The following is a 144,179-nucleotide window of genomic DNA, read 5'->3' as shown; positions in this document are numbered from 1 at the left end:
TTGTTCCTGAGCGAGAAACCATAAAAACCTGGACGAGCCCATTGTTATAGATGGAGGGTGGTCATAATGTAATAGCTCTTCGGTGTACAAAGTAATAATTATTTTCATCACTGCATTTGCTTAGAAAAAGTTATTAAATTTATTACGATGGCAGTGTGCCTGAAACACAAACTAATGCGAAAGGGAAACAAAAAAATTATATGTTGAGGCTATTTAAGGGTTAATTTTATTTGCCGTTTTTAAATATTGATTCATGAAAAAACATAAATTCCTCTTACTACTTTGAAGCTGCTGTTTCAAGTTTTTCATTTTCACCAATTTTTTTCTCTCCGCTCCATAGCGTTCAATGACAAGCAAGTGATATTCGAGGATTGTTTATAGACTATTTGTCGCCAAGTCACTTATCCCGGTCTTCCATCCAAAGAGAACTTAAATAATGCCATTTAGTTCGTTCTTCCATTGAGTATTTTCCGATATAATAGATTTCGCAATACAAATGAATGTTGTATATTAAACTGTCACTTAGGCAAAAAATATCTAGGTATAGCTATTGAGACACATAAAGTATTTTCAATAACTTTCGTGGAGTAGATGTTTCACCGGTATGTACTACTTTAATTGGCTGAAATTCGGTTACTTTAGATTTTAAAGAAGCATTCTTTAAAAAAATTGAAAAAAATTCTACTAAGCTCTTCGTTTATTAAAAAAAAAAATGATTTCAGCTTTTGATCTTTTGATTCGAGTTTAGTCTAACGAGAAAAAATATATCGGAAGCAAATCACGTGTCTGTATAGCAATGAAAGATGTGCTATAAAGACAAGATAACTGTATAGACCTTTATAACTTCTAAATTATTAGTCTTATTGTCTCGAAATTGGTTTCATTCAATTCAGTGTAAAAAATTACATCAGATAAGATACCTTCTATGTTCAGATAGTCCCTAGATAATAATTTAAAGTGCGCACATAGGCAAATGTTAAAAAAAAAGTTCGTTTTATAAACAAAAACTCTAGCTAAATCTTAATTAGTCATTTTATTGACTCGTGTATCCTACGTCAATTCAGCGTAAAAGAATACAAAAGATATAATGCTTCACTTAACTTTATTAACGATACACAGTTCTCCCCCAAAATCACCCCAATTTTTCCTCTAAAAAGGGTGAAGCGTACAGGGAAGAGAAGGGGAGAATCCAGCAGACAAAGCTTTCTGTGAAAAAAATCTCGATGATTAATATTTTCGAATAAACTCTTTTTTTATATACAGGGTGTTTACAAATTCCCGGACCCATTTTGATGTTTAATGACTCATAAAATAATGAAGATAGATTAAAATTAATAAAATAAATGGTTAGATAGACTCAAAAAGTTTCATGACGCTTGTCAATGAACTTATACGTGCTCGCACGTATAAGTTCATTGACAAGGAATTGAATATCAAGTCGAATATCAAGGAATTTCGACTTGATATCAAGGAATTGAATATCAAGTCGAAATTGAATATCAAGTCGATAGTCAATTTCATGCCAGGTAGCGGCAAGCATGTCGGCATCCACAGAGGCTATTGCGGTTGTAATTCTGGCTTTTAGGACATCAATGTTCGACACGATCCCCCAGTAAACATTGTCCTTTATAAATCCCCAAAGAAAAAAGTCCAGCGGAGTATGGGGATCTGAAAAGCCCCATGAATACCGTGAGACACAAAGGGATTCCCCAAAGATTAATGTGTGGTGTGGACAAATGCACGACCGAGTCATTGGGTCTTTCTTTTTTACCAAAAAGACGGTCTCATCAGTCGTATACTTAGACATGTTGGAAAACTTCGCATTTCCACAACTAGAAGAGCTTCAGCCACGTGTCTTTTCGCAACAAGATGGTGCACCACCACATAGGGGTATCATTGTTCGTAGTTCTTTGAATGACCATTTTCCAGGAAGATGGATTGGGTGAGGAGGTCCAATTCCTTGGCCATCCAGATCACCTGATATAACGCCGCTGGACTTTTTTCTTTGGGGATTTATAAAGGGCAATGTTTACAGGAGGGTCGTGTCGAACATTGATGACCTAAAAGCCAGAATTACAACCGCAATAGCCTCTGTGGATGCCGATATGCTTGCCGCTACCTGGCGTGAACGACTTGATATTCTCCGTGCGAGCACGTATAAGTTCATTGACAAGGGTCATGAAACTTTTTGAGTCTATCTAACCATTTATGTTATTAATTTTAATCTATCTTTATTATTTTGTGAGTTATCAAACATCAAAATGGATCCGGGACTTTATAAACACCCTGTTTAATTACTGGAATAAATTGGCTTAAACCAAAAATGCCTTCATTCATTATATTTTATTTTTCAAAATAGTGATATTCAAATTGAAAAAATAAACACATTTTTTATGCAAACGATTAATTTTCGAAATCTGTTAATTTCAAATAAACTAATTGTTATGCGCATCAACATTATGCAATATAAATATTTTGTGAGTTATATAGAATTTTAAACTTAATTTAACAAATATTTTTGAACAAATTCAGAATATGAAATATGTCTTAACATACATACGGGAAACAACGACTATAAAATTTCCCAAAAATCAATAATATGCATAAAAAACGCGTTCACCGTCCTAGTTAACAATTGTTTAAAAAAAATCTTTGCTGCAAAATTTAGTATTCAGACTACGTCTACCACATTTTGAATTAGAAGGAATCTAGTACGAAATATAAATTTATAGAGCAGGGATGAAACCTTCATCAATAACCAACCACGCAAGCTTTACTTTTACTCCACCAATTAAAGTCAAGATTTCCTTGAGATATTATTCTTGCTATGAGCGTTGAACATAATTATAATGCACCATAATATTATTGATGATTAGGGTAAAAATTAAAGAGGCACAGCAAACCATGTATGCGGAGATGATTAAACATTATTTACAATATTGCATCATAATATGATCCCGAATGCTGATAATATTTGCTTTTGGCTATCCGTTTTATTTATTTATTTGATTTTTCCTCCTTTCTTTTCTTTTTGAGAACTTGTAACTTGTATTTCTTAATACTTCAACTGCTTTCGACTGTATATTTCTGCAGTGACCGTATATTTTGACTGTAAATATGTAATTTATTTTTTTATCATGAATTAAAATTTGATAAAAATTAGACGTACATTTTACAAAATTGAATTGCTAAAATCACTGATGGCCAATCTGTATCACTCAGGCCACAGTTTAGTAAATATGCAATTTATTTTTTTATCATGAATTAAAGTTTGATAAAAATTAGACGCACATTTTATAAAATTGAATTGTTTAAATCACTGATGGCCAATCTGTATCACTCAGGCCACAGTTTAGTAAATATGCAATTTATTTTTTTATCATGAATTAAAGTTTGATAAAAATTAGACGTACATTTTATAAAATTGAATTGTTTAAATCACTGATGGCCAATCTGTATCACTCAGGCCACAGTTTAGTAAATATGCAATTTATTTTTTTATCATGAATTAAAGTTTGATAAAAATTAGACGTACATTTTATAAAATTGAATTGTTTAAATCACTGATGGCCAATCTGTATCACTCAGGCGACAGTTTAGTAAATATGCAATTTATTTTTTTATCATGAATTAAAGTTTGATAAAAATTAGACGTACATTTTATAAAATTGAATTGTTTAAATCACTGATGGCTAATCTGTATCACTCAGGCCACAGTTTAGTAAATATGCAATTTATTTTTTTATCATGAATAAAAGTTAGATAAACATTAGACGTACATTTTATAAAATTGAATTGTTTAAGTCACTGATGGCCAATCTGTATCACTCAGGCCACAGTTTAGTAAATATGCAATTTATTTTTTTATCATGAATTAAAGTTTTATAAAAATTAGACGTACGTTTTATAAAATTGAATTGTTTAAATCACTGATGGCCAATCTGTATCACTCAGGCCACAGTTCAGTAAATAAGCAATTTATTTTTTTATCATGAATTAAAATTTGATAAAAATTAGACGTACGTTTTACAAAATTGAATTGTTTAAATCACTGATGGCCAATCTGTATCACTCAGGCCACAGTTTAGTAAATATGCAATTTATTTTTTTATCATGAATTAAAGTTTGATAAAAATTAGACGTACATTTTATAAAATTGAATTGTTTAAATCACTGATGGCCAATCTGTATCACTCAGGCCACAGTTTAGTAAGTATGCAATTTATTTTTTTATCATGAATTAAAGTTTGATAAAAATTAGACGTACATTTTATAAAATTGAATTGTTTAAATCGCTGATGGCCAATCTGTATCACTCAGGCCACAGTTTAGTAAATATGCAATTTATTTTTTTATCATGAATTAAAGTTTGATAAAAATTAGACGTACATTTTATAAAATTGAATTGTTTAAATCACTGATGGCCAATCTGTATCACTCAGGCCACAGTTTAGTAAGTATGCAATTTATTTTTTTATCATGAATTAAAGTTTGATAAAAATTAGACGTACATTTTATAAAATTGAATTGTTTAAATCACTGATGGCCAATCTGTATCACTCAGGCCACAGTTTAGTAAATATGCAATTTATTTTTTTATCATGAATTAAAGTTTGATAAAAATTAGACGTACATTTTATAAAATTGAATTGTTTAAATCACTGATGGCCAATCTGTATCACTCAGGCCACAGTTTAGTAAATATGCAATTTATTTTTTTATCATGAATTAAAGTTTGATAAAAATTAGACGTACATTTTATGAAATTGAATTGTTTAAATCACTGATGGTCAATCTGTATCACTCAGGCCACAGTTTAGTAAATATGCAATTTATTTTTTTATCATGAATTAAAATTTGATAAAAATTAGACGTACGTTTTACAAAATTGAATTGTTTAAATCACTGATGGCCAATCTGTATCACTCAGGCCACAGTTTAGTAAATATGCAATTTATTTTTTTATCATGAATTAAAGTTTGATAAAAATTAGACGTACATTTTATAAAATTGAATTGTTTAAATCACTGATGGCCAATCTGTATCACTCAGGCCACAGTTTAGTAAATATGCAATTTATTTTTTTATCATGAATTAAAGTTTGATAAAAATTAGACGTGCATTTTATAAAATTGAATTGTTTAAATCACTGATGGCCAATCTGTATCACTCAGGCCACAGTTTAGTAAATATGCAATTTATTTTTTTATCATGAATTAAAGTTAGATAAACATTAGACGTACATTTTATAAAATTGAATTGTTTAAGTCACTGATGGCCAATCTGTATCACTCAGGCCACAGTTTAGTAAATATGCAATTTAATTTTTTATCATGAATTAAAGTTTGATAAAAATTAGACGTACGTTTTATAAAATTGAATTGTTTAAATCACTGATGGCCAATCTGTATCACTCAGGCCACAGTTCAGTAAATATGCAATTTATTTTTTTATCATGAATTAAAGTTTGATAAAAATTAGACGTACATTTTATAAAATTGAATTGTTTAAATCACTGATGGCCAATCTGTATCACTCAGGCCACAGTTTAGTAAGTATGCAATTTATTTTTTTATCATGAATTAAAGTTTGATAAAAATTAGACGTACATTTTATAAAATTGAATTGTTTAAATCGCTGATGGCCAATCTGTATCACTCAGGCCACAGTTTAGTAAATATGCAATTTATTTTTTTATCATGAATTAAAGTTTGATAAAAATTAGACGTACATTTTATAAAATTGAATTGTTTAAATCACTGATGGCCAATCTGTATCACTCAGGCCACAGTTTAGTAAGTATGCAATTTATTTTTTTATCATGAATTAAAGTTTGATAAAAATTAGACGTACATTTTATAAAATTGAATTGTTTAAATCACTGATGGCCAATCTGTATCACTCAGGCCACAGTTTAGTAAATATGCAATTTATTTTTTTATCATGAATTAAAGTTTGATAAAAATTAGACGTACATTTTATAAAATTGAATTGTTTAAATCACTGATGGCCAATCTGTATCACTCAGGCCACAGTTTAGTAAATATGCAATTTATTTTTTTATCATGAATTAAAGTTTGATAAAAATTAGACGTACATTTTATGAAATTGAATTGTTTAAATCACTGATGGTCAATCTGTATCACTCAGGCCACAGTTTAGTAAATATGCAATTTATTTTTTTATCATGAATTAAAATTTGATAAAAATTAGACGTACGTTTTACAAAATTGAATTGTTTAAATCACTGATGGCCAATCTGTATCACTCAGGCCACAGTTTAGTAAATATGCAATTTATTTTTTTATCATGAATTAAAGTTTGATAAAAATTAGACGTACATTTTATAAAATTGAATTGTTTAAATCACTGATGGCCAATCTGTATCACTCAGGCCACAGTTTAGTAAATATGCAATTTATTTTTTTATCATGAATTAAAGTTTGATAAAAATTAGACGTGCATTTTATAAAATTGAATTGTTTAAATCACTGATGGCCAATCTGTATCACTCAGGCCACAGTTTAGTAAATATGCAATTTATTTTTTTATCATGAATTAAAGTTAGATAAACATTAGACGTACATTTTATAAAATTGAATTGTTTAAGTCACTGATGGCCAATCTGTATCACTCAGGCCACAGTTTAGTAAATATGCAATTTATTTTTTTATCATGAATTAAAGTTTGATAAAAATTAGACGTACGCTTTATAAAATTGAATTGTTTAAATCACTGATGGCCAATCTGTATCACTCAGGCCACAGTTCAGTAAATATGCAATTTATTTTTTTATCATGAATTAAAATTTGATAAAAATTAGACGTACGTTTTACAAAATTGAATTGTTTAAATCACTGATGGCCAATCTGTATCACTCAGGCCACAGTTTAGTAAATATGCAATTTATTTTTTTATCATGAATTAAAGTTTGATAAAAATTAGACGTACATTTTATAAAATTGAATTGTTTAAATCACTGATGGCCAATCTGTATCACTCAGGCCACAGTTTAGTAAGTATGCAATTTATTTTTTTATCATGAATTAAAGTTTGATAAAAATTAGACGTACATTTTATAAAATTGAATTGTTTAAATCACTGGTGGCCAATCTGTATCACTCAGGCCACAGTTTAGTAAGTATGCAATTTATTTTTTTATCATGAATTAAAGTTTGATAAAAATTAGACGTACATTTTATAAAATTGAATTGTTTAAATCACTGATGGCCAATCTGTATCACTCAGGCCACAGTTTAGTAAATATGCAATTTATTTTTTTATCATGAATTAAAGTTTGATAAAAATTAGACGTACATTTTATGAAATTGAATTGTTTAAATCACTGATGGTCAATCTGTATCACTCAGACCACAGTTTAGTAAATATGCAATTTATTTTTTTATCATGAATTAAAGTTTGTAAAAATTAGACGTACATTTTATAAAATTGAATTGTTTAAATCACTGATGGCCAATCTGTATCACTCAGGCCACAGTTTAGTAAATATGCAATTTATTTTTTTATCATGAATTAAAGTTTGATAAAAATTAGACGTACATTTTATAAAATTGAATTGTTTAAATCACTGATGGCCAATCTGTATCACTCAGGCCACAGTTTAGTAAATATGCAATTTATTTTTTTTATCATGAATTAAAGTTTGATAAAAATTAGACGTGCATTTTATAAAATTGAATTGTTTAAATCACTGATGGCCAATCTGTATCACTCAGGCCACAGTTTAGTAAATATGCAATTTATTTTTTTATCATGAATTAAAGTTTGATAAAAATTAGACGTACATTTTATAAAATTGAATTGTTTAAATCACTGATGGCCAATCTGTATCACTCAGGCCACAGTTTAGTAAATATGCAATTTATTTTTTTATCATGAATTAAAGTTTGATAAAAATTAGACGTACATTTTATAAAATTGAATTGTTTAAATCACTGATGGCCAATCTGCATCACTCAGGCCACAGTTTAGTAAATATGCAATTTATTTTTTTATCATGAATTAAAGTTTGATAAAAATTAGACGTACATTTTATAAAATTGAATTGTTTAAATCACTGATGGCCAATCTGTATCACTCAGGCCACAGTTTAGTAAATATGCAATTTATTTTTTTATCATGAATTAAAGTTTGATAAAAATTAGACGTACATTTTATAAAATTGAATTGTTTAAATCACTGATGACCAATCTGTATCACTCAGGCCACAGTTTAGTAAATATGCAATTTATTTTTTTATCATGAATTAAAGTTTGATAAAAATTAGACGTACATTTTATAAAATTGAATTGTTTAAATCACTGATGGCCAATCTGTATCACTCAGGCCACAGTTTAGTAAATATGCAATTTATTTTTTTATCATGAATTAAAGTTTGATAAAAATTAGACGTACATTTTATAAAATTGAATTGTTTAAATCACTGATGGCCAATCTGCATCACTCAGGCCACAGTTTAGTAAATATGCAATTTATTTTTTTATCATGAATTAAAGTTTGATAAAAATTAGACGTACATTTTATAAAATTGAATTGTTTAAATCACTGATGGCCAATCTGTATCACTCAGGCCACAGTTTAGTAAATATGCAATTTATTTTTTTATCATGAATTAAAGTTTGATAAAAATTAGACGTACATTTTATAAAATTGAATTGTTTAAATCACTGATGGCCAATCTGCATCACTCAGGCCACAGTTTAGTAAATATGCAATTTATTTTTTTATCATGAATTAAAGTTTGATAAAAATTAGACGTACATTTTATAATATTGAATTGTTTAAATCACTGATGGCCAATCTGTATCACTCAGGCCACAGTTTAGTAAATATGCAATTTATTTTTTTATCATGAATTAAAGTTTGATAAAAATTAGACGTACATTTTATAAAATTGAATTGTTTAAATCACTGATGACCAATCTGTATCACTCAGGCCTCAGTTTAGTAAATATGCAATTTATTTTTTTATCATGAATTAAAATTTGATAAAAATTAGACGTACATTTTATAAAATTGAATTGTTTAAATCACTGATGGCCAATCTGTATCACTCAGGCCACAGTTTAGTAAATATGCAATTTATTTTTTTATCATGAATTAAAATTTGATAAAAATTAGACGTACATTTTATAAAATTGAATTGTTTAAATCACTGATGGCCAATCTGTATCACTCAGGCCACAGTTTAGTAAATATGCAATTCATTTTTTTATCATGAATTAAAGTTTGATAAAAATTAGATGTACATTTTATAAAATTGAATTGTTTAAATCACTGATGGCCTATCTGTATCACTCATGCCACGGCCCTCAAAGATTTGGATAAGAATGTAAAATACGATACGCCCAAGTGACTTTTGTAAAATACATAGAAACTGAACTATTCAAGTTATATTGAATTTCTGAAAATTTCATCCTCAAGCTTATTTCAAAATTTACATAGTTTGAGAATCAGATATTCCTTTATAAGTAGGGCTTACTATATAATTTAGAAGAAATGTTTTCGAGTGTAAACATAAAATTCAAAATTTACTCATAAGTACATGTATTCCTATTAGCATCTTCAAAAACATGTCCCTATATTTGTTAGTCTTGGCAAAAGTCAGTCTTGGTTAAAAAAATAAAAAAAACACAGCAAATTCAAAACCATATTAATTAATTAATAGATAATTAATAATTGATTACACGGGGAAAACATTTCTGAGGACGGAGAGAGGACGGGGAAACACGGAGAAAATTATCGTACTACAGAGTAATAACATTTTTAGCAACAAAATAAATAAATAAATAAAATAAAACGCAATTCTGGTAGTAAAACCAAAATAGTATTCAGATGGCTCGATTGTGTGGAAAAGAAGTTAAAAATCCTAAGAATTACCAGAGGGAGTACCATTACAAAGAAAGCAACAAAATGGGAGAAAGTTCTAGGGAAGGCTCTGGCCCACAAAAGGCTGTCACACTAATAGAAGAAGTATTCAAACCATTGATTTAATAATTTTTCCATTCATGTGATATAACGGTTTGGAATTTCTAGTTTTCAAAATTATAGTAGATTTATAAAAAATATTGACGCAAATACAAATTATTTTTTGTGATTTTAAACCATAATGTACGATATCGTTGCACTTGAACATTGGGATTAATAGTGATCCTTATTGAAAAATATTTTACAGATTTAAATATTTATGCTTCATAAATAAAGTTATTTACGTAAAACCAAATCATTTCACAGAGCCTTTAGTCTACATTTACATTGTCTTTGCTTTTTTTTTATTTAACTATTCTAATGGAATAAAACAAAAGTATTTACAAACAAATGTTTAAAAAAACAGGAACCAGGAACTTTTTCCATAGATACATGGAAATATCCGCAATATTTCATGTATACATATCTTATCAATATGTAACACTAATCAAAAATATTCAAAAGGTTATTCCCTCACAAATGCATAAAATTGGCGACTTAATGTGACAAGGTAAACAAATTTATTTGTGAGGTTGCACTTGATTTGTGCATCACGACTCAGACAATGAACTATGCAGCCTACAAATGTCATCTGAATCCTCTATTTTATTACACGTGTGACCTCAAATTACTTTTATTGCATCTACTTGTTACCCAAAGATAAATTTCGTTATTTTATTCATTTAATAAAAGTCTTTGTCGAAAAAATTGTCTTGTCTGTAGTGAAAAAAATGTTTATAAATTGGGGGTTTAAAAAACTATCCGGAGTTCTAACGGATCATATACCTGTTTTAAAGCAATATCATTTTGAAATATTAGGTTAGAGAAAATCTTTCTATTTCCTGATCTCACAATAGTATAAATGTGAGAAAGAAAAATTTGAAGACTCTACATATTAGAGTCTTTCTTTTGGGAATTTATCCCTCATATACCGGATCCACGATCCCCGATGTTTCTTAATGCCTCTTTCTTTCATTAGTACGCATCATAGTTCTTCATTTTATCTTCATTTTATTTAAGTCATGCATAGTTGTTTCCCTGATTGATTTTGTCATCGAAATACATAGTGTCATTTTTTAAATTTTTAGTTGTAACAGCATAACTACATCTGCCTTTAACCTTTCGAGATGAGGAACAATTTAATCCAATACTCTTGTCAACATCAGTCATTTGAATTATAATGGTCGTATGCCTTTAATTCTCCTACGGAACCTTAGGGTTTTATATATATATATATATATATATATATATATATATATATATATATATATATATATATATATATATATATATATATATATATATATATATATATATATATATATATATATATATATATATATATATATATATATATATATATATATATATATATATATATATATATATATATATATATATATATATATATATATATATATATATATATATATATATATATATATATATATATATATATATATATATATATATATATATATATATATATATATATATATATATATATACTATTACTATTTGTACGGTAAATATAACAATATTTTCTTTCTGCGTGATTGTTCTTAAGAGCTATTATTAATTTATTAATATTAAAATAAATTGAATGAAAAGAATCAAGTTATTAATATTGAATAAATTAAACATTACAAGTACAATTTATATTAAATTTAGTTAATAAAAACTCTTCCCTTTTTGATTTGACGTAGAAATTGTAAATAAATGTCACTTTCATTACATTTACATATTTTCTTTAATTGATTGCACAGTAATGGTTTTCTTTGGAGAAAGAAATTCTTTGCAGATTTCAATCCTATAAGAAATTGGGTGAAGTTCTTTTCTGGTTTTGAAAATAGGTCATTATTAAACTAGAATGACGTCATTCATCATTAATTCCTAATCGTGCTCATGTCTGAAGAAATATGCTTTTTTGTTAAACATAAAATAAAACAGCATCCTTATCAATTGTTTCTTTACACAGATTTTACAATGGTTTTAACAAACATGCTAAAGACCTTGATATTTTTAATATTTCCTTAACTGTTTTTAAAAAATTATGTTCAAATGTTTGGCAGGTGAATTAACGTTTTTTTTTCTCATTGTATACACCACTGTCATTAGATTCTATCTGTATAGTGTGTTTTATCTTTAAAATAAAAATTGAAAATAAAATAAAAATGTAAATTACAAAAGATACTGGATTCTGTAGCTCTCATGTTATATGTGTGGTTTTTCAACATTATTTATTTTAAAATTTTGATATTTTATTTTTAAACCATATTGCGCCTAATAAAAATTATCGCAGCTTATAGTATAATTACAATTAATATTATCTAAATAAATATTTGAAAGTTTTGCTTGGTACTTAATTATTGAATTATTTTATCTATGAAAACAAGTTATCTATAAAAACAAATTATTGTTATATAATTTGTTTTTATAGATAACTCTTTAACTAGCTTCTGGCTCAGTTAACTTATTAACCTACTTTTCCATTCATCTCCTTTTAGATGTCATTTGAATTTCATAATTTTTTCATAATTCTATTAATTTCATACTTTTTTCATAATTCTAATAATTTCATAATTTTTTCATAATTCTAATAATTTCATAATTCTTCGTTTGTACTAATATGTTTTCCTATTGTGTTTTTGCCCGGAATTATGATTATTCTAAACTGACATTCGACGGAATTTTATTATTTTTTCTTGCATTTTACAACTGATTGCATTAAGGGTTTTCCAATTTTTTTTCAGATTTTGGAAGTGTGTGCGAAGAGGGTCTACTCTTTCAAAGGATGGTATTTTACCGCTCTTCGAAAAATCTGTTTAATCACTTCGTATTCTTGTGAGTCTTCCACGGTGTCAAATGTTAAAAGAATTATAGATAATAAGGTTAATTTGCATTTATAAAGAAAAAATGCATTAATTAACTTAAATTTCTGAGGATTTTTCAATAGAATTATAACAGTTGCTTTAGCTTTTTTGAACATTTTTCAAATTATTAGCTTCATAGAGACTAAATTCTAGAAAGAAGCTTTTAGAAAATACTAAGATTTCTAGAAAACTGTTTGTCAAAAATTAAAATTGCGTAGAAATGAAAATTTTCTTTGTGGGAAAGGAAATTTTAAAGTTATATTTTACTAAGAAAATGTTTTTCGCTCATTACAAGGAACGCAATACAAATTTCACATTATGCAAGGAAATAAAAAAATCTCCGTTTCTTTACGAAATTCACGGATCTGTAATTCGTAGAAGAAAAAACGAACATTTTTCGAAGAAAAGGAAAAATTTGGGTACAAAACTTTTCATTTTGAAAATTCCATATAGATTTATTTCTGCACTGCAAAACTCAGATTACACCCGTTCTCAAAATTCAACAGCATTCTTCTATTTGGCGAGACCTGAAATTTAAGTAGCCTAGGTTTAACCTATAACGACACTAAATCAATTTAAGGAACACTGAATGTAAGCCATAAGTTTAGAACTTGTTTGGTCAAAAATAAAAATATGATCATGACACATGTTAACATTCTTAAATAAAAAAAGAATAAACATTTTCTACTCTTGTTTAAAGTGACTTATAGATACAGACGTGAGAATATTTATATGTCAATAAGCAAAAACTGAAACCACGCACAATTTCCCATATTTTAAACTCGCTAGCATTGTTCAACACTTAACGCTTTTAAGCTGACTTCCTAAACTGTTTCTTGAGGTCATAAAATATAAATAAATAAATAAAATTATTATTGCTTCCGAAAGCGTCTCATGAGATCATAAAATAAAATAAATAAAAATCATTGTTCCTTTTTATTCTCTCCTTGTGAGTGATTTTGTCAAAACCCGTATTACTTGACAAAGGAAAGTGCATTAGCATAGAAAAAAAAACATTTCCGGAAGAGATAATTCGACAAAGGCCAGAAGATCAATAGTATTGTATATTGTGTTTGTTTATTTATGTTTAAAGATTTAAAAACTACTTTTTTCAAGGAAGCAAAAAAAAGTGCGAGTTTTATAAAAAGTAAAAATTTTTAATACTGAAGTTTTATACGAGTCCTAAAACGCAAAACGTCAACTTCATCAATTCGAAACACGTGGAAGGAAATTTTCGTTTGTGATTTTTCCCTTGTGCCCAACCGGGTACTGACTTTCGCGCTCGGGTATCAGAAAGGCAGATTTGTTGACCACTCTCTCATGGGTACCATATGAAGTGGGTCAACGTTGCTCCCATAAAAAGGACAGATAGAACTGAGAAGAGAAGGAAGGAACATGCATGCCTTATCCGGGATTAGAACCCGGGACATTTCAGACTTGAGGTTAGGATCCTGACAACCACACAAGCCGGGCAGCTTTTTCCTTGTGATAGACGTTTTTAAAGTGATGTGTTCTGCGTTTTTCGTTTTAGAATTGGGTACTCGAAAAAGTTTTTTTTTTCTTTTCTTTTTATTACTTCTTTTTATTCATGTTTTGTGTCTGTATTAATTTGTTTGTTCCAGAAAGTGGTTGAAATGTCGTTACGTGATAAAGTTCGTTCGAACTATTTGTAACAGCTATTGCGTGCATTGGCAGAGCAGCCTCGAAAGTACTACATTCCAGTCTGAAAGTGGTCCGATAAACTTCTTTCGTTATAATACAGTGATGAATTCTGTTTGCAATGGTCAGGGAACGGTTAAAACGTGTGTTGTTACTAGACACAGAGCTCTAATCACACTGTGAAAAATTCCGGATCAAATTAAGATAGAAAGATTTTTACCAGAACATGCTATGGAACAAAACAATCTGATGTACCGTAATTACTACAGTAATAATAACCGCAAAATCACTGAATCACTCTATTTAAATCTATATATTAATAGGCTAGCAATATTTTGTCTCGCTAAAAACTCCCAAACTACGCAACAGAATTAAACAAATAAGGTGTCGTTTTAAAGGTATTGTTATGTAGATGTGCAATAAGGTCTTAAATTATGAAAATTTCCTTTAATTAATTAATAAAACTAATAATTTAGTTTCAACCAATGAGAATTCAGCAAATCATTTTTCGGGTGGTTCGCATAAGCACTGTTTCCGTAAGCATCGTTTGATTTAAAGCATTTCTGAATTAATAGATTGATAAACAAAAATAAGAGTGGATAAAAAAAACGGAACTGAATTTCTTAAAAAAAGAATTCAATATCTTTAGTTCCTTTGATAAATTTTTAGTTTCATGATAAATTTTTTGTTTCGTTACAATAGAATGGTAATGGCATCGTGCGAATATTCAAACCAAAACAAACTTTCTACAAACAATTATTTTGATTTGAGATTTAAAACGATATCTTAGTTATTTAGTTCTATTTTTATTTATTTAGTGCCTGCTGCCTAAATAAAATGCCTGCTATCAGGCGTCGAAATATCTCTGGCAGACGTCAGAGAAATGAATGGCGGAATTCCAAACGGGAAAGCATTTCTTATTGAGATATATTCTCTGCTACAACTCCAAATTTCTCAGCTACATGAAGAAAAGATAATCAAATTGTGAAGGGGGCAGAGAAGTGAATAAATTTCATAAAGTAATTGATTTCAATATCTGGCATTTTTATTTTGAAATTTAAATTTGCTGAAATGTTTTTATAAGATTGCGAAGCAATATGCAATGGAACTGCGTAGCAGTTCTGGGGGTTGGCGAGCGTAGCGAGCAGGGGGCGGCGCCCCCTAGTAGATATTATTGTAAAAGTTACTGTATAATACGGTGAAAATGGATTTCGCAAATGATGCACCCAAAGTGCCGGTAGTTTATATCGTAATTTGATCTGGAATTTTTTTTAAATGCAGTCACAAAAAATGATTGTAATTTTGATAGTTGGTAAATTCTTTGTGGCGATAAATTTTGATACTTGTGATTAGAAAACGCTTTAAATTTTTATTGTCCTCAATTATGGATATCAATGTGAGATTTAATCTCTCTAGATGATTTGCTTGATTAGAGGTCAACATTTTCATTGACTCTAAGCTATGTGTGGTGATAAGAAAGCGATAAATTCTGCTTGTAGCGGTCTGTCAGGAAACGATCTGGCACTGATCTCCAAAAGAAATTTGAGTGCTCCAGCAAGAAAAAGTTGTGAAATAGTGGTTGAAATCGTGATTACCTTTAAAAGCACCAAAGCTAATTAAATACCAACAATTAAAAGTTTTGTTTATAAAATTTTCATCAACCTCTTTACCAGGGATGGGCAAACTACGGACCGCGGGACAACTGTGGCCCACCGGAAGGTTTTATCCGGCCCGCCGATAGAATTTTAATTTGCCGATCCGTGGCGAATATGAACATCCATTTTCTTGTCTACTTTGTTTTTTTGTTCCTTCTTTTTTAGCAAAGTACTGATGATTTTTTTACTTTCTCTATTTTTGTTCTACAGAACATAAGTTGATGGAAATAGCTAGCACCGACAGTTTCAATTGGTAAAATGTTGAAAGCAGAAGTTCTTTATAGAATAGCTGTTAATTGGCGCCGTCTGAAGCAGTTGTTTCTAAATATGCCAAAGTTTGAGTTTTACAAATCATTACCAAAAACTAGTTTTCCCAACTTTAATATTTCATGCCTAAAAAATCAGTACTATGTTTGCTTCATCCTATATATGTGAACAAGTGTTTTCAACTATGAATCTTTCACTAAAAAACTAAAAAATTTTCAACTAAAAAATCGTAAGTAGACTAACAAACAAACATTTAGCCTCGTTCTCTAAAATAAGTACGTCTTACTTGGAACCTCAATATAAGGAATAAATCGCAATTTCATTCATTTCATTAAACATTTAAATTAAAACTTGAATATCGTTTTTTTTTGTTTGTTTGTTTGTTTGTTTTAGAAGTTCTTACCAAGTCCACCAAACTTTTTTTTTCCTCATTTTTTTGCCCTCTTCCGAAAAGGTTTGCCCATCCCTGCTCTATACAAACTATACAAAGCAAATCTTATTATTCCGTAATTCCATGCGAGTTAAGATTCAGTTTTCCGTATATATAAGAAATGCAAGTATATATAAGAGACTTGTTAACGTAATAGAAACTTTATCCAATCATTTTATCAAATAAACAATAACAAAGGAAAAAAAATTATTGATAATAATAAAAATCAAAAAAAAATAACTTCATTATTATAATTTATAAAAAAAAATGCAGATTGAATCCAGTACATGATTGTCTGAAGAGAGTGGATAAACAATACTTTACATAATTTATTTAGAAAATAGGAATGCAGAAATTAACATCTGAAACCCTCAGGAGTGTAAATTATATTAGAATTGAATATAAATGCTTTCAATACTTTTTTTTAAATTAAAAGAAGTCTTGTATAGGAGAAAAAACGCTTTGAAAACCCCATATCAATTTATGACATCATGTCGTTCACACTTCTAAAAAGAAACGTGTATTTTGGAAGCAGGATATTCAGGAAATCGGAATGTAATCAAACTTATAATTTATTGTAATTTCATTCTTTATATAATATTTTTGTGAAAAGCCGCAAATCGCATAAGTGAATTCAGAAACAGCAATTGTCATATTTGCAACTGCTATTTAAAAAGGTTGGGAGGGGCATCTTTCCTTCCTGTGTTTGTGGAGAACGATTTTCAGAAAAAAAGTAGGTGAACTACAGGGTGATGGCTTCACGACCTGAATTAGAACAAAAGCATTTTAAGCAATTTTTATTACTGATGACAATTCAAGAGATTTCCGAACGGTGTGCTTTCATAACTTCATTTGAATGCTTCAGTAAAAACACGTAAAAATTGTAGGAAAAAAAAATAAAAGCGGAATTTCCTTAGATTTGTTAGAATTTAAAAGCATAAGCATATCTGTTATTATAAAGATTTATGTGTTCGACCCTTTTTTTTATTGATATTAAAAAACAATCGAAAATTGCTAACAATATTCACTGATTTGAGATATGAAAGCGATGTAGAAACGAATTTAATAATTATCCTAATATAATATTGTTTGGATAGTTGTTAAAATGAATTTATGCTTTTTATATGAACCTATGGGTCATTCTCAGAAAAAGTAGGAATTTCGCTGCTGAATTGTGAAAAATTCCTAAATTAAGATTATACTTATTTCTAAGAGAGTTCTGATTTCATGTTATAGTGGTTCAGATCACATGCACAAATTACAAGTAGTTTAAGTATTTAAATAATATTGATGACTTATTTCTTTTTAAAAAAAATCTTGAATTAATTTTATGCCGGAGAAAAAAATATACTAAAATTATGGCATTGTATAGTAATGACATTTCTTCAAAAAGAAAAAAAACATAAATCTAATATATAAAGATTAAATTATACTGTATTTGAAATATTTAGTAATTTTATCGTTCATAGGGTAAAGGTTTACCGAAAATTCTAGTTTTCAAAATTATTGTTCTTATTAACACGCATTTAAATGAAATAGGTGCATTACTCTACGATTACCAAATTTTGCCACAAAAATTCATTACTTAAAATTAGATAAAATTACAAATTTTTCCACATACACCAAATTTTATCACATATTATAAAATCATATTTTATTGTTAATTTTACTAAAATCATTACCGAAGGACTTCGGAAAGAATTACTGGGCTCATTAGTGTTTTTATAGAGCCAGGAACATGGTAAATTTTACAATATTCTTGCAATTTTGATCATGCTTTTTGTTCTCAAAGTGCTTATTACTAGAAAATGTCTGAACTAAAGTAATGATATTGTTACAATCGCACAGATCATACACACAAATTAGTTAAGACATTTAAAATAATATTGCATACTTAAAACACTTTTTATAATTTTTAAAATATTGATGTTTATTCATTTTCTTATACTTATATAATGGCAGAATTATAATTACATAACCATCGTTAAACAGCCAGCCCAATCTTGGATTTGTGACACTAATGTTCAACTCCATAGCCTTGTAATTTTGAACCAATCTAGGGGACAGGGAAACTCCTGGATCACCACCACGAGAGTGTTATGGGAACATGGAGGACTTGGTGACTCGACAGATTTAACGTGCATCAGTCACAATTTACTACACGGGGAGTTTTCGGCCAGCGGGGATCGAACCCACAACCTCTTGAACATGGGCCCAGTGCCAGGTCGGGCACACTAATGTGTTAAGATAATTAAAATATTGATTATTTTAAATAAATAATAAAATATCAATATTATTATAGACATTTAAATTTTTTTGATAAAGAAAACACGATAAAGTATGAAGTTTCTACTAGTTATGATTTAATAATTTTATTTATACCCTTCAAAAAAAGCACATGAAAGTTCATATGGAGAAAATGGGGAATTTCCAAGTTTTGTATTAATTTATAAAAGAGTAAATAAAGCTGTTATCATTTATAAGCAATTTTTTTCATTAGTAATCACAAGAAAACAATAAAAATTTTAATAATACAAACGAAACTCAATTGTTTGAGAAATAAGAGAAATCTAGAAATGAATGTAGTAGAAACCATTAGCCTAATAGAATATTATCAGGACAATTATTAAATTTAAATTTTTATGTCATTGAATTTATATGAACTTAAAACACTATTCTATCTATTGTTTAAAAATGTGATAAAATTTCTTTCTCCTACTCAAAGATAAAAATTATATTTCTGTACAACCTATGTTGTGGGCTGAAAAAAAATGCAACGCTTGAATACCTTGAGCAAGATAATTGTATTTTCACATAGAAACATTTAACGTCATGGTTCAAGAAGTAGATCATGTTTATGGTCATTAAATTAATTTAAACAGGTGTCAGATGATGTTTTAAACTACAAAATCAAAAATAAAAACATACTTTTATTAAATTAACACGCATTTTCTCGATTGATTAGAATTTTCTACCCAAAAACACGGAGTCTTCTCAATCTATATTTACGAAATAAGACGTAAAGTTTCAAACGAATAAAATATTAAAAAAATTTTGTGTGTTCATATTTTTATTTCTAAAGATTATACAACCGATTCCATTGCATTTTTGAATATGTCATTATCATTAAAAATTATATTGGTTTAAATGATAAAAATTTTTGCAAATCTACAAATTGTTAAACTGTATAAAGATAATTTCAAAAAGTTTTTTTTTCTTTTTTTGCATAGAATTATCTTTAGATATACGAAATTTATATATGTTTTCTTTTTTTGTTTGATTCGCTTTAGTTTTATACTAATATAATGAAATATGCAAAAAGTAAAATAATTAGATAAAGGGATTTAAATTTTTGACTTTTTCCTGACTTTTAAGAATATATTTTACATATTGCTCACAGGTCCCAATTATAGGGATCCAAATTTAAGGCTATGTCAATTTTCATGATCAATTTGGAGATCCAAATTTATCGGGAAACATATGTTTATTTAGATAAAGTGCATTTTTATATCGATTTCGTAAAGTAAAGTGTCTTTTTTTTTTTTTTTATTTACTTCAGAACAACCCTTCAATCCTTCCTCTAAAAATATAATTTGCATAAATACTGTAAACAATTGCAAGAAAAAAGAATTGTTAATTTGAATTAATAAATAATTAACTAAAAAAATAACTATAAAATATTTTCTTTTATTTTCATAGATGCAATCTAGTTGAGAGCATAAATTTTGACTTGTACAATACTCAGCTGTTTTCCAAACTTCATGCTTATGTTAAGACACTTCGTCACTTTTTCTGGAAAAGTGTTCTGGAGAAAATATTTTATAAATTTGAAAATTCGTTTTTAAATTTTATTCAGCTTATAATGTTACGAAAGAATTCGTTTTTCATAAATATCTTGATTTGTCATTATTAAACAAAAGACTTAAATCAACCGAATGGAACAATATGCTTTAGCGAGCCGCGATGGCTCAGGGGATAGAGCGTTCGCCTTCCAATGAGATGAACCGGGTTCGAATTCAATGATGGCTGGTCGATACGAATTCCGCATCCGGCTTGCACCAACCACAGTGCTGACTTGAAATATCCTCAGTGGTAGACGGATCATGGGTTAGAGTCCCTTTGCCGTCAGGCAAACCATGGGAGGTTCTCGTGGTCTTCCTCTCTATGTAACGCAAATGCGGGTAAGTTTCTTCAAAAAGTCCTCCAAAATTTTACCCAATGCAGTACCCTTGTCTTCTAGATTGGGTTCAAAATTACAAGGCTACGGAGTTGAACATTAGTAGTCGTAAATCCAAAAAAATTGGGTCGGCTGTTCAACGACGATTATAAAATAAAATAAAATATGTTTTAGCAAAAAACTTAAGCAAATGATTCTGCAAGTATAACGGGCCCATAGGTATAAAGCGAAATCGCTTTCAAATTCAACTTATAAGAAAAAACAACAAAAAAAAACTATTTGCTCTTTTAATATACTATAATAAACTGAAAAGCATTTTGAATTATAAACTTCTATTCAGCTATTACTTTATTTTTCTAAAATTTTGAAGTCCCATTTAATAATAAAATAATAGCAGCTGCAGAGATTTGTTGCAATTCGCACATTAGGGAACATCAGCCTCATGGCTGCATTAAATATTTATTTTATTTGACAGCATTCAATCATCTGTTTATTTTACTTGGCGTTATTTTTGAATAAAATTTTTTCCTGGAACCATAAAGTCAACCCTGAAAACACCCGTATGCAATGACAGTGACGCCTGTGCGTGGGAAAAATTGGTGTGTCACGTGTCACAATTGTAACGTAAGAGTTACAAATTAGTACTATTTATTTTCTTTCCTTCTAAGAAAGTTAAAGTTCACTTTCCCAATTGTTGTATCATTTGAAATCATTCTTTGTAGGTGTTAGAAATCATATTTTGCATATTTACCATAATTTCTGACTCACAATATGTTACTCAGCTTTTTATGTTACTCAGCCACTTACAAAGATGAGAGAACAGGTAATTCGAACTGACAATTCTAAATAGAGTTCTGTATTTGTAAGTCTTTGGGTATCAGAAATTGTGCATGCTTCATAAAAATTTGTCCAAAATGGAATAATTGTGCATTCTACAAATTTTATAATATATTATTTGAGCAAGTTTTAAGCTCAAATTTAGCCATAGTAATGTGTAATCAAATGGTATTATATATATATATATATATATATATATATATATATATATATATATATATATATATATATATATATATATATATATATATATATATATTCTTGCTTTTATGATTTGTCCAAAACTTATTAAGTTTTTTGCTATCAGAAATGAATATTACCCCGAATGAATATAAATCAGCTTTTCAATAATGAACGAAAATATGTGGCCCAATCATACACTAAATTATTATTTTAATTACTTACCAGAAAAATGTTCAACATTTTGTCGATCGAATGTCATAAAATAAAATCATCAAGAACGTTAAGAAATATTTTAAATTCTTAGAACGCGATTTCTAAATAAACCACTGTCCAAACTTATTTTGAAATCAAAATTGCAATATAGACTTTCTTTGATTCAGTTTTTCAATAATGAATGTAAATATGTGTCCTAATTTCACATTAATTTTTTTCTTTTTAATTACTTACCAGAAAATTTTCAAAATTGTGCCGAAAGTCATAAAATAAAATCACTAAGAACCTTAAAAAATATTTTAAATTTTTAGAACATTACAAATTTGATAAGAAGTATAGAAAATATGAATTTTAACCTTTTCAGTTCAAATCCCTTATTGATTAGTTTTTTTTTTCTTTCTTTTTTTTTTCTTGCAACACAAAAGGCTGATGATATAACCTTAATTAGAATTATTTTCAATTTCATTTTGTTTTATTGATTTATGAGCCCTAATGTCGGTAGAGCATTTGAAACAGTGAGTAAAATATTTTCCGTGACTATGATGACCATTTGTATTTTACAAAGTCATTGTTAAAAAATTTTCAAGTGTTTATTAAATTAGTTTACTTTATTCTTTTTAAGATGTTTCACTTTTATTTTCAAAACATACTATTTTAGATCTGTCTCATTATGGCACGCATCATATAGGAATTGAAAAGAACGAGAGACGAAAGGTAATAAACGATAAATCAGCAAATCGTTGAATCTTTGACTTGGCGGACTCGTCATTTGTATGGGTGAAATAGTGATACCCCAAATGAGCAAATCAGCTTATAAATAATTTTTTAAAAAAAGTTTATTATTCCATAATCAACAGTCAAAGATAAACAATTTTTCAAATAATTATTATTTTATTTATTTTATTCATTTACTTTATTTTATTTATTTACTTACCTTATTTATTAAATTTACTTTACTTTATAATTATGAAGACTCAAAACAAGTTGCAACTAACCCGAGCAGAAAATGTTAATTAAACACAATAGATGGCAGCACCAAACATTTTAGAGAAAGTACATCTGTTGAATGAATGAAATCTGTTTTTTATCAGTATTTGTTTGACATGGAGTGTAAGATTTTAGCAAAAAGAAAAGAAAAAAACTACCAAATATGATTTTAAACAAAAACATCCATAAACAGTCAAATAAAATAGTTTAGCAACCATTGAAATATCGTCGCGACTCGGTTATTTAATTTTAGATGAACTGAATGATAATGGAGTTATCAAAAATGAGTTTTCTTTGCCCTATAATCGTGATCTTTCTACGTTTAGTGGAATTCTAATAATCAGTACCGTCTTTACGCATGGGCACACCCGGGCAGTGCCCAGGGGCCCCAGGCACTCAGGGGGCCCTTGAGAATCTTACTTTTTATAAATTGTATTAAAAAAAAAACTAAGAATAAACAACTTTGCATTATACAATTTTTTAAAATAAATCCCAAATAGCAAAATAAGGTTTATTTTCACTCAGCAGAAACCTTCTAATGTAAACCTAAAAAGGTTGGTTATGCGGCTTACGTGTAACCCTTCTAACGTTAAAACGAGATCAGTGGCCATCTGCTCTATTCTACGCACATTACCCTCATCCAAAACCTTGGATAACAACCTTCTATATAAAAACCTTAAATCGTGGTTGACTTAGAGTTTTCAAGCTTGAAAAAAATCCTTTAATAAAGCTTGTCTCAAAGTGAAAATACTCTTAAACCTAGGTCATTATAAGGTTTCTTTGCACAAAGTCTTGCATGCTCAGCTAAAATCCACCTTGTCATGAAATTTTAATGAGCAATGCAGTTTGATCTTATCGTTAGTGTGTGACGTCAGCTAAACCGTCATTATGGACCTAAGTGACCTTATTTAAAAAAAAAGTCTTAAAAAATAATTTGTAATCCTTTTAGGATGAAAGGTTTAAAAACTGCAATATTTTTGCCCTATTAAAAAAAGCTTTTTAGTACAAACACTTTCGTTCGACAATAGGAAGAAAATTCTGACAGAAGGTAGCCGTAAGGTTGCATGCTTTTTGGGATATATACTAGTGTAAAAAGTGCGCATTTTTTTTCTAAGAATAGTGATTGATTACCATGCAAACACCAATAGTTTGAATAGTTTATCACTAGGAAAAATAAAAAGTCAGCCGAAATTTATTTTTCTTCGTTAAAATGAAGTTTTTAGGTGCTCAACTCCCTAAGCGATAATGTCTCTTAATATGCTTGAGATCACCGAAGTCAAGCATCACTGGCTACGGTCAGTGTGAGGGTGGGTAACCACTTGGATCAGTCTGCCTAGGGATCGAAGATGTGCGGTATGGGTCCTCGTTAAACTGTTCTACCGTAAAGTGCTCGACTTCGCGTAGGTCATTGGGCTACCGAAGCGGGGATGCCATCCCCTCATCAGAGGATCAAAATTGGGATGGCATGTCTTCGGATCATCCTCAGGGATGTTTCCCAGACCGTCGCCAATAGCCCGTTGTGCAGCTCCAGTGTGACGTAAATGAACAACAACAACAACAACTAAATCTGGTTGACAACCAACTCTGTTTAGTATTTATAGTTAATTAAAGTAATAATTGAAAGTGTTTCGAATCATACGACAGCAACTTTTAAACTGGTTATGTCTGATGTGCATTGAAAGATGTTTAAATATTGATATTATAATAACTGACTTTTTAATAGTTTGACGAAACAATTCATACGTTTTGAATTTTTTTAATTGCTATACCCTAGCCGCGATGGCTCAGGTGATAGAGTGTTCGCCTTCCAATGAGATGAACCGGGTTCGAATTCAATGATGGCTGGTCGATACGAATCTGCATCCGGCTTGCACAGACCACAGTTCTGACGTGAAATATCCTCAGTGGCAGACGGATCATGGGTTAGAGTCCCTTTGCCGTCAGACTAACCGTGGGAGGCTCTCGTGGTCTTCATCTCCATGTAATGTAAATACGGGTTAGTTCCACTGTAAAAGTACTCCACGAATGCAAAATTTCTCCCGATACTTGATACAAGAGCTCCTTTGTTTTCTATATTGAGTTCAAAAGTAAAAGGCTACAGAGTTGAACATTAGAAGTCGTAAACCCAAAAATTGGGTCGGCTGTTCAATGACGGTTAAAATAAAAAATGAAACAACTGTTTAACCCTTGGCCGGGATAGCCTGGTTTGTAGGGCACTGAGCCCATGTACGTGGGTTCGATCTCTGCCGGCGAAAACTCCCCGTGTAGTAAATGGTGACTGATGCACGTTAAGTCTGTCGAGTCACAAAGTCCTCCATGTTCCCATAACAAGTCATATCTCTGGGGGTACTGATCCAGGAGTTTCCTTGTCTTCTGGATTGGTTCAAAATTACAAGGCTGCGGAATTGAACATTAGTAGACGTAAACCCAAAAATTGGGTTGGCTGTTCAGCGACGGTTACAAAATAAAATACAAAACATTTTTTCAATATCCCTATGCTTTTTAATTTACTTATTTTAATTAGCTTCTTCGTTTTGAAAATTACTTACTATTTGAGGATTGCAATTTGTTAGCATCTCATTTATTTAAGAAAAATTATGCCTAGTTTAAAAATGCTTTATTTTATGTGCATTGAGTTTTTGGGGCTATAAAAATGTGTTTTATCTTTGTTAAAATTATTGCATATCTTAAAAATGCTTAATTTTATGCATGTGAAGTTTTTTAGTTCTATTTTAAACAGTATGAAATGTAATAGGGACCCAAAACATTTCTGTGCCCGGGGGCCCTGCTTGCTATTAAGACGGCCCTGCTAATAATTCAATAATATGGTGATAAAAGTGGGACTCATTGGGTACGGACACTTGGGTAAGATATTTTCTCTAATTAAAAACAGCGAATCTTTCCTATTTTAAGAAATAATACGCATTTGATTGTTTGACAAATCAATTCTATTATCAATTAGCATGTGTATTATTAGCGAGGAAAAAAAGTATTTTCTTATAACAACTTACAAACAACATCAAAAAAAACTGAAAACCGCGTTAGTTATTTTCCTTATGAAATAGAAGGCATTATACAAAGGGTAAAATCAACGGTCGCGACCGATGACAGAACGACTAAACATAACGAGGTACGATTAAAAAATTGTCTGCCAGTCACCTCTCAATCACCACTTTTTGCTCCAAAATAGCAATAATGAAATTTATATGAATATTAATAATATTCAGAAACTTACTTAATTTAACGCTCGTTTGTTACAATTGTATTCAAATTAGAAATGAAACTTGCATTGTTTGTCTACGGTAAGAACTCCCCCCGCCAAAAAGTCTGAGGCTGTCTGCTGCTATGGAAACAAGAATAGCGCATTTCAGGGAGGGTAGCTTCTCCTTATTTTGAGAGAAGCAACTTTATTAGCAAAATATTTTTGAGAGAAAAAGAAATTTTAAGTAGGAGATTGAGCTTTATTCATCACATTCATTTAAAAAATAAGTAAAGAAATATTCCATAAATATTATGTTAATAAAAATTGAACGAAATTCTAGTAAAATTACCATAATGTATGATAACGATATTTCTACAAAAAAAAATTATAATTCTAGTTAGTAAAACCAAAATAGGCAGAATTTTAATACTTTTTTCGTTTTCAAAATTATAGCTCTTAGTTCCACACATTTAGTAAAAAATACTTAACCGAAAAGAAATTTTAACTGAAAAGATAATTTAACCGAATAAATGGTTTTTGTGCCATTCTCTAAGGTACCATGAAAAAAATTTAAAATATTACCACATTAACTAAATGTTATCACATATTTTATAACCATATTTCATTGCTAATTTTACCAAAATCATTTTTAAAGCGCTTCGATAAAAATTCCCAAACTTTCTGGTGTTCTCATAGAGCTAGAAACACGTTAAATTGTACCATATTTTTGTAGTTTTGACCACATTCTTTTGCAAGCGTATTTTAAAATAAATTGTTGAAAATATATTTTTTGGCATTATAAACTGATTCAATGTTAGATAAAAATTTATGTATTTCATATGAAAAGTAAATATTGCCTATTTCAGATTATTTCAAGAGTAAAAATAATTTATAATGTTTTATAGAATAATATGATCAAAAATTTGCAACTGCATATACTTTACTACTAATTCAATGACATATTTACTAACTAACAATTGCAGTTTTCTTTATAAGTGATTCTAGTAATTAACAATAATGTATAGTAAATTAACCAATTTTGCTATTAATTTAATATATATATATATATATATATATATATATATATATATATATATATATATATTCACATCAACCAACGAATTGCGTCGTTACAAATTGACAATAAGACTTTACTGTTTTGTAAACCTGTTTCTGTAAACCACTTGCTAGAAGAACCAGAACCTTATAGAATGATACAGTTTAGGATTGCTTTCCCCCAAATCCTTCCAACCTTGTTTGTTCGAAACCACTGGAAAGTGGTTAACGATAAAATAAGCCGCTGAATCTTTCAATTTCGAATCACCATGCCAATCGGCTAGTTGTAAAATATCGCAAACGATATCGGCAACATCATCAAGAAACTCATCAGACGAAAGTTTGGACTGTAACATATCAGAACAAGATTCTCTCAGAATAGGCACATCATATTTATCGCCTAGCGAATAAAGGGACATCACAGTATCTATTGTACCACCTTCTACTTCTCCAGTGTAAAGATACTTTAAAAACTTAACAAATGGGGGTGTAGGACAGTCAGTAATGGTGATAGAGTTGGTTGAGGACTCAAGGCACACATGTTCCATCATTGCCTTGAAAACGGGAGAGCGAGCACAAAGTATGAACTTATGAACACGAAGAGTATCTTCACCAATACGAATTTCCAGATCACACAATTCCCCAGAAGTATAGAGCGATCCCATATCTTCACTCAATTTTTTTAGGTATTGCCCGTTTCTCGGTATTATCTCTAATGCTCTGCCATTTTCTTTTGTATCTTGAACAGAAGTATTTATACTGGGAAATGAAAGTTTAATAGTTGAATCTTCATAAAGATTTATCCTAAATTGAAAGACATATGCCTCGCGGTTGAAAAGTATTGGATGTAACGAATGAATTTCAAATATTTTCATAGACGTTCCAAGTTCAAGACACTGATCAGGACAACTTACTTTATTTTCAGGAACATCCCTATCTATAAGGCAAGCACTAAAAGTCATTTTCGGTCCACTTCGCCCCTCATAACCATACGAAAAGAGGAAGAATTTTACTATTGGGCTGTATTGACGACTTGGCCTATCGGGCACGATTGCCAATTGACAGCCAGAAATATTTCTGTATGGTAAAATTTCACAATATGGACTCCAATGCGACTCCATAAAATCTACTTTATCAAAATACCACTCATAAAAAAATTCATTTTTGCCAAGTTTTTGGCATTTAGTTTCACCAATGTAGTACTCCATACCTTTTAGTTTCTTCCAAACAGTTTTTTTTTAATTCTTTTAAACTAACATTTCCAAACTGTGAAATAAACTTCAATTGATAAAAAAGAAAACGTGTAAAAGAACCCTGAGTAATAAAAGATTAGATAAAAAAAAAAGGCTGAAATGCAATCGAATATTAAGTGAAATCTTATGATAATATTTACAGATATTACTCACTTAGACAAGATATAATAGGAAAAAAATGGTTTCACTACTGTCATTATATTTTTTATTCTACTTAATGCCTCATATCATTGAAAAAATAATTTCTATCAGAAAGAAAAAATTTTAAAAAACAAGTTTTATTTATTTCACTTTCACAATTAGAAAAGCTAGTTTTGTTTCACACAAATTATAAATTACTTTATTACTTCAAATACTTCTTATAAATCCTTATAATACGATTTAAAAATATGATTGACGCATTTTTGTATTCATTATAAAAACTCGGCAAATCTTTGCATGTTCGCTCTTTCTTTCACTTTAGGTCAATATTTAACTTCAAAAATTATGCAAGATGAAAATTTTGAGTTGATATTCGTTTGGAACCGCACAATATCAACGCTTAGAGGAAAAATTGATGAATCTCTCATCTTGAATAATCTCGATGATTTTGTTCTACAGAATGTTGATCTTATTGTGGAAGTCGCTCACCCCTCTATTACTAGATCTCATGGAAAAGTCATTTTACAGCACTGCAACTACATGGTATGAATGTTTGTTCGACCAATTTCTGGAATAAGAAAACTATTATTAAATTCTACTACAAAACAAAACAAATAAATTATATGCAATTCACATTCACATTTCTTATAATCGCCATTTTACTAAATATCCATTTAAAGTAATATCTATGAGTCTACTAACAGTACTAAATCTTTTATGATAATCATTGCGTAATAATGTACAAATTTATAAAATTAGTACTGAGTGGTAGCGATTTGCACTGTCGTGACACAAGTCTTTGGTTCGATCATCGGGCCGGTCAAGGTTGACTCATCCTTTCATCCCTTTAGTGGATCGATGAAATAAGTACCAACCATGCTTGGGAACTGTGACGTTGGGCTAACCACCCAACCGGAACATCTGCTCTTGCACCCCAGAACCCAAATGTCAAGAAAACTGAGATGGGCACAGAAGGCCTTGGCCCTCTATGGGCTGTTGCGATACTGAGTTTCGTTTTATAAAATTTGTAATAACATTCATAGTCAATTTCTGAATCATTGAAACTATTATCAATGTTATAAAATGTGTAATAGCATATAATAGTCAATTCCAAGGTGGTGTAACTTATCAAACAGAACTATAAACAAGCAAACTATTTGTTTTATTTTAAAACAAAAAAGTTATACGTATACAATTTGCATGTCGGAAACAGTTCTTATCGTCTTCACTTTATTTAATATCTATTTAAAGTAATATCTTCATGTTTCTTAAAATTACTAAATTCTTTCAGTTTAAATATGGTTGAAAAAAAATACAAAGTTATGAAATGAGTAATAGCATTAATAGTTAATTTCTGGATTATGGTAACGTTTATCAAGTTTTATTGAAAAACAAAACAACATTTATATGCATGCAATATGCATTTGCATTTCGCTTAATCTCCACTAAATATCTATTTAAAGCAATATCTACTTGTATAATAAGAGTACTAAATTCTTTTCCAATAAACATGACTGAAATAATGTGCAAAGTTTTAAAATGATAAATAACAATCATAGTTAATTTCTAAAACAAAGAAATTGTTACCATTGCTTCTTGCCAAACAAAAAACAATTGATGCGTACGCAATTTGCAATTATATTTCTTTTCGTCTCCACTTAATTTAATACCTATTTAAAGCAATATCTATGTGTCTACTAAAAATATTAAATTATTTTATGATAAACATTGTTGAAATAAGATACAAAGTTATAAAATGAGTAATAACATTGATAGTCCTTTTCTAGAGTGTGATTTCTATTATTATGTTTTACTGCAAAAGAAAAAAAATACATACGTGTGCAATGTGCATTTGCATTTTATTTCATCTGCACTTAATATCTAAGGCATTATCTATGTGTCTACTAAAAGTACTAAATTCTTTTCTAATAAACACGGTTGGAATAAAGTGCAAAGTTATAAAATGAATAATAAGTAATTTTCTAAAACCTGAAAACTATTAACACTGTTTATGGCAATTTATGGCAAAACAAAACAAAAATTATGTATTTGTTATTTACATTTACGTTTTTGTCTTCTCTTAATTTAATATCTATTTAAAGCAATATCGGTATGTCGATACTAAAAGTATTAAATTCTTTTATAATGAATATGGTTGCAATAACATAAACCAGTTATAAAATGAGTAAAAACATTAATAATCAATTTCTAAAACATGGAAATTATTAAGAAATTTTATTGAAAAACAAAATTAAAATGTATGCAATTTGCATCTGCATTTCTTTCCGTCTCCATAGGTCTACTAAAAGTACAAAATCCTTTCATGATAAATATAGTTGAAATAAGTTAGAAAGTTATGAAAATGAGCAATAACATAAGAAAATAGTTTTTCAAGTGTATTTTATGAGTGATTTGGATCAATAAAATCAACTGAATTTTGTTGATTAATTTTAAACAAATATTTGAATTACACTATATGAAGTTCCTTTGAACTTCTAAGGAAAAAATGGGGAAAGATCTGTATATATATTTCTCTTATACGGCGACAAAAAAAAAAGCCTCATTACAACTCCCCGAATGACAACACTAAAAAATAGTACATATAACCGCAAAACTTATCTCAAAGAGCTGAAAAAACTTTAAAGTTTCAGTTCCTTGTAAAGGTATTAAATATGCTACTTACTATCTGACCGAGATACCGTTACCATTTTCAACTTATAAAAATATTTTACAAGTTGGCGAAAATGACACTATAAATACTTTATTTTAAAAAGTTCAGTTTTGACTTTAATTATGAAGAAAAGCGCATATCGATACTTTTTTATCTACATAATCTTTGATAACTATAAGTTGGGTTAAATTAAGAATCCTGATTTTAAAATATGCCGTTAATAGCAATTTGTTCATACTTAATCATTAGGAAACATCAACCTTAAAAGCTAATTACTGAAACAAAATAATAATTTAGGTTCATAATGATATTTGGAATTATACAATTGCTTATTGATATTTAAATAAATTTAAGATAATATGATTTATAGATATTTAATTAAATTTAAGATAATATAATTTATCGATATTTAATTTCAAAAGAATATAATTTTAAAAAAATCATAAATATTTAGAATAACTACATTAAAAAATATGTTATGAAATTAGGAGAATTTTGACTATATACTATATATTTTATTTATACTTTTTTTTACGCTTTTATTTTCTTTGACTTTATCCATTTTTAGTTTCTTCGCCTGCCTTTCTTTTTGCAGTAACGAGGTGATTTCTATTTAGATGGTGAATTTTTATAAAAGTTCTTAACGATAGAATAAACGTATTGCTGTTTTATATTAACTGTCTCATTTCGTTTGCAATTCGTTGAATCCATTCTTTACATAGTTGTTCATTTACTTTGGGGAACACGTGGAAAATTATATTTTTTCTTTTTGTGTTTCTATCAGGATTTTTGCAAGTTGCAATCGCGCAAACTGGCATTTCATTAATAGTTTTGAATTTTTGTAAATTCACTGCAATAAACTGAGGAAAATCATTTCATAAAACAACAAATGTCTTGGAATATGTCACAAAAAGGAATGCTCCAATATTAGTTAGACCGAACGCTCCGTTCTTGAAGTAAAAGTGCAAGCTTCGCGCCACAGTGACGTCACTGGAGAAAATCGGAGGTTTGGCGCGGCGAGAGTTTCTTCAAAGGAGCGAACCAGCCCTTCTATTCTCCTAGCCATGAGTAGGGCCACCCAAGGCGTGAAGGCCACTCCATTATGTCCAGCTAAAGTCTGTAGGCACCGGAGCTAAGTCAGTCTTCCACCGCAAGCACGTATAGGTATAACTTTTTCATGGGTGGTGTTCAAAATTTCATTTTCAAGTAGTAATAGGAAATGAATTAATATAATAAAAAAATACTGAGAAGGTGATTTTCTTATACCATATCTCTTCGTAGTTCAGTAAAATTAGATTTTTTCTTCGGAAACATATTAAGTCTGATATTTTTTTCTATAGAAAGCTATTCTATGTTATTATGAATGATAATTAAAAACTCCCCTACTTTCCTCTGATCGCTTTCCTATTTTTTTTTTCGAAGGAAATAGTGGAGATTTGTGGGGAATTTCGTCTTGACAAGCAAGTAAAGCATGTTTTCCTTTTTATGTTTTTCCTCTGAATTGAATGAGACTAGTCCCGAAGCGATCGGGCTAAACGTTTAGAAGTTATAAGGTTTTTTTTAATGGATAAAAAAGTACTATTTGGTACTTGTACCCATTTACCCATCTGGTATTGCTGTTTAAACAAGTAAGACATTGTTTCTATGCATTCTTGTATAGAGAGAATCGTTTCTATGCATTGCAAGATTGTTTCTATGTATTGCAAGAGTTCTTATGTATTGATCAGTGCTTCTTTTGAAACATACTTATGTATACAATTATACTTATACATACTTATGTATACAATTAATAGATATCCATGAACTATCTGAAGACGTTATGTAAATTTTCCGATGCAATTTCAGCGTTAAATTTTATGAGACCAATCCCAAGGCAATCGGACTAGTCGATTAGAAGTTATAAGCATTTTATGTACGAAGAGTATAATCTTGTACGGCAACTAATTAACATGTCTTACATTGCACTACAGACAAGTGAAGTATTATGCATTTTTCTCGTTTAATTGAATGGGGCCAAAAACGAATAAAAAACACGCTAATATTGATTTTTTTTTAATTTCCATAAAACGTACTATTTTTGAATTACACCTATTATAAAGGAAGCCTTGTAACTTCAAATATAGTTATTCCATATACTCGAATTTTATCTCATCCAATTATGCAAAAAAAAAAATTTCATCGGAAAATGTATCTTATATGTTCAGATAGTCCATATATAGAAAAATAAAAAGTGTACAACACAATGACAAAAATGGCGCTTTTTATGCATAAAACCGCTTTTAAACCATTTGCTTTACTGACGCGTGTATAGATGAATTCGATTCAGCGTAAAATAATACATAGGAAACAATGTCCCACTTACTTAGGTTACACTCTCAGATGTATTATTGGTACAAGTACAAATTTGTACTTTTTGTACATAAAGCCCTAATAATTTTTGAGCTAGTTCCATCGTCTCAGCATTGTTACCATGCAAGTCAACGTGAAAAAATACATAAGAAAAAAATGCCTCACTTGCCTGTTTGAAACGCGTAAATGAAAATTGGGGCAAAGGAAAATTAAACTTCTGATTTTTGGAAATTAAAAAGTCATCGACAAATGTCCCATTCAACTCAGGACAGAGAAAATTAATTATAAACCTAGAAGATAAATGGTATAAACGCTGAAGCCAATCAATAACGAAAAACCCGCATTTAAAAGTAACTTGAGTATAAAATTTGAGGTTTAATAACGTAAAGAGACTTTTATTAAATTTCTATAATTAAATTGAACTGAAAATGGAAGCAATTATATATTTTAATTATTCTTCGGATGTCTGCAGGAAAAATTTCACTTTTATAAACTCCTGAATCAAGTCTTGGTGGGAAATTTGTCTTCGTGGGGAATTTTGATGGAACTAACCCACATTTACTTTACATGAAGAGGAAAACCTCCCATGGTTAGCCTGACAGCAAGGGGACAGATACATGATTCGTCTACCATTGAGGATATTGAACGTCAGAACTGCGGTCGGTGAGAGCCAAAATGCGGAATACGCATCGACAAGCCATCGCTGGGATTCGAACTCTGGTGGCCTTATTGGGAGGCAAGTGCTCCACCCCCTGAGCCACTGGCTCTTGTAAAGCTTTTGGCACGAAATCAACGTAAGCTTTATTTTTTGCGTTTTTGTCCCCTCCTCTCCGAAAAAAATTTCGAATTTATGCTTAGTTTGTGTCAATTCATTAGCATTTTTTTTTTTTTTTTTTGCAATAATCCTATCCGCGGACATACTGATGAACATTTTTTTTTTTGAAATATTGGATTTTTCAAAAAAGATAAATAAATAAATAAAAAAAAATTAAATAAATAAAAATAAGTAAATAGTAAATAAATAACTTTTGCCTCAATTACAAATTAACAATCCCAAAATAGATGTTTTATAAAAATAAAAAAAAGAGTTTATTTTCAAACACTGTTTTTCAAGGACTATAATATTTGTTTTTTCCCTTTCCGTTTATTTCTCTTAGAATGATTACTTTATCAGAAACAAAAAAATAATGAATTGTGCCAAACTTATTTTTTTCTTTCAATTATTATTTATGTTTCTTCAAATCAAAGCTTTTAAGCAATTTAAGATGTTACCGTTCAAATTTAAAAGCTTAAAATTCATGGCAGAGACAAAACACTTCACTTCTAAAATTTATCTAAATGTAAAATTTCTTTGCAACCAAATTTCAATGAAAATGACATTGAATTTAAAATAATTTGTTTCATTTGAATTACTTACTTGTTTCATTTTTACTTTTTTAAGTAATTCAAATGTTTTAATTTTATATACATTAAGTAAAAGTATTTAAAACAGAGCATATTTTCCGGTGTCAACCTGCTGATTTGTTTAATTATTGTATATTTATTACTTTTCAGATTGAAAACAAATTTGTTTCATTTTCTTAATCATATGTTTAGAGTTACTGCTTGTCTAAAATTTAGTATCTTTTCATTTTTAATAACAGTTACTTTGTAACAAACATAACAATGTAACGGTTATAAAAATTTAAAGGAAAACTAATTTATGAAATAAATTGGCACTTGAAATTTAATCTAGTTTCAAACTTCACACACATTGAATAAAATCTGAACATACTTCCAAGTCTTTTAAAGTAAATAAATAAATCATTTTTAGAATAAAACGTGTGGACTCAAATGTAGAATGGAAATTATTCATAAAAATTGAATAAAATATTAATTAATATTAATATTAATTAATGTATGAAAAAATATTTCATTAACATGTTGAATGCCACGCTCATTTTACGTGACTTGCCCGTCTGGCCAAAATGATTTTCTCAGTATGTATTGCATTAATTTCTTTGAACCATTTTAGTACCGATAATAATGGAAAAAAAATTTAAAGCATTCAAAATTTACTCGAATTATGTGCTTCTAGTAATCTTGGCTCCGCCGGTCAGCGGTGACACGCGAAGTGCTACGAACAAACTCAGTGCCGGTGATCCACAAGGCATTCAACGCGTTAAATTAAAATTAAAATATATTTAAATATTATACTAACTGTTCTGAAAGCTAGAAATATTGAACGAAATTTGAGAGCATATTAAGAAAAGTTTCGTACGGAAATGTCAGGAAAGAATGTGATTTGAGAGTTCCCCTCAAAATTCTGAGAAATTTTTCCACTGAAGCATTTATTACCAAATTCGCAAACAAGTTTTTTTCTCTTCCAAAGTCTTTCAATAATGAACGGAAATATGTGTCCTAATTTTACATTAATGTTTTTAATTACTTACCAGAAAATTTTCAAAATTGCGTCGAATGTCATAACTTAAAATCACCAAGAACGTTAAAAAATATTTAAAATTTTTTGAACGCGATTTCTAAATAAACCGATGTTCAAAACATATTTTAAAATCAAAATGTCAAAAGAGACTTACGACTCAGCTTTTCAATAATGAACGGAAATATGTGTCCTAATTTTACATGAATTTTTTTTTAATTACTTACCAGAAAATTTTCAAAATAGTGTCGAATGTCATAATAGAAAATCACCAGCAACGTTAAAAAAATATTTAAAATTTTTTGAACGCGATTTCTAAATAAACCGATGTTCAAAACATATTTTAAAATCAAAATGTCAAACGAAACTTTCTTCGACTCAGCTTTTCAATAATGAACGAAAATATGTGCCCTAAATATACACTTAAATAATAATTATTTTAATTACTTACCAGAAAAATTTTCAAAATTGTGTGGAATGTCATAAAATAAAATTACCAAGAACGTTAAAAAGTATTTTAAGTTTTTAGAACGTTACAAATTTGATTAGAAGTATAAAAAATATGAATTTTTACATTTTCAGTTCAAATAACTTATTGAAAAATTTTTTTTTTTATTTTGGCAACAAAAAAGGCTTATAATATAACCTTGATTAAAATTATTTTCTATTTTATTTTGTTTATTGATTTACGAGCTTTAATGTGGGTAGAGCATTTGAAACAGTGAGTTCAATATTTTCCGTGACTATGATGACCTTTTGTATTTTACAAAGTCATCGTTAAAAAATTTCAAGTGTTTATTTAATTGGTTTACTTTATTCTTTTTAAGATGTCTTACTTTTAATTTTAAAACATACTATTTTATCTGTGTCACTATGGCAATCCCACTATGGCACGCATCATATAGGAATTGAAAAGAACGACAGAAGAACGATAGCAAACAATAAATCAGCAAATCATAATTTGTATGGGTGAAATAGTAATACTCCAAATGAACAAATCAGCTTATAAAAAATTTAAAAAAAAGTTTGTTATTCCCTAATCAACAATAAAAGATATACAATTTTTTAAATAATTATTATTTTATTTATTTTAATCATTTACTTTATTTCATTCATTTACTTACCTTATTTATTAAATTTACTTTACTTTATAATTTCGAAGATTCAAAAAAAATTGCAACTTACCCGAACATAAAATGTTAATTAAACACAATAGATGGCAGCACCAAACATTTTAGAGAAAGTATATCTGTAGAATGAATTAAATCTGTTTTTTATCAGTATTCGTTTGGCAGGGAGAGTAATATTTTAGTAAAAAGAAGAAAAAAAACCTACCTAATATTATTTTAAACAAAAACATCGATAAACAGTCAAATAAAATAGTTTAGCAACCATTGAAATATCGTTCGCAACTCGGTTATCTAATTTTTGATGAATTAAATGATGATGGAGCTATCAAAATGAGTTTTCTCTGACCTATATCGTGATCTTTCTACGTTGAGTGGAATTTTAATAATTCAATAATATGGTGATAAAAGTGGGACTCATTGGGTACGGACATTTGGGTAAGATATTTTATCGAATTAAAGATAACGAATCTTTCCTATTTTAAAAAGTAATGCGCATTTGATTGTTATGACAAATCAATTATATGATCAATTATCATGTATATATTAGCGAGGAAAAAACGTACTTTCTTATAACAACTTACAAACAAACAAAAGAAAGAAACTAAAAACACAGCGTTAGTTATTTTTCTTATGAAATAAAAGGTATTATACAAAGGGCAAAATCAATGGTCGCGACTGATGGCAGGGCGACCAAACATAACAAGTTGCGATTAAAAAATTGTCTGCCAGTCACCTCTCGATCACTACTTTTTGAGGCCGAAATAATAATAATGAATTTTATATGAATATTAATAGTATGCAGAAACTTACTTAATTTAACGCTCGTTTGTAACAATTGTTTTCAAATTAGAAATGAACTTTGAAAAGTTTGTCTTTCGTAAGAACTCCCCCCGCCACAAGGGCCGTCTGAGGCCGTCTGCTGCTATGGAAACGAAAATAACGCATTTCAGGGAGGGTAGCTTCCTTTCACTCTAGAAACAAGTGATTTAAGTTTGAGACTTTAGTTGGAAAGTACTATTATCTCACATGTCAGTTAGGATAATTATCTCAATAATTACGAAATATCAAAATGAAACTTTTCTTAATTTTTAAAAGAAAAGAGAGATTAACGATAAAAACTTAGATCAATAAAACTTCAAAAAATATCAATTATTCTAAATTACTGTTGGCTTGGAGGATTATGTCTTTCTTCATTATTCATTATTTATAAGCACAAACTACATGTTTAATAAGTTTTGAATGCATTTGTGATTAAAAAAACATTTTTCCGTTAATCTTTCTTCCCCTGAGATTCGAAAAATGTTAGAAAATGTTGAATGAGAAATACAAACAGAAGAGAAGTATCACAGTTTATCCTTTATGTGACATAGTGCTTAAAGTGAATTTATAAGCAACTAAATATGCATAGTGTTTTTAAGAAATGCACATGATACGTGATGCAAAAAAAGTCGTAATTAATATGAAATATTTATATTTCAGAATGTAAATTCCTTAAAAATAATATATCATAAAAAGTATTTTACTAGACATAGTTTGCTCTTTTATTGAGTTACAGTTGGTTTCGTGATTTATTGTTTCTATGAATATTTTTGACAGATAATTTTCCAAAACATTTAATTTGAGAGGAAAAGTAACTTTATTAGGAAAACATTTTGAGAGGAAAAGAAATTTTAACTAGGAGAGCGAAATTCTAATAAAATTACCTTAGAAATATAGTAATGATATTTCTACTGAACAAATTATAATTTCAGTTAATAAAACCAAAATAGGCATCAGTATGCAGTAGGCAAAAGCAAGCGAAATAGGTGGTTTAGTAATTTTTCCGTTCATACAATTCTGGTTTTCAAAAGTATAGCCCTTACTACCTCACATTTAGTAAAAAATACAAAACCGTAAAGATAATTTAACTGAAAATTTAGTTTAACGGAATAAATTCTTTTTGTGCCATTCTCTAAGGTACCACGAAAAAATTTGAAATTTTAACACTTTAACTAATTGTTATCACATATTTTAAAACCATATTTTATTATTAATTTCACCAAAATAATTATCGAAGCGCTTCGATGAAAATTCCCTGATTTTCTCATAGAGCTAGAAACACTGTAAATTGCACCATATTTCGATAGTTTGGATCATATTTTTTTGCAATTGTATTTTGAAATAAATTGTAGAAAATATATTTTTTGGTATTATCAATTGATTAAATGCTAGATAAAGATTTATTTATTTACCTGTTGTCTTTTTCAGACTATTTTAGGGTAAAAATAATTTTAAATGTTTTATAGAATAATAAGATCAAAAATTTGTAAGTGCATATACTTTACAATTAATTCAATTTTATATATTTTTAAATTTTATTCAATTACTTTTTACAATTATTCAATTTTCTATAATATATTTTTACATATTATTACACATTCAATTACATATTTACTAACAAACAATTACAGTTTTCTTTCTAAATAATTTCTAGTAATTATCAATAATGCATAGTATAGAAATTTAACCAATTTTACTATTAATTTACTATATATATATATATATATATATATATATATATATATATATATATATATATATATATATATATATATATATATATATATATATATATATATATATATATATATATATATATATATATATATATATATATATATATATATATATATATATATATATATATATATATATATATATATATATATATGTACACATCAGCCAAAGAATTGTGTCGTTATAAATTGACACTAAGTATTAACAGTTTTGCAAACCTGTTTATGCAAACCACTAGCTACAAGAACGAGAATATTAGATATCAGTTCAGAATTACTTTTCACCAAATCCTTCCAACCTTGTTTGCTCGATACCACTGGGAAGTGGTTAACGATAAAACTAGCAGCTAAATCTTTCATTTTTGAATCACCATGACATTCGGCTAGTTGTAAGACATCGCAAACTATGTTAGCAACATCATCCACAAACTCATCAGACGAAAGCTTGGATTGTAACATTTCAGAACAAGATTCTCTCAGAACAGGCATATCATATTTATCGCCTAACGAATAAAGGGACATCACAGTATCTATTGTACCACCTTCTATTTCTCCAGTGTAAAGATACTTTAAAAACTTAACAAATGAAGGAGTAGGACAGTCAGTGATGGTGATAGAATTGGATGAAGATTCTAAGAAATCATGTTCCATCATTGCCTTGAAAACGGGAGAGCGAGCACAAAGTATCAACTTATGAACACGAAGTGTATCTTCGCCAATACGAATCTCTAGATCACACAAGTCTCCAGAAGTATAGAGTGATCCCATATCTTGACTCAATTTGTTTAGGTATTGCCCGTTTCTCGGTATTATCTCTAACGCTCTGCCATTTTCTTTTGTATCTTGAGCAAAAGTATTTATACTGGAAAATGAAGGCGTAATAGTTGAATCTTCATAAAGATTTATCCTAAGTTGAAAATAATATTCATTGCTTTTAAAAAGTATTGGATGTGATGAATGAATTTCAAATATTTTCATAGACGTTCCAAGTTCAAGACACAGATCAGGACAACTTACTTTATATTTAGGAACACCCACCACCATAAGGCAAGGATTAAAGATCATTTTGGGTCCACTTCTCCCTTCATAACCATACAAAAAGAGAAAGAATTTTACAACATGCTTGAATTTATCGGGTACGATTGCCAATTGAAAATCAGAAATATTTCTGAATGGTAAAGTGTCACAATTTGGACTCCAATACGAGTTGGTAAAATCTACTTTAACGAGCCACCATTTATATAAAAATTCGTTTTCGCCAAGTTTTTCACAATGAATTTCACCAATACACGCCATACCTCTTAGTTTCTTCCAAATAAGTTTTTTTTATTATTTTAAACTAACAGTTCCAAACTGTGAAATATACTTCAACTGATAAAGAAGGAAATGTGTAAAAGGACCTTTATAAATAAAAGATTAGATTAAAAAAATAGGCTGAAATGCAACAGAATATCACGTGGAATCTTATGATAATTTTTGCAGATATCACTTACTCATACTAGAAATAAGAGACAAAAATGTATTCACTACTGTCATTATACTTTTTATTTTCTGACCGTGGTTGAGCAGCCGACCCAACTCTATAATGCACTATTCTAATAATTTACGATTTTCTATAAAAATCAATGCAGTACATTTTTTTTCTGCTGCAAGCCTTTACCAGTTTTAAAGGCATGAAAAAATTCCGTTTTCAATTGAAATTTTATAAATCGAATGTTAAAATGCGATGTCCCCGAGCCCCAGGAATCAAAATTAAATAATTACAAGGACAGCTATTCAAAGGAGTTAGCGTTTCCGTCCGACTCGAAGTTATTTTAAAAGTTATTTTTTTGTCAATGTACAGTCGGCAAAAAAAATATATATATATAACTCTGAATAGCTTTTGCTCTAATGATCGAATTTTCGCAAACTAAGTGTCAATCTTCATAGTTCCCGGGAATGAACTCAAATATGCTAAGTGATAAGTGCTAGCTATTGATTAAGTTACGAAATCAGACGCAAAAACGTACTCTCTCCGAATTATATATATATATTTTTTCAAATTTGGCATCCTGACCTTTAGAACGACAATAGTAGACGAAATTTTGAAAACATTGGGTCGTAAATGGGGTCGCAAGAAAGGTTTATATATCTGGCGATAGTTCAGAAAACAGCCAACAAAAGTCGACGCCGCAAATGAATATTTTAAGATAACCCATAGACTAATTCAAAAGAGGAATACTTAATTTTACTCGGTTGCTAAGCAACCAAGCTCTGACTCTAAAAGAAATTGAAACAATGTTCTGTGATTGCTCGGAGATGTTTAATTAATAGTTAATGGAAATTATCTCGAAGTTTCAAGGCAGTAGACAATTTTTTAGCTGATTTCTGTCCAAAAAGCAAAAAAAAAATATTTTCTTTTAATTTCCTTTGAAAAGAAAATTTGAATCGATTTATAAACTAGTATTTATGATTTTCCAAGCTTTTAGAATTTAAATGCACGAACTTTTTATCTGACATTATTTAAATTTTTATGATGCTTCTACTATATTTATTTATACGAGGATTTCATACTGAAATCAAATTTGCGTAACTTATTATAACTATTATATACAAAATTTTAGGAATAATCATTTTTACAGGTTTAATCAAGTCTTCTAGACAAGAAAGTTTGAAGAAACAAAAAAAAAGTGCTTAAAAATTAAATTTAGATTGTATTGTAATTCTAATGCACATTCACAAGGTTTTCTATAATTTACGATATTTCTTTTTTCTATAACTCAAATTGCTGAATGTTAAGTGGCATTTTAAAAACATTGAAATATGTTTTGTTTAAGAATAAGATATTGAAATAATATGTTGCATACTGTATGATTAATTGTTTAAAAAATCGCTTCATTCTGCTAGATATTTAGGTTACATGGTTTTCTTTGGATAAAGATGATTTGCAAATAGCATCCTCATGTTTCGATACATGCTGAAACTTACATTCGCAAACTCACCATAAAATGTCGCACAGCATGTTCATCAATTACGATAAGCAACATTTACCACCAAATATAGCTACAATGATTTTTTTTTTCTTTCATATATCTGATGCGATACTCTCTTTTTAAACAGAGATCGTAAGGTCCTTAAGATACTGAAATGGGGGCACAAAACCTTAAAAGAGAACATATTCAATTTCATTAACTGAAAACTGGTCTCAAAGTGGAATCGTATGCTATATCGTCGTCGTTACATAACATCAAAGTATAAGTCTTTCAAAGTATAAGTCGAATGTTAAAATGCAATGTCCTCGAGCCCCAGGAATCGAAATTAAATAATTACAAGGACAGCTATTTCAAACGAGATAGCGTTTCCGTTCTACTGGAAGTCGTTTCAAAAGTAATTTTTTATCTATTGATTCCAAAGTTTACTCCACATGTATTTTAGGATATACTTTAGGAGTATTTCCATCAAGATTACTTTTCTACCCTTATTTGCTTAAAATTATTAAATAATTTGCTTAAAATAAATTATTCAAGTAATATGATTTAGGACTTTCATGTAGTATAATAGTGAAGGGGGCTTTCATCGCATATCCTTAACCTTGATACCGCTATCATTAAATAAATTAAATAAGCTTCGATAAATAATAAAAGTTAATTTTTTTACAGTTTTAGTTTTCAAGGAATACAGATTTCATTCTAGAAATAACGAAATTATTGAGAAGGAACAATATCATTCTTATCCTCTTATGACAAAATGTAGGAAAAACTGATTTTCACAGTTTCCGTAAAAAGTATGTTAACCTTCTCGCCGCGTATATATTTTTTTCTTTATCAAAATTAGTTCGAAATTGCTTCTTTTTTATCGCATTCTTTTAAAATCAGATGATTCTAAAATTGGCACGACTTTGTAATCTTTTTACAAATTTCAATTTTTGGTATTTGCTGCTTAGCAAAGCAAGGCATTTTCTTAATAACAAATTATACTATAATATTATCTTAGGAATCATGCTAAAGTTAAAAATTAAAAAAATAGCTTAGTACATTATTCGGAAAAAAATCTACATGGTGTCATAAAGAAAGAGTAAAAGATATAATGAAATAATTAGTGAATCACATGTGGTCAGATAATTAAAAATTTAATTTCACAACTAAGATGTTAGGACGACATTTAAGATACTGAGATATTTTAAGACGATGAAAAATTTTGAATACGTATTCGACAGCTTTTTATGTTCGGTATCTTTATACTCTTTGTAATGATTTATAAAACATCAACACTGTTTTAGATAATCTATGTTAAAGTCACAAGGAGAAAAAAAGGCAATCAATAATTTATATTCTTTTTTTCAAAAAAAAATAGTATGCTAAGTAAATAATTAGCTGTTTTGAATCAAATAATTTTAAACAGCGGAATGTTTTTAATTTCTTAACAAGGTTTTATTCTTAGCTTGTAGACAATAATTCCAAGTTTTCTTTTTAAAAAAAAACTTGACAATAGTTTAAAAAGGAACTTCACTTCAAAAAAAATCTAAATTAAAGTACTAAAAAAATTGATTAGTATATTAATCAGGAAATAATATACGTAGTAGCGTAAAGAATAAGATTTTTAAAAGCGTTAAAATTTCATTAAATCGTTGATAAAATAGTTCTGCGAAATTCTCCTGGACAGGTGATTGAAAAATTTACTTTAAGATTAAGACTATATATAAGATGTTGAGAAATTTTAAGATGTTTTAAAAATTTTGACTACGCATTCGTATTAATAATTATAAAATATATATGTTGAAGAAATTGATAAATATATTATTCCAAATCTATGCATACGTCCATATATTATTGAAATTGTATCAATTATTGAGAAAACAAACTAAAAAATAAAATATAATCACATTAAATAAGCACATTCTGGTGTATAATCATATTCTATCAGGAGCATGCTTTTATAAAACTCGACATTCGTTGAATAATATGTTTTTTATTCAGTAAAATGTTTTATTTAAATTTCTTTACTAAATTGCAAACAAATTATTAGATAATTAAAAAACATCGTATTTTATAGTTTAAAAAAAGTAAAGATAAGAAGATTAGCAATCGGTTATTAGCGAAAAAAAAATATGAATGAAATTTTACGCTACGCGCGCGAATTCAAGTTCCTCGTAAGTTAATCACATTTTAATATTAATCGCCCCGAAGGACAATTCGAGAAGGACTTTTCGATGGAACTAACCTGCATTTTCGTTACATGAAGAGGAAATCCAGCTGGTCCTGTCGGCAAGAGGACTTTTAACCAAGTATATATATATATATATATATATATATATATATATATATATATATATATATATATATATATATATATATATATATATATATATATATATATATATATATATATATATATATATATATATATATATATATATATATATATATATATATATATATACATAAGCTGTAAATAGACAGAACTCATTAGATGAGTTCAAAATGAAGATAAAACAAAGGAAAATTACAGACATATGAAGAAAAAAAAGGGGGGGGGAGAGAAAAATAATAATAAAAAAATAACAAACAACTGGGGAAGAAAAAAAAAAGATAATTTTTTTTTTTAAAAAATCCGGATATAATCTTCTATCAGCCCACACGATTATATCCGCAAAAAAACATTCTATTCCCGATATTAATTGCTTTCTATTCCCTACATTTTACCGTCCCATAAAGCGTGTGGTGATAAAAGATGCAAAATTTGCCATAATATTGACATACATGCCCTAATATTGACATACATTTCTTTATAACGTTAGCTCCAAATCTTTTTGTAAAATTAAAAATTTTATTTATGTGTTAACCTGTGGTTTCTGAAATATAAAATATGTTGGACAAACCAGTAACTCACTTAACATTCGAATTAATCAACACCGTTCTGATATAAACAGTAATAAGACTATCAATAATCTGGAATTGAATCATTTTAGAGTACATAAATTTAACAGTGTCAAAATTAATATTTTAGATATTGTAGAAGATTTAGATTTAAGACTACAAAAAGAAAATTACTATATGCTTTTACACAAAACAATTTTGCCGTATATGCTAAACGATACCTTCCAACATACACAGATTAACTTTAATAACTCCTCAACTTATTCACTTTTTTCATGTTAAAAATAAGCGTGCAAATCTAGGTAAACGGGGCTCAAGAAATAATCGAAACTCTCTTAATAGTGACTAATTAAATATAAATTTTCTTTCTAATATGGAAAAAGATTTTAATAAACATTATAACATTAAGCCAATTAAAGATTTTGTCTTCTCCCTTAAGAATTATGATGTATATAAGTTCTACGATCTTATTATTAACTTTTCTTTTATTAATTTACATTGTAAAATTCTTTGTTTCGATCTTATAAAAGCCAAAATAAGTAAAATTTCGCCAAATAAGAAGAAAAATTTAGATAATTTATATTTCGTTATTAACTTTCAAAATCCAATTTTCGATAAGATCAAATTTCACAATATTTTTGAAAATTTTAAAGTTTCATTTCCATAAAAAGATTTTAACATAATTAAAAGTTTTAAATATAATAAATCTCTTGGTAGAACTATATTTAATTATAATGATATAAGCAAAAATTTAGGGAGTATTAATAGTATATCCAATTATGAATGTCACTGTAAGGAAGAGAAATATTTTGATTTTGTTGATAAACGTCATAAACATATTATTACTGGTAATTTAAATATTATAGAAAACTTAGAACTTAGGAATTTAATGATAAAAGGCACAAAATTTAGACCCATTTACCATATATTAATCAATAAAATTCTAAAATACTTTCTTAATGATCTCAATAGTTTTTGTTTAAAGATATCAAATAGATTCTCTTTACCTTCAGGTATGCTAACAGAATGGAAATGGGGTGTTTATTATTACTTTAAAAACTTCGTTTTCAATAATAAGGATAATTTAAATAAGAGTGACAATCCAACAAAATTTTCTAATATTATTCAATCAATTAAGCAACTTCAAAAAAATTTTGTAATTAATCCCATAGACAAAGCTAACAATAATTATGCAATCTTCTGTAAAAAATTCTATGCTGAACTTTTGAATACGGAATTGAAAAATAGTAAAAATTTTAAACTTAGTAATTTCGATAATAATACTGTCATTAAAAAAAATTTTGTTTTATATAAGAGATTAAAAATTAAAATTAGCAATATACAATTTCTTTACTTAATTATCAGTCCTAAATTTCATAAAATTCCTGTAAAATTTAGAACTATCACATGTGGATCTAATACTTATCTAACTAAACCTGGCACCATTTTCTCTAACTACTTAAATAAAATTATTAGCAATATTTCTAACGAAGGTTTCTCTTGGATTATCACTAATAATCAACCGATATTAGAATTCATTAAACATAATAAAATTAATTCTATTGCGACTTTTGATTTCCAGGATCTTTTCAGTAGCATTTCCCTTTCTAAACTAAAGGATGTCCTTTTGAATTATTACTATGATTTTAAAAATATCCTTCGTTGCGATTTCGATTATTGAGAAATTCTGATTAATTTTTGTCTTTTTAATAATTATCTTCACAATGGAAGGGATATTTTTCTTCAAATTGATGGAATACCATAAGGATCTAATTATTCATCTGTCTTAGCTAACTTATTTTTGCATAATTATGAAAAAAAATTTACTCTTAGTATTAAATTTTTTTTAGATATATTGGTGACTTAATTATCTTTAATTTTCAAGATTATACTATTCTATTAAATGATATTTACCCCGAGGAATTAATCTTGCTTCGCAATCATGATGTAATATTAATTTTAATTTTTTGGATTTGGGTATTATAAAAGATGAAAATATCTGCTTTGTTGATTTATACGATAAAAGAAATGATTTTAATTTAATATAAGTAAACTAATTACTTGGAATTCTAATGTTTCTAGAAGCATCTATTTAAATACCACTTTTAATGAAATGAATAGAACTGAAAGAATATGTAGTAATATTTATTTATCCAAAAAACAAATGCATAAACTCTTTCAAAATTTGATAAAAAACAATGGATACCCAACTAAAGTAATAAAATTCTATATAAAATCATTGAATTAATCGTATATTTTTGTGGATATATTTACAAAAAATTTTCTTTGCTAATTTATATAATTTTCCCATGTGCAAATCCATTTCGGGTAAATCCGTGGCTAAAATTATTTATTAAAAATTTCTTTATTAATTTATACAATTTTTCCATGTGCAAATCCATTTCCGGCAAATCCGTGGCTAAAATTATCCACTAAAAATTTTTTCTTTGTTAATTTATACAATTTTTCCAAGTGCAAATCCATTTCGGGCAAATACGTGGGTAAAATTATTTACTAAAAATTTCTTTATTAATTTATACAATTTTTCCATGTGCAAATCCATTTCGGGCAAATCCGTGGCTAAAATTATCCACTAAAAATTTTTTTCTTTGTTAATTTATATAATTTTTCCATGTGCAAATCCATTTCGGGCAAATCCGTGACTAAACTTATGTGCAAAACAGGCAATTCATGTTTCTCTTTTCCATTTTATATTTTTTTCTTGAATAAATATTTATTTTCTAAAATTACTTATGGTCAACTTCTTTAAATTATCCAGTATAATATTACCTTGCGCACATCCATCGGGCCCATCCTTGGTAACTAGCAAATCAAACGCACTTCAACAATGCAGTAAGAACGGCACTTTAAAACAAAACTCCTCTAGTTACGCTCAATTTGCGCTTTTGTTTTCATATTTTGCAATCTGGCAATCCTGTTACGAAAATATTTTTTAAATCATTCTTGAAAAATTTCCCGTTCATGTAAGTACATTTGAATTCGCTACTCGCTTTATAGATTTTGTTTTATTCTGCTTTTTCTTTTCTTTTCTTTTATTTTCTGTTTTTACGTGTTATTTTTACTTATTGTGTTCTATTTTATTTGTTGTAATTTTTATAAAAAACATTTTTGAGTGCTCCTTACACTATTGTATTAATATATTTTGCTTTGGCTATATTGATGCAATATCAGAAAACACTCTTTTTTGCGGATATAATCGTGTGGGCTGATGAAGAGATTATATCTTTTATTTTCCGGATTTTTTTTAAAAAAAATTTATCCTTTTTTTTCCCAGTTGTTTGTTATTTTTTTATTATTATTTTTCTTTCCCCTTTTTTCATATGTCTGTAATTTTCCGTTGTTTTATCGTCATTTTGAACTTATATAATCTATATATGGGCGAATCTCAGGAATCATTAACCTATATCTCTTCAAACTTTTCTTATAAATATATAGCATAATAAGCGAAAATTATTTCTAATAAAATTACAGGAATAACTATGCATTACTAACTTTAAGATACGTACAGTTTTGATCTCGAGTAACTTGCTTTTGGCTTTCATTTCTTACTTCAATCCCACGTTTGACAACTTTTCATGAGTGTCGCTTAGAGTGTTTAACATACTTTTTATTTTTTTTTCAATATGTGTTCTGTTTAAAAAAAACTGAAAATCACAAAATCATAATTTAGTAGCTCAGCTGTACTATCATATTTTCTTGAATGATATTTTTCGTGAATATTGACGTTTGCAAGCACTTAATGTTTGTCGCCAAATTTTGGCACGTCAAACCGTAACCATCGAAAATTGAAAAAAAAGGTATACAATCCAATTCTGTGAGTTTTATGTTAGTGATATTCCAAAAGCTCATTTAAAGTAGAACAAACTTGTATCCTTATTATAGATAAATATTTTTATTTGCAGTAATTATAAATTAATAGAATTTATCACAAACTGTCATTCGGTGAGGTAACAGTTACGATGTCAAGACCGTAACCAGACGCAGATCTAAAAAGTAAATGTTAAAATCAATCAAAATTTTGATCACACGTTTGTCATTGCCTAATTTATTTTCTGTGTCGTGTGCATCGCATTGCGTTGCATCTGAGTAAAGTTTTCAAACTATTCTCCATGTTGTCCAGACCGTAACCCTGTCAAACCGTAACCTCAGGATTAATTAATTGAATTTAACCTATCAGATATTAGTTTTTTCCCTATGTTTAACTAATTGAAGACATTTTTTGACTGAAAATAATTAAAGTAAGCCTTTTTATACATTTTATAACAATTTAACTTAAGATTAAAATTTTTCAATTCATTTATGATACTAATAATTTTTGATGAAAAATAAAAGGTAAATATGGATGAAATTGTTAAAAAGAAAAAATTGCTCAATAAAAGAAAAATAGGTTCAATAAGTTTCTAAACTTATAAATAAATGATATTAAATAAATGATAATGATATTAAATGCTTATTAAATAAATGATACTTTTGTCGTTTTTATGATTTTTAATGAAATATATATAAACCTAGAAAAATTAGTTCAAATATTTAAATTTTTTGTTTATACTTATAAGGGCATCAAAATTTTCGATGTTCATGATTATTTTCTGATATTTTACGCATTTTCAAACAATTCTGGAGGTGTAAAAATAATGTGTCTATTATTTTTTATTATTTTTTTATTATCAAAAGTTAAAGGTTTTAAAGATCTACCCATACATATGATTGACGCATTTTTGTGTTCATTATAAAAACTAGGCAAGTCCTTATATGTTCATTCTTTCTTTCACTTTAGGTCAATATTTAGCTTCAAAAATTATACAAGATGAAAATTTTGAGTTGATATTCGTTTGGAACCGCACAATATCAACTCTTAGAGGAAAAATTGATGAATCTCTCATCTTGAATAATCTGGATGATTTTGTTCTAAAGAATGTGGATCTTATTGTGGAAGTCGCTCACCCCTCTATTACTAGATCTCATGGAAAAGTCATTTTAAAGCACTGCAACTACATGGTATAAATATTTGTTTTGGCCAATTTCTGGTATAGGAAGTCTGTTATTAAATTTTACTACAAAACAATAAAGAAAAATATATGCTATTTGCATTTCTTATAATCTCCATTTTTACTTAGAATCCATTTTAGGTAATATTTATGAATCTACTAAAAGTACTAAATTCTTTTATGATAATCATTGTAAAATAATGTACAAATTTATAAAATTAGTAATAATATTCATAGTCAATTTCTGAATCATTGAAACTACTATCAATGTAATAAAATGTGTAATAGCATATAACAGTCAATTTCAAGAAAGTGAAACTATTATCATGCAAAGCTATAAGCAAACAATTAATTTTATTCCAAAGCAAAAAAGTTATATGTATGCAATTTGCATTCTTATTGCCTTCACTTTATTTAATATCTATTTAAAGTAATATCTGAATGTCTATTAAAACCACTAAATTCTTTTAGAATAAACATGGTTGAAATAAGGTACAAAGTTATGAAATAAGTAATAGCATTAATAGTTAATTTCTGGAGTATGGTAACTATTATCAAGTTTTATTGAAAAAATAAATTTATACGTATGTAATGTGAATTTACATTTCGTTTAATCTCCACTTAATATCTATTAAAAGCAATATCTACTTGTATACTAAAAGTGCTAAATTCTTTTCTAATTAACATAGTTGAAATAAAGTACAAAGTTATAAAATAATTAACAACATTCATAGTTAATTTCTAAAATAAGAAAACTGTTATCATTGTTTATTGCAAAACAAAAAACAATTGATACGCATGCAACTTGCATTTTCATTTCTTTTCGTCTCCACTTAATTTAATGTCTATTTAAAAGCAATATCTATATGTCTACTAAATGCATTAAATTATTTTATAATGAACATGGTTCAATAAGGTACAAAGTGATAAAACGAGTAATAACATTAATAGTATATTTCCAGAGTGTGGTTACTATTTTTATCAAGTTTTACTGCAGAAGAAAATAATAGATACGTGTGCTAAGTGCATTTAGATTTTATTTCATCTGCACTTAATATCTAAGGCAATATCAATGCGTTTACAAAAAGTATCAAATTCTTTTCTAATTAACACGGTTGAAATAAGGTACAAAGTCATAAAAAATGATTAATAACATTCATAGACAATTTCTAGAACATGGAGACTATTAACACTGTTTATTGCAAAACAAAAAACAATTGATGCATTTGCGATTTGCGCTTACGTTTTCTATTTGAAGCAATATCTGTACATGGGGCAATTCCACGAAAGTGTCAACTTTTAAGTGAAATTTTTTTTTTATGAATTGCATATTTTAATTTGAAAAATATGTTCAAAAATAGCCAAAGTCTACATATTACTGTTTAATTTTTGATAATTTTAAGTTTTTTGAATCTGGCAGCATTCTAAAGTAATCACATGGCTGACAAGTGAATTCTTCACATTTGAGCTCAAATTGTTTTCTTGAAAAATACTTATAAAATAAAATAAATGTATCTTTCTTTTGCAATATTTTGATAAAAATATGCACATAGTACAAAATTTAAACATTTAAAACATAGCCTTTAAGTCATTTTAAGTTTAATATATTAAATAAAAGTAACTTTTTTTTGTGTCATTCCGTCACATGTTTTAGTATACTTTTTTAAATAGCAACTGTGTTTTTGAATGAAAATGTGTATATTTTGGAATATAAAGCAGATGTGGCATTAGAATCAATGAGAAATTGTAAAATTCTATGCATTTGATTATTAACTTCCAATAATTAGCGTGACGGAATGACACATCTTCGGCGATGGAATGACAAAACGAGTCCTTGAGAAGCTTAGTCAAAAACTAGGGAATTATTATTTTTTCAATTAACCTAATGGCTAAAACAGCTGTTGAAAGATAGATAAAATGTTGAAAAAGACCAAGATCCCCATTATATGATGAAGAAAAAAAACAGAGAAAGAAAGGCAGAGAAGAAAGCTTCCGCGACAAAAATTGGACTTAAAAAACTCAGAAGTGTAAACGCTGTTGTGCGGAGATTGTGTAAACAAAGAAAAAATCAAATTCTACCAATCTCTTCACACACAAATAATTTAAATTCCCTATACAAATTCCTGCAGAGTCTTGGTAAAGCCATAAAAAAAATTGTACACTCACCATAAAAAAATTGTACACTCACTTCCAAAATCACCAATAGAGGTAAAAAAATTAATTCAGTCTTTATGTGAGAAGTATTTAACATCGAACTCAAAAAAAACTAAGTGAGAAAAGTAATGTTGATGAGCTGTTTAATTTGGTTAAAAAAATTTTACTGTCAAGATGATGCTAGTTACAAGCCCCCAAGTATGAAGGATTCAGTCATAATACAAACTCTGACAGAGTAACGAAGAGTGCAGATGCAATATATACTTATGGCCTTAAAAGAGGCTTTTCATAAAGAAGCATATATTGATGTAAAGTGTGTCTTATCTCATTTTTGTTCTTATTCTCATTTTTGTTAAGTGTATTTCATTAATACCTCACAGCACATGCACCTATAAATACCATGTAATTGTGATGTTGTTCTAAAAGGTCAAACAAGATGTTGACTACTGTAAAACGGCACATAATATGTAAAAGAATTTTATGATTTCATAAAGTCGAAGCAACAAATCGTTGAAGTTTTGTTTTTGTCCAGCTATTCTATTTAAGAGAGGGCAAAAGAGAATGACTTCAGCTAGACACTTGCTACATTAGCATTGCCAGGAACAAGAGACCTGCACTAGATGCTCATGTAGTTGAGAAGCGAATCATCAAAATTGGAATGCTTTCTAATTTTAACCAAAACCAAGTGTATGATTTGAAAAGTCACTGTTTTGAAGAGGAAATGGAAAATATGATTGAGAAGTATGCGGTCGGCTCTTTAATCATTGTCCCATACTGCGAAAAAAAAGAAGGCACATTTATATGCAGCGCAAATTACTTTGATAAACAAAGACGATTTAGATGTTAAAGTATTTAAAGAACATGGGACAAAAATTGATTTATGCATAAATTTCCTGAGAACGAAGATAAGATGTGACATTGGCAAGTTAGATATAAAACCTCTTCTGAGACAACCTAATTCTCAAATTGTTGAAATTTCAACTGATTCTTACGTAAATATTAATTCTGTTTATCTGTTACATTCTGTTTATCATTTACATATTAATAAAACATTTTTTAAATGAAGACTTTCTTCCACTAAACTTTTTGTCATTCCGTCACGGTCATTCCGTCACAGCAAATAGATGTTAATTACTGCTAGCCAACCTGAGGTTAATTTTCCAAATTCACAATTTACATTGCTTACACATTATACTAAAAGTAAAAAATAGTTCAGGAAAATAATAGTTGCAAAATTCACAGAAACTACCAGTTCTAAGCGGCATGCCGAAAGCTTGGTTGCCAAAATGTCATTCCGTCACACAAGTAAAAAGTTCATAAAATTAAAAATAAGAAAAATACAAAATTCTTTTTTTTTTAGTTTATGAATCACATTATACCAATAATAATGATATGCATGAGAAAAAATCATGTTTATTTGAAATTAGATGCATAGAAACTTCAATTAATTGTCATCATGCAAGTCAAAATGTCATTCCGTCACATATGGAATTGCCCTATGTCTACTGAAAGTATTAAATTCTTTTATTATGAATATGGTTGCAATAATATAAACCACTTTTAAAATGAGTAATAATATTAATAATCAAATTCTAAAACATGGAAATTATTAAGAAATTTTATTGAAAAACGAAATTAAAATGTATGCAATTTGCATTTGCATACATTTTCAGTCTCCATAGATCTACTGAAAATACAAAATCCTTTTACGATAAACATAATTGAAATGAGTTAGAAAGTTATAAAAATGAGTAATAACATAAGAAAATGGTTTTTTAAGTGTATTTTATAAGTGATTTGGATAAATAAAATCAACTGAATTTTGTTGATTAATTTTAAACAAATATTCGATTTACACTATATGAAGTTCCTTTGAACTTTTAAGGAAAAAATGGGAAAGATCTGTATATATATTTCTCATACACGGCGACAAAAAAAAGCCTCATTACAACTCCCCGAATGACAACGCTAGAAAATCGACCAATGATTGCAGTTAAAAATGTCACATGCCAAATCTAGCTGAGGTGGCTCAAAATATAGCGCTTTTAAAAACGGAAACTGAAATAACCAGAGAGAGCATTCTCACCAAATACTATTAAGCTAGGCAGGAGTGAGTAGTCTTTGTCGATAGATCTCTATTTTAGTATTTTGTCGAAAGCGCTTTTTTTCACGAATTAATAATATATTACGAATTTATTTGACGATTTTTGATTTACATCACGAATTTATTTGTCTTATTATTGTTAATAGTTATTCCTTGAAAAATGAGTCTCAGTCGTGCTTTTGAAGTAAGATTGGAAGCTCGAAGATTGGAAGAGAGCATTGATGACAGCTATGAAAGACGTAGTGGTGAAAGAATGCGTAGACGACGTGCTGTCATTTTAATAGACTTAATTATAGCCAAATTTTAACCTTTTTAAAGAGATATCAGTTTTAGAAATTTTTTCTTAAGATTTTATACTATAGCACATTTCTAATAGGTTTAACGAATTACATGTCATTTATTTGAGTTCAAATTTATTTTAAAGACTTAGTATTTACTAAAAAGATGTAATTTTTCTTTTAAAAAAAGTTGTTATATGGATTTGAATGATTGTTTTGAATTCTTAGAATTTTGTGCATTTGCAATGTACCTAAATTAGTAGCGAGCGAAGCAAGCCACATAAGATTGCGTAGCAATTTTTGGGGGTTGGCGTTTGCGAGCAGGGGACGCAGCCCACTAGTTGAAAATATTACTTATAACCGCAAAACTTATCTCAAATAGAGGTAAAAGCTTTCAAGTCTCAGTTCCTTGCAAAGGCATTAAATACGTTACTTACTATCTGAAATTAAATATGTTATCTGGTTAGTTCACTATATTAGTACTAACTGAGAATAAATTTCACTTATTTTTATTTTTCAGAAACATACGATTTTTTGCATTTAAAATTAAATTGACTCTATAAAATTTGTACAAAATCTTGAACCCTATCAAATTTGTTTCGGCGATAAAACCTTTGTTTAAAATAAAAAGGACGAAAGTCGCCAGGTTTAGTTTTTTTTTTTTTTTTTTTTTTTTTTTGACAGATATAAACAAAAACAAAATCTTGCCTCCTGAAATCATGCTGCTGCCAAAAGAAGGGCAAAAGGTATTGGACCAGAATGGAAATTACGATTCAATAAAATGTTTATTCACTGTAAGAAAATTGACTTTCATTTTATTTAAAAAAAATGCAATTATTTTTGAACAACCTAATAAACTTTTTACAGTGTTAGCTGACATCGGCATAGAGACTATATTATGATTTTTGTGAAATAATTAGTTAGGGTACCTCTAAACGTTTCAGAAATTTGAATATAAGAATTTAAATCATAGTATTTTTAATAACTATTTACTCTTTATATATATATATATAAATTTACCAATAATTGATTTTGTAAATTAAAGAAATTTCAGTGATAAATAATTGTTTCTTTTAAATCTAACTGACTGCAAATGAGTACAAATTTTAAAAATTGAAATTAAAAAATATAATTATTTGTTTAGAAGGGAGCCGTATTCGAAAGATTTTACCATTAACGCGAAAAAGACATTGGTGTTTTGTGCTGTATTTCATAACTATAAATTATTTCATAACTCCTAAATATAATATTTTAAGCATTTAACCTTATTTTGACCTAAATTAATGATAAGTATGGAAAAAATATGAAAAATGCGTCAAAAATAAAAATTATATTTCTATACAATCCACGTTGTGGGCTGAAAAAAATGGAACACTTGAATACCTTAAACAAGATAATTGTATTTTCACATAGAATTCTGCGTCAAAGGGTTAATATGTAAAGGCCCAAACATGTATATTTTTAAATTTCCTGCAAGAAACGAAATATTATGCACATTAGGGGATTCAAGTAAAAAAACTGTCATTGAACTCTGAATAAGCTTTATTGAGATTGATCAAAGGAATAGAGGCAATAGATTAACGAAAAATGAATTTATATGTCAAAATTGGAGTACATATCGTTTAACTTTCGTTAGGCACCACTTTCAGCTTTATTCTGAAACTGGTTTTCCAAAAATTGGTTCCCCTTTGACCGAACTCGATTATAACTAGTCAAAATTTGACAAACTCTTAACTTTTTTTCTCGTAATTGACCATTTATTTGCAACAACTAATGTACATAATGTTTTCCTTAGGTTTTACAAAGAATCCATAAATAAAAATTAAATATCACCCTGTGTCACATATAACAAGATTATACCTTAAATGTTCATCTCTGAAAAAAATTATTAAATACTGACATGAGATTATGACCTGTTATTTATACACATGCAATAACAATCCTACCACTTAAATATGTTTTCTTATGTCGACCAATTTCGTTTTTTTTTTCTTTTTTTTCACATTAGATAGGTTCTCCAACAGCCTTGTGTGATGAAAATTTACTGCAAGATTTAAAAAGCGCTGCAACAAAAAATGGACTTTATGTTCCCAGTGGAGCTTTTTGGGGTGGAGAAGATCTCAAAAAAATGTCAGAGGCAGGCTTGATACGAGTATGTAGTAAACAATTTCAATACTTTTTTAAAACGTTATTTTTCAAACTAGGAGTCAGAGCTAGATTTTCGGTAAAGCTGACCTTACCTTTTTGTAAAACTCTTATGAATTTTGGCATGGCCTTATTCAGGATTTATTTTATTTAATAATTAAATGTTAAATTTTTTTTTCTTTTCATTGATTAAACAGAGGATGTCGGCAACTGCCTTTTAAGTTTTTAAGTTTTAAGTTTTCTTACGTATTTTAAACATGTATGTACTATGTATAACGCATCTTTAAATATGTATTTTTCAATGTTTTTTGCGTATTATTTTAGTATTTTCTTTAATTTTGATTCAAGTATTATCTTTTAACGAATCTAGATGAAATGTTAAAAATATTTAATACCTTATTTATTTAACCCTTTATATGGTCTTTTGTTCTAACAATTTTGTGTTAAAATATTTTTGCGGTTGAGAATGATTTATAAAATGAAATTCATTTAGCATATTACGTCAAAAACTAATTTGATTTTTAAGACCTATTTTTTTGTGGGAAGGTAGATGAAATTTTAATATTTTTACCCACTGTAAAGGTATGTAAACTTAAACTTCTGTGTTTATAAATAACAAAATTTATATAAAGAGAGGAAATAGCTCCGTAATGTTAATCTCTCTTCTTGTCACCATAATGTTACCTATATTCATGTAAACAAAGCCCTTCATAAGTTTTATTTTATTTATTTACTTATTTTTGCTTAAATTTTTTTTGTTTATTTTCTAAAGTTACCCAAGTCAAAATTCTTGATATTCCCATCAAATAATTTTGATGGTTTATGTTGGGTTTCAGTGTGATTTATGATGGTCCGATATCATTTGATGGTCACCATCATCCAGCATTTTCCATTATGCCTTCATGGTTTTTGATATGCTGGCAAACTTCCATCATTTCATGATGGAAAAAGCTACTTTAATACTATGATGGTTAACCATCAAAAGAAGTTTGTTTCTCATGGACCCACAATCTATGATGACTATCGATAGTCCATGATGGTTCCAACTATACATTTCTATGATGGTTTAAGGGGAATTCTTGTTGGTTCTTAGGAATATACCATCAAAACATTTTTTTTTAATGTTGGCCCATCATAAATCAATCCGAAATCCTACATTGAGATGATGGTTGTTCATGATCGTTCCAACATTTGATTTCTAAAAAACTATGATGGAAATTTCTGATGGTTTAACATTAAAAAATCATCAAAACATGTTGCTATTCTTATGTTGAACCATCATAAATCAGTCCGAATTCCTACATTGGGGTGATGGTTACTTATAATGTTTACTATCAAAAAATATAATGGTTCATGATAGAATTATTGATGGTTACCCTCAAGATTATGTTGGTTCATCAATGGAAAACCATCAAAAATTTTGACTTGGGTGTAAATTATAGAAGGGAAAATAGCTTCCCATTGACACTTAAAATTAATCAACTTTGTGAGTACAGTTCTCACCATTTTAAAAAGGGTAAAACTTAAATCACCCATTTGTTAAGCTAATAACTGTCTATAGCTTGAAGTCAACATTAATCTCAGTTAGGCGTTGAACTTAAGAACTATTTTCTGAGAGATGAAACTCAGTTAAAACAATTTTGTGAGCCCCATTAAGGTTAAAACATATCTAAACGAAAGCGTTTCAAATTTGTATGTATGTTTCCCAGGCTCCACGCAGCTGCGGATTTTCTTATACGGCAGTTATGTAACAAAGGAGCAGACAGCTGCTAGTCCACACAGCAGTGCATTATGTTTCTCAGCTAAAAGTATTGTGCGGCTTTCAGGAGAACTCCTCCAGACATCAGTTTCGCTTCGTGGCGGTTACCATGATTACGAAGTAAAGTCACTTGGATTAAGGGTGTGGGGTGAATAGTTTTGTCTTAGTACAAACATAGGTCAGCTTAAGTAAACCAATCGACACCTTCATATCTCCATTTCATCCCAATTAGAAACAATGCTATCGCTTGTTACCATAGCTGCAGACAGTCCCAAACTTTTAGTCTGGAGGAGTTCTCCTCAAAGCGGCAATTTTACCACCCGGCATCGAAAGACAAGTTTTTTCTTTACAAAGAGTCTCTAAGGTTCCAAAAGCATAGGTCGTGGCAAATTAAAGGACTTGTGTCGTTATCAAACGCTTGGAACATTTTTTTTATTCAAGCTAGATGATCAAATTTAATGCCCAAGCATGTTTCAGTTAATCATTCTTAAATTATTATTTCCATTTTACCAGTATAGTATTAAACATTTCATTAGACTGCGTGTCGACAGTCAAAATAAAGACAAAAACAGATTTGAAGTTTTATATGCTTAATTCGACAGATTTAACATTTAAAGTCATTTATTAAAGTAATTAAAAGATTGAAAATTTCGATTCCTAGAGAAATTGAGAGTGTTTGGTTACTGTTTAATATAACAAGCAAGCAATTTACTAGTGCTTACTTTTACTAATTTACTAAACAGCAATAGATGAGTCTAAATATTACAAAGATTTTTACTTTGCAATTTCCAAAACGAACAAAAGGCTGGAAATGTCATACATTAGAGGAAGCTCTGTTAATAGCGCAACCTCCACTTCTACAGCTGATTTCCGAAAATAATCCAGTTAAAATTTTAAACCAATTGAAACTTATTTTGTACCGATGGAGACCCAGTTTCAAACATATGTAAAGGTACTTTAAGATTTTTGAACTTTTTTGTTTCTTATTAACTACTTGTTGTATTTAAAAAAAAAAAGCTCAGTTAGGTTAATGATAATTTAATTTACAAGAAACCATCATGTACTCAAAAATTAGAATAATAATGAGTTTTTAGAGGCATTAAAACACAAAACAATGCTTAATATTATAGATTTGTCATAACTTGCCTAAATCACCTTTATGCATTATGAGTGTATTTTAATTTCTTGAGAAAAAAAAATCGTTAAAAAAGAAATTTCATTTATGCCTAAATACCGTGAATTTTTACACCATTTTTCCTCTTTTAAAATTTAATACCGAAATCCTGTGAATATTCACTTTTATGATATTTTGCACTGGTTTAAATTGTTTCTTTTGTAGAAACAAAATTTTTAATTAAAAAATTCCGTGTATTTACGTTTAAGTCATTGCCTTAGATACGTATTTTAAATAATTTAAAAATTTTCATTTACTGCAAAATGTTAAAAAAAACTGCTATCCGGTGGCAAAAACAAATTTTAAATTAATTATAGCTTGATGTTGCATAAAATCTAAAGATTTTTAATCTTGTTTTCATGGTTACATATAGAAAAATATTTATTTATCATGTTATTATTTTTGTGACAATCACAGAGTCTTATTGTAACTATGAAGAAACATCCCAAAAGTTTGAAATTAGAAGGACACTTAAAAGAAAAAAATGCTATGGTGACGTCAGGGCCCACCCTATTGTATGAAGGTAAGTCCTTTTTGTGTTTTTTTACAATAGTACTGAAAGAAACAAACATTTTAAAAGAAATGCTTTTTGTTAGAGTTGCAGCTACTAAGCAACATTTTCAAAATGTTGTTTAGTAGCTACAACTGCAACGTATTAAACATCTAAAACACCATATTTTATTTTATTTTATAACCGTCGTTGAACAGCTGACCCAAGTTTGGGTTTACGACTACTAATGTTCAACTCCGTAGCCCTGAAATTTTGAACCAATCCAGAAGACAAGGAAACTCCTGGATCAAGTATTGGGAGAAATTTGCCTTCGTGGAGGACTTGTTGGTGGAACTAACCCGCATTTGCGTTACATGGAGAGGAAGACCACGAGGACCTTCCACGGATAGCCTAACGGCAAGGGGATTCTAACCTATGATCCGTCTACCACTGAGGATATTTCACGTCAGCACTTTGGTCGGTGCACGCAGGATGCGGAATTCAGTACCCTCAGAGGTATTGATTTGTTATGGGAACATGGAGGACTTTGCGACTAGACAGATTCAACTTGCATCAGTCACCATTTACTACACGGAGAATCTCTGGCCGCCGGGGATCGAGCCCACGCGGAAACAATCCAGGAATGAACCCCGGAATGCGGTTTAGTTGGTTTATGTGGTGGCGCTATCTATCGTGAAAGATGGTAATTTAGCAGCTCTGTGGTGCTGCCATCTCCGTGTGAATGATAGTTTTGTGTTCCAATATTCCAAGATCACCAATTGAAAAGTGCAGAAAACTAGAAAATCTTCGTGTGTTAAAGGAATGTAAGAAATATTGTCATGACAACGCGGGAATTCGAACCCTCGTTCAGCCATCTCATGTCTCGTTCAGCCAGCCACTTACCAAACTAGCCTTTTCAGCTATAGTATGTTCCCAGCTGCAAGAAAGTAAGTGGCTTCATAAGTTTACACGGATAAAATTCTGGTTGTTTATCTTTATTAGGTGAGAACAGTCAATAAAAGATTTTTCTCACACTAAACAGTTTAATTAGTATTTTTATGGCTATTTGACTGTTCTGAACGAATATGGTAAAATAATATTTAAATAAATTGTTATTTAACCATTCTTTCTATGAAATTTTTCTCTGTATTTCATCTGCAAATTAATTTATAATTTTATATCATTATATTTTATATCATTATATTTTTATTATTATATTTTACATTGTTATTTTTTATGTAAATAATACTATATTTTATTTATAACTATTGATTTTTATGGTAAGGAATTCGGGCATTTCTTAATGGTGCGAACCTCAGTAAACCACAGTTTTTACAATACAGCCTCCAAGCAAAACATTTGCCCACCCTTGTCCTAATGTTAAAGTTTAGGGAAAAAATAACTTCGCTCTCAAAAGAAATAGGTAAAACTAGAATTTGAATTCAGCAAAAAATGTACATATATTGCTGATATTTTTTCATCCAAAAGTTATCTCGATATGTCTTATTTTATGCAAAATAAATAACTTTAAAAAGATTTAAAATACACCTTTTAGAGCAATGGATTTATTGAGTGGCAGATATACGGTAGAGTTTTCTAATTTCAAATTCGAAATTTTTGTTTTTTAATGTCGCAATATTTTACTTCATCCCCCCCCCCAGACTCTTTTTTGAGCATAGAAGAGTGTCTAATTTGAAGTTAATTATTTTTCTTTGATACTTTGTTTGCTTATTAAAATGGTTTTTGAATTTTTCACAAATACGAACACACTTAACTTTGGACTGACGAGAATTTTAATTACAAAAAAGTGTATATGCATAGTAAAGTAATTTGCGGGATTTGATGAAATCACTTTCGGTAACACCTGGCACCTAGTGATGGCCAAATTGAGAGTTAGTATATCTCTCTGCACAAGAAGGTTAGTTGTCTAAAGTTAAAGATTATAAAGTTTTCGAAGAGGCACTTTGTTCACATTAATGTTGAAAATTAACACGTTGAGAGCCACGCTAATTTTGCATGTCTTACCCGTCAGGCCACAACGGTAAATAACTACAAACTAAATTTGCAAATATTAGACAGATTTTGCTAGTTTTTAAAAGGTTTAGCTTGACATATATGAAGTGGTGAATTATATATGCCTACGAATTGTTTAGAAATAGTGGTGAATAGAAACCCAGTAAATTGAATTTATTAAACAAAGAATCACAATAATTAAGTAAATTTTGAATAAATTTTCTGCAATTCCATAAAAGAGTGTAAATTTTATAGTTCTATATCATGTTATACGCTGTCAGCCAGCTGTTTTTCACGGCCTATGTGAAAGGTCAGTGTCAGCCACCGGTGGCTGACGCTGCCTAAATGGAAAGTCCAGTGTCAGCCACCGATGGCTCAACGTGTTAAAATAGGTGCCTTCAGGTGTTGTTTTCATAATTAGTCGTCACGTTTTTCTTTTGTTTTACTATTAATTTCCACAGGGATTGTCACTTACTTTCTGGATCAAACTGTGATCTTTTTTTAATTTTTGCAACACTACAACACACTTTTGTTAAAAAACATATCAAGACCAAGTAATTTTATGCTTCTATTCTCACGGGTCTTCTAAAGTTACAGCGTTGTTGAAGAAGAAGATAACTAAATTTTAGGCTGAACAATGGTTTTACGGGCCTCAGGACGAAATTTATTGTGGGGTACTCTCCACAGCACAAAAACCCTTATTTTCATATTTCGTGGAATTTTTGAAGATCCTTCTTACAAAATTGTAATTTTTATATCGATATTAAAAAAAATTCTCTTTTTTTCGGAAAATTACCTTTTTTTTTTAAACATTATATTTTTGTAAGGAATTTTATTCGGGCACTCAGCAGTTTCTCATGAAAATTACATTCATAATTTTCTTAAATTGTCTTTAATAAAAATGTCTGCTACTTTTTCGCATAAATTCTAGCATCTCTAAACTTTGCATAGAGTTAACATGCGTACCCAGCTTTGCCCCTCTAGCGGGGTAAGATTGAGGAATATGACTTCTGTAAAGCAGAAGATTTGACTTTTCATAGAAAAAAAATCATTTATTAAAAGATAGTAGCTATGACTTTTCGCGAATTATATATTGTGCACAACTAAATATTGAATATCTTGGTTAAATCTAACAGTTTAACTCCATTAAGTCTTCGAATCTTAGCTACCCGGTATTACCCCACCTTTACATGCAGATATTATTTACAACATCTATAATTTGCTTATGAAAATTTATATATAGCTTATACAAGTCACACAAATATTATAAAATCACATTTTGTTAAGCTTTCTCTAAGACTGTAATATGATTTTTCTTACAGGTTGTGTCCGAGATGTTTGTGCATTAGCACCGAATAACACGAATACAATGGCTGCTGCTGCTTTAGCAGTTCCTAGTCTCGGATTCGGTAATGTTATCGGGCGTCTGATCTCTGATCCAGAGTAAATATTTTTTAAACTTCTTTTTTTTTCTTCATTTATTTTTGTGGCAATAGTTTTCGATTCAACTTAAATATTTATCTGATTGTGGGACAAATGCTCGTTCACAAATTTCTAAAAATTAACGATATTTCATTTCTTTGACACGAATTAATAACTTTAAAATTTTAAGTTTCAGTAAATATCTCCAATCAGAACGTCGATACAATAACGTTGCTCGATAACGGGTTTTATCGCTCATATTAAATAAAAATGTTTGGGCCGATAAACAAGGAGTTTATATTTACGATTAGGATTTATATTTACGAGCATATGCTTTAAAATAATATTATTTACTTAAAAACGTTCATTCGAAATACCAACCTCAGTCCAACATTTTCCCTGTTAAAAGCTTATTATGTATTTCAATGTCACGATATTTAAAACTTTTGATAAATGTAACCTCATTTAATATTTTAATTTTAATTTTTCAGTGTATTTTTTAGAACATAAGCCCCTGAACTCTTGTTATTCGCCTCAAAAGATGCCGGAAGCGTTGCTCATTTAGCATGACCCGGTGGGCGCTAGTAAACCTAAGTCATACAACATTATTCAAGCTACACAGCCACAGATACCCGTTCATAGGGTAGACCACATTCACGTATAGCAGGACAACACACACAGAAAAATATTACGGGATTCGAACCCGTAACCATTGGAATCGCAGTCAGGCCCACCGACCGGACGACCACCTAGCCGGCTTAATATTTTTTATGAATAGCTCGTTCCAATGTTAATCGTTGTTGCCAATGATTCTTGTTCCGTAAAATTGACCCCCTTAATATAATCTTTTAGAAAAAATACTTTAGAAAGAATACTTTTTTATTTCGTTTTCGAAATGAAAAAGTATACACTTTAAAGCTTGTAATTTCATATTAAACCAAGGAATGAAGCAAATGCTAACGGAATCTGTCACGATATCAAAGAAGAATGCGAAATTTAAGAATGTGAAAGGCAGTTTTGTATCTGAGGAAACTTTAAGGTGCTTCTAATCAACACATTTAACTTCTCACTGTTTTCCATAACAATCAAACCAGTTTTGATGTTTTAACCCCACCTTCCTCGGTAGTAGTTTGTTAGATTTTTTTTTTCTCTTCATCGATTAAGTATTTATTTGCGGCTTTAAATGTATATGCTTTTCTTATTTCATTTTTGATAAGAATCTTAACTAAATATTAAGGAATGACTCAACGGAATGCTCTGTGTAATAGGGAGTGAATGGGGGGGGAAATCAATGAATCAATGAAGGAAGCGAATCAATGAAGAAAGTAAATCAATGAATCGACATATTATTGAATCAGCTACCAGTGAATTAGGTTACTGGTGTAGCGACAAATCAGTTTGTAAGCGAATGAAAAGTATATAAACTTATACTCTGTGGTACAGAGCGAAAAAAATGAATCACCCTGAATAACTTTTGATCCAATGATCGAATTTTTACATTTTAGAATTCAATCTTAATGGTTCGAGAGGTATAAAGACTTAAAAATATCTGGCTAACAAAAGAATGAATTAAAAAAAACTACGTAACGAGATCAAGGAAAAAATAAAGGAACGAAATTATTTTTGGAATTTGTTGATTATAGTTTTGAAGAGTGAGTTGGTTTTTTTGTTAAGATTAGTTTTTTTGTATTTAAGGTTTATACTAACCCGTTACGAGTATTTCAATTTATTTTTGCTTTTTTAATGTGTGGTTGTTGTTGTGTCCAATAAATGTGTTTTTATAAAATTAAAAAAAATGGTAAAAAAAACTGTTTCCTTAATATAGCTAAATTTGTTACAGAGGATGAACTCAAATACGCTAATTATTTAGAGCTAACAATATTTTTAAATTATGAAATCAGGCACTAAAACGTTCTATCTCTAAGCAAACATACCTTTTTCTTGACGGAATCTGATTACTGACCTTCAACATATAGGGAGTAGTTGCAATCTAATAAATATGGTTTCAATAGTTTGGTCTGGGGGGCGGCCGAAAATTTGGACCCCTTAAGGTTAATTTTACTTTTTGCACATTTCTTATTATACCTCGAAAAGGATTTAAGTGAATTGAAAAATATTTTCACAAAAATATTTATCTTAATTCGTTTATCCAAAAATAATTCCATACAAAAAAAAAAATTTTTTTTTATTTTTTGTATTCAATAAAAGTCAGAAAATTTTTGAATTGTTAGGTATAAAAATGTTTACATCATTTTAAAAAATATAATTTTATATGGTAAAATACAAAATTAGGAACGAAATCGGTCTAATATTTATAAAGAAATCGAATGTTAAGGAACTAAGAAATTTAAAGAAGTAGAAAGTTCAGTGAGCAAAATAAAACGGACCACTTGAATAGCTTTTGATTTAATGATCGGATTTTCACTATCTAGGATTCAATCTTAATAGTTTGAGGGAGTGACCACAAATATGTTAATTAAGAAGTATAGAGGATATTTTAAGTTACGAAATCGGATACAAAAACATTATTTCTCTGAATAAACATCACTTTTTTTCAACGGATTCAGATTTCTGATCTCCAAAATATAGGGGGAAGCCTCAATCTGGGAAATATGGTCCCAATAGTTCGGTCACTAAATCGCTCCAAAGTTTGGACCCCTTAATGTTAATTTTACTTTTTACGTATTCCGCTATATCTCGAAAACTCTTTCATCTAATTGAAAACTTTTTGCATACAATTATAAAATTAATCTGTCCAAAGATAATTCCATACAAAAAATAACTTTTAGTATTATTTTTTCCTTAATCATGGTCAAGGAAAAATTTGAATTGCAAGGTATGCAATTAAGAATTTACTTACATGGAATGTAGTATGCAATATATTTAATACATTTCCTCTATTTTTCAGACTAATAAACTACCATATAGTTGAGATAGAAGCATTTGGATATCCAAAAGAAGAAGGGTCTTGCTTTCATGTCCATACTATCAGGAAAAATCCAGCTGTCATTGGAGAAGTTACTGGAGAAGCTACGTACGCAGCTTATTTTGGAAGTTTAAAAAGTAGGATTAGTCAATAATTTTAAATTAAAAATTAAAGCTAATAAGATAAGAATCTAAACTTGCTTTGCTATTTTTTTACTATAAAAAACTGCGTCAAATTTACAACAACAAAAAATGAAATACTGTAATCTTTGCTTTTTGATTTGTTTATCGGTTATTATATGCTGTCCGTATCGAGTAAAACTCAAGCACCTGATTTATTATTTCAATATTACGCTACGAAAGTTTTAGATTCGAACATAAATGTTTTTCTTGCAAGAAAGTAAGCTATTGAAAACATATTATTTAGTCTTTGAGTTGAAGTAGCGGGTATGAATCCTTTCATGTAACCTTATGGTGTATTTTTCGCAACTCGTATTATCTGTTCTTCAATTTGCCATGGACTTATTAGCCGTGTTTTGTAATCAGCATACTAGCTTGCTTACTTTTTTACAATAAATAGCTATCATGAGGAAGAATGTGCATCTTCCTAATCCTGTTAAAAAAAAAGTTTTTATAGTAATAGCTAAAATATGTATAAATGATAATATAAACAATTAATAACAGCTTAAAAATTAATTCTTCTTAATCTTCAATTTTTACGTAGGTTTGATAAATGAAACTTGGTGAATATCTTGAAGTTCTATGATGTATTAGGATTTCCACATGTGCAACTGGGTTAAGGCACTGGGATGGCATTCTAAAAACTGGGTCTAAACCTCTAGAAGTAGCTTGAAATCCACTCAGCCTCAGATCGATGGGTACCAGCTTGTCTGGAAAGCAAAGACAGTCAGTGCGTAGTGCTAATTACACTTGCAGTTAGTCATGAAATTGTGGAGTCTCAAACTCCAGAAGGAATTACGGGAATGCCTCAATTTATTCATAAAAATTAAAAAGATATTAATCGTTATAGTATATATGTACACACACATATAGCGACATCTTTATTGCGAACACCTTCTCATGATCCCACTACCCACCTTTTAACTCTAATGCAGAATTACTTCTTCTTGATACGGACACTAAAAGATGTTAATGGCATCTGAAACTATTCTTGAGCTTGAAAATCACACTTTCCAATAGTGAGAGACTAGATGGGGATGATTTTCAATTTCATCTCCATAATGCACAACAGGATTGAAATCTGGGAGTTCAGGGAGCCAACTCAATAAAGATGATCTTTTCATTATATCTCTTCATAATATTTCTGTCTAAAACTATCTTCTTGAAACTTCTCCTCGCTATTAATGGATGTTCTTTGTCAACAACATTATTTGTACGTATGATTTCTTATTCTGACAACCATGTTCGAAAGTATGCCTGCACTACACTAAATCTGCAGAAATCGCCAAATGGTCGTAATTAAGCAGCCACTTAGAGTATGTTGTAAAAAAAAAAATTTTTAAATTACATATGCAAAGAAATGTGCTTTTAATATTTTAAACTGATAGTATATTTCATTTAATAGGAGCAGCTGGAAAAGGACCCGGTTTGCATTTGTGCTAAATGTTTCTTAGATCAAGAAGTTGGAAAATTTATGTTGAAAATATTGAACAGACCAATTTACAATTTTTCAAATACATCAGCGCAATGACATCACATATTGGAACTTTTCGATGTCACTGCAACATGGACAATTATTGTAACCAATATCAATCACGATCGTTAAATGTCATATTTTTATTAGGAAAAAAAACGCTAGGAAAATATAAAGAGAAATATCTAACAGAAGTAATAAAGATAACTTTCACTTACAATTCATTTAGCAAAAATTTAATTTTTGAAATAAATTTTCGTCAGTTTAGAAATTATTTTTAGAATTTTTTTTTAAATTTAGAAAATAAATTGAATTGGCATTTTAAACTAGAGTGAATTTATTTTAAACTTCTAAGGTCATTAAATTTTTTTATACAAAATATTCCCATAATCTCAACTTATTATTTTTTTTCAACAAAAAAATAAAAAGAAAAAAAATCAACGGGCAACAATTATTTTTATGAAAAGAAACTTTATTTAGTGTGACTTAAAACTCATTAACCCATAGATTTTTTATATGCCGTGGCGCAAAAAGAGCTTCTATAAAAAAGTTATTTGGTTTAGCTAAATGAATATTTTCTTCTGTTAGCTGCTACTTGTTTTTCAAAAAGAATTTTAAAAAAATTCTTCATGAGAAAAAGCAATTCTGTTTTAGATTTAAAAAATTCTCTTAATTTGCGTGATGTATATGTCATGCTAGGTCAAAATGTAATTTTTGTACAATTTAATTTTTTTCCCCTTTAAGATTTCCTCCTAAGGAACAACATTATGAAAGATTTTTTTACATTCTTGAATTTCAAACTCTTTTAGCAAATTTCATTTGTAAATATATGTGTGAAACTTTTTACGCGCGATATACAATTTCAAAAAATAAATATAATTCTAAATTTTTGTTGCACTTCTTCTTATATAAATTTATCTCCAAAGCGTAAAAGCTGTAATTCATCTAAAGCTGTTTCGATTAAATAGTCTGCTTCCATTTATTAATTATTTCTAGTTATTTAATTTCCTATCTCTCTCAATTTATTGACTTAATTCTTGACCGTGTTTCGTGTACTCAACAGTAGGGGCAGTATTTACAGAGGTTGTTTCAATTTCCACTAGAAAAATCCCTTGCCTTAATTTTTTTTTCTTCTTTTTTTTTTGCATTATCTTTTGTTCGACTTGTTTTTCCTATACAGTTGTTTTTTCGACGGTGAAAACATCGTTTGCAAGTGGTGGCAGTTGTTCTGCTTTCGGGTTACCTATGCGTCAAAGCACTAATTTGTTATCCGAAATTAAAATGTTTGAAATTCCCTATAGACCCATCACGCTGAATTCAATGGTGTAATGCATTAAAGACTGCAAAACAAAGAAATATTCATGTTCTGCTATGACGTCAGAGGTGGACATTAAAACTTCCCTCAGGGTTTGTTTACTATTTTGGGATAGATGGTGAATACATATAGTTTGTCTAAAATAAGAACTCCACCAGACATTCGTCTGGACCTGTGGCGGTGACTATGGTAACGAGGTATGACTATTTTAAGGAGGGGTGCGAGGTCACTGTTTTGGAGTGCTTTCTGCTCGGCTCGGCGAAAGAAAGGGAATCTCTTTCTTCGGGCTATTGTGTTAGTCCTGGAGTGAAGCTACCCTCCCTAAAATGCGCCATTCTTGTTCCATAGCACCAGACGGCCGCAAACTTTGTGGCAGTAGGAGCTCTTAACTTAGACAAACTATAGATATGTCTACCATATGCTTTACAAAACAATAGATCAAAATGCTAACTAGTTGGCTGCAGCTTACATAAAGAAAAAAAGTAATAAAATGAAATAAAAATTTGATTCTTCGAATGATCATCTCTACAATACAAAGGCACAGTTATTATAGTAAGAGATCCTTTGTTTAATGCGTATAAGTAGTCTCGAAAGCATTATATGCTGTTGTAATGAACTATGCAGCATTTCCATAAATATATAAAATTAACGGTGTCATTTTGCAAACTCCATACTCCAGCGTTATTTTCTAACATGAATTACACATCGCTGTCACGAGATTCATTTGTGAAAGGGAAGAAATTAAAATATGCTAACAATAGTTCTCAAACTTTCACATTTGAAGAAAAAAAATTACACATTTCACCTTTCTACTAAATAAATAATTTCTGTTTTAAAAAAAATATTTATTTTTACTATTATTTTTTAAATTTAAAGTCATGAATACTGATAATTTTTTTTAATTTTTATGAAATATTAAGAGGGGACTTATTGTTATTTCTAAAATTATTGAGGAGGATATATACTAGGTTCTCGTCGTTGCTACGGGGGGGGGAGGTATACACTGGGGTCTCGTCGTTGCTACGTTGCTACCCTCCATGGATTACGTATTTGCTTTACATAAAAATGAATGTATTTTACTGGTTCTATGAAAAGGAAGACATTGTGTAGACCACCAGAACTCTATCTCAGAACTTTTTTATATTTACTTTTTATTTCTTTTATTATATTTACTTGTTTTATTTATTTTATGATATTTTTTTATGTTTATGCGGTGATGGTTCAATGACAACTCACGAGATTGGAAAAAAACAGCGTAACTACAAATTCTTAATAAAACTCTTTTTTTTCTTCCTTTTTTTACAACTTGCACAACAGTATAACCATCGATCATTCAAGAAAATAAGGGGAAGTCTCAAGGGCGCCGGCTGAATAATATAAAAGGGGCTGCAACCCTCTAACAAACAACCCCCCCCCCCAAAAAAAAAAAAGAAATTAAAAATATTCTGTTATTACATTTTGTTTTGTAATTACATATACTTTCATTTGTTAATTTTTTTCAAGATACATTTCTTCATCGTTAACACGTTATTTAAAAACGTTATTTAAAAAAAAAGCACAAATTTACGTGGTACGAAATGTGGAGGAATAGAGAAAATTCTTATGAATCGCTCGAATACATCGATTTAGTTATTGAGGCCGCACCGTTTTATCTAGCTGTAGCGGAGGCAATCAAAATTGGCCTAACTCTTCCAGCTAAGACGTGCACTAAGAACGCACTTTTAGTACAATGCGACGCATCAAAATATGGAATCGGTCTACAATGCCTCACGAGAGATTAAGTAGTTTGTGCATGCTAAGTGTGCATAAGAAAAGAATCAAAGATGACTCAGAATTCATTGAAAAAGTTATAAATAGATTTGGACAGCTAACAAGACGATTACAATTCTTGTTTGATTAAACAATTTTTTATTGTTATGTATCAATAATTACTTAATTATTTGCTTTTGAATAAAAATATTTTAATAAAAAATTTTTATATATTTATTTTTAATATATTTATTTTTAATATAAATTATTATATTCTTTAATTGTATTATTATATTGTTAAAAAAAAAAAAAAAATTTGTGTTATTATATTCTTAAAAAAAAGAACGGGGGGTGCAAGTGCACCCCCTTGCACCCGGCTGCCGGTGCCCTTGGGAAGTCTACAAAAGGATTTAGCTAACTAGGGCAAACACTTAGATGGCTGTGAGAAGAGAATCTAATCTCTGAAAGGGGAACAAAACTCTTTTATCTATATAAAAAAGGGAAGAAAGATACTTATAAAACTTTAACTTAAATCTCTGTTTTCATTTAAATGTATTTGTAGTAAGAAATTAATCATTTCGGACAAAATTGTCTTGTTTTTTTTATCATTATTATTTTAAATGTAAAGAATGATTTACTTCTATTGGTGATTTTCCTTTGCAATATTTTGACTCAAAAAAAAAAAAAAAGAACTTTATTTTTAAATTTTTTTTTAAAATCAAATTATTATCTGTATAAATATTTTCTTTGACAAAAATTTTTTTTATTGAAATGATTTCATTTATAGAAATTATTGCAATAAATCAATGTCTTTCATCATCGATTGGATGCCACTCTTTAGTTGCATGTCCCGGGCAGTTGCTTCTTTGGACCTTGTGCCCCACTTGACCAAAAGGAATTGGATATTGTCTCTACAGTACTTTTTTGCTTAAATTCCTCGGTGAGCCTAAGTCCTGTTAGAGATTTGTTAATTATATGACGCAGAATTGGATGTGAGAACTTAGCCCTGTCTTACTTTTTGCAGGTGATTACGACATTTAGTATTGGGAAACCTGTCAGTCGTCCACTCGTGTACCAGCCTTACACAAAAGAATACCTAAAAAAAATCTTTTGCAGACTGAAATTTTTTTGATTATTCCGATAAAAGAGAGACAAACAAAACTTCACAGAGAATTTTCTAACAGTCAATGAAAAAATATATAGAATTAAAAAAAAGGAAAAAAAAGAAATATAATCATGATAAAGATTTCATAATAAAATATATTCAATGAAAAAGATATGAAGATTTGAAGATATGAAGAAGTTTTATGGTACGTTTTACGTAAGTTTTACGCGATAAAGCAATCGAAAAGAAAATCAAACTATAATCTATTTATTTGAAAGTAAATTTTCTCTGAAGATTGTTGATAAAGATTCAATCTTTTCTTCCTATATCTCTAAAATACCTAAGAACTGTAGATATCTTTTGCTACTTGAAGTTTTACGATATCACATACACGATTATTGTGCGTCATTGAAGATGAGTTACAAATATTCCGAAGAATTTAAAAACGCTTAACATTACATTTTATTTTTATCTTCGACAAAAAAGAGCCAGAGTAAACGAGTTGTGCGTAACTTCTTAAGGAAAGGACCAATATCATTGTTATCCTACTACAAAATTTGAATTTAAAACTTCTCATTACGCATATACATTAACATCGATTCAGTGCTACTTAAACTTCGTTTTTAGTTTTCATCCTTAACTGTGACTGTACCTTGAATGCACGTTGTTTGGTTTCATGTTTTGTTTACATTTAACGATCTGTGATTGTGACGTGATTTTTGCCGGTACTTGTACGTTACAGGTATGTTTTATATATGCTTTACTATTAATACTTAATTGGATATGATAAAAATATGTGTTGACTTTATTCATTTTAATTATTAGATTAATTAAAAGATGAAAATCGGAGTAATTGGCGCTGGAAATATTGGCCAAGCTCTGGTCAGGGGAATTCTCGCTTCAGGTGAAATCTTTTTTTTGAATTATATTTAAAGTTTTAAATTTAAATATTATCTTGCATTTAATAAATTATAATGATTAAATTAATTTATAAAGCTACACTTGTTGTGGTAAATCTCTTCACGTCATATATAATTGAAATATGTTGTCATTTATATTTATATGTTAAAAATCAGGGTTGGCAGGTTTTTGACATGTGACAGTTTTTGACAGTTTAAACCATGGTTTAAACCGTCACGTCAAAAACCTCACTGTCAAAAATGTCGAAAATGTCAAAAACCTATATTCATATGTGAAATTTAATTAATACATAAAATTTATATATTTTTTATAAAGGATAGTGTTTCTAAATATGTTCTAGAAAAAATAAATTTAAAATTTTGAAGAAACACTTATATTTTGAATAGTAACCAAAATCTTGTACTTTTGAAAGCTCACATCTTTTGTAATATTATGTATTCATTTTCATGTGTTATTGAAAATCTGCAGTGATATTATTAGGAAATTTATTTATAACCAAATTTAGTGTATAGTATAGATTATACTAAAAATTAGACATTTTTAAAGATAAACATTAGCAGTTTTGTACATAAGACATCTTTTAAAGAAAAATCTTTTTAATGTTCTTTTAAATCTTCTTAATAATCTTTTTAACATAAGACAATACAAATTTAAGTGCTTTCTGTTAAATACACAGAGTAGTTAGTGTCGATTTACAGTATATTCAGCCTATTCATTTACTATGCTGAAAGTTTAGTTTATCCAAATACTTGTGAATTTCATTTTGCTGAATACATAGTTTTGTTGAATATCTAAATATTCAGCTGTTGAATAATTACTTCTTGCTTTCAAGATATGCATTATTTGTATTCTTAATACAAGTGGGGGAAAAAAATTAAGAGGTAAAAATTGTTTTAAAAGATAAGTGTAATAATTATAAATAAATATAATAAACAATATGAATTATATTTATCATTATTCACAAATATAACTACTTTTAAATTCAAATTAACATACTGGATAATAAAGATATTCGGTATAACATTAAAATTTTTTTTCATACACTTGTATCAAGTTTGTATTTATACAACATAACTTGTAAGTTCCTTATAAATATTAGTTATACGTTCCTTATATGTCAGAAATGCATAGTAATAAACTTTTAATTTTCTTAAGTATCAAAAATAAATTTTTTTTTCTTCAAAATATAAACATTTAAAAAAATTTTGTGCAAAATTTTTCTGCACATGCATTTGAATATAAATTTCTGAGATTTTAAATCTGTTATTTTACCTTAATTTTAATTAAAAAATATTTTAAAACCTGCGGATTACCTATAGTATAATTAAATTTCAATATAATGCATGGCAACTGTTGGTAGTTTTGAAGTTTATATATTTTTTTGGCAAACTTTAGTTTTTGACATTTTTGACGGGTTTTTGACGGTTTAAACCAGTATTATACCCTTGTCATGTCAAAAACCACTTTTTGACGTCAAAAACCCAACCCTGTTAAAAATATGTTTAATTGGATGTATATTACAGCTTATTAAAACTTCGTTTTATAAATTTCCGTTATACTTAAATGTATGAATGAGTCAGTTATAATTTCGAACTGTAATCTAAATTTTTGTCTTTCATATATCGTCGTACGCTAAATGAGATTTGTTTCTCTTTCTGATATGCAAAAATAATAGTCTAAAACCACCAGTGAACCAGATGTCTTTGATTGTCATCAACTTAGTATTAATAAAAGTTATAAAGGTACTTTTCACCTGTTAAATATTTCCTTATCCCTTAATTAGCAGTATTTACCTGTTATATTTTTATCCCATCATTTCTGAGTAATATTCTCTCCTATTATTAAAAGACTTAATATGAAACGTGGTGTTCTCATGTTAGAAAGTAATCTTACGATATATTTCTTAGGATCTAATATTATAAAATTGAAAATATTTACAATAACATTTTCTTTACTTGAATTAATTTTGATAATTTAGAATCCATGTATTTAAACACTAAAGATTCACATGTTCAACAGTAAGTACAGCATAGTTTAACAGAGGTCATCGGTGTCCTGATAAGTTAAATTAAGAGTGGTGACAAATTTACTTTTTATAAGTTTATAAAAGGCATGGTTATGGCACACGAGGCCATTTAATTGTCCATGGTCATGATAAAAAAAATAATAAGTTTATAAAAATGTGATTACCTTAAAGAATAAAAGTGTAAAGGTATTATATTTTGGAGAAAAAAACTGCTCAAAGAGAAATTGGTAGCTAATAATGAGAAATTCAAAATGATTATCTTAAAATATTACCATATTGATAAAAGCTCCAAAATATTTGCCAAATGGACTACAACCATTATGAATATTGAGCAAACTTAAAGGGTTAAATCCATTACCTTCAAGTAAGTCACAATATCATTTTTTAAAACTTGCTCCAAATACAAGAACTGGAATGGAATTTTCAGTTAGGGCAAATGAAAACTGAAGGAATACAACTTTGTTACCTATTTTTATTTTAAAAGCAAGCACTATCCTTATTAAGACAAGGCTATGACTGTTGATTTATGCAATTAATCATTTCACTTGTCATTAAAAGAATTTTTCAATAAAAAAGAATATAAATCATCAAAAAATAATATAAATCCATAATAATCATTATATCTTTACACTGATTTACTAAATATTTTGGACTAAAAAGTATTATGTTAATTTGTTATTTAAACTTAAGATTGCAGTTAACTTACAGTGTATTACTAATTGTGCATAATTGTAAAAGTTTAAGAAAAATAAACTATTGTTTAAGAAAACTATAGTGATTATAATCAATAAAATTTCAATGTGAAAAAAATTCATAAGCTTGATAAAAGTACTAATTTTCATTCATTTAGTTAATATTAGTACTATAATTTTTAAAAAAATCAATTCAAAAAATATTTTTAATGAGTAATTTAATATCCTTTATATTCTTGTTTTAGGGTTTGCCTCTCCTGAAGAAATCTGGTTAAGTAGAAGAAACACAAGCCTTCTTGATGATTTTAAAGTGAGTAATAGGTTTATTTTGAGCTGATTCTTAAATGTGATTATATTATTAATATTGCTTCCAATATTGCTTATATATTCCAAAACTATTTTTCATCCACTTAATTCGTTTATATATTCTTAAATTAAGAAATCCTAAATTATTTGATCATTATTCTGTCTTACCCATTAACCCTATTGTTTATAAATGTCAGTTTGCTTGTCACTAAACAAAAATGTTTTATAGTGATATGTTTATATATAACTCAAGTGCAAGTGATAGAACATTTAATTAATTAAAAAGTTGATTTTCAAATCTGCTGATGGTATATTGTAATTATATTATTAATTTTGGTTCCAATATTGCTTATATAATCTAAAACTGTTTTTCGTCACTTAATTCCTTGGAATATTCATAAATTAAGAAATTCTAAATTATTTTATCATTATTCTATCTACCCTATTAATTATAAATGTCAGTTTGCTAGTCACTAAAAAAAATGTTTTGTAGTCATATATTAATATGTAACTCAAGTGCCAAAGATAGAAAATTTAACTCAATTAAAAAGTTGATTTTCTAATCTGCTCATAGTATATTGTAATTATATTATTAATGTTGGTTCCAATATTGCTTATATAGTCTAAAACTGTTTTTCGTCACTTAATTCTCTTTTGTATTCATAAATTAAAAAATTTTACATTATTTGATCATTATTCTCTCCAACCCTATTAATTATAAATGTCAGTTTGCTAGTCGCTATACAAAAATGTTTTATAGTGATATGTTTATATGTAACTCAAGTGCAAATGATAGAACATTTAACTCAATTAAAAAGTTGATTTTCAAATCTGCTGATGGTATATTGTAATTATATTATTAATTTTGGTTCCAATATTGCCTATATAGTCTAAAACTGTTTTTCGTCACTTAATTCCTTGGAATATTCATAAATTAAGAAATTCTAAATTATTTTATCATTATTCTATCTACCCTTTTAATTATAAATGTAAGTTTGCTAGTCACTAAAAAAAAAAGTTTTGTAGTCATATATTAATATGTAACTCAAGTGCCAATGATAGAAAATTTAACTCAATTAAAAAGTTGATTTTCTAATCTGCTCATAGTATATTGTAATTATGTTATTAATATTGGTTCCAATATTGCCTATATAGTCTAAAACTGTTTTTCGTGACTTAATTCCTTGGAATATTCATAAATTAAGAAATTCTAAATTATTTGATCATTATTCTATCTACCCTATTAATTATAAATGTCAGTTTGCTAGTCACTAAAAAAAATGTTTTGTAGTCATATATTATATGTAACTCAAGTGCAAATGATAGAAAATTTAACTCAATTAAAAAGTTGGTTTTCTAATCTGCTGTTGGTATATTGTAGTAAGAATTCTAAAAATGATTGAAAATTTAAGTTAAAAAAATAAAAATAATAATCTTGATATAAGATTAAAAAAATAATTTAAATTAATTGAATGAATAACATGCAAATTCTTTTATTAGAAATTCATATTTAAATTCATCTGTTTGGATTTGAATTGCCACTTATTAAAATTATTTTAAAACTATTGCGTCTTTACACAAAGCATCTGTGATTAAAGCAGCATTCTAATAAAAACCATATTCTTTAAAACTCAACTGCACATATTCTGTACAAAATAAGAAAAAATTTAAAATGTGAGAATTTTTTTTTTTTTTTTTTTTTTTGCTTTCTCTTATGTAAAAAGTAGTTATTTTAGAATAACTATAATTTGAGTTGAGGCCTGGTGGCTGATTGATAGCAACTCTGATTACTTATACTTTTTTTTTCGCCATATTTGCTTAAAAGAATTCTAAAAATGTATATTGAGGATACTGACTGCAAATCACATTTAACTGCATCAGTTTTGTTTGTTTCATATTGCATTAATTTTATTATCTTTTAGGAGAAAGGGTGTCATATTACAACAGAAAATGCTGAGGTTGTGCAAAATTCCGAGATTATTTTAGTAGGTGTGAAACCTCATCATGTTTGGTCTGTTTTGAGAGAAGTAAAAGAACATGTTACAGCTGATCATTTAATCATTTCAGCTGCTATGGGAGTTACTACAACAAAAATGGAAGAGGTTTGATGATTTATCATTTTTATGTCTTATCTTATTATCGTAAACTAATTAATTGAAAGATTTGCATTTTTAGAGCCATATTGTCATAGGTTGTTTGAAATTTTTATGATTTTATTCTTGTAGATTTAACTTGGTTTACTTGATAAGTTTTTTTGTTTCTATGAAGATATGTTCGATAAATAATGCATGACTAAAAGAGTTTTCTTATTACTACTACTACTATATGTCTAAATAGTTTATTTTAAAGTAATATAATATTTATCTTACCGCAATACATTATTTTGCAGTTTATTTGAAATTTCCTTTTCTTGATTTTGAAAATTCCTGATTATGTAAATTAATAAGTCAGCATTGATTGAAAGTGATCATTAATTTCATCATTTTGTAAATCATTTGTTGTGTCATGTTTAGATTTCAGCTAGTATACTGATAGTAAATTATTTTTTTTCTTTTCAAATAAAACTTGAAACCTGTTTTTATAGATCCCTTCTCTTAATTTTCTAATTTAACAAAAACAATTTAATAAAAAATATGTTAATACCCAGATATTAGTATGTACAAAATGTTTCATAAAGGTCCCCTTTAATATATATTTTTCAATCTGTCCAAGTGGGAAAAATCAAACACAAAAAATATTTAACTAGCAAAAGACAAAAAAAAGCTATAAAAATCTGGCAAATTACAAAGGTAAAAGTACGGAGCATCAAAACTTGTTTAATTGCTAGTTAAAACTTGAAGGTGTTACTAATTTTGTTTCCTCCAATAATCAAACAAGTTTTGTTTTTTACACCCACCTTAGTTCTTTGTGATACATCAAATTTTGATAGCATTTTTGTTTTTCTTGACTAAAATACTTACTTGTGACACTCAACGTATTTCATTTTTGCCAAGAATATTATAAATATATATTAAATGTGAATTATACTCCTAAATACAGTAACAGACTATTCTTAAATGCAGGATTACTTTATGAAAAGAAGTGCAACCAAATACTTTCAAAGAATGATGAACAATTACTATTTTTGCATCCTAATTTACCACTCGGGAAAAAGGACAAAGGAGCCTAATTTGTTTTTATTTTCTTTATATGAAAGAATTATTTTCTTAAAAATATTAAAAATAAACTTTTTTTTTATACTTATTCTTGAATATTGCAATTTTTTGTTTTATATTTATGTGATTTTTCACATGTAATTTTAGGCCACATCTGCTACCAAATAATTGTAAGATTACTACAGCCAATAATGTACTGGATGCAGTATGTTCTCTAGATATTTGTTGCATCCCTAGCAACGTAACCCTGGAATATTTCCCCGATTTCTAAGTATTTAGTCGCATTTTGTCCCCCCCCCCCTTACCTTTTTCTTTAGATTTTATACACTCTGAGAATTCATTATAAGAAACTCTGAAATTTTTAACTTTGCTTCTAAACAAAAATCTTTTAATTATTTGTTCAAAATGTAATTTCTAAACAATATTGTTGCGTGGGTTACATGAAATCCAGATATTTGTATATATAGAGAATGTAAATTAAATGTATATAAGTCAAAGGTTTCACAAAATATACATGAAGCATACTTATAGAATTTAAATTTAAAAACAGTTTCATCATTAATACAGAGCTGGAATGAAATATAACTTTATCCAATTAGCGATGCAAGCTTGGGTTGCAAAGTATATTTCAAAACCTGCTCTAGGAGTTGGGCAGGGCAGCAATAAGAGGTTGAACCCTTTTACTAACTTTATAATTCAATAAATATAGATCTAGCTTTCATTAGATGCTACTGGCATTACCAATTTGTATGGTTTAGTTTAAATTGTAACAAGTAAAAAGAAATAATCGTTAAGTTGTAAAATATAGTAAAAAGTTTTCTTACTGTTTTAATTTTATTGGTTTGAATACCATCGGGGTACTGAGGGAGATATTTTAAGCTTTTGCTTCTCCCTCAAATAGAAATGGTTTTGTTTTTAATGGCTACCGGGGCCGGTACCCCCTGAAGACGTCGGCTTCGGTGGTCGTATTTTTGTTTTATTTCATTTGTTTTGTATTGATACTTTTTTCTGAAATTTCTGCTGCTTTTTAGCGCGTTTTTTTCAAAGAAGTTTTTTCCTTTTGATCTTAATTATTTGTGTTTTCTTTCAGTACTATGATATATAAATAAGTTTTGTGGCTTCTTAAAATATAGAGTAATATTAGTAAATATATCTAATCAGGGAATGAAACTGATTTACACAAATTCAGAAAAAGACAAAATAAGAAAATGACATTTAAAATAATAAGTCAAAATGGATAAAGCGCTAAAAGCAGCTAAAACCAAATTTATCTTATTTTAATAATTTAGAAAGTTAGAAACACAAATCAACCAAAAAATGAAGAAATTTTAAAGAGATGTATGTTGGCAAAACAGCACTTCATCAGGGGGCACACTGTCTGCCAACACACAGAAGCCTTTCTGTAGTGTAATTTTGCCTTATTCTGATGTCACTGAAAACAGAAAGGCTTCTGTGTGTTGGCAGACAGTGTGCCCCCTGATGAAGCGCTGTTTTGCTAACATACATATCTTTAGAAATTTTTTTGTTTTTTGCTTGATTTGTGTTTCTAACTTTTTAAATTATTATTAAAATATAGTAATGTTTTCTTTCTATTTTGATTTATATAGTAAGTAACAGACAAATCAATGAATATCCTACCACGTATAAATTTTGTTGCCTTTTCTAGATTCTTCCTCCAATGTCTCGTGTGATCAGATGCACACCAAATACAGCAGCTGTTGTTTTGGCTGGAGTGACTGTGTTTTCCTGTGGGAAGCATACACGAAAAGGTGATGCTGAATTAGCGCGAAAAATATTTTCTGGAATCGGCTTTACTGAGGAAGCAGAAGAAAAACTTATGGATGCAGTGACTGGTGTTAGTGGTGCTGGACCAGCCTTTGTAAGCCTCTTTCATTTTTCTTATTATTGAATATTGAATTTTAAAACAATTTGCATATTTTTACCTGACCAAATGTTAATATGATGACTAAATTTTTAAATGTTTCCTTTGAAAAAGCTGCAGCATATTTGAAAAATGTCAAATTTTGTGTCTCAAGACATACTATCTTAACTACTACAGAATCTTCAGTAGTTTCAGTTATTGCTTACCCTAGTGATAAAAGAAAGTGTATTAATATTTAAATTAATTAGAATTAAAAGAATTTTGTCCACTTCTCATACTACTTCATATATATAATTTAAAGATGTATATCAAAGGTCAGGTAGACAAAGTTCAGGGTTTGTAATTGTCCTGATTTTTCTTAGTGCACACTATTTTGTAATGATTTTTAATCATTTGTCCTGATGTTCCTAATCAGGGGTCTTTCCAGGCCGAATTTAATACCGTTTAGCGGTACCTTCACAAATTCAATTTTAGGTAAAACGGTAGTTTCACAAATTCAACTTTAGGAAAAACGGCAGTTTCACAAAATACTTTTTCTTAAAATTTTATTTTTGTATCTCTTAAGAAACGATAAATCTATATTTTTACCATGTTTTTGTATTGATTTTTTAATATAATTTTTAATTTTTCACAAATTATGTCTAAATTTTAACAAAATAGGTACCTTTTAGAAAAACCTCGACAGACCCCTGCTAATTTTTGTATGGTGACATGTTATTTTCAATGAATAAAAATGCTAATTTTAAAATGATCGACTTGAATAATCGAAAGATTTATATTTTCTATTCAATATCTTTTTAATTAATAATACTGATAAACATCGCAAAATTTCAATACTTCAAATTTTGCCACTATCCACTGATTATATGCATGCTTCTGATAAATAGCGTTTCCTGCAGGACTCAATATTTTTCAAACTTTTTGAGAATTCTGTCATTCTATTGAAAGGAAAACTAAATTAACTATTTTACATTATCAAATTTTTATGGTGATATATTCGGGGCTCCTACACTTTCTTTGTCATTTACAGTAAATGCAGTAACAAATCTTGTCGAGTATGTTTTTATTATTTCATAATTATTCACACTTCTTTTCATCTGATTTTAAGAATGATTGATTCCATCAAGCAGTGTGGTAATTATATCATAGCATTCTTAAATAGTATGTTGACTAATGGTTCACTAAATTGCACTTTAGTGCTCATCAATAAAGTTGTAAAAAAAATTTCTTCTAAACAAAATAGTACATGTTATTTTTCTTTTGCTAAAAAATTTTATGCAACTTATTTTAATTTTATGCAAAAGTAAAACAAGTTTTGCTTTTTATTTTTTTCAACTTGTCGTTTGCCTTTTTTGAAAGTAGTAGTTGTTTACTGTTCCAAATATATCCTGATTTCTTCCTGTAATTTATCATGTTCTTTAATTATGACAAAAAAAATTTTTACATTTTATTTGTACTAAGTTTACTACCACTAGAAAAAAATAAATTTGAACAGAAACCACTAATGTTAGAGAGTACGCATATAGCCCACACATTTTTAAATAAAAAATAAATCATAATTTCATTTTATATTTTGTGAAAATAATTTCTATGATTGTCAGTTTTATTTATCATTTTACATATAAGTATTAATTTATGTATTTTGTACTGTCCAATTTTAAAGTGGCTTATGTGTAACACTATTTAAGGAAATATTTCAGTATTCTTCAAAGTTCTGAGTTAGATAGTACTCATAAGCCAGTTCTCATAATTCTCAAACTCAAATAAACTCCCAATTTTTTTTAATGCATATTTATGTAAACATTCAGATATGCCTAGCGTTAATTTGTCAAAAAAAAAAAATGACATTCACACCTACATTGACAATTTCCTATTTTAAGTATAAATCAGAGAATATTAGATGTCATTAAAAAAAGAGTATTCATTAATGAGCGTCATTTACAGAGTTGTTTTGTATTACTCATGTGATCTCTTGCATAAATAAGCATTCATGCTGTAAGTGCTTAGATTATAATTCATAAATAAGTGGAAGTATTAAGTATCAACTACAAATATTCTTCAACGTGTTACTTTCTTTTGTGTAAAACAAAATTATGTTCCATTGCAGTTTATTAAATATTTATATTATGGACATTTAAAAGTAGAAAATGCATGATCAATAGTAATTTTTTTAGAACTGAAACACTGAACCATTTTCTGAAACACTGGTGCAATGTTACGAAAGTGTTAATTTACCCACTATTGTTAATACCATTATTATTGCCAATGCCATGTTGCAATTAAGTCATTCGAAAATTTATTTGATTGAAATTTTTAGAGGAAAAAAAATGCATGATGAAAAAGAAAAGCTGGTATATTTTAAATATTCTCTTTATAGTTTCAAATATTTCATCTGGCTTCAAAACTTACTTAGCTGTTTTCAAAATATTTTATTAAATTACTTTATTCTACTGAGTCTAAAACAATACTTTCACCAAAAATTTTACCTTTATTCAATGAAAAAGAGATATTTATGTACTGTTTTACATGAGAAGTGCAAAAGGCTCAGTTAGCTTGCCTAAACATTTTGATAAAATCTACGCAGTCTGATGAAAAAGAGAAGATAGTAATGGGCTAATTGATATTTCATTTTTCTCTACCTGAACTAAGTAACATTATCAGTATGTAGGTTTTTAATATTTTTTTTAAATCTAGACAATTTCTATCAAATCGCATGTTAATGAACTAGCAAAGTTCATTGCTTTGATTTTAAGATTTTTGTTAAAAAAAAAAATTTTCTTTTGTGTTTAGTTTAATTGAATAATACTGTTTTTAAATGACTGAATTTTTTCACTATTAAAAATTCTACTTGTTGTCTTTGTACTGGTGTCTAAGCAGGTATAATGTCTTTTGAATGTAATTTATTTTGCTCTGAAATTTAGTAGGAAGAAAAACAATTTTCCATAATTGTCATTATTAAATTTTAGGTACTGATGGCAATTGAAGCTATTGCTGATGGAGGTGTCAAAATGGGTTTACTAAAAAGTGTAGCTTTGAAATTAGCTGCACATACAGTACTTGTGAGTTTTAAACATTATTATTGTATTTGAAAATTAATATTGCACTGTTATTAAAACATAGTTTAACATTGTTATTTGCCATATTAAAGAAATATATTCAGAAATTATAATCAAAACTTTAAACTGTGCCTACAAATGCAAAATATGCTCAATACTAATATTTTTAAAAAGAGTAATAATTGCAATTTTATTCATTGCACTTCTAATAAATTAAGTTATTAATTTTTTTCCTATTCATTGAAGTTAGTTATTCGACTGGAAACTTGTTTATTGAGGTACATTTTTTTTTTATTATGCCGTCATTTTTTAATTCTTAAAACTGTTTTGGCACTTAATTTAGCATGTAATTTGCAAGCTTATGAATTAGGAACAACTGTGTAATTATAATTCCTTTGGTTAAGTTTTTTAACAATTTTATTTTCAAAAAAAGATATGTATTTCTTCTTATCCTTAATGTATATTTTAAAATGCTCAGATTAATTTCTCAAATCCCGTAAGAGTCACTCAATTAATTTTTATCTTTCTTCTAAATTTGAGTAGGATGAAAGCTAATTAATTTATATTTGTACTGTTTTAATGACATGAAGAGTATATCTAACCTTAATGAGTTTAATGTTTTTCTAAAGAAACTCTTCCGTCAATTTAGGGAGCAGCAAAAATGGTTATAGAGACTGGTCAGCATCCTGGGCTTTTAAAGGATCAGGTTATATCTCCTGGTGGTGCTACAATCAGGGGTATTCATGAATTGGAGAAAAATTGCTTCCGAGGTTCTCTCATGACAGCTGTTGAAGTTGCTACTTTGCGCTCTAAAGAAACAGAGGAAGAGGCCAATAAATCAGTTTAATTATGTTGCGGGTAGATATTGAATGTTATACGTACGTGTGGTTTCTCTCTTTTTATATTTTTGCTGGGAATTCCAGAAAAATAAGCATTTAGTCATTTTTATTTTATCTTAACTGATTTTAGCAGTATAAACTCTTGTATCAATATCTTGTTATAATTTCTACTTGTTTCACAACTGTATACATTAGTATTCTATTATTACATTATTTAAAAAAATAATAAGAACCAAACAGCAAACAAATATTTCAATGAAATGTTTTGTTAGGAAATTAACTAAAGTAAACTTCTTGTTGTTATAAAGGTTAAGTTTTTATTGGGGATATTCTTCTTTGGTTATATTCAAGAATATATCATAAGTAAAGTCATTACTGTACTATTTTTTCAGGATAGAGGATTTTATCTTAATTGATTTTAGCAGTATAAATTCTTGTATCAACAACCACAATTTCTACTTGTTTCACAACTAAATACATTAGTGTTCTATTATTACAATATTTTAAAATTAATAATAATAACCAAATTGTAAACAAATATCTCAATGAAATGTTTTGTTAGGAAATTAACTAAAGTAGACTTCTTGTTGATATAAAGGTTAAGGTTTTATTGGGGATAATCTTCTTTGAGTATACTCAAGAATATATCATAAGTAAAGTCACTGCTGTATTACTTTTTGAGGATAGAGAAAAATATTTGCAATTTAGCAGTGTTTACAAATTATGCTAATTTTTTAATTATTATTTTTAGTCACCTTTTATATTTTTTAATCATATTGGGTTTACAAATTGTAAGAGTCCTGACCTCTTTATGATTGTGAAATATATTTATAAAACTGAATCTTCTTTTAGCTTATCTTTTGTAGCACAAGTTATTGATTGTCTAGTAAACACCTAAAAGTTCTTTTTTTATGTAGTTTTTTTGTAATGTATTTATGTAATGTAAGAAATGCTTAAATTATTTTTTGCAGCAAAGCTGACAAAATGTTTAACCCTGATTCGTTTTATTACTAATTAACATTACTCTGTAATGTTTTATTGTTTTATGGTATTTCTACCGAGAGAAAATTAGTTTGCTGCTCAAAATATGAGTTTTTATGTTCAGAATTGCAAAGAGTAAGAAGATAAGCATTTAAATTCATCATCTTTAATAAACAAATTTTTTAAGCTAATAATTTAAAATTATTCTGAATTATAAATTTGTTTTAAATGAATAAGGTTTTAATAAACATTTCTAGTATTTACTGTATATAAACTAATGAATGTGACTTATAGTTAAGGAATAATTGCAATGTATGCAAATGAAAATAAGTATATCTATAAGATTTGGCCAAATTCGCAAAGATTGCTGGGGTAATATGATGCAATTTTTTTTCTAAATTGTCTAAGAAATTCTCTTTAATCTATTCGAAAATAAATCTTGTATTTACTTCACCTGATTACTATTCTATATCAAATTTTTCCATACCACAAATCAAACATAAGTTTTCTAATATCTTTAATTGTTGTGTATAAAGTTACGTTTTATATAGATTGTACATATTTTTTGTAAAATGAACCTATTAAAGAGACATTCTTAATAAAGCAAAAAACTAATATGCCATTAGTTTTCAAAACCAAATTTACGTGAAATGTGTTCCTTGTTTTCAAAAGACTAAAAAGCAATTAAAAGTCAATTAAAAGATTTTTTTTTTAGTTTGGAATAAAGTTTTTTTTTTTTTTTTTTTTCATTTTCTTTTTTTCATTATTTTTTCTTCAAAACAATGATTTTTATGTCCTCTAAGTATTCTATTCTGTTTATAAGCAGGGAATAAAAAAATATTTTGGGACAGTTTACTAGTTTCATTACTGTTTAATAAAAATTATTTAGTATTATTTTTAATAAAACTGCTCTCAATTAAACTAAAACAATACATAGTAGATGGTCTCCATTGAATTAAGTATTCATTTAGTAGCAATGTTTTCTTTTTCATTTTTTGTTTGTTTAAATTGTACACCTGAAATAGTAGATTGATTGCAGCATGTGATTTTGTTCTTCAGTTCTATTTTGTAAGTTCATATGTACAGTAAATTAAAAAAAAAAGCACCCTCTAGAACTTTTGTTCTAAGATTAGATTTTTATGTACTTAGACTCAATGATTTGTTGGGGTGACCTCAAATATGCTAATTAATTACCGCATGACACAAAAACGTACTTTTTCTGAACAAACATACCTTTTTACGATTTATTTTGATTACTTTCCTCAAAATATGGCTAGCAGAGCAGTCCGAAGTTTGAACCCCTTAAAATTAATTTTCTTTTTTTGCAATATTTCGCCATATCTCAGGAACTTTCTAAGTGCATTGAAAAATTTTAGCTCCCTATTATAAAATTTGTTTATCCAGAAATCGTTCCAAGCAAAAAATTATTTTTTATTTTATTTGATGTCAGTCAAAAAGTTTTAAATTGCAAGGTATACAAACTTTTACATGACTATAAAGAATGTAATTTTATATGGCAAAATACAACATTTGAACAAAATCAGTTAAATAGTTCCTGAGAAATTGAATTTTAAATATATCACTTTCATAAAATTTGATTTTTCAATAACTGTTCCACCAATTTCGCTCAAATTTTAAATTTTGTGAATAATTTTTTGCATGGAAATTAATTTGTGTAAACAAATTTAATAATTGTGCAAAAAAATTTCGATTTGCTCAAAAAAGTCCCAAGATATGGCAAAATACACGAATCAAAATGAAATTAAGATTTAGATTAAAGGGTCCAAATTTTTTACTGCTGTCCCAACTAAGCTTTTGGGATCATATTTCACAGATTGCAGAAGTCCAGGAATTCAAGTCCGTCAGGAAAAGAAAAGATATATTTATTCAAAGAAAGTATGTTTTTGTGTGTGATTTTTTTTAACTTAAAATATCATTGACACTAATTAATTAGAATATTTAGTTTCACTCAATCAAACCATTCAGATTGAGTCTTAGTACGCAAAAATCTGATCATTAGATCAAAAGTTATTTAGGATGTTAAATTTTATGTTCTTTTTCTTCTCATGCACTTCTACTTGACTTTGTTTCTACAAATTTAGAATAACATAATTAATAGAATGACTTAAGTATCATTTTATTTAAACTCAAACAGATTCATTGTTAAAGCTAGTAATTAAGCATATAACATTTTCAAGAGTCGGTATAAATGTTTTTTATTGTGGTTTTTCATTTGCGCTATATATGTATGCATTTTTATATACATATATTAATGTTTCATTTTGTTATTATTATTCAATATTAAGAGTGCTTTTAAATATTTAAAATATGGTTATATCTTGAACAGTGTTAAGTTTTTTTCATTATTATTATTTTTGTATTGCTGTTAATTTTTGGTACAATTTTTTTTCTTTGCAAATCATGACATTTGTTCAATTTTATAAAAGTATTAGTTAATTGATTTCTTTTGTTTCATATATATATTAATCCAATAAGGTGAGATTTCGAATAAAATAGATTTTATAATTATTCTTTTCTTATTACTTGTTTTCTTTTTAATTTAAAAATTTATTTTATTTATTTTCAAATTTAATTTTTGATAAAAACTTATATCTTTTACACGCAAAAAAACAAGCAAAAGAACATTATTATGTACATCACTCAGAAGACTGCACACTTTTAAAGGTAATTATTTTAAATATGTTCCTCTTGCATTTTATAATTAGAAGGGAGCACAATGCACTTTTATAAATTAAATGAGATAAATTAAAAAAATATTGATCAAAGAGTAAATAAGAGCAAATGACTTTTATAAAGTTTAAGCAATTTAAATAAAGTAAGAATTTATTAACCCTATTTTTGATTTGTTTTAGCAATTTTTACACCTTGACTTATCATTTTAAAACTAAACTGTGCGGAATAATTAATTTCTTGATATAGAAATGATCTTTGATTGCACTGTAAATAACAACTCGCAGCGGATTGTTGACAGAAATGCCAACTGCTCCGGACATGCCAAAATAATTTTTAAAAAACGGTAAATAACTGCAAACTAAATTTTCAAATATTTGACTATTTTTGCTTGCTTTTTAAAAAGTATAGCATGACATAACAGTTATAAAGTGGTGAATTATATAAGCCTACAAGTTATTTAGAGATACTGGTGGGTAAAAATCTACCAAATTGAATTTATTAAACCAAGAATCGCAATTGATAAACTACCAATTTAAAATATTTATTTGCTGTCCGGAGCAAGTTGGCATCTCTGTGTTGAAGACGTCTGAGACACGTCAAATATTGTTTTGACATAAGAAACAAATGACGTCTCCCAGACGTCTTCGTATGTCAAGGGGTTAATTAACAATCCCCCTCTAAAGATAATAATAAAATCATTTCAGAGATATAGATTTGTAACGGGTGGGCTAAATAAAATTTTCTCAAATAAAACAAACAAACTACTGAACTTTGTTCTTAACATCTACCAATGGTACGAAAACATAACAATAACAAAAGGGGGGTGGGGAAAGGAAGACCTTGGTCATTGGATTGCTTGTAGTGCTATGTTGTAACTTAATAAAGTTAAGTTTATCTTGTGTACTTCACAAACTAATTATTAGTTGATATTCCATTTCAATTACTTTTTTATTCGACTTTAAAGTATGTATATATTTTGTCTAATTAATTATACATGATTTTTTAGTGTTAAATTACTATTTGTTTCTAAATTACTATTTCATGTTGAAGCTTGTAGGAGTAAAAAGAAAACACTCATTGTACCGCAGATGTTGTTTTAAAAAGTTGCATTTGAAAAAATGTAAAATTATAATTTTAAAAAGTTACCTAATCAGTTTCTTTAGCAAACCTTCCCCATTTTAATTTTCTTATCTTAAGTTATTTCTGCAACAGTTATTCAAATAATATTCTTGTATCATTTGAATCGAAATCAAAATTTTTTTTGTATTTTTATTGTAAAATAAGAGTTGCATACCTGCCCAAGTCTCCAGTTTTTCAACAAAGACTCCTGTATTTTACGACTATCTCCTGTTTATCCGTTATTCTCAAATTTCTCCATATTTGTTGAAGAAATTTTTTAAAAAAATAATTTTGGGATAAAATATCCGATGATGGCAAAAATACTTCTCTTATTCTTCAACAGATGGGCGAGTTCTGCAGTATGTTGAGTGTTTATAGTTTAAGTAATTATAAATAATAGTTTAAAAAAATCTTCTTTAGATTGAGATTTATATGCATATTTATTACTTCCCGAATCGTAAGTGCTTATATTATTTCCAATTCGACTTACATGATTTATCAGAACTTTGCTCGTAGCTTAAAAAATGTCACTAATAAAATCTCCATTATTTTATTTCTTCAATGTTGATGGGTAAGGAGTTGAGTCTTTTACTTGTAAAAAGAAAGAAAAAGGGAGCAAAACGACTACTAAAAAATGACAAGATTGCTATTGTAAATGAGACTTAAAATCCTTTTCAAATTTGTTCAAAAGTATAGCTTCAATATAAACTTTTAACTGATGTTCCGGATCATAGCAAAAAAATTTTGGCTCACTATTGCTATAAATGCATATTTGGTTAATTGTTTATGATGAATTGGTAATTTTAAAATACCAAAATAATTGAAAATAATGTATAGGGGAATTAAATTATATCTAAGGTAAGAGAAGGCAGGGAAGACCAGGTTTCTAAATTTCAAAGGCTTGTTGCTTGAATTAGAAACTGTCAGATTTAAGCAAGATATTCATTGTTTAGTTGTGTGCAATTGTCCTTCCTTAAAAGTTATCGGTGTCTTTCCCCACTAATGGGGTCGGACATATGTTGCAGTTATATGAAATTCAGAAATACTGGAATTTCAGCGAGAATGGAGCAGATATTTCTATTTTATATGACAATTTTTGAAAATTATTCAAGAAATTTAATTTTGATGTCGTAATGGCTGTACTCAAGGGAAGAGGAGAGGGATCATTGTCTCGAGGCTTCTGGGGGCACGGCCGAAATTTCTTACCAAAAAATATAGTGTTTATTAATTAGTTTTTAAAATAAAGTTTCAGAAAATGTCTTATTAATTATGTAAAAACTACAATTTTGTGTAAGGATTTTTCAAAAATTCTACAAAATATTAAAATTTGACTTCATGCGCTCAAAAGACAGGTCCTGCAATAAATTTTGTCTTTGGGTCTGTAAAACCTTTGTTATTGATGTAGTTTTCTTCTTTCACTGCACTACAGTGTCAGTGGGCTGTGTATAAACTCCCATCAAAGGGGTGGGGGGCAAAACCGGATTCTACCTAGTTTTACCCTGGAGCAGAAGTTATAGAATCATAACAGAACAGTGCTACTATTAGACTAAATCCTTATTGTTTCTTAAGGTATGAATCTTTAGTAAACGTGTAATAAGCTGGACTATAAATAATTTTGTAACTGTTGTGACCAACAAAGCTAGTTTAAAAACAAAAGAACATTAGAGAGTTGGTATAGTAAAACAAACTTATCTACACAAATGCTGTAAATGAATCAACAACATCACAGGATCGAGATACCCAGTCATATATATATATATATATATATATATATATATATATATATATATATATATATATATATATATATATATATATATATATATATATATATATATATATATATATATATATATATAAAATTTAGACTAGGGGGGCATCCTATTGTAAAAAAAAATTGCTGAGACACTGGAAACTTGTGTGAATTTTAAAGATAAGATAAGAACTGATATTTCTGGAATTCGCTAAAAGAAAAAAAAATCTTGTCTGCAATCACCTCCATATCCAAACTCATGAACATTATGAGAAGACGATGTATAATAAAATAAATGTGAAAAAGTCACACATTTCATTTAAATGTTACTTTTTTCGGGGTAGGAGGCACCATGGTGCGTAGCATCAAAGTGCTTATTTTCGTTTTTTAAAAGTGCTTTTTTATGGGATGTTTTTAAAAAGTGCTTAATTTTCCCTTTTCGAAAATTAGGTTTTTTTTCTCTTTATGATGTCGATTTTCGCTGTGTATTATGCAAAAGCGTGGTTTTCACAATCCATTTCGGCGTATCTTCGGTCCGTAACGTATGATAGCGCCAATCATGTTACATATTTGATGAAATACTTGGAAGTTTGCATGTGCGTCTACTAAGTGGGATTCGGAGAGATTCTTGTACTCTCATGTGCAACTCTGCTGTATTTTGCAAGATATTCTCAATTTCATTTTTCTCCCTCTGAAATCGAACTGAAAAATCTCTCGATCATTCTATGGTGGCTAATATAATCAAAAAAAGAGTTATTTGTCCGAAACTAGTTATTTTATCATGATCATGAAAAGGCTTTGAAAATTATTTTGCATTTTGTTAATGCATATAGTACTTAAAAAGTACTTTAAAGGAGTTTATTTTTTGTTGACAGATTTAGCTACGCACCCTGGGCATTTTTTGCGTCAACATTTATTTCTTTAAAAAAACTTTTCCTGGGGAACAAATATGTTGGACATGTGAGTCATACGGAGTGCGAATATTGTAAAATATCCTCCATCAAGTGTTTCCTCTGACATCTTGGAGGGTTTAAACTTGTTTAGGTAAATATACGAACCACAACCTTGAAACTTCTAGTGATTTTTGTTCCCTTTTAATTATAATTTGTGCTTTTATTTACCTCCAAACTTAGTTTGTAACAGCGTTTGATTGCTTTACTTTGTGTATTAAAAAAATTATGTTGTTTACAATTGGATCGACATTTCTAATTCTAGCCGTTGAACTCTAAATTCCATTCATTCCTGACAAAACCCTTAGAAGTAAGCGTTTTCGTCGACTGACATACACTATCAGTAAAAGTATTTTTTGCCGAGGATATTGCGTGAGGCTGAAAATATTTTAAACCGTAAAGAACTCATAATCGATCGGTGTTTTATCAGGAAGGAACGTTGCAGGAAAATGTGAAAGAAATATCGCTTCTATATCATGTATTAGTCCCGCAGTGGACTGATCGTTAAGACACGGTTCCCAGCAGATCACCGAAGTCAAGCATCACTGGCTACGGTCAGTGTGCGGGTGGGTGACCACTTGGATCAGTCTGCGTAGGGACCGAGGGTGTGCGGTATTGGTCCTCGTTAAACTGTGCTACCGTAAAGTGCTCGACTTCGCGCGCAGGTCGTCGGGCTACCGAAGCGGGGGTGCCATCCCTTCCGCAGAGGATCAAAATTGTGATGGCATGTCTCCGGATCATCCTCCGGGATGTTTCCCAGACCGTCGCCAATAGCCCATTGTGCAGCTCTAGTGCGACGTAAAATAACAACAACAACAATATCATGTATTAAATGAAGTATTCAACAAAAAACATCGTAACATAAGTACTTAAGAGATACCTTTTAGAAAAAATATTGCATGATATATACGTGATAAACCTGATCTTTAAATCAAAAATTATTTAGAGGAATTTTTTTAAACACCAGCTTTTTTGTCATTTTATATTACTTTTTAAAATTTCTGTGTTTTTTATTGTTTTTTTTTTCTAAATTTGATTTTGTATAAAGGAGTCTCACAATCGAAATTTCGACCGCTTTCCGATTAACTAGATCATACAAATCTCTACTGGAGCTTGTGAATAACAATGCAAGTTTCAATCATTTTTTTTTTCTTAAATTCGATTTTGTGTAAAGGAGTCTCACAATCGTACAAATCTCTACTGGAAGCTTGTGAATAACAATGCAAGTTTTACTCATTTTTTTTTAATTCAATTTCTTGTAAAGGAGTCTCACAATCGAAATTTCGACCACCTTCCGATTAACAAGATCATACAAATCTCTACTGGAGCTTGTGAATAACAATGCAAGTTTCACTCGTTTTTTTCATTCGATTTTGTGTAAAGGAGTCTCACAATCGAAATTTCGACCGCCTTCTGATTAACTCTATCATACAAATCTCTACTGGAGCTTGTGAATAGCAATGCAAGTTTCACTCATTTTCATTTTTTTTAGAATTCGATTTCTTGTAAAGGAGTCTCACAATCGAAATTTCGACCACCTTCCGATTAACAAGATCATACAAATCTCTACTGGAGCTTGTGAATAACAATGCAAGTTTTACTCATTTTTTTTTTAATTCGATTTCGTGTAAAGGAGTGTCACAATCGAAATTTCGACCGCCTTCCGATTAACTAGATCATACAAATTTCTACTGGAGCTTGTGAATAGCAATGCAAGTTTTACTCATTTTTTTTTTAATTCGATTTCTTGTAAAGGAGTCTCACAATCGAAATTTCGACCACCTTCCGATTAACTAGCTCATAAAAATCTCTATTGGAGCTTGTGAATAACAATGCAAGTTTCACTCATTTTTTTTAAATTCGATTTCGTGTAAAGGAGTGTCACAATCGAAATTTCGACCGCCTTCCGATTAACTAGATCATACAAATTTCTACTGGAGCTTGTGAATAACAATGCAAGTTTCACTCGTTTTTTTTTTTTTTTTTTTTTGAATTCGATTTCTTGCAAAGGAGTCTCACAATCGAAATTTCGACCACCTTCCGATTAACTAGCTCATAAAAATCTCTATTGGAGCTTGTGAATAACAATGTAAGTTTCACTCATTTTTTTTTAAATTCGATTTCTTGTAAAGGAGTCTCACAATCGAAATTTCGACCACCTTCCGATTAACTAGCTCATAAAAATCTCTATTGGAGCTTGTGAATAACAATGCAAGTTTCACTCATTTTTTTTTAAATTCGATTTCGTGTAAAGGAGTGTCACAATCGAAATTTCGACCGCCTTCCGATTAACTAGATCATATAAATTTCTACTGGAGCTTGTGAATAGCAATGCAAGTTTTACTCATTTTTTTTTTTAATTCGATTTCTTGTAAAGGAGTCTCACAATCGAAATTTCGACCACCTTCCGATTAACAAGATCATACAAATCTCTACTGGAGCTTATGAATAACAATGCAAGTTTCACTCGTTTTTTTCATTCGATTTTGTGTAAAGGAGTCTCACAATCGAAATTTCGACCGCCTTCCGATTAACTCGATCATACAAATCTCTACTGGAGCTTGTGAATAGCAATGCAAGTTTCACTCATTTTCATTTTTTTTAGAATTCGATTTCTTGTAAAGGAGTCTCACAATCGAAATTTCGACCACTTTCCGATTAACTAGCTCATAAAAATCTCTATTGGAGCTTGTGAATAACAATGCAAGTTTCACTCATTTTTTTTTTAATTCGATTTCGTGTAAAGGAGTGTCACAATCGAAATTTCGACCGCCTTCCGATTAACTAGATCATACAAATTTCTACTAGAGCTTGTGAATAACAATGCTAGTTTCACTCGTTTTTTTTTATTCGATTTTGTGTAAAGGAGTCTCACAATCGAAATTTCGACCACCTTCCGATTAACTCGGTCATACAAATCTCTACTGGAGCTTGTGAATTACAATGCAAGTTTCACTCATTTTTTTTTATTCGATTTTGTGTAAAGGAGTCTCACAATCGAAATTTTGACCGCTTTCCGATTAACTAGATCATGCAAATCTTTACTGGAGCTTGTGATTAACAATGCAAGTTTCACTCATTTTTTTAAAATTCGATTTTGTGTAAAGGAGTCTGACAATCGAAATTTTGACCGCTTTCCGATTAACTAGATCATGCAAATCTCTACTTGAGCTTGTGAATAACAATGCAAGTTTCACTCGTTTTTTTTTTATTTATTATTATTATTCGATTTTGTGTAAAGGAGTCTCGCAATCGAAAATTTGACCTCCTTCCGCTTAACTAGATCATATAAAACTCTACTATAGCTTGTGAATAACAATGCAAGTTTCACTCGTTTTATTTTTTAATTCGGTTTTGTGTAAAGGAGTCTCACAATCGAAACTTCGACCGCTTTCCGATAACTTGATACAAATCTCTACTGGAGCTTGTAAATGCAGGTTTCACCGTTTTTTTTTTTTTTTTAAACCGTTACACGAGGAATTTATTCCATTATTATCACCAAAGTTAACTATAGTTGATCAAAATTCCGACTGAGTAAATCACTCAAATCTCAATAGGATCTCTGGGGTGGATGACACTGCAAATTTTAATCGTTCTCTGATCTCTGCTAGCAGAATTTTTCATCAATGGAAATCTCAACCTCTCCCGATTACGTAAAGTGCTCAAATTTCAGCTGGAGCTATATGGTCAACAAAGAAAATGTATCTCCATTTTATTAATATCTATTTAAGGTCAACCATTTTTCGGCAAAAACAAACAATAGACTTAAAACTAAAACAAAGAAAGTAGCAAAAATGTTTAAAAATTATGCTTTACAAATGGACTATAAACTTGTACCCCCCCCCCCCCCTGTTTTGCAAAATGATGTATCTTTTATTTTTTGTGTGACTAAAATAAAATTATTTTCACCTTTTTAGTCGCTTTAAAACGTAGTTTTTAAATTTTTTTTATTCTATTGTTTCACTGAATTATATAATTATATTAATCTTTTTTTATAATATTCATAAAATTTAATTATCACACGATGGTAACGTTTTCTAGTCGTATTTGGCTATTTGCGGATCTGATGTATAATTAATTAGATTAAGAATCCTAAAATTTCATACTCTCTTTACTAAAATAACTATCATCATACGCAATCACGAAAAGTTCAGGAAGGAAGGAAAAAAAAAAAACGTGACCACAATGTGGAGAGCAATGTATCTTTCCCCTGATAATAGTTATCACACTTTGTCTCCCTCTAAAAATCTGTTATCATATGTGTTATCTTCATATAGTTTAAGACACTAAATTCTTTGGTTGGATCATCATTTATTGGATTAAAGACGGATTGGCTGTATCGAACAGATTTCTGTGAAGTCCTTTAATGGTATAACGAGACTGACTTACATGTTTTCTAAGATTTTTGAAAAAAGTATGATGCGTGTTGGCTTTATTGGGGCGGGCCAAATGGCGCAAACTTTGGCCAAAGGTATAATAATTGGAGGTAAGACTGGTGTAATTTTATATTTTAAAACAATAATATTACTGAATATCTTTCGTTGATTTCTTATTATTGATTTAATATTTTCAACTAAAACAAAATGTCTTATCGGCATTTGGATTGGATAATTACCACCACTATAATATTAGAAGAAAAATCGGTTTATTACTTTGATATAGTTTGATAGATCAAGATATTTATTATTTGATATAGTTTGATCAAGAATATTTTCCTAAATAAATAGCAAAAAATTCGTGAAAATGAAAAACATTTAGCACATTTTGTATTGATAATTTTTTTTTATGGTCGGAATAAGCTTTTTTTCTTAAAATAACATTTTTAATACTCACAAACTCGATAATTCATTCATTTTATTGAAGTATCTAACTTATAATGCAGGTTTGTAAGTTTAAATCTGTAAGCTCAAAATGTCTTGCTTAATTTCTGTCTGTTTATAAATTTAAATACAGGTTTAAGAATTTTGTGGGCATAGTAATTAAAATACAAACTTAAAAATTTAAGTCTCTTTTAACTAATGTAATTTCCATTACAAGTGTATTTTTTTAATGACGTTCATAGTTTTTCATTAATTAAATGTTTAAAGCTGTGTGACTATAAGGATATCTTCCGTTCAATATTGCACCACTTGCGTACTACCTTTAAAAAAAATCCTATACGTGTTACTAAAACTACACCAATATTACATAATCTGTATCATTTTAACTAAACCTTACTAAAATTGAATGAAGTATTTAAATGTTGTTTTTTTTTCATGTTTATTTTATAAACCATTTTAAATTTTTGAAACCTTAAGAATAATCCAACTGTTTTAACTTAATATTTACGGTTTATAAAAAATTGGTAAAATAATTATCATATTTCCCTTAGGTCAATGTGTTATTTAATGTTTATGAAGTGATTTTTATATACAAAAAGCCGTTTCATAGTTTCCTACAATGTTTCAGATGACTGTTAAAAACACTAACAGAGGTGGCAGATATAAATCTTGAATTAAATACGGAAACCATTAGATCCTGATTAGATTTTTAATGCCAATATTAGCGAACCTGCTTGGTGAAACCTAGCGAATTTAAGGCAGATGGTACGTTTCTTGTTTTTTAGCCGTTCCATCTATTGCCAAGAATACGATTTCAGCCACTCACACATCACAGCCCATTTATAAAGCTGACCCATTCATTCATCCACAGATCGTAATTTTGACCTGAATCCAGAGAATGATCACGATCCAATTCAGTACCCCTAAAGGTTTTGATTGCTTTGGGAACTTGGAGGACTTTTTGACCCCAACAGATTTAGCGTGAACCAGTCAACATTTAATGCACGCGGAGTCTTCGGCTGGTGGGGATCGAACTTACGATCTCTCAGACTTGGCCCACCAACCAAGCTATCCCGACCACCGCTATATCTTTTTCACAGGTTTCATAAGATATTCTAAATACGAACAGTTGATCAACGGCGGGCATTAATTCGCAAACCCGTCTCAGCAAATATCTATTTTACAGGCCGGAGTTATCCAACAGATCAAAGTTCCGAACAGAGAAGGTCGCAGGTTCGAGCTTCGAAGTCGGAAAAACATTAACCCTTATAAACGAATAACATACAAAAGTAAAATGAAGTAAGGCCTATACTTTAGTGGTACCCATGATTAGAGAAATTCGAAGTAGCCGAAAAAATATCACGATTTATAATGTTTTGGAATTGAACTATTTTATTTTGTTTGTAGGCCGTGAGGTACGAAATTGCAATTTTCTTTGTCAATGTCCGTACCTAAGTTTGCCGGCCATATATCGCTACCTGTCATCTTTTACTGTCCTCCATTCTTAATAAGACATTGATAATTATAAATCTAACTTTTTATGTATTTATTACCCTCGTCCTTTTTTTTTTTTTGGTCACCTTTATCATCGAACAGTTCGTTAATATCCAAACTTGTGCAATCTGTAAACTTTTTTTGATCGGTAAGACATGGTTCCCAGCAGATCACCGAAGTCAAGTATCACTGGCTGCGGTCAGTGTGCGGGTGGGTGGCCACTTGGATCAGTCTGCGCAGGGACCGAGGGTGTGCGGTATTGGTCCGCGTTAAACTGTATTACCGTAAAGTGCTCGACTTCGCCTGCAGGTCGTCGGGCTAGCGCGGGGGTGCAATCTCCTCTTCAGAGGTTCAAAATTGTGATGACATGTCTTCGGAACATCCTCAGGGATGTTTCCCAGACCGTCGCCAATAGCCCATTGTGCAACTCTAGTGCGACGTAAATGAACGACAACAACTATAAACTTTTTTACTCCTCTTATTATTTAGATATGTTTGTTCATATTTTAACTAGAACACTCGTACCTGCTAGATCTTATTGTTTTTAATTTGTCTTCTTTGAGTCGCCTGTTACTAAAAGTGAAAATTCAAAATTTTCTCAAGCTTTCACTTTATAAAGTATTTTTTCGTCTGTAGAAATTTCACTTTTATTCTCAATCATTTTATTGCAAAATTAGATTAAACGATTATCCACTCAAAGCAAGCGTGAACAAAAAATGTGCTAAACAAAAAAAAAAACCTCACATTGAATAACTTTTGATCTAATTATCGGATCTACAGGTTCTAAGACACAATCTTAACGGTTCGAGGGGGTGCCTCAAATATGGTAATTATTAGTTCTAGAGAAATCAAATTTTAAAAAGATGATTTTTTTTTTAAATTTGATTTTTTAGAAACTATTCGATCGATATCGATCAAATTTTGTATTTTACCATGTAAATTTACGTTCTTTAAAATGATGTAAAAAAATTTATTCCGTAGTTTTAAAAAATTTTTCGAATGTTTTTATGTTCAATAAAAACAGTAAATATTTTTGAAAAATTATTTTTTGCATGAATAAACGATATTTATAACCATGTGCAAGCATCTTCAATTGACTTAAAAATAGAGCTCTTAGAAATCCGAATTCGTCGAATAAAAGGGAATATTTATTCAGAAAAAGTACGTTTTTTTTTCCGTCTGATTTCGTAACTTAAAATATTACCTACACAAATTAATCAGCATATTTGAGGTCACCCTCTCGAACCATTAAGATTGAACGTGAAGATCGAATTATAAAATCAAAAGTTATTCAGAGAGAATCCCGTTTTTTTTCGCTCTGTACATACATCGATATTAAGGTTTTAAAACGAATTAATTTAAAATGCATCAGATTTTGATGATGACTTAAAAGATTTTTGAATTCAAATCAATTTAATCATTTTAAGATAAATTTTTCTTCTTCTTTTTTTTTAGACATGTACAAGTTTTATAAGATAATAATCAAGATGCTATCCTAACCCTACAATTTGAAACAAATTAAAAACAAGTTGGCTACTTTTAGAAACATAAATTGGCTATTATTACTCGAAGTACTAAATTTAATTTAACTCAAATATACGGGCGACGATCGCGGATGTTGTCCTCTTGAAGCACTCTTGCAACAGCCATTTTGTAAGCCAGGACGGTGAAGGATGTTAAGGCTCCAAAATTTTGAGACCAACAACATGCCAACATTGCGGACTGGTCGTATTTACTTCCCTAACAAAGTGGTACCCATCGATCTAAAGCTGAATGGACTTCGATCCGCTGTCGGGGATAGAACCCTTGACCATCACACTGATTGCTTAGTGCCTTACTGACTGCGCCATCTTGGATTTATGCAAGTTGTTGCTCTTTTACCAACATATACGTTGTATAATAATCTGAGCTCATTTTCTTAAATGAAAAAAAAAATTTTAAAAAACTCTGTGGAACTGAGAGCCGTAACGGGATTGGATTACAAGTCTTACAGCGCTTCAGAGGCCTTTTCTCTCCCCCAATGAACTGAACTGTCGAAGGGGTGTAGAGGGTAAATTCTAAACATTCTTTTAACTTTTTTTTAATATAATTTTCACAAATAAACCGATGATAGATACGTACTTTACTTGGCAGTAGCTCTCGATATAAGACGGCCACCAAGTCACAATTTGAGCTATAAAGCGTGCGGTTATTCAGATTCTCTATTAAATTGTGGCGACAAAAGTATGCCAACACAATTCTGAAATCAAGAGATTTTGATAGGTAGTTAAATATGATATAGTTGCCTGTTTTTAGATTTTTGAAGTATCTTTGTTTTGTATGAAATAAACAAAAGATTTTTTTAGAGTTATCTATATCGGTTATCAGTTTAAACTACAGTAAAAATAGATTTTAAGAAATTTTAAAAACCGAGAAACGTGTAGTTTTAAATTATTTACTCAAAACCACAAAACGCATATATAGCTTAATCCATTAAAATTGTGAACTGTAAGTTCAATAACTGATAATGCATATTGCAAGTTGTGATAATGTGATAAGATAATAAAAATATGTTTTTATTACTCATAATCTGAAACTAGTTAACAACTGTTTTGAGTTTAACAACCTACAGTGACGATTTGATAATTTTAAGACATTTTTACGATTATTTTCAAAAAGTATGACTTACATTTTTCGACCTATATTCACGTAAATGGAATGTTTTTGTAGAACGATTATTTTAATCCACCTGTAGAATAATTTTATAGCCGTCAATATTGACTGTACTTCATCATTAGACAATAATTCTAGGACATTCACGAAAAGTTTCTTCGTTCAATACAGTGTCTCTAGTACAGTATTTTTCTGTTGTTAGTTATATGAGGAGTTTTAAATATGTATTCAAAACTTTACGATAAAAGTGTAATGCGAATTGGCTTTATTGGCGTTGGACGAATGGCGCAAACTTTAGCTAAGGGCATTATAAGTGGAGGTAAGAAAGAAATAGCATATTTTATACTGCCTTGCAATTAAAAAAACAACGTCTTTCAAGATAGATTTCGAGAAAAGCAGTTTGACAACTATATATATTTTTTTTTTCGTTTGCAAATACTATTAACGTTAAAATAGAATTTCAGAAAACTGATGTTAAAAAAGAAGTGATTCTTGAAAAAAAAGAATTTCTTAGACGCACATTTTATTTAAATTTCATGTCTATTCCACTTATTTACCTATTGAATTGATTTTAAAGAGTTTTTCTCGATTAAAAATTGACAACAAAATCATGAAATTTATATTTAATTGTATTATTATATTAACTAATATATTAATAAATTATATATATTAATAAATTATATATATATATTAATAAATATTGTATGGCAGTATAAATGCACGTTTCCTTTTATGCATTGTTGAATGTAATATAAAAGATAGTGACGATGCAAATAGCATTGCAAAAAAATTATTTATTTTAACTTCGCTTTTTTTAATTTTCTTTATTTTTTATTATTATTTTTTATTTCCTTCTTTTTTTTTTCTTTCTTTTTTTTCTTTTTTTTTTTTTTTTTGCAACTTTGTTTGTGCTATTTTTTTTAAAAAGCAGATCCTTTTAAATATGTGTATTGTAGGATGTAATAAAAAAGTTAGTGATGATGGTGCGCACCTATCTTTGCAAAATGTTAACTTTTTACGAACGAACGATACGAATTACGATACGGACTTTTTGTTGCAACACCGTTGGTATTTCTTTTAAAAAATTTGTCTCTTACAGTTATATGAATATTCTAACGACTTGACATATTTACAAAAAAATGGTTTCGGGAAAAGTGACTTTGAAATTCCACAAAATAATGCTCTAGGCTGAATAGAATAGTCTATTTAAATTATGTTTTATGTAATATCAATCATGTAATGTGTTTTAAAGAAGAATCAGTCCTATAAAATAACCGTGATCAATTCTGCTGTAAAGTGTATCTAACAGTGAGGGCGCGATTCGTATAATCATTGTGCTATACATGGTATAACACATCGTATAAAAAATTCTAATTGTTAGAAATATCCCTGGAAAACTCCATTTTATATGAATCATACGAATGGACGAATGTATCAATTTTAATTGAAATAATTAAATATTGAGAAAAAAGTTTTAATTAAATTATACAAAAAATAATATTAATTTTTAGCTTAAATAGTAAAAAGAAATAGAAAATCAAATTTCGGGTGAACATTTGAATTTGTACTGGTAGCTTTAGTTACCTCATACTTAAGGGTGAAGCCACTTTGTTCTATTTATTTTATCTTTAACATGCATGCCTTGAAACAATTCTTAATGCATGCAAGCATAGCATAAACGTAATTATACAACAATGAATCAATGAAATTGCATAAATGCTCTTGTATTGGAAATTTTTTTAAATTGACAATGTATCAATTTATATTCAAATAATTTTTACTAAAACTATTTTATCTATTTTAACTAAAATAGTAATAAGAAAAAAAATCGATTTCGGGCGAACATTTTAATTAGTACTGGTGGTTTTAATTATATCAAATTTAGAGGTAACTTAAGCCACTTTGTTTTATTTATTTTGTCTTTAACATGCATGCTTTTGAAATATTTTTATTCATGCAAACATAGAGTAAGCATAATTGTACAACAATGAATCAATCAAAATACATAAAAGCTCTTGAATCGAAAAATGTCTTAAATTAAAAAGTAGCTTACATAAATTCTCTTTTCGGTTTGAAAGTGATTTTTTGATTGTTTTGTTGTGAACTTAACTGTAAACACTAACATGGTGTACGTAAGAGACATGGAATAAGCATAAGAGTCACCTAGGTTTTAAAAGGTGAGAAAAAAGTTGTTTTTTTAATTAATTTTAAAACAATAAAAGAATTTTTATTTATTCAAACTTTAATTAAGAATAACAGCTGTATATATCAGAAAATTTTAAACAATCAGCTGATTCGAAATGATCAGCTGATTCGATTTTTAGAACCCTCCGGACAAAGAAACTTCTCAATGGACCCAATATCGCAAAAATTAATAAACTTTTGCAGATTTCAATGTAAAATTCTGAATTGACTGAATTCCATGATACCTTATAATATTAACAGTATATTTTAATATAGTTTTTGAGCTAATTTGTGATGATATATATTTTTTTATTTTAATTTGCTATTTATTTACTTGAGTAGCAGTACTTTACATCGCACTAGAGCTACACAATTTGCTATTGGCAACAATATGGGAGCATCCCTGAGTCATGCCATCACAATTTTGTTCTTTTACAGATGGGATGGCTTCCCTGCATTGGTATCTAGACGACCTGTTTGTGAAGTCGAGCACTTCATGGGAGAACAGTTAACAAGCATTCATACTGCGCACCCTCGTTCCCTTCTGATCAAAGTGGTCACCCACCCGTTCACTGACCTCTGCCAGCGATGCTTGACTTCAGTGATCTAGTGGAAAAAGTGTCTTACGATAAATCCTCTGCGTGAGCCGTGATGGCTCATAGGATAGCGTTTGCATTCCAATGAGGTGGACCGGGTTCGAATCCCAGCGATGGCTGGTCGATACGAATCCGCATCTGGCTTTCTCAGAACACAGTGGTGACGTGAAATATTCTCAATTTTAGACGGATCATGGGCCAGGGTCCCTTTGCCGTCAGGCTAACCGTGGAAGGTTCTCGTGGTCTTCCTCTCCATACAACGCTAATGCGGGTTAGTTCCATCAAAAAGTCCTCCACAAAGGCAAATTTCTCCCAATACTATATCCACCAGGAGTTCCCTTGTCTTCTGCATTGGTTCAAAATTACAAGGGTATGGAGTTGAACATTAGTAGTTGTAAACCCAAAATTGAGTCGGCTGTTCAACGACGGTTAAGAAATATAATAATAAAATCCACTGTGTGAATTTTTTTTTATTTGAGACATAGTTGTTTAAAAGGTAATCAGATCAGAACCATTAAACCAAAGGAATTTATTTTTGTCATTTAATAATAGTGGTTTGTGACTCACCAATTTATTAATATATATATATATATATATATATATATATATATATATATATATATATATATATATATATATATATATATATATATATATACAGTGGTGGCCAAAAGTGTGGACACTTTTTGAAAGTTTCATGTTTTTCAACTTTGTGTGCTTGTAGAATATATTAATTTTTACTTAAATACAAACGTTTACATATCAAAGTGAAGGTAATTTAATGTAGAATTTAATAATAAATACAGTATTACAATATATGTATTACAAAAAAAGTTATGCAATTAATAGTAAGATCTATCTTAGATTTGCATTTTTTTAAAGTGATACTTACACAATCAATACTTAGTAGGATAACCCTTAATTTTTAAGACAGCTTCACAGCGTCTTTTCATCGAGTGAACGAGTGTTTGGAGTTCATCTTTCGTAATCACATGGTGCCAAGAATCAATTATAGCTTCACTTAGTTGTCCTTTATTGGATGGACGTTTTTTTCGTACAAGAATTTTCAAGCGTCGCCACAAATTTTCAATTGGATTGAGATCAGGGCTGTTTCCAGGCCATGGTAATATATCTATGCCTTTATTTTGAAACCATGCTTTGCATACTTTTGCTGTGTGGCATGGAGCTGATTCCTGCTGAAAAATAAATGGTGCGTTGTTGGAGAAGAGATCCCTGATGGGAGGTATCAATTTTGGTTTCTGGCATTCAGGATGCCATCAATCACTTGAATTCGGCCCACACCATCTGCAGATATACATGCCCAAATCATGACATTTGTTGGATTTTTAGTAGTTGCTTCAATGCAATCAGGATGAAGTGCTTCACCTACTCTACGTCTCACGTATTTTCTACTATCACTTCCAAAGAGCAATATTTTACTCTCATCATTCCAGATTACTTGCTTCCATTAATTTTCTGACCATTTAATGTGTTCTTTTGCCGACTTAACTCGTTTTTCGCGTTGCTTTTGATTTAAATATGGTTTTTTCCTTGGAATTCTAGCTTGTAGTCCAAATCCTGATAAGCTTCTTCTTATTGTTCTTGAACTTACTGCAATTCCAGCTGCATTCATTTCACATCTAATGGCATCTGATGACATTTTTCTATCTTGAAGGCATACCCATTTAATTTTTCTATCGGTAGTAGCACTTGTGCATTTTTTTCGGCCTGATTTGGCATCGTGAATGCCAAAAAATACATCGAAACTGTCCTGAAACCAAAATTGATACCTGCCATCAGGGATCTCTTCCTCAACAACGAACAATTTATTTTTCAGCAGGATTCAGCTCCATGCCACACAGCAAAAGTATGCAAAGCATGGTTTCAAAATAAAGGCATAGATATATTACCATGGCCAGGAAACAGCCCTGATCTCAGTCTAATGGAAAATTTGTGGCGACGTTTGAAAATTCTTGTACGAAAAAAACGTCCATCCAATAAGAGACAACTAAGTGAAGCTATAATTGATTCTTGGCACCATGTGATTACGAAAGATGAACTCCAAACACTCGTTCACTCGATGAAAAGACGCTGTGAAGCTGTCTTAAAAATTAAGGGTTATCCTACTAAGTATTGATTGTGTAAGTATCACTTTAAAAAAATGCAAATCTAAGATAGATCTTACTATTAATTGCATAACTTTTTTTGTAATACAGATATTGTAATACTGTATTTATTATTAAATTCTACATTAAATTACCTTCAATTTGATATGTAAACGTTTGTATTTAAGTGAAAATTAATATATTCTACAAGCACACAAAGTTGAAAAACATGAAACTTTCAAAAAGTGTCCACACTTTTGGCCACCACTGTATATATATATATATATATATATATATATATATATATATATATATATATATATATATATATATATATATATATATATATATATATATATATATATATATATATATATATGACTGGGAAAAGGGCCGTAAGCAGCCTCAGGTGCCCAGATATTTTTATACAGTTCAGTTCACTTAAATACTTTAGTGTTCATCTTAGTTTTGAGAAAAAGAACAATAGTTTAAAAAAATTCTATCTAAAAAGATGGGGGGAGAATGGTCACATGCTTAACCATTAATCTATCGTTAAAATATAATTGTTTTTTTTTATCTTATTATTTTTGATAGCAAAAATATAACGCATGCCAATTTTTTCTATTAAACTTTGGATTATAATACATTGACAATCTAAATGCGTTTTAAAAATTATTTTTTACTCATTTAAAATCTATATTTATCAACTTTTTATTATCATCTGTTTACAACGCGTGTTATTTTCAACAAATACTTAATCTTTGAATAAATTTAGATCAGAGATAATTATTTTTACCTTTGTTGTTTCACTTATTTTACTTTTACACGTTTCTAGTGTTAAAAATATTATTAATAATATATTTTACAGGAAATATTATACAGGTATAATATATATAAATATATATATATATAAATATTATACAGGAAGTTGTGTAGCATACTGTTATAAGCGAGCTGATATTAGGAATTTTGGGTAATAATTTATCATCCGAACAACTATCATACGTTGCATAAATTTTAATGAATGAGAAACAGGTTTATTAAAATAATAAAATTTTTCTTTATACTGATTTATACGTTTAAGAAATGAAAAAGATGGCTGGATCTCATGTTTGCGGAGTTCTTGTGTTTTATGTTTGACCAAAGATTTGGCGTTTCAATTTTTCTTTATACATCTTTATTTGTTTAAAAAAATAAAAATTTAGTTATTTGCACCTCAAATTAGTGGGGTTTGTGATTTTGGTCCAATGTTTGACCAAGATTTGGTGAGTGTATGCCACATAATACTTGATCTATTTCCTTAGTTATGATAAGGCCTTGTAAATTATTAACATATAAAAAGTTCTTCAAGTTCTAAAAGTAAAGTTCACATAAAAAAAGTTCTTAAATGGCTTCCTGGAGCGAACATGTAACTGATTTTTTCTAAAGTAACTAATTGTAACAAATTATTAGAAAAATTAGTTACATGTGGAGCGAACATGTAACTAATTTTTCTAAATTACACTAGTAAGTACTTTATCTAGTGTGACGTAAATAAAGTACTTACTTATCTACCATGTAAAATTGCGCCATTATTCTCGAACGCCATATCTTGCAGTTCGAGAATAATGGCGCAATTTTACATGGTAGATAAGTAAGTACTTTATTTACGTCACACTAGAGCTGCACAATGGGCTATTGGCGACGGTCTGGGAAATATCCCTGAGGATGATCCAAAGACATGCCGTCACAATTTTGATTCTCTGCAGAGGGGATGACTCCCCTACTTTGGTAACCCGACAACCTGAACGCGAAGTCAAGCACTTAACGGTAGAACAGTTTAACGACGACCGATACCACGCACCCTTAGTCCCTACGCAGGCAGATCAAAGGGGTCACCAAACCAGCTTGCTGGCTGCAGCCAGTGATGCTGTGTTTCTGTGAACGATTCTGTGTACGATTAGTCCACTGCGGGACAATTTTACAAGGCGTTAGACTTTATTGTTACACATACATGCAAAATTGTGTACTCATTACATAAACGGCTAAGTGTTTGCTAAGTTTAAGAACGAATAGTAAAAATTAGAGAATGAGATCATTCAGGGTAACAGCGGGATTCGAATAATCTACTTTCACTAAACGAAGCGTTTGGTGGATCAGCGTGACCTATAAAAAATTCACGACGCTTGTGAGAATTATTTCCCTATAAACCGTAGAATCCATTAAGAGTAGGAAATAAAGTTAATTCTACAGTTTGCATTTAGTTAACGTAGGACAAATGTTACGCAAAATCTGTCTAATATCTCTTGATTAATCAGATCCTAGTATTAATAGTGGAGTGGAATTTAAGCGGGATAATAATCAGCTTTACGTCAACCGGACTATGTAGGGGTCAGAGAACTGACCTTGCATCAGAGAGGTTCTGGGTTTGAATCCCGGGCAAGGCATGGATATTCTTTCATTCTTTGTACTATCTGCATTTACTGTGGGAGCAACCTAATATGGTGCCTCTGAAAGAGTGGCCAACAAATCTGCACAGTAAATGCCTGAATTGACGGAATGTTAATACAGGTGGGCATTGGAAATAAAAGGGAAAAAAATAATCAGCTTTACTGTGTCAAGCGAGTGATATTGCCTTCAAACGCTGTGCGAAGCGTGGAAGCGCGGGTTCAAATCCCGCTGTTACCCTGGATGTATCTCCGTGCTGTCCTTCTCAATATCGTACTATTTATCTACTTCACGAAGGTTCATAAGCCTTAATTGAACACACAAGCCTGCAAATGTATGTTCTACCAATAAATTAATAAACTAGCTAATTGATTCGAACGGGCCTCCCTGACCGAGCGGTATCGCCGGCCAAGCGCTGTGCAAAGCGTGGAGGTAGCGGGTTCGAATCCCGCCGTAACCCTGGACGTATTCTTCGTGATGTCCTTCTCTGAATTGTTCTATCTGTCTTTCTAATTGACAAAGGCGTATAAGCCTGCAAATGTATGCAATTTCAATAAAGCAATAAACAATTGATTCGAAGTAATCAACCATTTGAAACCAATATCTTTATTTTTAATTTTTGTGGGTAAAAAGTTTCAGTGGATTTGTGTTGAATACACAAAACCGCAAATTTATGTAGAAATGAAAACCGAGTTTTTGTTAATTTTTATGCCTTAATTTTAAATGAATAACAAATTCGATTAACTTGGGCAAAAAAGTTTTCAATTGATCTTTTTATCAGGAATACAGACAGCCACGTAATTTTTTTAGTAGAGGATAAATTGCGAACAGGTAATTTTATTTTTGTAATATATTGCGGTAAAATAAAAATACACTCTTTGGTAATACTGTTGTTTTTAAATCCTAAAATAACAATGATATAAAATAATACTGTTCTTTTTTATTAATTTGTCATAACCTCTCCGTCCTATATTTTAGACAACATTTCGTACAATTTTATCACTTAAATAATAATTTAAGATTTGTTTTTCTATCTGTATGCATTTACAAAGTGATTGGCTATTTAAAAATTAAATTTGCTTTTATCATCCTTGGTCGGTAATTTTTAATTGAAATTAAAATTTATAAGAAAGGTAAGTTTCGATTTAAGTCAACCTTCAGGATACTTTCATAGCATATAAATATTTTATTATTTGAGTCTTACGTATTTTTTATTTCTTCTTTTCAAAAATGTGAAAAAATGCGCAGTAAAAATATCCTATAATATGCAAAAAAAATGTTTAAAAATTTAATTCTATCATTTTTATGTAATTATTTAACTAAAAAAAGTTCAGTTCAATTGATTGGATATCATTTTGAAAATATTTAATCGCACTTATGAATTTACGTTCATCTAAACTTCATATTTCTAAGTAAAAATCACATTTTCTGCCTTTATTTAAAGCTTAGGTCTTTAGAGAATAATATCATAGAAGATCGAAGAGATATTGAATTAGGAGTAACAAATATTGTTTTTAATACTTAACCATCCATTGAAAGATTGTATTGTGTTTCAGGTAGCAATAATATGAAATTTACGATACTTAAGGGTCGAAAAAAAAATACTGAATTAGTAAAAACAATTATTGTTTTTAACACTTTTAAATCCATTGGAATATTTAGGTAACAGTAATATGAAATTTACTGTTTTTTTTTTTTTAATTTACTATTAAAAGACAGTGAAACATGTGTAGAATTATCTAAAACAAATGTTATTGCTGTACGCTTAATACCTTTACCTCTATTGGAAACTCGTATTTATTTTTACGTAACAGTTTTTGTTACTGTTCTCTCTTATAAATTAACAATAATGGAAAGGTTACAATAATAGAAACTATAAATTTACCATAATAGAAGATTGAATTATTATTCTGATTAATATATTTGCCTCCATTGAAAATTTGTCTCAATTTTCTTTTTTTAATCCTATACGCAGTGGATGGATTAATATATAAAATATTCATCCATTCCGTATTTTATATTGTATATTTAATACCTTTACATCTATTAGAAACTTGCATGGATTTTTTTCGTAACAGTTTCTGTTCTTTTATAAATTTACTATTATAGAAGGTAGAAGAAATATTGAATTATTATTCTTATTCATATATTTGCCTCTATTGGAAATTTGTCTCAATTTTTTTTAAAAATTTTATACACAGTGGATGGATAAAATATGTAAAATATTCATCCATTCCGTATTTTACATTGTATATTTAACACCTTTACATCTATTGGAAACTTGCATTGATTTTTTTCGTAACAGTTTCTGTCAGTGTTCTTTTATAAATTTACTATAATAGAAGGCAGAAGAAATATTGAATTATTATTCTTATTAATATATTTGTCTCAATTTTCTTTTTTTAATCCTATACGCAGTGGATGGATTAATATATAAAATATTCATCCATTCCGTATTTTATATTGTATATTTAATACCTTTACATCTATTAGAAACTTGCATTGATTTTTTTCGTAACAGCTTCTGTTCTTTTATAAATTTACTATAATAGAAGGTAGAAGAAATATTGAATTATTATTCTTATTCATATATTTGCCTCTATTGGAAATTTGTCTCAATTTTTTTTAAAAATTTTATACGCAGTGGATGGATAAAATATGTAAAATATTCATCCATTCCGTATTTTACATTGTATATTTAACACCTTTACATCTATTGGAAACTTGCATTGATTTTTTTCGTAACAGTTTCTGTCAGTGTTCTTTTATAAATTTACTATAATAGAAGGCAGAAGAAATATTGAATTATTATTCTTATTAATATATTTGTCTCAATTTTCTTTTTTTAATCCTATACGCAGTGGATGGATTAATATATAAAATATTCATCCATTCCGTATTTTATATTGTATATTTAATACCTTTACATCTATTAGAAACTTGCATGGATTTTTTTCGTAACAGTTTCTGTTCTTTTATAAATTTACTATTATAGAAGGTAGAAGAAATATTGAATTATTATTCTTATTCATATATTTGCCTCTATTGGAAATTTGTCTCAATTTTTTTTAAAAATTTTATACACAGTGGATGGATAAAATATGTAAAATATTCATCCATTCCGTATTTTACATTGTATATTTAACACCTTTACATCTATTGGAAACTTGCATTGATTTTTTTCGTAACAGTTTCTGTCAGTGTTCTTTTATAAATTTACTATAATAGAAGGCAGAAGAAATATTGAATTATTATTCTTATTAATATATTTGTCTCAATTTTCTTTTTTTAATCCTATACGCAGTGGATGGATTAATATATAAAATATTCATCCATTCCGTATTTTATATTGTATATTTAATACCTTTACATCTATTAGAAACTTGCATTGATTTTTTTCGTAACAGTTTCTGTTCTTTTATAAATTTACTATAATAGAAGGTAGAAGAAATATTGAATTATTATTCTTATTCATATATTTGCCTCTATTGGAAATTTGTCTCAATTTTTTTTAAAAATTTTATACGCAGTGGATGGATAAAATATGTAAAATATTCATCCATTCCGTATTTTACATTGTATATTTAACACCTTTACATCTATTGGAAACTTGCATTGATTTTTTTCGTAACAGTTTCTGTCAGTGTTCTTTTATAAATTTACTATAATAGAAGGCAGAAGAAATATTGAATTATTATTCTTATTAATATATTTGTCTCAATTTTCTTTTTTTAATCCTATACGCAGTGGATGGATTAATATATAAAATATTCATCCATTCCGTATTTTATATTGTATATTTAATACCTTTACATCTATTAGAAACTTGCATTGATTTTTTTCGTAACAGTTTCTGTTCTTTTATAAATTTACTATAATAGAAGGTAGAAGAAATATTGAATTATTATTCTTATTCATATATTTGCCTCTATTGGAAATTTGTCTCAATTTTTTTTAAAAATTTTATACGCAGTGGATGGATAAAATATGTAAAATATTCATCCATTCCGTATTTTACATTGTATATTTAACACCTTTACATCTATTGGAAACTTGCATTGATTTTTTTCGTAACAGTTTCTGTCAGTTTTCTTTTATAAATTTACTATAATAGAAGGCAGAAGAAATATTGAATTATTATTCTTATTAATATATTTGTCTCAATTTCCTTTTTTTAATCCTATACGCAGTGGATGGATTAATATATAAAATATTCATCCATTCCGTATTTTATATTGAATACTTAATACCTTTACATCTATTGGAAACTTGCATTGATTTTTTTCGTAACAGTTTCTGTTCTTTTATAAATTTACTATAATAGAAGGCAGAAGAAATATTGAATTATTATTCTTATTAATATATTTGCCTCTATTGGAAATTTGTCTCAATTTTTTTTTTAAATTTTATACGCAGTGGATGGATAAAATATGTAAAATATTAATCAATTCCGTATTTTATATTGTATTTTTAATACCTTTACATCTATTAGAAACTTGCATTGATCTTTTTCGTAACAGTTTCTGTTAGTGTTCTTTTATAAATTTACTATAATAGAAGAAATATTGAATTATTATTTTTATTAATATCTTCGCCTCCATTGAAAATTCGTATCATTTTTTTTTAATTTTGTACACAATGGATAGATAAGTATATAAAATTTTAGAATCGCTTGACTGACCAATCGGAAACGAGAATTATCCTCATTCCTTATTTAATTCAATCGGTGAGTAAACCAATCGCGAAATGATATTGTTTATCTATTCTATTCCAGTGATGTTTGTTTCTGGTAGCTTCTTGCAATTCTAGTTTAGTTATAAAGCAGCTGCTGTACGTTACAAATTATCAATCGTAGAATTTTCATTGTGATACTAAAAAACAAAATGTCGTTTGGTTTTATTGGTGCCGGGAAAATGGCTCAAGCTTTAACCAGAGGAATTTTAAAAGCGGGTAACTATATGTTTTTCTTAATAAACTTTTATTATTTCACTTAAATTGATTAATTAGATGATTCAATGTTAGTTTTTTGATCTCTTCGAAATTATAAAATTGTGATCAATGATCTGATACCGTGGGTTTATAAGCTAATTTTCGTAATTGTAAATGTAATTGATTATTATTGTAATTATATTCTATATATTGTAAGTAATTTGGATTAATAGATTATTATAAATTCTAATAAAAAATGAAATTATGAGCAATAAAATTATAGGAGTGGAATTATACTCGTTTTTTGTAATAATAAATGGTAGTGATAGATATTGTAGTTACAATGCATGCAATTGTACGAATTGTAAACAAGAAAAAATATTTAAAGAAAGTATTTTTTGATATTAACTTACTGTTGAAGCTAAGAAGGTGAAATGGGACGAGTTTCAAGAGGGGGCTGTTGGAGCAGTAATCCCAAGCTACTAATTTTTTAGAGCCCCACACGGGACCGCTAAAGCTTATGATGTTAAAATCAATTTTTTGTAATTTTCTAACAATTTATTAAACATTTTCGGAAGTAATGTTATGTAGTCTTCCTTTAGAACCATTAAGAACGTATTATATATTTTAAGTTCAAAATTCGAAAAATAGAAAGAAAAAAATATATGGTCATTTTTCCTTTTGTCCCTCACCCAACTTTCCCCTTTTCCAACTCTCTAATTTCAGTTATTATCTTTTGTTTCTGATTTTTCAAACTAACTTACTACAATCACCTACCAAACACTTAAAATTGTCTTGGGGTTTTGCGTTGGCAAAAATATAACAAATTTAGTAAAAATGGAGAATTCTAATTTTTTTCTTTCGATTCTAATAGAATTTCATAAAAAGGTACAGTATTCCTGATTATAGGTAAATTTTGGCTACTTAGATATAAATAGGGGTAAGGCCCCAAGTAACACATCAAACCCAGTCCCCCTCATTCCTCAATCCAACCATGCTTAAAATTGAGGCAAGTGATGCTTAATTAATTATGGTATAAAGTGCAACAGAAAATATAGTAGTAGGTAACTCAGATACTAATATAAGTTGTGTGGTAATATGTTTTATATGTCACAACCATACAAATAAATACCGAAATGGATCTTAATCAAATGTTTCACTGTATTTCTTTAACTTAATTTTAAAAAGAGTACAAATCTAGACGAAAATTCTTTAGTATCCAAAGAGCGAACAAAGCAAACTCGGTTTGCGAAGCGATCCAAAAGAAACTCAGAAAGCAGCACTATCGGAGATGAGCGCAGCGAACTGGGGAGGAGCCCCCTAGTATGTTTATTATTTCCTGTATTTTGCTTGCTCTGCTTCCCTGTGAATATTATTAATCATCCTTTTACGTATGGTATATTTTGGAGATAAATCTGTTTCAAAATTATAACTAACATTTCGATTGAATCCAAGTTGTTTAATTTCAAAAATGATAGATCTTGTTTTGGTTTCAATTTTAGCTTAGCCCATGTTGGTTTTTGTTTTTAAAGAAAAGGCTAGCTTAACGTGACTTTGATTTTAAATATAGTCAGGATTTTGTTGCTTTTGCAATATGCCAAAGTCCATTTAATGAGTATCCAACACTAAATGTTTTTGCAACTCTTTTTTTACTCGCAAATAATTGAGCGTATTGAATATTTTAATTTGCTGCAGCCTCAGTATGGTGCTAAGTTGAACAATGTTATCATTTCTTACTATATATGGAAATCTAATGATGGTGTCGCAGTTTTCCATTGTTGTCAATACATTTTTATTGGCTGGAAAATCACGTGGTAGGATCCAGTTTTCCCACCTTAATTTTCATATTGCTTTGGTTGTCATCAGCATAAAATTGATATAAGTCATAAAGTTATTGTTTCCCCATAAATATTTTTGTTTCTCTAATTTAAAGGTTAAATCCCTAATTTAAATGCTTCGAAATTATAACGTGTTTGAAAGATATGGCAAAATTGAGTTCTTTTTAATGATTTTTTCAGCTTTTTTGCTATAAATCTATTATAATCTATATAAATATATTTTTTAAATGAGAAAATCGTCCGTTTGTCTTATTATCTACTTTTTAACAATGTATATAAAGTTGCAATAATTGTATAATTTCAAAACTAAATTTTGTGAAAAATATCATCGCTTATGGTAAAAAAAAAAATTTTTTTTTAAAGTGTTGAATGTGAATTTGGTGAGTGGAGCAAGCAAGAGCGGGAGCATAATACTTTTTTTTTCTTTAATTTGGCAGATCTCGTATATTTTATAGCCGTTGTGTGAAAATTATAGCAGTTTTGTCTTTAATATGGCAGATCTCGTATTTTTTTATAGCCGGTGTGTGAAAATTACAGCAGTTTTGTCTTTAATATGGCAGATCTCGTATTTTTTATAGCCGTTGTGCAAAAATTATAACAGTTTTGTCTTTAATATGGCAGATCTCGTATATTTATAGCCGTTGTATGAAAATTATAACAGTTTTGCCCTTAATATGGCAGATCTCGTATTTTTTATAGCCGTTGTGTGAAAATTATAGAAGTTTTGTCTTTAATAAGGCAGATCTCGTATTTTTTATAGCCGTTGTGTGAAAATTATAGCAGTTTTGTCTTTAATATGGCAGATCTCGTATTTTTTATAGCCGTAGTGTGAAAATTATTACAGTATTTCATAGGTTTTATGCTCAATTCACCTAGGCCATGTAAACAATGTTCTAAAATGAGATCGAGAAAAATCTGAATCCACAAAATTTAATGAGTGTGTAAACTCGTTTCGACATTTTAAAACTCTGACGCATAAGCAGAGTTCACGTGAAAAAGAACATTACAGAAAAATGTGATAAAATTAGAATGAGTATAGTATCAAAACATCTCTGAGCATAAAAATCTAAACGAGTATTTTAATCGCTTTTTCACTCTTTTAATCATCTTTTGTAAATGCTCCTTAACTGCTGCAAGTCTTTTAATAGTGTTTTAATAGTGCCGGGAAAAAAATGAGTTTGTCTTTTGGAATTGTCGGAGCTGGAAAATTTGCTCAAGCTATTGTGAAGGGACTTCAGTATATCAGTAGGTCTGCTTATAATTCTTGTTTGTAATTGCCGTAATAGATACCGCTGAAGTGTAAAAATCAGTTATTCTACAAACTATCTGCAATGTGCGTATTTATTAGGATGATTCATTAAAGTGCCAAAACGTTGTTTCATTTCGCTTTCTCATTGTTTCATTTAGGAAATCTGCCCATTACCTTCTAGGTCAGGGGTGGCGAACCTTTATGCACCAACGTGCCATTTTTTCTAAAAAAAAATTTAATGAGGTCATAGACGTGCCGACAAATAGTTTTGACTTCGCGATTATTGGGTAAATAATAATACTAGATACTATCAACTCAAAACTCTTTCTTTATTACGAAAAAAAAAATACATTTTGTAATGTCTCAGTTATGCGCGTAATTCAACTTAAAGTAACATCAGTGGGACTCCTGTTGTTGCAGATTAGATGACAAATAACTTATATTAGGGTTCTAAGATGTTAGTTTAAGCAGAATTGTTAATTTTTTTGCTGGTTATTTATTGTTAGCTTGCTTTTTTATGGTTATTAATTGGGTATAATATAGCCTACGTCACAGGTTGTGTTGTTCCTACTAAATTTAACCCATGAACGGCATTTTCTGCGAGCCTAACTTCAAGCCACAAATAAACAAACGAAGTGTTCGATCGTTTAAATAGCTGCACGCCAGATTTTATTGCATTATAAAGAAAAGTTATTGAAACTAAATACAACTAAATAAACAACAACAACTAAAACAAATAACAACAACTACTAATAACAATAACTAAATAAACAACAACTAAATTCCATTCGTTTAGCATTGCGTCATATGTTGTTCCTACTAAATCGAAGTAGTTGTGTTTTTTTCATATTATACCCAATTGCTTTTTTGGCATTAATAGTTCGTTTTTTTGTCAATTTTTTGTGAATTTTAATTTAATTGTTAATATGCTTCACAGTGAACTTTGTGATCGGTGGCGTGCCCAAAATATTGTGTCGCGTGCCATTGGTTCGTCATCCCTGTTCTAGGTTATCGTTAAAGTGAAAATAAGATCTTTGCTGAAACAACAGCAACGTTTCCGTGTGCTTAAATTAATATAATATTTATTTTTCGCGATCTAAAGAATCAAGTTACTACTATTAAGCAATCAACTCATTAGTTGCTGACATCAATCATCAATCTTTTTGAAAACTATAAAACGGTTAAACGGTTTAAAATATAATTACAATTTAGAAAAATATATCATTTATTTATTGCTTCAATATCTGAAGAATCCAGTCAATAAATACCATCAACAAATGAGTTAAAAGATTGAAAAGAAAGAAAAAAACTTTTGAACACTAATGATACGGGAACTGTTATTGCGCACATAACCTAGGTAAAGGAAGGAAAATTCTTGATTCTGCACTTCAACTGATTACCCTTATTAATCTGCAGATTAGCTAGGTAATGTCTACATAACAACGTAATGTATACAGTACGTAGATAGGTAATGTGTACAGTACGTAGCTAAGTAATGTGTACATAGATTCGTTACATAATTACAGCATTAAAACTTTAGCTATCAAATATTTTTTCACAATTTATTTTTCACTACTTATTTCTCAACTTTTTTTTCGCAACTTATTTTTATTGGGGTTTATTTTGTGCTTAAATGAAGCAGATTTTTAAAAAAAATCAAAAATGTTAGGTCCTTGAGTGACTATTTTGTTTCCAATTGTTTTCGAAAAAATAGTAATATTCTATGTAAAGAGTTGGTGCCTATGTACTTAAAACAATCTTAAAATTAACTCTAACGTGTAAGGAATTAATTATGAACTTAGGAAGTATATACTTACTATAAGTAAGAATAAAGCAAAAAAAAATTATTAATACAAAATGAATAACAAAAAATACCTTAATTTTAGACAGCTTAATATTCTTAAACTATTCTGTAAATTGTAAACTAATATTACTACTTTAAATACTACGTTTTTTCTTTCCTCTAATCTAATAATAACTCAATAATAAAATGAAGTGTGTGAGTGAGAATATTAATTATGTTACAGAACTTTTTGCTCTATCATTCTACATTTTGTATAATTTTAGCCCTTGACTTTAAATTTTGTTCGAAAATTTCAAATAGATCGTCAAGGGGAGCAGTTTGAAAAAAAATGGAATGTTCTCGTTGGTTAAGCGTCAGCCACTGTTTTAAACTAAACTACGAACGATTATATTAAATCAAATATTTTAAAAATAACCTCAATGGTGTTTGCTAGCTTGTAGCTCTATTGTGCAACAACAAAAAAAGAGTTTATTGCACGTACTTTAATGCTTAATTATATTTACAAGCAATATCAGTTAATTTTAATGATCAACGCTAACATGGCAGTAAGTTACATCATCAAATTTGTATTTCTAAAGTTATCTGAAACGAAACCATGTAATTATTTTGCTTATAATAATTCTTTTAAAAAGTGTTTCTATGAAACTAAACAATATAAAATGACAAAAAAAAATTAATTTTTTAATTATAAAACTAATGGAAAAGTGGCACTGATTCATGCAGCAGAAGCATTAAAAATCGAGATACTATTGTTCACACCAATGATGCTTAGTTGCTGTTGGTAATAAATATTAATTGAAATAAAAAAAAATAAGCAATATACTGAAAAGTTAATTTAAAAATAGGTACTTATTCTTTAATGGGAGAATACGGCAGAAAATCTTCATACTAAATTGACACAAATGACGTTTGATTCATTTTGGTAATGCGTACCACTGATATTATTGTAATTGAAATGGTATTATTGTATTGTAAAGTAGTAGCAAAAGTGGTGTATTTATAATTTCATGAATTAGAATTAAGATAGCTTTTTTTCCACCACTACTTATAAATATTTTAAACAGTATATTAAACAACAGATAAAGAAATGCCTTAAAGTCCTTATCAATATTCTATTTGTTTTGAAAATTTCGGAATTAGTTTCCTACTGCTGGTAAATGCATTTCACAGAAAACTCGAAAGTTAGAGAGTACTGACCGAGCCCGATAGGTACCAAATATTATATTGATATATTTTTTTATTAAAACTCCATCAATACTGAACAGTTTTAACACAGAATCTGTGAAAATAGGTATCTTACGGCCCATCGAAATGAATAAGTACCGGAGAAAATTACTTGATAGTGGCAACTTTTGACTATTGTGAGTTGGCCTCGAGCAAAAAATCATGCCAATTGATACTGAATGCAATTAATCCTTGTTTTGATAGGACGAACTGCAAAAAATATGACCAAGAGGTCGTGGGTTCGATCCCAGCCGAAGACTCCCCGTGTAGTAAATAGTGACTGATGCGCGTTAAGTATGTCGAGTCACAAAGTCCTCCATGTTCTCAATATAAATCATACCTCTGGAGGTACTGATCCAGGCGTTTCCATGTCTTCTAGATTGATTCAAAATTATAAGGCTACGGAGTTGAACGTTAGTAGTCATAAACCCAAAATTAGGTCGGCTGCTCAACGACGGTTATAAAATAAAATAAAGTCTAATAGCTTAAAACCGTGATGGCTCAGGGGATAGAGCGTTCGCTTTCCAATGAGGTGATCCGGGTTCGAATCCGAGCGAATACTGGTCAATACGATTTCCGCATTCCGTTTGCACCAACCGCAGTGCTGACGTAAAATATCCTCAGTGGTAGACGGATCATGGGTTAGAGTTCCCTTGTCGTCAGGCTAACTGTGGGAGGTCGTGAACTCATAAATTGGGTCGGCTAGTGACTGTTATGAAATAGAGTGTAATAGCGTAGAGCCACAGGAAGGACAACAAATAAAATAATTAGAATTATTTCAGCTTTATTAATTATGGCGGTATTATTCTTTTCATTTTTGTGCATGATTTTGTAGGGTTGTTCAGTGCTGATCTATTGATTACTTGCTTTTTTTATTTTATTCGGGGAACGGGTATTCAGCTAGTAATAAGAAAAAATTGCTCACTATATGTTTATGATATTTTATAATCTCATAAATCGAATTAAATTTTAATGCGAGATTCCATCAGCAAAAAGCGATAGATAAAAATTTATCTTGCTTAATTTTTATCAAAAGGAATTTGATAAATTTTATCATCTGAAAGCAATTGTCATAAACGTGACTGTCCAAACACCTTTTTATCCTCTAAGCATGGCAATAAATTATATCAAAGAATAAAGATATTAGACCGTCTTTAAATTTATTAGAGCTCTTTTGCATTCGTCTCCATCCGATCCACAATTTTCTATTGCTAATTAGATCAACGTTGCGCAAATGTGATTTATAACAACTTGTGGGCCGAGCTTTTGTAGTATTTAATAAAAAAAGAACTTGGATATTATGAATCCAAAGACACCCTATAGGGAATCTGTAGTCTTTTTTTTTATTATTTACTTTAGCACCCGTTGCCGAGCAGAAGGGCTTATGTTACTGGGACCATAGGTAATTTAAAGTTTAAAGTACAGAAAAAAAGTGAATTCAAGTAAACCATGAAGTTACAAGTATTGAAAATTCCTTCAAAATTGAAAATTCAATATAATGCAAACTAATTATTGGCAGCATAATGCAGTAAAGATGGAATCCTGCCATACTTTGTTTGCAAATTATGAAGATAATACACTCTATAACAAAAAAATCGACGCTCCAAGAACGCACTAAGACGCGCAAAATCGACGCTCGATCAGGCTGGAATGATGCAGACTGGGGACGTATAGTCTTTAGAGACGAATCCCTCCTCCAACTGTGTCCTGACGATCATCGAAGACGTGTTTGGAGACGCACAGGGCAGAGGGGGGATCATGCCTTCACTATTGCACGCCACACCGGCCCTCAACAGGGCATTATGGTTTGGGGTGCCATTTCCTTTGACAGTTGGACCCCTTTGGTCGTCATTAGAGGTACACTTATTGCACAGCGGTACGTCGACGACATCCTAAGACCTGTTCTGCTACCGTTCCTTTTGCAGCTCCCTGGGCTGGTTTTTCTGCAGGACAATGCCAGACCACATACGGCACGTGTTGCTATGAACTGTCTGCAAGTTTGTCAAACTCTTCCTTGGCCTGCCAGATCACCAGATCTCTCTCCCATCGAGCATGTCTGGGATATGATGGAAAGGCGATTGCATCAGGCACAAAATGTTGATGACCTCGTTCGACAATTGGATCGAATTTGGCAGGAAATACCGCAAGAGACCATCTGGGAGCTTTATCGGTCTATGCCACGCCGTGTCGCAGCTTGTATCCAGGCTAGAGGTGGGTCAACACATTATTGAGCTTGTTACTGCAACTCTGCAATAAATTATTCAATTGTTCTGAACTTTTAATCATTTGCTATTCTGTACATTGTCTTCCTATCCACCAATTTTCGTTTCAATCGGACAACTCCTTCTTGGTGCGTCGATTTTTTTGTTATAGAGTGTATGTTTGTGCAGTGTTTAATATATTATATGTTTAATATGTTATAGTTAATATGTTACAGTTATAGTGTTTAATATGTAATAGTTAATGTTTACGCAGAAGATAATATTCTTCTCCTTTGTATAATTCTGCAATAATATGTTTGTGTTTTGATATTTTGAAAAGGAATTTTCAATGTTTGAACTTGGTTTACCTGAGTTCCCTTTTTTTTCTGTACCTAAAATTTTAAATGGACGATACAGGTAAAACAGAAAAGCTGTGGTAAAAAGATGCTGTGTTTTTTCCAAAGAGAGAAGAAGCAACAACCATTTAAAAAAAAAACATTTATTATTCAGAGTTTTTTCAAAAAGCAACTGGATATGATGAGCCTTAAATATCCCATAAACAAATCTTTTGTATTTTGCTTGTGAAGCTAAGTAATGAGATACCTGTATATATTGTATCAGACAACGGTTTGAATGAAGACTAAGCTTATCAAAATTACGAACAATACTATTAATGTTTGATGCAATTGCTACTTTCAAAAAATAATTCACTAGGCACTAACTTTTAAGAGCGAATCAGCTGAGTTACTTCAGAATGTTTTTTTAGTTGTGTTGAAAAATATTAACGATTTTTTATTTTTATTTTTCATACACTGTTTTGGATGTTTGTCGGTTATGCGTGATTTCAGCTGTTTTCACTGAGATTCAATTATTTTTAGAAGAGAAAACAGCTAAATAAACATAGTCTTGTAATTTAATTTGAAAGATCCTTGGATACAAACAAAGCTTTTTACTAAATTGAAGTTGTTGATACCAGCTAAGATCTAAAATTATCTACAGTGGTCATAAAATACGGTATTAACAGTTTTTTTAAAAATAGAAAACTATTAAATCAAATACAACTAGCATTAATTTCAGTACAAGATTTTAAAGTTTTAATGTCCTTTTAATGTGTATAACTTAGGGGTTGGGGAATGCATTACGAAACACATGCTCAGAGCTTTAAGGGGTCTCTAAACGGCATTTTTTTTTTCATTTTTTACTATTATTTTTCTGATCTGCAAGTCGATACTTGCAATAGCATATGATATATGAACCGTTATTTGTGAAAATAAAAGTCCATTTGGAGTTTAAAAAGTATCTTACTTACGATTTTCATAATCATTGTTGATTTTTGATGTTTCTTAAAATTATAGTGTTAAGAACTTCTCCCAAATTGATTAATCTTTGTCAATATATTTAAATTCATTCAAACAATAACCTTTAAAAGCCTCTGATTCATACCACTTTTCAAATGGACCTACTCAATTTTTAAAAATGTATTATTTCACTCCACTTTTTAAAAAGTGGACACGCGCTATAGCGTTAGAGAAGCCGTTTGTGCAATTTATGGTCATAAAAGAAGGTTGAAGGAAAGCAACACAACTGCATACAAGTGTTTAAGCAGCTCACTCGAGAGCATTTAAAAGGAATGTAAAGTTGTATTCAGGATGGATGCGCCCAGAACTGGACATAGTGTAGTCTTACGATTTTTAATGCTAGTAGTTGGATATTCATTGGAAACGAACATTCATAGTGAAAATGGAGGCTGTTCATAGTTAGCACTGGGGTTAGACACCTGTTCAGCACTCTGCCTGAGTAAAATAACTCATGCCACTAAAAGAAGGAAAAAAATGGTCGTTCTTGATATTAGCACTCCTTTGCATTAATTTAAATAGTAAAAAAAAATAGTTAAACAGTTATACGAAATCTACGATGCACTCCTTCTACCTTCATTAATTCACAATATGATGACGCGGTTATCACAATATATTTCTGAAAAAGTGTCCAATTTTTGTTGGGCCATCCTTTATAAATGCGTATCCTTTCAAAATTCGAAAAATTATTCAATTTTTTTTAAACCAAAATGTTAACAGGATGACACTAAGAATAACAAACCGTCATTTTAACAAATTAGTGGCCACAGTTTTTTTTTTTTTTTTTTTTTTTTTTTTTTTTTTTTTTTTTTTTTTTGAGTTCCAGAAATTAATCTTAAGCAGACGCTATATCGTAGAAGAAATTTTTCTTCGCAAATTCTGTTTCACCCCCATAACTAATTTATAATTAAAAATATAAAAAAAAATTGCGTTCTGGCAAACCTAGATTAAGTCATGAAGTTTCAATTTCTGAAAAAAAAGAAGAAATTCAAAATATCAAATGGCAAACAAATTAATAGAAGAGAAATTCCCCATTGCGTAATTCTAAATTATCCTCTCATAACTTGTTTTCATTTTGATATTTTGAAAATATCAGTATTTGAAGCTTCATGGTTTACTTTTTTCTTATTATTTTATTACTAGTTAATCCTTTTAATAACTGTAACTATTTAGCAGTCTGGGAGATTAGTTTGACTGGTGTAAGCAACAGGCACAGTAAATTTCATAAGAAACATGATGAATATTATATGAATATTATTAAACCACACGTTTTGCGGTTTCAAATTTTTTATTTCCATTAAAAAAAATCTTGCGTACTTTTAGTTGTAGTCAATATGCTTGCCTAATACTTTTTTCTTTTTTAAAAAAATCTATATAGAGCTTGCACAACCAGAGAAGATCCTTTGCAGTTGTCCTAGAGTTGATGTTCAATTACTGGAGCAGATGAGAGTAAGTTAAGTTCTTCACATATTTTCGATTAGACTTGGTAATTTAAATATTAACGCTTAATAACAGCAATCTAATTTTCCTTACTGTAGCAATAAGACGTTTTTCTTTTTCTTCAAAAAAATTTTTTTTTTCAGTCTTCAAAGGGATAACACGAAAACCCTTTTAAACACAAGTTTAATACAAGGATATTTTATTGACATAAAACTAAGTTTTTGTTTTAGGCATTTTTAAGTTAAACCATTAAATGTCCAAAACAAAATTTTCAAAAAATTTTGTCTTGGAACAAAAAAAAAATTTAACTTTTTCGGTGACTTTACGTTATTAGATTGAGCAAAACACGTTTTTTGTAGTTCATCCCATCGAGATAGAGATTATCTGTATTTAACATCACTTGGCGGGATGATATGGCTCGCGGCCAACGAATAGTCAAAATTTACTAATATCAAGTAACTTTCTCCGGTAGATATCCCTTTCAAGGAACAGTAAGACTCGTATTTCCACAGTATCGGTATTAAAACTTAGTATTGATGCAGTTTTAATAATCGCCAAATATATCAATATAATATACCTATATAGGTATACTTGGTAATTACTGCATAACCCTTCAACATTTGAGTTTTGGGCGAAATACTTATATCAGTGGCAGCAAACTAAAGACAACATTTTGAAAACAAATAGAATTCTTATAAGATCTTGATAAGGACTTTTAAAGGAGCATAAACATTTCTCTATCTGACCTTTCATTTATTGTTTAAAATATTTGTAATTAGTAGTGGTAAAATGTTCTTTTAATTCTAATTCATTAAAATATTAATAAACTATCTTTGCTATCAGGAAAAATATTTTCTGAAACTACGGAAAACCAGTTAGATTTCTTTTTAAAACTGCAGAAACTACCGTAATACCACTAGTACATATTACTAAAATTTACGCAGATAAGCGTTATCTGAGAAATTTTACGATTCCCCTAAACGAATTTCCCATTAATCTTTTCTTCATTAACTTTGTTTTTCCTCACGTAGCGTATTTTTTTAAATTTTATTTTAATCGAAACATATTATCAATATTAATTAAACTTTTGTATCAATAATAATATGGCTAATAATATCCCCAAAATGAATAAGTATCTTTACATCATTAACTTGTAATGAATTTTTTTAAATTTTTAATTAATACATATTATCAACATTAATTAAGCATCATTGTCGTCAATAATAGTGTGGCAATTTTCCATTTCAATTGGGTACTTGCAACTTGAGATGACGATTGCTGATACTCAGAAACGTGATCTATGATCTCAGCACCGGCTGATCGTTTATAAACAAAAACGGTGTGTTAATGGCGGACTAAGTAGCTCCACATAAGTTAGGATGTCACTAAGTTAATTAAATACAACGCCGTACCGCAAATCGAATTTGTTAAAGTATAATTATTTCTCTTCTACGTCTTTTACATAATTTAGATTTATCATTTCTTTATGTATTTTATGGAAACCGCGATTTTTAGTTTTGAGTACCTGGCAGCTTTAATGCATAATTAGTTTTCTATGTTCTACACGGCTTCGTGCCAGTCTTTGTGATAAGTAAAAAATATATAGTAAAATAACTCGAATCTTAGTGAAAGAAAAAAGAATGTGTCACTTATGAGGATTGATACTTGATGAGCTGGGCTTACACGAAATAGAATGGAAAGAACAGTGAAAACGTAAACGAATGTCACGTTTCAACAACCAATCAGGATCGAGATACCCACACCACGTCACTTGCAGGTATCCCAACGTTGATTTTATATACACCCTTCTGTACAATGTACATATCTTTTTCCTACTCATCCAAAGTAAGTAAAAGATAAATACTACTTTAATCGGTACTCAAAGTAAACTTTTATAGAGAAAATAATTTATTTTCCCCACAAATATTGGTGAGAATTATCGTCTGCTTAGTTTTTAACTTTGATCTAGTTCATAAAATTAAGTTGCTATAGTAACGGTTTACTTTGCTTTTTTTCTTTTGAGCTTGTTCATTCTTTTTTGTGGAGAAGAAACAAAATGGCTTTGAGCTTATATAAATTTATTTATTTTTGAGCATTAATATGAGTAGGAAATATTTACGCCATTTTATATCTTTAATAAGATAATAATGTAATTGAAAGTAAGTAAATAAGATAATAATATAATTTAGGGGTGCTCAACCTGCGGCCCGCGGGCCAAATGCGGCCCTTCGATTACTGAAGTGCGGCCCGCGAGAGCTTCTAAACACAATAAAAATTTGTTAAAAAATGGCAATTTTTAATCGCACTTTTAAGTCATCATGTTTTGACACAATCAATTTTAACAGATTCTTTAGTAAATGTACGTTTAACGCGCTTTCTTTAACCCGATTTTATCGTAAATATAAATTATTTTTTTTAAAACAGTTATTTCCGCTTTTCTACGTGATTTCGAAAATCCCGAATTTTTATTATGACGCGAGTTTCAGTTCGCCCATTTAAATAATCACTTTTTTTGTGACGATTTCATCTTAAATATAAGTGATTTTTTATCTTTTTTTTCTTCTTAAATTCTTTCTTTTTTAACAATTTTTTCGGCAGTTATTGCTATGCATTCCCACGTATCATAAAAAATTCCAATTATTCTATTATGACATGCAAATTTTAAATCGTGCATTTGACACGCTTTATTCATGCTGAGTTCAGCATAAATATAAGTAATTTCCCCCCCCCCCAATTATTTCTATACTTTTCCACGTGATTTTGACGATCCCGTTATTTAACTATGATGTTATTACGACACGTGACTCTTAATCGCGCAATTAAGTAATCACTTTTTGATACGGTGCAGTTTTATCGTAAATCCTAGTTATTTTTTCCGCAAAGAATATGATTTGGTCGAATGTGGTAATGAATTGTGATTTGGTCAAAAACCAAATATTCGGTAAAAAAAGAAGAAAAAAAGCGACTGAACGCCGTACACTTGGGGCCAAATAGCAAAATCTTTTAGCAGTATAGCAACACTGAAACTAAAATTTCAATGCTCAGAATAATATTTCCTGGAAAAACGTATTCATAAATTAACTCTAAAAAATGAGGCCAATCAAGAACGTTTTTGAAAATGTCGAAAATCGAAACAGAGAACATAAAAATCAATCTTAATTTTTGAAAGAAAATTTTAAAGCTGAACTTCTCAGTTTTCCAATTACCAGAAAAAGCCAAGAAAAAAGAATTAAGTCAACAGAAATGCTATTAAAAATTACTGCGTTATAATAAAAATGTCTAAAAAAAAGTTTTTTTTATTTAAAGAAAATAAAGTTAGAAAAAACGTTCTTAATTTTTTAAATGGAAATCTTATGCTGAAAATCGTAATTTAAATTTTTCTTATTGCCATAATTTTAGAAGAAAAAAAATTGCTATAAAATTAATTTTGTTAGTAACTTTATTTTTAAAAAAAATGCTGAGTCATAATAAAAATGCCGAAAAAAAATAAAAACAGATTTTTCTTAGTTCCAGAAACAAAACTTTAATACTGAAAATCACACTTTTCTATGTTACTGGTTATTTATATTACAGTACAGGGAAAGAGTGATAATAAATTAATAGTATGAGACGTTCTGTTGGGTTATAATGAAAACAGCAAAAAATGGAAAAAAGTCCTTCTCAATTCTCAAAGTATCGAAAAAATGACAAAATTGACTTGTATGATTATAATTTTAAAAAAAAAGTATATAAAAATTCAAAAATAAAAAAAAAACTTAGAAAAATACATTTCTAAAGAATATTCTGCCGAATATTTGACTGATCATTCAACCAACTGAATTTTTCACAGAAGGGCCAAATACTCGTTACATCTCTAATTTAAATGCAATGTTTTTGCAACTTGAGAAATTCATAAAATGGCGGAAAACGTGAATTTTTAAGCTGCTCACTGTTTGCAGTTTAGATTTCAATTTTTTGTTGCTTAAGTGATCTTTTTCGATAAAAAAAGAAAATTTTTTACGATATTAAAAAATCTAATAATTAATAAAATGAAATAATAAAGAACATTACAAAATAAGCATTGAATTTTATTTTCCTATACTATCACAGTTTTGCTTTTATTTTAGGCTTTTGTTCAAAACCTATAAATTTTCTACAATTAAAATATTTAATTTGAATTTATATGACTTAATTATGATAAATTTTTTCCTACTTTCATTCTGTGGGCATAGCAGTTTTTTTTATTTATTAGAATTTACGAGACGTATCCAGAAAGTAAGTTTCCCTATCTTTTTTAAAAAAGGAACTCATACTTTCAGGAACATATTTTTTGGCAACAAGTACAGCAATGTTTCAGCTATTTTTCAAAATAGCAACATAGAATTGAGTCACTTGTCGTATCATGGGTTCAACTTTTGTATACATCTGTCGTAAAACTCTGCCGCCTGTGAATGGAACCACGTTGAGAAACAGTAAACGCTGACCGTTACTGTGAAACACTGCGGAAATTGCGACGTGCCATTCAAAACAAGAGGCGTGGAATGCTTACTGCATGTGTTGTGCTCCTCCATGACAATGCTCTTTCACATACAGCTCGACGCACAGCAGCTGTTTTGACGAAATTTGGCTCGGAGTTGTTTGATCATCCACCGTACAGCCCTGATCTTGCTCCCAGCAATTTTCATGTTTTCTTGCACCTCAAGAAATTCCTGTCCTCCAGTGAGCTTTTTGGCAACGACGAAGATCTGAAGACGTCTGTGCTGGTTCCTTTACAGGCGGCAGAGTTCTACGACAGAGGGATACAAAAGTTGATCCCACGATACGACAAGTGTCTCAATTCTGGTGGTGGCTATGTTGAAAAATAGCTGAAATATTGCTGTACTTGTTGCCAATAAATATGTTCCTGAAAGTATGAGTTCTTTTTTTTTAAAAAAATTGAGAAACTTACTTTCTGGATGCGTCTCGTAATTCTAAAATGAATTTTCGTATTGCATGAAATGATAAAAAAAAAAACTTTTCTTCAATGTTTATTTATTTTGATAAATCTATTGTTCATATAATAAGAATAGCAATTTTTTTTTGTAAAAAAAAAATTATAAGTTTTTTTACTTTTGAATGAATTCTAAAAATGGAACACCTTTAATTTTTTACAAATTACTAAGTTTATTGATAAAAAAAATAGAACGCTAATATTTAAATAAACATTACTATATTTGTCATTAACATGTCTCAATACATGTTCGGCCCTTCGTTATCCAACCTGCTGTGCAAGTGGCCCTTCACTCAAAAAGGTTGTGCACCCCTAATGTAATTGTAAAATAAATCATTTCGTGTGTTGTAAGTTGTTTTATGGAATAATCAAGGACACTGACATCTTTAATTCTGGTTCGAAGTTCAAAACGGAATAAATATAGTAACGCCTATTTTTCCTAAACATTGCCTGTTATTTTAGTAGATTATTATTATATTATATTTTAATTGAAAGGGTTACTTTTTCATTTCATAAAAAAGTTTCCAATGTGAAATCACTGGGCGTAAGTAAATTCAACTGTTTAAATACTTTCTATTATTTTCTTATGTCACGATTATTTTTTAAAAATAAATAAAAAGATAAACAAAATAGCTGAATTTACTTGAGTCACCGAAATGGATATTAACCCCTTCCTTCTCACTCCCGTGAAAATGACGGGGTGAGGTTTCGCCCTCTATTTCTGGGTTGGAGTGTTCTGTAGTAACGCGCCATTAAGAATATTATTTCCAATGAGCTGCACAATCGGTCTTGCCGATGAGCAGACCTAGTGCGTTCTCCAGAGGCGGTATCCACTCTTTCAGGACCAGCACAATGGGTGAGATACCGTTGGTCATGTTAATTTGGACGTCTAGTTTCTGCCACACTAGATGGCAGCACCGAGACTCTATTTGGATGCTAAACAGCACTAGGAATTTAATTTTGCCGGAAATGCCAAGAGCCAATAAGGCACTCCAGGGATCTTTTACATGCTGCATAATCATACGACATGGCCGCTGAGGATTTTCTGCATCTTGAAAATCCGGTGTCTGGGCCGGGGATCGAACCCGCAGACTTGGCCTCAGAAGGCCGATCAAATTTTATAAGGTAAAGTGCAAAATTTGAACGAATTAGATCGAAAAGTTCCTGAAGAAAGCCAAATTTTAACTAAACGACTTCACTAAAATGCGATTTTTTTTAAAAGAGTAATTTGAACAATGTTATTGAGCATAACTCTAATTACATGATACTATGGTCCAACTATAAAACAGCATGCTTCCAATCAGCACCATATCATGCCTGTAGCAAATTTGCACGGTATTATGGTTCATCCCCTGACCAATTTCTTTGAGGGAGTAGATTTAAACGCAGTTCATTGAATCAAATTGAACGAATCATCAAATTTGAACGATGTTATTGTGCTTTTTCAACTTTGATTACACAATACTTCGGCTCAATTCGAACGAAAGGATGGTTCAAATTAACACCTTACCAAGGCTGTAGCAAATTTGCACGATATTATTATTCATTGCAGAACCGATTTTTCTAAGAGTGTAGATTAAAATTCGGTTCATTTAGATTAGATAAGCGATTTGATCATTATTTTCGTTCTTTTTAGCTTCGATTGCACAACAGTATTGTCAAGTACAAGCAAAAGCATGGTTCAAATCGACTCCTTATTAAGTTTGTTGCAAATTCACTCATTATTATGGTCCATCGTTGAAATTTTTGGGGATCTTTTACATGCCGCATAATCATACGACATGGCCGCTGAGGATTTTCTGCATCCCGAAAATCCGGTGTCTGGGCCGGGGATCGAACCCGCAGACTTAGGCTCAGAAGGCCGACGACAAACCAACTGCGCCACCCAGCCACACCATTAAGAATAAAACTAATGCAATTTTTTTTGCCCGCAAAACATTTTATTTCTCATTTTACACACCAGATGGCAATACCAGGATATTTTTAAGGTAATTGTAGATTGTTTATTTTAAACTAGATGTCAGCACTAATCATGGATACAGAGATAAAAAAAAAATAGGCACTTTCATTACCGTTTTCTTGGAAATTAACCGATCGTTAAGGGGTAAACAGTTGAACAATATTAAGTAGTAAAATATAAGAAGAAAAGGCTTGGCTCTTTAATTTCGCTTATTACAAGACAATAAAAACTGCATACTATTATTTTACAGAAATTACTATTATAACCGCATATTATTATTTCATAAAAACTGCAATTATTTTATAGAAATTGGGCTGCCGTACAACTGCAGACAACGGTGATGTAGCTGAACATGCAAGAGTTTTGATTCTCGCTATAAAACCCCCAGTTGTACCATCTGTTTTGAAGGAGATCACCCAGTACATAACTCCTCAACATTTAGTCATCTCTGTAGCTATGGGAATTACAACACGACAGATAGAGCAGGTAAGCTTCTGTATTTACGCACGATCCAATTCAAATTTTAATATATTGAAGAACAAGGTTTAAAAAGAAATATCAAGAAGCGATACAACATTATTATTAACTAAAATAAAAGCAAATTTCTGATAATTAAAAATACAAATTCATGCCTTAACTTAATAACATTATTTGCAATTTTCAACCTCAGTCAGAAATTAAAATAACCCATTGTGCAACGTAAACTAAGTACCTATCTGGAATTAAAAGGTAATTAAATTTAAAAGCTTAGTTATTATAATTAGTATTACCTATAAGATAATAATTAGACTTGTATTGAATGCTCACAACTCGAGAAAAAGTGCCTAATCATGTGATTTAAATCAGATTTCGTTGGATATCTATAAGTGACATCACGCATGTGCATCGAACCTGATAGGTTTTTGAATGGACAAAGGCCACGATTTACTTACGACAACGTTGCTTGTAGGTATCCTAGTAATTTAATACAGCCAGACATCACATCCCTGAGTTATACTGCAGCATGTGTGCATGTACAGTGAGCAAAATATAAACGGACCACCCAGAAAAACTTTTGGTCTAATCATCGGATTTTCACGCTCTAGGATTCGATCTTAATGATTCGAGGGGGTGATTTCAAATATGCTGATTAATTAGTGCAGACGATAATTCAAGTTACGAAATCAGACACAAAAATATACCTTTTCGGAATAAACATACCTCTTTTTCCAACGGATTCGGATTTCTGACACCCAAAAAATAGGGGGTAGCCACAATCCGGGACATATGATCCCAATAGTTTGTCCAGGAGAGCTGTCAAAAATTGAATCTATAAATTTTAATTTTACTTTTAGCGTATTTCGCTATATCTCGAGATACTTTTAAGCGAATTGAAGAATTTTGCACACAATTATGAACTTAGTTTACTCAAAGACATTTCCATGCAAAAATTATTTTTAGTGAGAATTTATTATTTTATTTAATAATAGTCGAAAAAAATTTAAATTGTAAGGTGTAAAATGTTTACATCATTTTAAAGAGTGTATTTTTACATGAAAAAATACAAAGTTTGAGCAAAATCAGCTGAATAGTTCCTGAAAAATCGAATTTTTTTATAAAAAAATATCGTCCTTTTCAAAATTCGATTTCTCAGAAACTAATCAACCGATTTCGTATAAATTTTGTGTTTTGCCATTTAAAATTGCATTCTTCAAAGCGATGTAAAAATTGTATACCTTACAATTCAAAAGTTTTTTCGTCTATTATTAAAAAAATAATAAATATAAACTAAAAGTTATATTTTTCATGGAATTACCTTTGGATAAAAGGATTTTATAATTATGGGCACACATTTTTCAATTCGCTTAAAAAGTTCTCGAGATATGATGAATTACTCAAAGAGTAAAATCAACATTACTTAATGCCAAACTTTGACCACTCTCTTAACCAAACTACTTTGACCCTATCTCCCAGATAGCCAGATTTTGGGGGTCAGAAATGCGAATCCATCGAAAAATGGGTGTGTTTTATCAGACAAAGTACGTTTCTGTGTCTGATTTCGAAACTTAAAATATTGTCTGCACTAATTAATTAGCATATTTGAGGTCACACCCTTTAACCTTTAAGATTGAGTAATAGAACGCAAACCATCCTGATCATTAGATCAGGATGATCCGTTTCTTATTTAGCACTCAGTATACAACTCTCTACAACAGTGGTTTCCATCCGGCCCGCCAACTAAAATATATTAGTTGTCATTTTTTTGCGGACGATTTTCGTAAAAAATCTGTATGGGTTTAAAATACTTTTCTCGTTAATAAAAACCTAATTTCTTCGTTTCTGTGAAATTTATCATACCAACGGTGCAAAAAAATATATATATTTCTCAGGTTTTGCATCCAAGAAAATATTTATTCAAATACAAAAATAATCGTGTATGTTGCTCTTTTCCATTTCATTTTTTTAATATTTTGTGAATATAATTTAGCATGTGTGTATCAGAAATTTTCTCTAAGGAATTCTCCGATTTAACTTCTTGAAACCACCCATTTTAGACGAAAATATTTACACACACATTTGTAAATTTTAAATGTTAATATCTATTCTCTGGTGGTTGTAGCAGACAAACCTCAATTTTCTCATTGAAAATTTTGTGTGCTACTATGCAAATTTTAATACCAACCTTTTTAAAGTTTTATATCTTAACAATTAAATATCTGTTGCACATTAATTGTTTAATACATGGGTGCACATTCATTGTTGATTGTTGAGCGCACAATGAAGTTATAGTAGCCCGAATTTTTTAATATGGAATTAAATATTTTTAAAAATCTACTTCTTATTTTAATTTGTAATTCAATACTTTTGTTTTGTACAACTTGGTAAGAATCTGACAGTAATATTTAATGTTCCTTCAAACATAAAAGAGTCCTATATAAAATTTTGATAAAGTTGCGGCCCGCCATTTGATTTGTGTTTTTAATTGTGGCCCCCTGCCTCATGTAAGTTGGAAAATCCTGCTCTACAATATATACAATTTTAATATAAAATGCACGCGTTTAAGTAACATAAATTACCATTTATTAAAATTTACATTACAATTAAATATGTTGCTTTCTATTTGCGGACTTCCCCTTCGTTCAAACTTGTTAAGAATATAAATCATTCCATCCATGTAGTCCATGTGATTTAGTATTTTTTTTTTTTTTATGAATTTTTTTTTAAACGAATTTTAACAAAATAGTTGTTATACAAATATTTTTAAATTAGTAGTTATAAAAAATTCTTGATTTAGTGTGGTAAGACAATAGATTTTTTGTTCGTAATCTGAATAATCCTACATGTTTCTCAAATTAGGTTCTCCCACCGAAATCCCGAGTGATCAGAGTCATGCCAAACACGCCAGCTTTAGTGAGGGAAGGATGTTCCGTGTTTTCGTGTGGTAAGAACATACTGGAGGAAGATCCAGGTCTTGCCCATAAAATATTCTCTAGTGTTGGTATTTGTGATCAAATAGAGGAAGACTTATTGGATGCTGTCACTGGTCTCAGTGGAAGTGGTCCTGCTTATGTAAGTCTATTTAAATACTCTTCTACATAAATTTCAAGAAATTCGTTTAAATTATTTTAAAATACAATATGTAAAGAATATTTTTCTACCTTTTTTTTAAAAAAAAGTACACCAATGTTATTAAATTTTAACTCACATCTTCTAAAGCTGGCAAGTGAATGATCATGACAGGATTTTACAAGGCAATACTTGAATTACGGAAGCTCTTGCAAACATATTCGTCCAGAAATGATGTTACATCGGACATACAGTTCTTTTAAATGACCTGGTCAAGGTCCTCCTACTGCCTAGCATATTCATTGGGCTTCTAAAAATTGGCGTGCCGTACTCATTCAGAAAGATAAAGTTTTTAGATTTTACGTCCTCATTTGAGCTGAAAGACTCTATCTTGAATTTCACAGTGATGGATTCAAACATATCGGTGCCTAGAGTTCGCGATACTGGAAATTATTGTCAAGGATGTAGCCATTTACTGCCAATCAAACATATATGTTTTCAGTCATAGAAGCCCTTTTCGAACGATTTTAAGAGAAAAAAGAATGCTCTGCCTCTAAGACTGGCAGTTCTATATCTACTGTTTGGATCGTAAATAACCAATCCCCCCCCCAGAAAATTACAGTTGACTTGACTGTTTTATCTAGTTTTCAGAACAGATGTATCAACAGCATTGACACATCTGCCCTTATTTTTCATTTTGTTCAAAGATTTAACCGAAAACTATACTTTATTTTCTACACACAACTGGGCAAAAAATTGAAATGTCATTTTTTTTAAAAAAAATCACTTAGCTCTGCTAATCTAATAAAGAAATTTTTGTTTTGATTTTATATATGAAGCATGAAGGAATTTGATCGAAAAGTTTGAGTTGCTAAATTTAAAAATTTTAAGTAATAGACTAGGCCAATTTCCTTCTTTAAAATTGCAGTTGGAAACTATGTTAAAACTTGACCGAGACAGCCTGGTTGTTAGACCGTTGTGTCCATGTCCAAGAGTTTGTGAGTTCGATCCTTACCGGTAGAAGACTCCCCGTGAAATAAATGGTGACTGGTGCATGTTAAATCTGTCAGTTCACAAAGTCCTGCAAATTCCCATAACAAATCAATACTTCTGAGGGTACTGAATTGAAGAATGGTCATTCACAGGTTCAGGTCAAAATTACGAACTGTGGATGAATGAATCGATGTATGAATACGGGTCCACCCTTTAATACGGGCTGTCACGAGTGCGTGGTTGAAAATTTATTCTTGGCCATAGATGGCGCCACTAAAAAACAAGAAACGCACCCTAGTCTTAAATTCGCTTGATTTCACCAAGCAGGCTTGCTGGTTAATTGGCAAGGGGCATTATAAACAACAATGCGTAAAAACTAGTATTACTAATATAACTTAATAAAATAGTTTTTAAAAAAAACTTTTTTTTGCAATGAATTAGTTTTAAATCAAGCCAGGTGGCCGAGCGGTTAGCACGCCTGACTGCGACGCCAATGGTCGAGGGATCGAATCTCGCTCTGGGCATGGATGTTTCTCTCTCTTGTGTGTGATGAGTGAATGTGGCCCACCCTATGAACGGTTTTGTGGCAGTGTGGCGTGGGCAATGTTACTCGCCTCCGTGACTTTGGTTCACAGGTGCCCACTGGGTAACGCGAAATGAGTAACACCTCTGGCATCTTCTAAGGCGAAACAAATAAAGTTCAGTGCCTGCCATTCGAAAAAGAAAAAAAAAAGTTTTCAATTAATGAGCTTCATAAATTAAATGTAAAAAGTTTTTAATGCACTTTAAATTTTCCGAGATGGGGAGAAAAGTGTATTTAACATTAAGGGGCTCAAAATGTCGACCTCTCTCTTCTCTAAACTATAGAAACACTATTTTTTAGTGTTTGGTCAAAAATCATCTGTTTTTTTTTTTTTTTTTTTTCAAAGAAAATACATTTTTGTGTCAGGTTTTATAACTAAATCAATAGTTAGCATATTTGAAGAAACAACATTTAGAACTAACAAATTTTTTAAGATTATATCAAGTTCTGCTTAAGAATGCTATTTGCTATTAAGAGGTGGAAGTCCTAAGTGAACGTATGAGGTTTTCTTTTTCATCTGTGTTTCTTACCTACTCTAGACAACATACTACTACATAGACCTCTTAAAAGCATTTCTGGGGTGGACTAGCTTATACATTGTATGAACAAATTATGAAAACTGCTGAATGTCTATGACTGCCTACTTTACGTTACACTTTCAACCATGGCCAAGCATCTAGACCAAATTGTAGGACTATCTTTTAACGGCCATTGTAGAAATGCCACGTAATTTTTGACCCCGGCCATATGACATGGGCAATGTCTGAGCTTGTACCCCTTACTCTAAACTTCTACACCACAACTAATGAGATCATTTGCAGCCACTGCATATTTAACGGGCACCTTGCTGAGTATACACGCCGTATGTCTTGTCGGTTGCCAGGATCGAACTCATGACATCTGACTCTTCACCAGCGTGAGAGACTCCTTAACCGACAGCGCTACCGGAGCGCACACATTGAGTATATAATATCTCACTACAACTGACAAAGTCTCTTCTCCTTAGGATTTTAAACTTTCTTTGAAGATTGACATAAGAAAATGTGTGTATCATGTTTTTTTAAAAAAATATGACAACAGTATATTTAAATGTAAATTGAGCTTCAAAATTTTCATCTACACTGAGTATAACTATTTAGGTCAAATTTAATTTACCAATAATCCATATACAGGTTCTCTGTTTTTTATTAATTAGTTTTCTTTTTATATATGTTTAGTAATTCTTTAAAATTGATGGAAACTATTTTTAACACACAATTTTCAATATGTAATGCATATATTTAAATATATATTTTCCGATCATTTAAATATGTGCCTGTTTTTTTTTTCCCTTCAGGCTTATATGGCGATTGAAGCCTTAGCAGATGGAGGTGTTAAGATGGGTATAAGACGAGATCTGGCAGTAAAATTAGCCGCTCAAACATTACTGGTAAGTTTTTTTTATGTTAACTATAGCTTAATACTACAAAACATATCTATGTTTTACAAGTACACCTGAAGGATTCAGATCTTAATAATGACTTAACTGAATGAAAATATTCTTACCATAGTATTTTTACATTTAAGATGTGAGTCAATATTGTATAAAGGTTAAAATAGATGCAAGATGAATTATATCTAATTACAAATAGTATTTACATAAAAATAAATAGAATGAATTGGATCACCCACATGATTCGAATGAGTAACGACAACACAATAAAAAAGATAGTGCTTTTTAGACCCACTGGAAAAAGAAAGCGGGGAAGGCTTCAGTGGGCTGACTCAGTGGAGTCTGATTTTCTCGCAATTAATAAAAAAAATTGGAGATCAAAGATAAATCGGAAGTCGTCATGGAGAAATCTTCAGAGGAAGGCATTGGCTCACATTGGGCTGTCTGGCCAACTATGATGATGATGACAAATAGTATTTAAATACTAATAGTGTCTAGCAAATGTTTTTTTTTTTTCCTTCTAAAATAACACAATAATGCATTCAAGTTAATTACAGACTGGGGATGATGAAATATTTTCATTTTTAAACATTGAAAGTCATTCCTAGATTGGACCTTTCTGCAGATGTTAAAATATAATTTATTATTTACTATATTTTCATTTATTTATTTCAAAACCATTTATTCTACATTAGCATCTAATCTTTAATGATATTGTAATTTAGTATTTAAAGAAAATTTTCATTCATATTTTCTATAGAAATGTACACTACCCTAGAATAATGGAAGACGGAACACTTTCACTTTTTAACATTTTTTTAAATTTCTCAATAAATACTCAAAGGCATATTTTGTAAATTTAAAGTTGTTTAGATGAAGCGATTTTTCATACTTTGCAATAAGGTTTAGAGCTTTCAGAGGATTTAGGAGCCGATAATAAATCACAAAAGAAAACTAATATTTTTTAAATACCCTTTGCCAGAAAATCAAGCAAGAAACTTGCAACTTGTACTGATTACTCTAATTGTTGTTTGAAACAACTGCATAAAGTTTCGTAATTCTAGTTTAAACATTTATAGAAATATGAGCATTTTTATAGAAAGCTTTTTTTTTTTTTTTTTTTTTTTTTTTTTTGTCTTATGTTTTTTTGCTCCAACTTTAAAAATAATCACGAAAATTAAACGAAATATTTGGAGCAAATTAATTTTAAATACAAAAATTTTGTCTTAAAATTTGAAAAAAAGTTTGCTTAAATCTGTGCAAGATATGAGTATTTAAAGTAGTTCTTTTGTAATGCTACAGGCTAAAAAAAAGTCTTATATGAATATCTTAAAAATGTAAAAAGTTTCAATAAATTTTCTATGTAGTTTTTGCACTTTTTAAAATAAAGCTCAAAATGATTAGTTTTCCACAATCTTTTTTTTTCAGTTGTCTGGTTATAAGGTAGTGTCATTTGCATTGCTACAAAATAAAATTATGTTATTATAATAAATATATATTAACAAAATAAAATAATAAAAAAATATAATGTATTGCATTATAATAACTTATTGCAAAGTATGAAAAAATCGCTTCAATTAAACAACTCTGAAGTTACAAAATAACCCTCTTGAGAAATTTTTAAAAAATTCTTCCATTCTCTTCCATTATTTAGGGCAGTGTATATGTTTTATATATATAACCACAACTTTCATTCCCAGTTGCAATAACCGTAAACTGTCAACGCCTGTATTTTACTCTAAGGGGAAAACAAAATTATGAAAATGATTCTATCAATGTGATATAATATTGCTTCTGTATCATAAAACTCTTTATTTAATGCACGAATATCTCATATTTATGAATAGTTTTTGACTTATTCTTAAGATACCTTGCATAATCCCCTTTATAGGGATCTGCAAAAATGGTCCTTGACACACAACAACATCCAGGTTCCCTTAAGGATGATGTATGCTCACCTGCAGGAACTTCAATACAAGCAGTCCACGAATTGGAGAAAAGTGGATTCAGATCTGCACTTATTTCTGCAGTAGAATCTGCAACGCGTAGGTCAAAAGAAACAGGAGGAATGCTCTCATAAGAGATCATATTTTACTTTGCAATTTTATATGTGATGTAAATTTGTATTTATTATAGCCAAGCTCAATATTAAAGAGAATTTTTTAAATCTATTTATACGTCATTACCAAAACAATACAGGGTGCTCATGAAGACCGCTCTTAACATCTCTTTGAAGCGTTTTTTAAAAGGAATGGGAAGAAGGTAAGAAAGGACAAAAAACACTCTCAAAATCTGACAATAAAGAAAGGTGGGTGTACAGTAGGGCTGGACGATATAGAAATTTCTTAAATCGATATAATCAACCCTTTTATATCGCGATATTAGGTTATATCGATTTAACAATCTAAACGACAAAACTAAGAAATAAATCCACAGTACCCCTTCCTCTATTCAAATGTATTGTTGTTGTTTTTTTAACTCACTTACAGTCAACTCCTAGTCCACAGAAATTTTGACAAAGTTGTTCTGATTATGAATAATTTTTTGCAGATATTCAAAAGCTTATTTAAATACTACAATTTACTAATTTTACTCTGTAACTTTTCACTAAAGGTATTGGAGAATATTGTTTACCTTTTTCTTTTGCATTTATTTTATTAGTAAAAAAAATTAAAAACTTTCACTTTCTCTGTACATATATAAATAACTATACATTAATATTTTTATTGAAAATATACATAAATGAACTAAGACTAGTTTAAAATTCATCATCATGCCTGCGCCCTAGTTTTTAGATTGCACCTGGAAATTTCCCATTCCTATCATAATTTTTTTCCTTTAATAAAAAATATACTTTGTAAAGAGTCACTTTTGAAAGTTTGCTGTTAAAATATATATATATATTGAAAATTTGAAATCCATATTTTTTTTCTGAGCAATGAATCAAACTATCTTACTTGATTTTATAAAGTGTATTACTATTTATAATTTGTAGTAAGTGGACAATTTTTAAAAGTATCAGGAATATAGTGCTGGAGAACTTTAAATGGAATTCAGACTTTTTATTATTTCCAAAGTAATTTTAATCATAATAAAGATTTTATTTAGTATTCGGCATCTCCAACGACGAAAAAAAGGAAAAAAATATTTTTGAACAACCAGTATAATCAAAAACTGTAAATGTTTTTAACTTTTACAACATGTTATAGCTTTGATAAAAAAGTTTGGATGAATTTCAACAGAAATAGCATGTATTTTCACGAAAATATAAAAAATTTTTTTTTTTACTTATGTTCATTGTTTTCTCTAGTTACCAAAACAGCAATTATATGTTTGGGACACGGAATTTAAAATTTAATGAAGAGAATAGATTTAGTGATAGATTCACCCCCCCCCCTTCCCGGCAATGACAAAAAAAAAAAGTATATCAGTAATAAGATGCAATTTCCTTTTATTCCAAATTTAAATTTTTTAGTTGTTATTGTTTTTGTTAATTTACATCGCACTAGAGCTGCATAATGCGCTATTGGCGACGGTCTGGGAAACATCCCGGAGGATGATCCGAAGACATGCCATCACAATTTTGACCCTCTGCGGAGGGGATGGCACCCCCGCTTCGGTAGCCCGACGACCTGCGCGCAAAGTCGAGCACTTTACGGTAGCACAGTTTAACGAGGACCAATACCGCACACCCTCGGTCCCTATGCAGACTGATCCAAGTGGTCACCCACCCGCACACTGACCGTAGACAGTGATGCTTGACTTTGGTGATCTGCTGGGAACCTTGTCTTAACGATCCGTCCTCTGCGGGACTTAATTTTTTAGTAAAATACGTTTAAGGTAAGATTTTCCATATCAGCACCAAAGTAATCGCTATGCATCGGTGATTTCCGGCAGCAGCACGCAAGAAACTAAATAAAAACAACAACACAAAAAAGGCTAATTTGAAAGTTAAAAATCGTTAACTTCCCCTTTCAATATTTTTTTACAATTGATTCCAAGTAAAACAAAACTGCAACTTCAGTTGACGCAAGAAAACAGGTACCGAACAATACGAAAATAGACCCGTAATGCACATGCCTTAAAAAGATAAGTCTCTAAACTTAACATTATGCACGAAACTACAAAAAAAATAATAAATTTAAAAAAAAAAAAAAAAAAACATCACGATACACGTCTTATTCGAAAGGTGAAATCTTTTAACTGTGCATGCATTACGGGGCTATTTCCGAACGATACGGAAATAGCCCCGTAATGCGCCATAAAAAGATAAGTCTCCCAACATTTATAATAAACACGCGAGAAATTAACGAAAAAGAATAATAATAAATAAAAAGATCACAAAAAAAGGCAGTTACGAAAGATAAAATTAGTAAATTTCCTAAACATTTTTTTACAATTTATTCCAATTAAAACAAAACACCAATTTTATTTAGCGACTTCAGTTAGCGCGAGCAAACAGAAACCGAACGGTACGGAAAGAATTAATGTAACATACACGCTGAAAGAAAACCCGGTAAGATATTACAGAAAGAAACCTATTTCAGAAATCAGGATAAGTAAAATTGAAGATGGGAATTTTCCCTCCTGCACGAGCAAGATATCATAAAATCGGAATTCTAAAGAGATGACAATCACATACACTTGGTGGTAAAAAATCCTCCGCAAATATCGATATAAACTTGAAATCTGAATGAGGAGATTCAATTGCACCGATCCCTGCTATATCGGAGTTTTTTTTTCAACCGCCAAATATCGATATAACCTAGTGAATTAGTTTTGAATGAAGAGATTCAATGGCCCATTCCG

At 29.3% G+C, this 144,179-nt stretch overlaps 3 protein-coding genes across 8 annotated transcripts; all 3 read left to right on the top strand.

The window, feature by feature from the left end:
• Positions 1 to 26,077: 26,077 nt before the first annotated feature.
• LOC107452582 (aspartate dehydrogenase domain-containing protein) lies at positions 26,078 to 69,196 on the top strand. 2 transcript variants are annotated; one of them, XM_087163934.1, is made up of 7 exons: positions 26,078 to 26,133; positions 50,698 to 50,918; positions 57,453 to 57,596; positions 60,940 to 61,045; positions 64,348 to 64,468; positions 67,356 to 67,510; positions 68,958 to 69,196. In XM_087163934.1, exons 1-7 carry the CDS (start codon positions 26,094 to 26,096, stop codon positions 68,993 to 68,995), a joined length of 825 nt encoding a protein of 274 aa, XP_087020060.1. In that variant the 5' UTR covers positions 26,078 to 26,093; the 3' UTR covers positions 68,996 to 69,196. The 2 variants fall into 2 exon arrangements, with proteins under 2 accessions (XP_087020060.1, XP_071042118.1); XM_071186017.2 differs by lacking the exon at positions 26,078 to 26,133 and adding an exon at positions 37,786 to 37,924.
• A 4,608-nt stretch (positions 69,197 to 73,804) lies between these two features.
• On the top strand, positions 73,805 to 89,582 carry LOC107452841 (pyrroline-5-carboxylate reductase 2). Its single transcript, XM_087163933.1, has 7 exons — positions 73,805 to 73,937; positions 74,021 to 74,099; positions 77,080 to 77,144; positions 79,063 to 79,242; positions 81,962 to 82,174; positions 85,144 to 85,236; positions 85,883 to 89,582. The coding sequence occupies exons 2-7, from the start codon at positions 74,033 to 74,035 to the stop codon at positions 86,078 to 86,080; spliced, it is 816 nt and encodes a 271-aa protein (XP_087020059.1). The 5' UTR covers positions 73,805 to 73,937; positions 74,021 to 74,032; the 3' UTR covers positions 86,081 to 89,582.
• Positions 89,583 to 97,830: 8,248 nt separating this feature from the next.
• Positions 97,831 to 141,541, top strand: LOC107452833 (pyrroline-5-carboxylate reductase 2). Of its 5 annotated transcripts, none has more exons than XM_043047243.3 (6): positions 97,831 to 98,055; positions 125,826 to 125,896; positions 133,123 to 133,302; positions 136,153 to 136,365; positions 139,275 to 139,367; positions 141,262 to 141,541. In XM_043047243.3, the coding sequence occupies exons 1-6, from the start codon at positions 97,959 to 97,961 to the stop codon at positions 141,448 to 141,450; spliced, it is 843 nt and encodes a 280-aa protein (XP_042903177.1). In that variant the 5' UTR covers positions 97,831 to 97,958; the 3' UTR covers positions 141,451 to 141,541. The 5 variants fall into 5 exon arrangements, with proteins under 5 accessions (XP_042903177.1, XP_042903178.1, XP_087020058.1 ...); XM_043047244.3 differs by lacking the exon at positions 97,831 to 98,055 and adding an exon at positions 102,463 to 102,854; XM_087163932.1 differs by lacking the exon at positions 97,831 to 98,055 and adding an exon at positions 110,485 to 110,678.
• The last annotated feature ends 2,638 nt before the right edge of the window (positions 141,542 to 144,179 follow it).

Source organism: Parasteatoda tepidariorum, chromosome 5, assembly GCF_982258835.1.
Source record: "Parasteatoda tepidariorum strain Cologne lab strain chromosome 5, Ptep-v5.0, whole genome shotgun sequence".
In the NCBI taxonomy this organism is placed as follows: domain Eukaryota; kingdom Metazoa; phylum Arthropoda; class Arachnida; order Araneae; family Theridiidae; genus Parasteatoda; species Parasteatoda tepidariorum.
The sequence above is the reverse complement of the archived record's forward strand: the minus strand, read 5'-3'. Positions and strand labels throughout refer to the sequence as shown.

Bases quoted from the DNA above. Each gene is read 5' to 3' on its own strand.
- LOC107452833 (XM_043047243.3), top strand. From the start codon at position 97,959: ATGTTTTCTAAGATTTTTGAAAAAAGTATGATGCGTGTTGGCTTTATT. The intron at 133,303-136,152 runs GTAAGCTTCTGT...TTCTCAAATTAG, and splicing joins CAACACGACAGATAGAGCAG to GTTCTCCCACCGAAATCCCG. The intron at 139,368-141,261 runs GTAAGTTTTTTT...TCCCCTTTATAG, and splicing joins TAGCCGCTCAAACATTACTG to GGATCTGCAAAAATGGTCCT.
- LOC107452841 (XM_087163933.1), top strand. From the start codon at position 74,033: ATGAAAATCGGAGTAATTGGCGCTGGAAATATTGGCCAAGCTCTGGTC. The intron at 74,100-77,079 runs GTGAAATCTTTT...TTCTTGTTTTAG, and splicing joins CAGGGGAATTCTCGCTTCAG to GGTTTGCCTCTCCTGAAGAA. The intron at 79,243-81,961 runs GTTTGATGATTT...TGCCTTTTCTAG, and splicing joins CTACAACAAAAATGGAAGAG to ATTCTTCCTCCAATGTCTCG.
- LOC107452582 (XM_087163934.1), top strand. From the start codon at position 26,094: ATGGTGATAAAAGTGGGACTCATTGGGTACGGACACTTGG. The intron at 50,919-57,452 runs GTATAAATATTT...TTTTCACATTAG, and splicing joins TAAAGCACTGCAACTACATG to ATAGGTTCTCCAACAGCCTT. The intron at 64,469-67,355 runs GTAAATATTTTT...TCTATTTTTCAG, and splicing joins CGTCTGATCTCTGATCCAGA to ACTAATAAACTACCATATAG.